The sequence below is a fragment of the Leopardus geoffroyi genome, chromosome D3 (assembly GCF_018350155.1).
Source record: "Leopardus geoffroyi isolate Oge1 chromosome D3, O.geoffroyi_Oge1_pat1.0, whole genome shotgun sequence".
NCBI lineage: Eukaryota > Metazoa > Chordata > Mammalia > Carnivora > Felidae > Leopardus > Leopardus geoffroyi.
In genome coordinates this window covers 67,434,070-67,577,090 of record NC_059339.1, presented here as the reverse complement: position 1 = coordinate 67,577,090, position 143,021 = coordinate 67,434,070, and the positions used below count along the sequence as shown (strand labels likewise).

At 49.8% G+C, this 143,021-nt stretch overlaps 3 long non-coding RNA genes across 6 annotated transcripts; 1 reads left to right on the top strand and 2 right to left on the bottom strand.

Annotated features, from left to right (window-relative positions):
• Positions 1-23,790: 23,790 nt before the first annotated feature.
• Positions 23,791-29,454, bottom strand: LOC123587747. Of its 3 annotated transcripts, none has more exons than XR_006707496.1 (3): positions 29,096-29,454; positions 26,562-28,407; positions 23,791-24,557 (listed from the first exon to the last, which is right to left on the bottom strand). It is a non-coding gene; the product is annotated as an uncharacterized LOC123587747 (long non-coding RNA). The 3 variants fall into 3 exon arrangements; XR_006707497.1 differs by having other exon boundaries at positions 23,791-26,705; positions 28,286-28,407; XR_006707495.1 differs by having other exon boundaries at positions 23,791-28,407.
• Positions 29,455-36,079: 6,625 nt separating this feature from the next.
• Positions 36,080-80,662, top strand: LOC123587763. 2 transcript variants are annotated; one of them, XR_006707504.1, is made up of 4 exons: positions 36,080-37,971; positions 77,119-77,629; positions 79,015-79,200; positions 79,322-80,662. It is a non-coding gene; the product is annotated as an uncharacterized LOC123587763 (long non-coding RNA). The 2 variants fall into 2 exon arrangements; XR_006707505.1 differs by lacking the exon at positions 77,119-77,629.
• LOC123587764 lies at positions 38,086-42,237 on the bottom strand. The gene is made up of 3 exons (XR_006707506.1): positions 41,399-42,237; positions 40,937-41,008; positions 38,086-38,789 (listed from the first exon to the last, which is right to left on the bottom strand). It is a non-coding gene; the product is annotated as an uncharacterized LOC123587764 (long non-coding RNA).
• Positions 80,663-143,021: the final 62,359 nt, after the last annotated feature.

The window sequence follows — 143,021 nt, the reverse complement described above, 5'->3', positions numbered from 1 at the left end:
CTAAGTTCTGCCTCCTTTCTTCCTCCCTCCCTCTCCACTGCACCCTTGTCTCTGTGCCCTTATATGCAGGTGTAGTGGGGCGATGGTTTCTCTTGGCACAAGAGGCATTGGTTATTGATTTAAAAAATAAAATCTAGGTCTGGGGCTCATAGACCATTAGTTCGCAGTTCCCCAAACCACAAAGTCCCTCCCTACTTTGATAAACCCCTTCCTTTAAACTGGCTAATCTTTGGTGACTTTCTTTTTAGGTTTCATTGGTGGCGCAGCTCAACCAGATTTCACCAGGATGGATATAGGCCTGGGTCTGATCACAGGGGTTGGAGGTAGACGGGCTCATTTATCACCTAGACAGTGAGCGAAGTGGCCAAGGTCGGGGGCAGGGATCCCTAGGCTGAGTTACAAGAAATTCTAGAGGATCCGTGGATGGGTTGCGATTCTGATGCTGTATGACAATATCGAATATACGGGCTGGGGCATTTTTCTGGGGGAGGGGGGTCAATAATTTGCATCCGATTCTTTTTTTTTTTTTTTTTTTTTTTTTTCCAACGTTTATTTATTTTTGGGACAGAGAGAGAGACAGAGCATGAACGGGGGAGGGGCAGAGAGAGAGGGAGACACAGAATCGGAAACAGGCTCCAGGCTCTGAGCCATCAGCCCAGAGCCCGACGCGGGGCTCGAACTCACGGACCGCGAGATCGTGACCTGGCTGAAGTCGGACGCTTAACCGACTGCGCCACCCAGGCGCCCCTGCATCCAATTCTTAAATTGGTCTGTGGCCTCTGAATGGTTGAGGAGGCTCGCCTGGATTTTCTCTGTGGTGGTCTCTCTGCTTCAGGCTTCTGTACTTTTAAAATAATTTGTTGTCGGGGCGCCTGGGTGGCTCGGTTGGTGAAGCGTCAGACTTCGGCTCAGGTCACGATCTCGTGGTCTGTGGTTTCAAGCCCCGTCTCGGGGCTCTGTGTTGACAGCTCAGTGCCTGGAGCCTGCTTCAAACTCTGTGTCTCCGTCTCTGCCCGTCCCCTGCTCACTCTCTGTCTCTCTGCCTCTCTCTCTTAAAAACAAATAAACATTTAAAAATTAAAAAAAAAAAATAATGTGTTGTCTCTGGAGCCCCTGGAGCCGAGTTACAAGCAGTGGCTGACTCCTTGGAGCCACCTGGTGGTGCTGGGGTGCGTAGCATCCTTTGGGCAACAGGAAAAGCCCTGGCCAACTTCCTGTCCCACAAGTTGTAGGAAAGGGTATGATGCCCTCCTCTCCACCCACTCTGCACTCAGCTTCTTTTGAGGTCCCCTGGGAGGCCACATGGGAGTCCAGAGTCAGGAACTGGGTGAGCCTGGGTCTGGTCTGGGCAGAGGGTGTGCTGAGAGTGGCCTTGGGTGGGGAGGGAGGTGTCTCGGCCCGAGTGGAGATAGAGGGGCTGGAAACCCCTGGCGAGACTTGAGAACAAAGACTGAGCTTTGCATCTCTGAGAGGGCTTCCTTGAGCCAGTCCTTCACCCTGTTTGTCTCCCGAGAGGCAGGCATGTCTATGCCCAATTCACAGAGAAGGAAGCTGAGGCCAGAGGTATGATGTGACTTGCCCAAGACCACACAGCTAGACAGTTGTGGAACCGGTCTCCCCACTATAGATGCACATCCCTCCCCCCCTTTCCCAGCCTCCTTGCCTCCTCTCCTGGTGCCCCCAGATTGGGCTGCCTGGGCTCCAGAGTTTGGACTGGCCTTGCATGCTTCTGGTGGAGGGAGTTCCGGGTGGAAAGACGGGAGTCTAGTTCCTTCAGTTGTGCTTGTCGTGCAGCAGGCCAACAGACCAGACCCCCTGCCAAGGGCCCAGGGCAGGACAGGACAGGCACCTGCAGCCACCAGCTCAGCGGGACTGCTCCCGTGCTGTAGGACAACCCAAAGGAAGGCCCCAGTGTGAGACAAGCATAGAGCCAAACAGTGGGGCTCACCACCGCGGTGGGTACTGGAGACTGACTATTGGAGACAGGAAAGGTTTGGTCCTCGTGTGTCAGATCGAACTATTGTTCTGGAATCTGAGTGAGGTTGATGCTGGGAGGTGGCATCACAGACCCTCTGCCTTCTCAGCCATTTTGGCCAGGCTCCCTGTCTCCACCCTGAGTTTGGAAACCTTCCCTGTCTTCTCCCCCCATGCACAGAGCTCACGCCCTTCCCGTATTTAACATTCTCTGTTGCATTTGCCTGTTTGCTTGTCTACAGCGCTCTCAGGCTCTGAGCATCTGGGAGTGGGACTGCGTTTGTCATATTTCATTGTGGTATCCCTGGCAGTCAGCCCACGGTCTGGCACATGGCAGGTATTACCAAAAAATGTCTGAAATGAGAAAGTGACAGAGGCACATAGCGTCATGGGGATTCTTTTTTTTTTTTTTTTTTTTTTTTTTTTTTTTTTTAACCTGGACAGGAATTCTGAGATGCCCAGAGTGGAGCAGACATCTATCAGGCTCACTGGGAAGACAAAAAGGAACAAGGACCCATCCCTTGGTCTAGCCTCAAATCCCCAGCATGAGAGTACCTCCTGGCTGCCGTGGTCATGAGCAGTTCTGGGTCTTTGTTGGGCTACGTTGATAGAGACTTGACCTTGTAGGATGCTACAAGCTGGTGTTGGTGAAGTTCGTGGCAATCCCAGGGAGAGGCCTGTCTTCTCGTGGTGCCATTGCTGTGCTCTTTCTCTGGGTCAAGAGCACGTAAGCTATCAGGATTTCAAAAATTTTAAAATAATTATTGAATTTTAAACACATTGGAAAGGATATTATACATATGAACTTGTAAAAGGTATAAAGAATACAAAGAAAATGAATATGCATCTATTGTGCATTAAGCTTAAGAAATTGTTTTCATGTATTGTATCATTTAATTCAAAATATACATCTCAAAAAATATATAATTCAAAAATAAGTTTCCATTGCCATAACTTTGAAACCTCCTGGTACCCTTTCCAAATCCCTTCCCCATCTCCAGAGAAAATTTTATTGTTTTCTTTTTTCTTTATAATTTATCACAAAGGGATGTATTGCAAATAATGTATTTAGTTTTGAGTGCTTTTGAAATTTATTTCAGTGGAGTCATATTGCGTGCATTCTTTTATGACTGGCTTTTTAAAAAAATCAACATTCTAGGGGCACCTGGGTGGCTAGTCGGTTGAGCCTCCGACTTCGGCTCAGGTCATGATCTCACAGTCTGTGGGTTCGAGCCCCGCGTCGGGCTCTGTGCTGACAGCTCAGAGCCTGGAGCCTGCTTCAGATCCTGTGTCTCCCTCTGTCTCTGCCCCTCCCCCACTCTCACTTTGTCTCACTCCGTCTCTCAAAAATAAATAAATGTAAAAAAAAAATTTTTTTTTTTAAATCAACATTCTAGTAGTCTGTTCTGGTTGGCGAATATCGCTGTGGTTTACTCATTTTCATTGCTGGATGATACCCCACTCGACCAAATCACAATGCATGTAGCCAGTCTCCTTTCCTTTGAATACTATTTTGATGGTTTATTTACCTTTTCCATCCTTTTACTTTCTGCATCTTTGTGTTTTTTTTTTTAATTTTTTTTTTCAACGTTTATTTATTTTTGGGACAGAGAGAGACACAGCATGAACGGGGGAGGGGCAGAGAGAGAGGGAGACACAGAATCGGAAACAGGCTCCAGGCTCTGAGCCATCAGCCCAGAGCCCGACGCGGGGCTCGAACTCATGGACCGAGAGATCGTGACCTGGCCGAAGTCGGACGCTTAACCGACCGCGCCACCCAGGCGCCCCATGCATCTTTGTGTTTTAAAAATGTCTCTTGCGGATGGCTTGTACCTGGATGATTTAAAACTTCAGTGATACAAACTTTATCTTTTAACTGGCAAGTTAATGAATCCATTTATGCTTATCACTACTGATGAGTGTGGATTTATTTATATTATGCTGCATTTCCTCCTTGCTCAGTTTCCAATTATCTTTCCCCCTTTTTTGTTTGCTGCGTTTGTACCGAGGACTCTGGTCCCCCCTTCATTAGTCTGGAGTTATACATCTTAGTTCTGTCCTCTTGGTGGTTACCCTACAAACTTTAATAAGCGTACTGAATCTAATCTAATCAAAAGCTGATCAGTATCTTTCCTCTCCGGTTCAAGGCCCCTGGATTTAAATGCAATCACCTGCCTGACTTACTGTAGTAGCCACACCAGGTGATCCATATTCCTGTACAGCCTCCTGTCCCAGAGTGTGGCTGCGTCCTGTGACTTGCTTCTCATCAATAGAATACGGCAGAGACGATGGGAAATCACTGCCGTGATTACGTTTCTTTATAGAGGATTCTGTGCGACTGGAAGAATAAGACTTTTCTGCTAGTCCTGAAGAAGCAAAAACTCTCATGTATGAGCTGTCAGTGGAGAGGGCCATGGGGCAGGGGGCTGTGAGGAGCCTCTAAATGCCGAGAGACAGCAGGAACACAGGGCCCTCAGTCCTGAGCTGTGAGAAGATGAATTCTGTTGACAGCCCAGGGGAGCGTAGAGGGGGTGATTCCCCCGTCAAGCATCTGATGAAGACTGCAGCCCTGCTGTTTCCTGGCTCACCCTGTAGGGGGCGACATCCTGGAGATTCTGCCTGCTGAGGATGGGCTCCTAACAGATAGCCTCGACCTTTGCCTTCACTGGTTGGGGTAGGGATTGGGGCCGGGAAGCCGACCACCTCTTCTCTCTGTGATGTGAGCCAGATTGCGATTTGGGGGTTGGTGACTATATCTCCTTGTCTCAGAGGCTCCAAATCCTGGCACCCGGTGGGTGTGTGATTCATGTTAATCGCAGAAAGATGTTAGCCTAAGGATTATCTGCTGGAGTCTCTACCTTCAAGTACTTTGTCTTATTCTCAAAGACAAGGTCTAAAGAGGTTTACTGGCTTGCTTACCGGCCCCACATTTTCCACAGGGTCCTACTCAGTTTTTCACCTCTCCTGTTAAGCTCTCTGTCACAATTCCAATTCAACGCTGGGTGGACATTCCCCCGAATTCGTACACGTTTTAGCCTGAATTAATCGTTTCATCGTCTCAATAAGAATAGCATCCACTGAAAAAAACTCACGTACCGCCTGCCAAGCTCTGTGCTAAGTGTTTTAATCCTTCAACTCGGTTCATCTTTACATCTTTTTGAGAGAGGTGCTTGTCATATTACCATGTTACAAAAGAGGAAACTGGGGCACAGAGAGGTTAAACAACATGGCCAGGGTAACACAGCTAGTAAGTGTTGTAGCCGGGATTCATGATGGTCTGACTCATGCTCAAGCTCAAAGTAGGGGCCTTCTGGTGCGAGGAGCATGCCTTGGATTTTTATCTGTTTGTTTGCCTTTTCTTCCCCTTGATCTTCTGCCTATTCTTGATCTGCCTATGACGGCCTGGCGTCATGCCTGTGTCTTGATGTTTGATAAATTTGTCGACTCACTGACATTTCACTGGTGGCACTGTCATGCTGCAGCCTACCACTAGGTGGTGCTACATTCCAGAGAGTGGACGGCAGGCTTCCCCCGCCCCACCCCCACCCCCGCCCCAGCTCCGGGCACTGGGGAACGAGCCTGGTCTCTCCATCCAGTGGTGGGAAGGCTGGGGTGCCTGGAGGAGGGGGACGCCACACCTCCCAAGCAGAGAAGGGAGGCGAGAGAAGCCGGCACTCCACCCGGTGCCTGGCGCTGCTTGCTCGAAGGCAGGCTGGCAGAAAAAAATGGGTGGACAAGACGGCAGAGGGACCAGAAAGTGGGTCTGTGGGTCACCGTGGTGGGATGGAAATGAGTCGGGGCCAGAGCCTACCAGAAAAGCAGCCTAGAGGATCTTGCTAGAGAGGGCCTGGCCGTCCCCCTCTTCTCAGGACCGTAGGATGCAAATGGTCAAATCAACCTTTGAATTCCAGCCCCATCCGGATGTGTGGCTTCCGCATCTCCCCGTCGGGCCTCCAGCCGCGGTTGCGTTTCAGATCCCAGGAGAGAAATGTGCAGTGACTGATCCCAGACCCCGACCTTCTGGCCCCTGCGACCCTTCCAGCATCCTCTTCCACGCACCCCCGCCCACACTCTGGCACTTTTTGGTGAAGAAACAGGTCAGGGAGGGAGAAACAGGATTGGGAGGGCGGGGCTCGGATGCGGGCGGGCCCCTGCAGGCTGCGGTCGGTCGGTCGTGGGCTTCCTGCAGGAGGAAGGTTCCAGTGGGTAGGGGGCCTCCAATTTTGTGGACTTGAGTGCCAGCCAGGTCTAGGTGCGTGGTTCAGCGCAGCAGGAAGAACACAGCATGTCAGGGGACCTGAGCGTGACCACCCCTCTCCTCTTCTGCGGGGGAACATAACAGTTACTGTCCACAGTGCAAAGATGGTCTTGTGAGTGGAAGGCAGTATTATTAATAATTACCCTGGGACAATAGGTGGAAACTGGGACAGCTATCTTGACAAACCAGGAAACTGTGGCCACCCAGCGTATCCGTAAAATGAGTTACCTTCGAAGAACCATCTAAAGCTGACGTCCTCCATGAGATGCAGAGAAGCTTCTCGTGGAGCTCACTCATTGATCCCTGGAGCCAATCAATCTGTCTGTTGGTCCCTGGATTATACAGATCCAATAAATACGTATACAGCGGCTGGGGTCCCAGGCCCTGGAGTGTTCTGCAGTCACACCCCTGTCCTCAGGGGAGAGGCGAGGTCCTCCACTTGCCCAGGGTCTTCGTCTTGGGGTCATTGAGCCCATCCCTCCCTCCCTGATCCCATCCTAGCTCTCCTCCCAGGAGCCCTCGGCCAGTCCACTCGTCTGTCTCCGGGCTTCTGGTGCATGGAATACACCTCCCCCGGGAGGGTTTCCAGGAAGTGCGGGGAGAGTCCCCTGCCTTGCCCGCCCTTCCGCATCCCACCCTAGCTTCCCCATCCTAACAACCCCATGACAAATTATCCCACGGCCAAGTTAAATTGGCCGCTCCATCAAATACTCTGGATTATAGGGAAGGAAGGCACATAGCTCATTAACTCAAACCGGCCCCTCCCCCAGGCTTCATCTTCCCTCCCTCCCCCTCCATTTACTTCTGGAGGAGACTTGGCCAGAGGACTGCGGCCTCGAAGGGCTTCCTGGATGAGAGGGGAACTTGAGGGCTGGGGACAGTTGTTTGGACCCTCAGAGTCAGGACAGGGCATGGAATTGGCCATCCTCAGGTGGCATGGGACCCCCCAGCAGAGGGCGCCATGGCAGAGCGTGGCCCCTTCCCTTCCAGACTTTTCACCCAGTCCTGCCTGGGTCTCCTGGGGGGTGGAGAAGAAGCTTGGGGTGGGTGCTTCCTCCTGAGGCCATTCTATGCGGAAGGAGGAACAGCTCTCTCCCTGGAGACCCTTTTTGGAGCCGGGGAGGGGACAGCTCCACCAAGAACCAGGGTCTCACCCGGTGGTCCCTGAAGCCTTGATCAGCTGCAGGTGCTGTGGTGTGGAGGGAAGTCGGGGAGGGTCTCCCGGGATGCTGGGGTGACCTTGCCTTGGCCTGGCAGTGGGGATTCTGGTTTCAGCTAAACTGCATGGTTGGCCTTTCCAAGGGGAGGAGGCTGTGGGAAGGAGGTGCAGGCAGCCCTGTTCAAAGACTCAAGAAAAGAACCAGGTTGGTTGAGAAAATAAAGCGCTTCTCCATTCAAGGGCCCACCTGTGCACAATGGCCCGAAGGCCTGGAGGAATCACCCTTTCAGAGGGTAATGAAGAATTCATCAGGCTTTTGTATCTGCCTGCCCCTGACCTCCTGGAACCCAGACAATGGTGCGCTGGGGGCCTTTGTCTCCCTCCCTAGAGAGGCAATGTCAAATGTTGGCCACACGTGGGTGGGGAGCCCGCCCCTCTTGGAAAAGGGGCAGTCCCGTAACTTGACAAGGGGCACCAAATTCAGGGCTAATTAGCTGGAAATTAAATTTTCCATTTGGCTGGGCCAGAGACAAGTGGGGGTGGGGCCTGGAGTGAGGAGAGACCCCTGGGAAGAGAGACGGTGTCCACTGTGCCTTGGTAAACCTCACGTCATGAAGAAAGCAGGGAGTGCCCCGCAGGTACCCATCATCAGAAAACCAGTCAGCCAGCCAAGCAAACCGACCACCCAACACCAACACGATGGTGACTGTACTTTGAAAGTCTTTCTAGTGAAGACGCGCGCCATCCACCTGCCTTCACATGGAGACAAAGGGTGCTGACAGAGACTCGGTGCCCATCCGGCAGCAATGCATAAAATTCCACCATTAGAAATCCATTTCTTTGTGACTTCACACCGGGCAATGAGTTTCACGTATATCAAACGTTTACTGAACCCACGTTATGTGACAAGTATTATTTCAGGTGTGGGGATGCCTGAGTGAACAAAAGGCACAATGTCTGCTTTCATGGGCTTTCGGTCTAGCTAAAAATCATGAAATATATATACCACGTCAAGTGAGGAAGTTCTGTGAAGGGAAACCAAGATGGGTCGAGGGATAAGGCACGATCGGATGTTCTTTGAAATATGGCAGTCAGGACAGGCTTCTATGAGGAGGGAGATCTGAACAGCGATTAAAAAGCTGGGAAGATGGGGAGGCTGGGTGGCTCAGTCTGTTAAGTGTCCAACTCTTGATTTCGGCTCAGGTCATGATCTCACGGTTCGTGGGATCGAGCCCTGCATTGGGCTCTGCGCTGAGCATTGAGCCTGCTTGGGATTCTCTCTCTCCCTCTCTCTCCCCCTCCCCCACATGCATACGCTCTCTCTCTCTCTCTCTCTGTCTCTCTCTCAAAATAAATAAATAAACATGAAAAAAAGAGAAAAGCTGGGAGGGAGTTAGCCACGTGGCTATCTGGGGGTAGGGCACCCAGGAGGATGGAAAAGCCTAGGTGGGACCGTGCCTGGGGTCTGCAAATATCAAATGGGCCGGTGTGGCTGGAGCGAAACGAGCGGGGAGGAGAAGTGGGGAGGACGAGCTCGGGGTCTGAGCGCGCGGGACTTTGGGAGCCGCTGGAAGGACTAGGCTTTAACTCTGAGTGAGACTGAAGTCTTGGGTGGGCGGTGACTTGATTTGAGCCATGTTTATCACCAGGTCCCTGGCTGCTATGCAGAGGATGGGCTAGAGGCGGGGGCACCCATGGAAGCAGGGAGTAGAAGCTTCTGCGGTGGTCAAGATGTGAGATGATGCCCACAGATCGCCTCGGAAATGGTACTGCCTCTGTGTCCGCGTGCGCGCATATATGTGTTTCCAGCAATTCGCTCCATGCCTCTGTGCCTCAGTTTCCTCATCTGTAACCTTAATGTAACATCAACAGACCAATCAGTTCTAGGCCGAATGTGGGGAAGGCGAGAGTTGACCCCCTGAGCTCTCCAGGCTCCTAGGAGAGACGAGGAAACAGATGAGGGGGACAAATCATAATGGGGACCCGAGTGCCAGGAGCCCGTGGGAGGAGGGGCAGACCGCCTCTGCCTGGCGGGAGCCGGTGGGGGGCGGGGAGAGAAAGCTGCCCCTGGGAGGGACGGTAGAGTGAGGCAGACGAGGAAGCCCGCCAGGCAGGTAGGAGGAGATCCTGTGTTGGGCAAGGAACAGCAGGGGCCAAGGCTCAGGGGGTGGGAAAGCGAGTAAAGGAAAAGAAATCATTTTAAAATCCTAGACTTTTAAAGCCGGAAGAGACCTTGGAGATGGTTACATGCAGAGGTTTCCAGGCAGGTCTTCGTTCAAGCACGGTACGTCTGATTCTATTACACAAATCAGATAGTATTAATAGCTAAACCCTTATTGAGTGTGTCCTGTACTCCAGACGCTTTACACGCGCGGATTCAATTAGTTCTCCCAATAACCCCATGAGTTAGCCTACTACTGTTAGTATCCTCATTGTATTGATGAGGAAAATGAGGCACAGAGAGGTTAAGAGACTTGTCCATGGGCACACAGGGAGTCCGTGGGAGAGCCAGGATTTGAACCCAGGCAGTCTGGTTCCCAGACTGCGCACGCGGCTGCTAGGCCGCACCGGCCTCTGTATTATGTGAAGGTGGGGGCTGCTCACTGGAAGGGCAGGGGCCGGCAGCCGTGGTTCCATCCCTGTGCGGACAGGCCCCTGAGGCACATGGGTAGAACCTGTCCCAAAGCGGCTCTCTGTGAATACCACCCATTAAGAGCCACCCTTCACCTGATGGAGAAGCCATAACCCTCCCCCCTCCCCCCCTCGCTGCTGGCCCTTGTGTATTCCAAGGTTGTTCTGTGATGACAGGCAAGTCGGGGAGGCCTTCCTGGAGGGAGAATTCGCATTTCATGTCGTGGCCGTCTGTTTCTTTACCTATTGGGTTGCTTTCTGAGCTGAAAGCTTCCGCCTCCCAGAGAGGAGGTGAGCAGGAGGACGCCGTCTCTCACTCCTTGGTCTTCCGGTTTCCCTTAGGACTAGAGTAGTTTCAGGTGCCGGGCTTGGGAGGAGACGGCAGGAGGGGCCAGACCGTCCGGGCGCTGGATGCGGTTGGCGATGGGGACAGGTGGCGTTGGGGATGTGGGTGACAGGTCCGGGGTTTCTGGGCCCCAGGCAGAAAGGGCAGTGCTGGCACACGGTGCCCGAGGGAGGAGTGATGCCCCCGTCACGCTCCCCCTGTCTTGGCTTGGGGGCGAAGAGGAGGGTGGTGGGCACTGGTGTCAGGAAGGGGGTAGGGTGATGGGGGGCCTGGGGGCAGGGGAGCGGCATTTTGGTTTCCTTGGGCGCACATCCCTCCCTGTTCCCTTTGCTGAGGGGTGAGCCCTACCAGAATCCATCCAAGCTCTCATCCTCGCTCTAAACCTCTGGCATGAGATTCCAGGGGCCAGGCTGGGACCACGCCTCCTTCAGAAGTCCTCCCTGACCACCCAGCTGGCGGTGTCCTCTGTCCCGCTCACATCGGAGGACGCCCCCCTGCTCCTTGCTGGCATCTTTGGCTTCAGCCCTGCTTTCGGGCCAGGGGGCATGCCCTTCCCCCGCACGTCGGCCCCCAGCATGTTCTGGGCACTCATCCACCACGCACTTACTGAGTGGCAACCGCAGACTTCCGGCGCCGTGGACGTGGAGCCGAGCGCGCTCTCAAGCCGCCGTGAGCGGGGAGGATACGCGCGAAGGAGAAAGACGATGCCTGGGGTTTAGCCTGGGGTGGGCTGGCAAAGAGGCGCACAGGCTGAGGGTCCCAACTCACCGTGAAACCTATCGGCTGACCCCAGGAGCGCCGGCGGCAGGGGCGGGCCTGATCTTGTGAGACATCCTGTCCCTGCTCCGCATGCGTGAGGATGACGCCGCATCCTTGTTAATTTCAGGCCAGGTCAAAAGCAGTCGTGCCCCCGCAGGGGACTCCAATGCTGGTGGAGCTGTCCCGGCCCTCTTCCCGGAACATTCCATCTCCCTTGTAATATTGAGCTCCCACCTCTGAGGAAGGCCCCCTTTCTTTGGGATTGTCTGTTTCAACCCCATTGGCAAAGCAATCCCCCAAATCCACCCCATCCTGAACCTCGAGGACTCTTTAGAGGTCTACCCACTCCATTGTGATTTTGACCCCGTTCTCTCTTCCTTGAGTCCAGCCACTGTGTCAGCCGTCCTCTGGGAGAAAGGCTGAGGGCGGAGGAGAAAGTCCGAGTAGGAGTTCTGCGGTTCTCCCGACTTCCGGCCCGTCCGCAGGTCAGTACGACAGCGCGGCCACCAGGGGGCGCCCGAGCGTCGGGGTTGGCGCGGCGGCCCTCGGAGGCCAGGCGGGCGCGGCGCGCGGCGGCCGCCAGGGGGCAGCAGAGCGCGGGGCCTCGGGCCCAGGGCGCGGGGCTGGGCGGCGGCAGCTGCGTTCCCAGCTCCGAGCGCCGTTCTCTGTTAGGAGGGTAATTTAGAGCAATTACACCGATTATTATTGCTTTTCTAATTAGTGCTTTTCCTACAGAATTAGCCGAGTGTTTATTAGGAGCTGCTTGTTGCCAGCAGCTTAACTGCTTCGCTGCCGCGCGCGGGGCGCCGCGAGCGGGGAGGGGCCGCGCGGTCGTCGCCGCCGCGTGGGGCCGGTTGGTTATGTGGTTTCGCATAAAAGCACGGATTAAATATTCATTCTGCTTTGTTACATATAGCATTAAATTTTTATCAGCTGTATGTTTTCCTTGAAGTTTTCCCTGCGTGTTAACATTCAGCCGGGCGGCGGAAAAACTCCCGGGCCTCGGCGGCAGATGGGGACCCGGTGGGCGGCGTTGGGGCCAGAAGGACCAGGGAGGAGAGGGATGGTCACCTCCCTGACGTCTGTAATAAGCCCTACACCTTTCCTAATCCCTGTGTCCCCAGATCCTTCTAAGACTCCCGAGAGGTATAGAGGAGAGGAATTCCTGACCCCATCTGATGGATGAGAAAACCGAGACCCCATGGTGAGGGGCCGTGGTTGTCTTCTCCATCCAGCCCATTGTCATTTGGGGGAGCTTCCAAGCCTTTGGCCCCTCTGACACCCTGGGACATCGCTTAGGTGTCACACCCAGGGCTCCCCTCCTGATTTTTCCAAGCCAGATCCCAGCTGGACCCAGGACCCTGCCAGTGGGTGAACAAATCCTTACGTTGTGGTCCTGGATGCACCACTGCCTGTCTAGTTAGTTGCTCCTTCGGGAGCCCTTCACCCAGAGTCGCAGGGAGGGGGTGGTGAGAGGCAGAGGAGAGAGATTTGGGGTTTATTCAATGCACTGCTTTCATGTTGGGTCGTGGCTAGTTGCTTCTTGGATTGGGGAGAGGGTATCCTCAACTCGTGCGCTGTGGGGACCCCACGTGAGCAAAAACACGCACATGCACCCAGAGCAGAGCCAGAAGCTTCTGGAAAACCATCCTCCTAACGCATCCAGGTGTTTGTTTACAGCTCATTAACTGCGTGATGGAAAGGCTGGGGTGGGGGCGAGGCAGGGAGATATTGACAGAAAATCAATCAGAAATGAAGATTAACGTTCCTGTGGGTCAATAGGGGAATGGGATTTGAGTTTGAAAAACAGGGACTGATGAGCTGAGGTTTCGTTGCCCCCGTTTGTCGCTGCGCAGAACCGGGCCCACCAGGATTCAGCCTGGCTGTGGGGAGGTGTGGCACACTCCCAGGGCTTCCGGGCTGGGGCTCGGGCTGGGGACCGCGGGCAGCCCCCCGTGTCTCCCCCTCCTGGCCTTGGGTCCTGGTCGGCAGGCGAAGGATGGAGGAGAGAGAGGGTTGGTTCACCTCGCCGCTACTGTGTGACTGATCACACTGGGCTCAGGACATGTGCCATGCAGGGGGCTTTCCCCTGAACACAGCTGGGTAGACCCCTCCCCACCAACCCCTCTCATCCCCCCCTACCCTTTAAGGCGTGCTTTCCTGTGGCGAGGCTGTGTTCCCAGCCTGGGGACAGCCTCTGCAGGTGCACCACACAGCCGGCCGCCCCCACATCTGGCTGCCTCCCTCCGGTACTGCATTTCCGGCCACCTGTCCTGGGGTCCTCTTCTGCTCACCACCCTGCAGGACTCCTTGGGGCTGAGAAGCAGAACGGAGCACGGCTACCTGTCTAAGACAGAGAGAAGGAGACACAAAGAGGGAACTCCCACATTTATATGCTGCACGTCCCGTCTCAAGGGGCTTTGCCCAGCAGATGTCAACTTGGTGCTGAGGGGCTTGTGTGTGGAGTCTGGGGTTGGTGGGGCTGACAACCTCTGGGACAGAACAATGTGTCACTACAGCTCTCCGGCCTGGGAGGGACGCCTGTCCCTCGCCTTGAAGGTCTGTTCTGTCATGACAGTGGCGACCTGGGCCCACCCAAGCCTTTTGGGGATGCTCTCCTGCACTTCCCACTGACATTGGTGACTTGTCACCACGGACTCGCAGGGCTGGAAGAGGTTTTAGATGCCCTACACCACGGTGTCCCTGCCTCGGCACAGCTGATGCTTGGGCTGGACCATTCTGGGCGTCCTGTGCATGGCAGGACGTTTAGCAGCATCCTGGCCCCTACACACTAGATGCCAGAAGCACCTTCTTCTCTCCCCTGTTGTGACAATCAATAATGTCTCCAGACATTGTCAAATGTCCCCTGGGGAACAAAGTCATTCCCGGCTGAGAACCACTGCTCTACACTAATCTCCTTTAACAAATGCACCAACTGATATCTAGAGATGGGCTGTGATCTGTGCAACATAATTCAGGGCAAAATAATGGAGTGGCCAAGTGCTCCGGTTCTGGAATGAGCCATACCTACCTGCAGATTTCATCTCTACTACTGACTAGCTCTACTGTGATCAGGGCCGAGTAAACTCTACCTGCCTTAGCTTGTCCATCTATTAAATGGGGATATTGATATTACTGTCTTTGTGGTAACATTAAATAAATGATATTAAATAGGGTGATGCATATTAAATAGGTGCTCTGCACGTTGCCTGGTGCCTCGCCCAGGTGCAATCAACCGCGGTCAATGTCCGAATCGGAGATCCCTTCTGGACTCTTCTGATTGAAAATAGGAAGACCCGAGGAAGGTTCCAGATAATGGCGTTCTGGGGACACACGGCAACGTTTCTTCCGGCCGGAAGGTATCTCCGAAAAGATAGGGAGGCTCTTTGATCCATAGCATCAGAAGCGACTAGAGAGCAGGGAAATTAAAAGTTTGTTAGCTGAAATAACAAAATCTCAAAATTGATGCACTGAATTGCAGAATGAGCAAAGATAAAGGAAGAATTGTTGAAAAATCAAGGCAAGAATTTCTCTAGGAAGGCAGTGCAAAAGCTAAGGAGACAGGAAACAGGAATGAAAAGTTCGCGAACACCGAGGATGCAGGAATAAAGAGTACCAAAACGAGACAACAGAAATAATGGAGGAGAGGCAACGCTTAAGGAATCAATCGAAGGGAATTTTCCAGAACCGAAGAAAGATAAAACTCCTTAGACATAAAGGGCCCATTCACGTGGCCAGCAAAATTTTAAAACCCACCAGCGTAGACATATCACCGTGAGATTTTGGAACACGGAAGGTACAGGGAGGATCCCGAAAGCCTTCAGAAAGAAATAACAATTCCGGGCACGGATGTTAGTTTCCTGTGACAAAGTATCACCAACTCGGTGGCTTCAAACAACAGAAATATAATGATCACCCTTCTGGAGGCCGGAAGTCTGAAATCAGAAAGTTGGTACGGTTGGTTCCTTTTGGAGGCTCTGAGGGCGCGTCCGTTCCACGTCTGTCCCCTGGCCCTGGGGGCTCCCGCCACTGCCGGACTTTCACTGGCTCACAGCCATGTCACTGCCATCTCTGCCTTCGCCCTCCCATGGCCTTCTTTCCTGGGCCTCTTTGTGTCCTCTCGTGTTACGAGGACACTACTGATCAGATTTAGGGCCCCCGCCCTGTAGGATCTCACCTGGAGATCCTTAACTTAATTATATCTGCCCAAAGAAGGTCACCCTCGAAACAGTGGCTGGGAGTCAGGACGCGGACGTGTCTTTTCGGGGGGACACGCTATTCGACCCACTACACATGGGCATGAGAGCTGGATTGACGCCGTGCTCCTCATCAGCAAAATTGGATACAAAAAATATATATATATAATGGAGCATATTTTCAAAGCTCTGAGGGGAAATGGCTTCAAACATAAATTATCATTCAAGTGTGAGGGTAAAATGAAGCCGTATTGGACGAGTGCAGACTCAGAACATTTACCAGCCTTCCAATTCCCCTTTGGAAGAATTAATGTATTGGGGCTAGAGCACGAGATGCCTTCTTTCCCCATCACCTCCCCTGCCAACAAAGAAAAAAGTAGCCCCAAATTGCCTGGCGTTAATATATTTCTTTAAGTATATTTTGATTTATATTGCTTGGCAAACTGGGACATTTGTACAGAAAAGAGGTATTACTGGGGGAGCAATGCAAAAGAGCAGTGTGCCCCCGGGTCTGTCTCTGCACCCTAAATTCACACTCCCCGAAGCTACTGCCGTGAATCCTTTCGGCTGCCTCTTGTGCCCTTTACTTCCGTATTTCTCCGTTTACTTCCGTATTTCTCTGTTTCCGGTATATGTCACTATTTATTCGTTTCTCAGTTTTAAGAGTTATCTACTGACTCTCAACTGTGGAAAGTGAGATCTTAGTTCACTCGTGGGCTTAACGTGTCCGTTTCCTCCCTGGCAAACACACGTATCTGTCCCTCCCCCGCCAAGGAAACTCCAGCATAAGTTTTGGTGAAAATCGCTACTGGGTCACCATATAAATACTACTCACAGCTAAGCTGTGCGGTGGGTTACGATTATAATTCTTTCTTTCTCCCCCCCTGGATTAATACGTGGTTTCTCTTTTTATTTGCTTATTTTGTATACCTGTGAGCACATAATTGCTAATCCACTCCCCACTTCTCCTACAGACCTGAAGATCTCTTCTCGTTACGTTCAAACGTGTCAACTATTCCCTCAGCTATTTTCCTGGGGGTTTTCTTCACCTCTTTGCTTGCTTGGGTTCCTGTTAGCTGCCAGCGTGGCTGTAGATATTCTGATTCCGAATCATTGGAATGTGACCTTTTTAAAAAAATGTTTGTTTATTTTTGAGAGAGAGAGTGCAAGCAGGGGAGGGTCAGAGAGAGGGGGCGCAGAGGACCTGAAGTGGGCACCACGCTGAAAGCAGGAGCCTGATGTGACGCTCGAACTCACCAACTGTGAGATTGTGACCTGAATTGTGATTGAGATTGAAGTCGGATGCTCAACTGACTGAGCCACCCAGGTGCCCCTGGAATGTGACCTTTTATTTTTAATGTGATTTTTGTTCTATTCTTCCGGAGCTTTTAGGACCTTCTATTGATTCCTGCTATTCTTAAATTTCACTGTAATGTGCCCTAATGTAGGCACGGCTCCATCCAGTTAAAAAAACAAAAACCCTCATTTCTTAGCCTCCTTTACAGCTAGACATAGCATATAAATATAGGTAGGATCATTGTGTTCTGGGAAGTCTCCTTCAAAGGATGGGAAGCTCTTCTTTTTCTGCCTTCTTCCTTCCTGCTATTTTGGATATGTAATGGCTGGAGTCCCAGCAGCCATATTGACGCATGAGGTGGCTTTGGGAACAGAAACCGTGTTCTATGAAACAATAAGGCAGATGTCCAAGTACCTGATACCACGTAGTGACCACACTAGGCCTGCACCGATTCCCTCTGGGCTTTCTTTTACTTGAGAAAAAAAAAATACATTTTGAGGTTTTTAAGCTACTATTCCGTGGGCTTTTTTGTTAAACAAAGCCAAACCTATTCCTAACATTAACATGAACAAAATATTACATTTTCCTTCGCAAAGTAACTCTTAAAACACTTTCAAATAACTCTCAATGCCTGTAGGATAAAAACATGTTAATTCCTGCCCCCCCCCAATCTATTTGAATAAAGTTGAGACGGATTCTATGCAACTGACTGTCTCACATGCAACCGAGTACCAAATAATGCATCTACAAGGAAGACGCAGTAAAGTGAAGAGAAATTAATACAGCCTGTTGTTTATTGTAAAAATATAGGAAAAGCAAAAAGCAGAACAAAAGTCTTAGGCACTATCAGGAATCAGGATAGGAAGTAGCCGGGCAGAGGTGGGGAGGGAGGGATAGGCAGGTGGTTTGTTTTCAGTTTGAGCTTCGGGTGACTCTAGCTATTGGTTATTTGTAGATGTCGTTATGGCAGGTACAAGGGATTACTCACAACATTTTAAGCATAAACCCTAGAAGAGTAGAAATCTAGGGTATGGTCTCTATATACTAGAAAACTGGATTCAAATGAAAACAGCTCAAACAAATTAGCAAAAGGCAGAAAAGTGGGTAAAAACTGAACCGGAAAGCTTGATAAATAGGATAGACAGATACACATGCACGGCATCGTTAGAACAACTACACGTATCAGTAATCGCGATCCTTGTGAATGAGTTTCATTCTTCTCAATCTGGGCTTTTTAAATCCAGTTTCATGAAGTTTCCAGCAAGATACACATATAAAGCTAATAGAAAAGTTGAAAATCAAAGGAAAGATGTAAAGATATGTATATCAGGGAAGGTGAATGAAACAAGACACAGGAAGAACAATATTCATAACAAATAAAATAGAGGGGAATAGTTTATGTTGAAAGGAACTTCCTGTCCAGATGATATATAACAATCATAAACCATTATGCACATAATAAAAAACTTGAAAAATATATAAAGCAAAAATTGATAGCAATTCCTTGGAGAAACAGATAAAGACAGCATCAGATCAGAGGCTCTAACTTAGCTCTTTGCAGACCAACAGGATGACTAGGTAAGGATATAAAGGCTACAAATAACATGGTTAACAAGGGTCATGACATCAAAATGTGTGATATATGCTGAACCAATAGAGAACACCAACCCCTTTCAAACATATCTGGAACATTCACGCAATTGCCCATGTGTTAGGTCACAAATAAAATATCAATATCTTTCTAAAGATCACTATCTTTCCTAAATGTCACATTCAGTAACCATAATGCAATAAAATGAGAAATCATCAGCAAAATGATCGCAGAAAGAAAATCTGTGCTCCTCTCATTTAAATAACTTAGTCCTCTAAATAATTATCAAATTAAAGGGTCAATCACAAAGGAAATTGCATTATTAGAACAAATACAAGAACGCAGTATATGAAAATATACGGAGTATGGGCATTCGGAAGGTAATTTACAGCCTTAGATCCATTAATGACAAGACACCAAGTCTGAAAGTAAGTGGACCTCAACCCAAGAAATTAGATACACAATACAAGACCAAAGCCAATAAACAGAAGGAATTAATAAAGATGAAAACTCAAACGAATTTAAGAGAAAACAAAGAGTTAATTCATAAGACCAAAAGCTTTTTGTCTTTTTTAAAGGCCACTATAATAGACAATCCTTTGCCAAGATGGATGAAAAACAACAAAGATTGATATGAATAAGCAACAGCAAGAACGAAAAATGGACCTCGTCACAACAAAAGGAAAATGGAAGAATAAAAATGATGACTTTGGAAAACACATTCACATTAACATTTCCACTCCCATCTTCAGCTTTCCGTGTCTGCAAGGACACAATACATATATTTAGAAAGCGACGACTTCGTTAGTAATATTTAATGGTCCACTTTAATGTTCCCACCTTGTGCGTATTTAGATTTATAAAGGGTATCATTGGGTTTTGTACTTATTTCAAAGTTCTCATTCCTTTTTTTCAAAGCGCTGCCCCTCCCCCAAGTTCGCATCCTTCCTGGAAATGTCACCTGTCACCTCGCACCTCTTAGGTTGGGCCTCTTCTGGTCCCAGCCACTTCTTAAGGGCCTCGAACCTAGGGGTCTGTTGGGTGGTGTATTCAGGCCGGACTCTCGCCTGTAAGGGACGGAGCACTGACTCAGGAACAAAAGGCCTCTGTCAGGCCACTTCTGGGTTGGACCGGGAACGATATTCGCCTGGGTGCCGGGAGAAGCGATCCCCTGTCTCCCTGCACCTGTTTCTGTCTGCGGGTCCTCCCCAGTCTTCTCCCTCTGTCTCCCTTGCTTAATTCCAGCCATGATTGTCCCTACTGAGCCCTGCGAGAGGGTGGGTGAGCTCTGAACCTCTCAGAATGTGAGTACCATGTCAGGAGGCAATGAGGGTGCCCAAAGTCCTGCCGTGTCTTCTGAGACTGAGAATCCTTGGGGTAGGAGGAAGCCAGTGGCCCCTCAGCATCGAACTGGCTTTTGGACAGAGTCTCCAGGACCCTGGATATGGCGGCTGCGTCCTCCATTTTTGGAAATGTGGAAACTGTGCAGGCTGCCACAGGGCCTCTGGGGACACCTCCCTGTGCCTAGGACCCCAGGACAGGCGGCTGTCACCTAAGGCCTCACTTCTCTGAAATAAATCCAGCCCTTACACTTCACTTAGCCAAATGCTGTGTCCCTAACTGGTCACTGTTATCAGTATCCTGTCTCATAGGGTTTGAGGTTGTCTACACTGTGGGTCAGTGTTTGACAAGCACTGTGCTAGATGCAGAGACAAAAAAGATTAGTCCTTGACCTTGAACCTTCCAGTCTGTTATGGACTGAATGTTTGTGGCCCACCCCACCCCTCCTCGCCCCCCCCCCCGCCCCCCACCAAATTTGTACGTTGAAATCCTACCTAACCGGCAATGTGATGCTATCAGGAGGCGGGGCCTTTGGTAGGTGATCAGGTCATAAGGACAGAGCCCTCAGGAATGAGACCAGTGATCTTCCAAGGAGAGACACGAGACCTTGCCCTCCGTCTCTCTGCTCTGGCCATGTGAGAACACAATGTGAAGATAGCCATCTCTCGCTCTCCCTCTCTCTCTCTCTCTCTCTCTCTTCCTCTCGAGGAAGCGGGCCTTCACCAGATTCCAGGTCTGTTGGCACTTTGATCTTGGACTTCCCAGCCCCTAGAACTATGAGAAATAAATGTCTGTGGTCTAAGCCGCCCACCCCATCTATAGGGTTTTGTCATAACCTTCCAGACTTCCTAGGACACCCACGTCAATGATAACGCTGAGGGTTCTAAAAGAAAGGAAGCCAGACGAAGGATACCCCCTCGCTGGGGTGGGGAGGGCCAGAACAGGCAACACATCCACCTCGTTCACAAAGCTGAATATGTTTGTCTACGTTTGTTGATTTGTGCCCCACATCATTCCAGAAAAGTCTCGAAGGTGAAGAAGCCCTTGGCTTTACGCCCACAGTCCTACAGCCAAGCATGAGAGCCTGGCGCGTCGAGTCCCTCAACAGATAAACGGTCGAATGGTGCCCGAACGCTCCTGTCCTGTTCTCTTTCTTCTGCATTGCAAGCCTGTCCTCCTGTCCCCTCCCCTCCCGGGTTCCGTGGATTTAAGCTTCCTCCCCGCCAAGCGGATGGCTCTCCTGGTGCATGTTAACACCTCCAAGCGGAGCCACCGGCCTCGCATCTAAAGCAGGTGGATGTTTCGTGTAAATGTTATTCCAGAACACATTTTTGGGATCTTCAGAAATCCTTGCACACCTCTCAGCTTCGAGAGCTTAGATTGAAGGTGCGAGAGAAGCAATGTGTGGATGGCATTTAGAGTAAATTATTAACGCTGAGAACCTCTTTATTAGACAGTCGTACACAAAGGAATTTTATTTCAGATTCTCTGACACATGACAAATGGCTGCTTCAGGTGAGAGGTAAACGGCGTCCTCTGGCAAGCAGCACCGAGGGCTGTATCGGCTGGGGGAAGCAAATCCAATTTGCTTTTCAACGCCATTTACAGCCTGTTTCTTTCATCCTAACAACCCGCGGTATCGAAGCCGAGAAGGTAGCAGTTTTGACGTTAGGAAACTTTCCCCAGACTCTGTCTAGCCAAGGGGGTCTCGTCTTCCGCAGCCCAGGCTGGGGCCACGTCAGGTGGGCGGGCATAGAACAGCCCCGTTTCTCATGCATCGTCTTTCTCTCTGATGTGCCAGGGGTTTGCGGAATAAACGACTTTGCCAGCCAGTGAGCGGAACATAAAATCCGCCGAATTACATCCTACTTAGGAGTTTCCAAAAGGCGGCTTTGGAACAAATTCCCAGGGATCAGTAGGATAGGCGGTAGTGTAGCTAATATGTGTATACACACATAGTGGACAAAGCCTGTCTCCTAACTGTTTAAACAGGCAGGGGTGGAAGGAGGACTGGAATTCATAGTCAACAGCCCATTGTTCTGCTGGCGCTCTTCCCTTCAACCCCGCCACCCTCGCTGGACAATCAGTAGTGGATGCTAGTGGCCAGTTCCCCGGTCAGGTGAGGGGTGGCGTGGTTGAGGGGAGCCATATTGCATGGTGGGCTTTGTGGGCAGACTGGATAGGGAGTCGGAGATGGTGGCGCCGAGGCAAGGCTGGGAGCAACACCAGAGGGGCAAGGACCCGGAAAATGGCAGTCGCGACGCAGGCAGGGGCTCTGCAGCCCAGGAGGGCGGAGGGGGTCGGTGAACACACAGCAGTGGGAGGTCACGGGGTTCCTCCTGGTGGTGTGGTTTTGGTGGGCAGTCAAGGGTGTGACGGTGATGGGTGCGGGTGGAGGTGAGTGTCAGAGAGGGAGATGAATAGAACAGAGACTTGGGGACAATGTGAGGCACGTGTCAAAAAGCCAGGAGGCACGCAGATTCCTCAAGTCAGGGAACGGCTCTAGGACTAGGCAGGCAGTCCCGACAACTGCTGGGACATAGCGCGGACAGGACAACCAGACAAGGGGATCCTGTCCAGCTCAGCCCCCAAAGCACAGCCTGGATTCCGTCACTGGCCAAGAGTCACTCTGAGGATAATTGGCCTGGGCTCTGCGAGTGGGAGCAGGTTTAACAGTAAAGAGTCAACGGCGTGTGAGTGGTGACTGTGGGGTTGGTCGTCACGGGGGAGGGAACAGAAATGGACAGAGATCCAGTGCCCCAGCATCAGGGAGAATGGAGGTGATGCGCTGGGAGCGTGTGTCTTGCCACCCTAACGCAATCGTGGAATTAGGAGGGCTTGTCACTGTGGTTGCCATAAAATACCCCTTCCCAGTTTCTCCAAGGCTGTCGAGTAAATACTCTGGGATTGGCGGATTGGCCATGACCCTGCGGTGGGCCTCGGGAGAGAAGTTAGCAGGCAGCAGAGGTGGCATGGTGTTTGTAGCACGGGCTCAGCAGTGGCCCTTGGCCCTACTTCCTGAGCTGCCTTCTGTGTCTCTCTTGGTTTCTCTGGCTAAAGAGTCGACCTGGATTAGGGTCTGCCTCTCTACCTCTGGCTAACCAACTGCCCCTCACTTCCCAAAGCTGCTCTCACCCAGGACGGGGACTTTGGTTCTCTGTCCTCCGTCTCCAAGGCAAGAGGCTGGCTCCTGGTTCCCAGCAGCCCAGCCTGTGCTGGAGACCCTTTCCCTACTTGCTTGGGGTGGGAGATCAGTTGGCTGGAGACAAGGGAAGTGGAGACAGAGGTGAAGCATCCCACAGGAGGAAGGCCAGGAGGGAGGGCATTTGCGGTTGTCTTTTGCCTCTCCCGTCAAATGGAAATGAGGACACCCGAATCCTAGTCCCAGCTCTGCTAACTCTTCCATTCCATCCTACCCATTCTGTTCCGCCCATTCTATTGCATCCCATCCGTTGGATTCCATCCCATTTGATGGATACCTACTATGTGCCGGGCAGCGTCCTAGGTGCTGGAGAGACAAAACTGACACGGTGCCTGCTCTCCGGGAGGTCATATTTCTGTGGAGGAGACAGACAGTAAATGACATCCTGCTGTTAGACAAGGGGAGCGGACAGACACGGGTCTAGGGATGAATCCTGGATCACTCGCTAACCTTGGGGAAATCCTACAGCTTCGCGGGGCCTGATGTCCTTGTCTGTCGACTTGGAGGTTCAACCAGAACAATCCTTAATATCCCTTCCCAGCTCTGACGTTTCTATCTTTTCAAATTTCCTTTTCTTTCATCTGCCTATTTACTTACTTCTTTCTGCCTCCACTCGCGTCCAAAATAATTTGAGGCTATTGTCCGTCCCCAACAGTCTTTCCCTCCAGGGGACGCAGCGTCTCCTAGTTTTCAGTGGGACTCGCATTTGGCCAAAGCAGAAACGAGAGCTACCCGTCCTCAGCGCCCTCTCGTCCGGGGCCACTCTCGCCCCTTCATCATTGTCCGTGGTGCGTTTCTGCTCAGCAGGGAACTACTGAACATCTGTGCTTGTCCACACCATTGCTGTTTCCTGCTGGCTCCTCAGGTTCTAACTCAGCTCTGACCTTCCTCGGCCTTTGACCTGGTCCATCCAGATGGACTTGGCCCTTAGGCATGGACCCGTCCTCGGTTCACCTTTGTGGCCCGTGCACACGCAGATATCTACTCTTATAATGACAACGAACCCGCTCATTGGAGATAATAATAAGAATATTGGGGATGATAGTAATATTGGAGTGTATAATAACAGCAATATTGGAGAATACAATACAGTATAACATGATTTTACAATGCAAAGTCCTCTACACAGATTCAGTGGGGGACAGCGATTCACCGGAAGCCTAGGGTGTGCTGACACGTGATAAGCACGGGGTGGGCAGAGGTGGGATCCGGGGAGCTGGCCGGGCACAGAAGCGGCGCTGGGAGACGTGTGGTGGGAGCTGGGATCAAGGGTTATGAGGAACTGGGTAAGACTTCAGGGGCTACAGCTGTAGGCCCAGCACAGCCCGTGTCACCTCTGTGTCGGATGCCTCAGCCACGAAGCACTCCTGGTGGCCTTGTTTCCTCCCGGTTCCATCCAGTAAATAGTTACCGCTGTCTATGTGGCATCCATCTGACGAAGGCACTGGAGCTCTCGTGGCTGCCGCCTCTCCCAGAGCCTCAGCACGGGGTCCGGAGATCTCTGGAATCTCGACGCGTGGCCACCCAGTGTGGACGTGTATTGGAGAAACGTACTGAGCACCCAGAGCTCGGCAGGGAGCGGGTGAGAGCCTCGTCTCGTCCCTTAAGGCTCCCATGCCATTCTGGTGGCTGTGGTGGCTGCAGGTTGGGCTTCCTCTGTCCCTCTGCAGCCTCCTGTCCCGGGGTGGCTCGGACCCGGTCACGTAAGCTCTGGTTTCAGGTGATTCGAGGTGGGGCGCTGGCCCTCCACAAAGGATAAAAGACACCGGGGACAAACCGATCACTCCTGCAGGCCTGACCTGCCTAGAGGGTGGGTTGAAAGAGATTCAGTGTGGCTGTTTCTATCTCCGGCACTTCCTCCTTCCGGAAGCCACCTCTGCTTACAGACCAATCCCTAATTTCAAGCCTACCCAGCATTCCCTTTGACTTCTTTTAATTAAGAGATATTTGCGTGATGGCTTCAAGTGGCCCCTTTATCTGGATGACTAGTTCTCAGAGGGGTGATACCACACTCTCTTTTTCCTTCCTGATTCTTACCAGTTACCCCAACACTATTCATAATCACACCAGAATATTATAATTACCCAAACACTATTATTATAATAGAAGACCTCTCCAAGGTGGGGGGGGGGGGAGTCAAAGTCCCACCCGCCACCCAGTTATTACAAAGCACTTTGATTTTTCTTGATCGCCGTTTAATTTTTGTCCTTAGTCATGCTTACCTCGTAGAGTTATTGTAGTGGAATCATGTTTTATGTCCTTATGTTTTTCTCCTTAAACTTCAAAGTACTTTCAAATGTTCTGGCAGGAGCATTTTTCCACGTTTCTACCTGCTGATCGCCCCTGGACCTCCCTCCATAGTTCCCTCTGCCAACAGCACCCGGCAGGCACCCTTGGCCAGAGGACGCCCAGACAGTTCTGGGGCTGAGGCAGGCAGCTTCTAGAAATCATTTAGCAAGTTCTTGGAAGAAGCAGGCACAAGGGCTGCCCAGGGCCTCCCCTCTCTGTCCCTCCCTTTCTTTCTCCCTTCCCCATCTCCCCCCACCCCCAAGCTGCTGTTTGGTTAAACATGTTTCTGCTTCGGTTGTTTTCTTCCCACATGCTAAGGCTTGGGGAATAACTACATTGCAAACTATCGAGCAGAGGCTGAAATCCACGCATTACATCCTGCTTAGGAGTTTCCAAAGGCGGCTTTGAGATGGATTCCCAGGGATAAGTAAGATCAAAAATACACCGGGTAATGTTTGTGTACACACAGAGTGAGCAAAGCCTACCAGACTTGTTAACAGAGGAAGGTGGGAGGGGTGGGAGGGGAATGTGTTTTATGGGCTGGGGCTCCCATAACCCACCCAGCCCAGCCCAGGGTGGGCGGTGGGGGCGGGGAAAGCTGCTCTGGGACCGAGCCGCTGGCCCTGCGCTGCCTTGGGGACACATCATCTCCTGACCTGGTTTGGGCATTGGGTGGTATCGTTTCTTAGAAGCCCTTGGCCATGTTATTGAAACATGGGCTGTCCAGGGTGCTGACGGGTACGGGGCCTTGTCCCTAAGGGGACCTCTGTGGTGCGGGGCCTGAGATTAAAGTCTGACTAAGGTGCTGCTTTGGCAGCTGGTGAAATTGGGAGGACCCCAAAGCATCTAAACTAATGTTCCCTTCCTCACCCTGCTTCCACAGATAAGGGTCCCCAACCACACCACTGTCCTTATCCACGGGCCAATTCTGGTCATGCTCATCCCTGAATGATTCAAACAAGCGGGTCACACCTTCCCTTAGGAACCAGGGGGCATCTCGCCCTCTTTCCACTACAAAGCCTGCCTTCCACAGCCCCTGTTGTTCCCTCTGTTCCCGAGGGCATCCCCCCAGGTGGCTCTGCACAGCGTGAGACATCCTCGCTCTCGGGATTTGAGCATCTGTGACCAAGGGACCGCTTGCTCTCCATTTCACCTGTCTGGTGTTGGGTGTCGTGTGTCCCATTGTCCCTATCATCCTAGGGCGGGAATCCCTCTCTCGCCCGCACGGGGAGCAAGAGGTGATGAAAACAATCCCAGAAACACCGAGTGTGGGCGGGGTTCAGAGTCTGCCTGTGCAAGGTGTGACCTCAGGTAGGCACTAAGACCTTTGGGCCTCGTATCCTCACCTGCCCACTGGGACTGATTTCTGACCTTCCTTGTGGCATTGCCAATGCACAGGGTGATGGCCCCACCGCTGTTCTGACAGGGGCTGGGGCGGGGGGGGGGGGGACAGGAGGCATGAAGAGCTCTGCGAAATGACGGGCACTTGTATGCATCAAGTATTATCGCTATCATTACCGTTGCACGATTGGATTCCCGTCTCTTGAAGCACATTCGCTTTATTTTCATTGTTTATCTTTTTCCATTGGAAGCAGCCAGAGACATTTTGTGTGTAAGTTTCTCCGTCAAGCCTCCCAGCTTCTCCATCGAGGAGTCGATGATCTGTAAACAAACGCCTCCATGCACGGGGGAGGGTCCCCCCCCATTTAAAGGCACCTTAGGGGGAACCCTTTTACAATGAGAATTATTACCCTGTAACGTCTCTATTTGTGAATTTGGAGTTTTGCTTAGCAAGTTTACTTTAAAACGAAGACCATGTGTCCTGTGAAACAGACCAGGAGCAGGTGGATGGGACCCTTCCCCCTTCTGGGAGATGGCCCCCTGGCCACAGACACAGCCAGGCGGGGCTTGCCTCTGTTAGGAAGTTTGCTTTTAAGAACTCAGTGGCTAATGAAAGGTGATGCTGGGGAGGAGGTGTGATGGGTTAGAAAGAGCCCCAGAAGCAGTCATGAAGGACCCCGCTTCCAGGAAGTCTTCTCTGATTAATCTTACCTTCGGCCTGATGGCTCCGTCGCCTTTTCGTTTTAATCCCTACCCTGCTCTCCCTCATTTCTTTCCTCTGCCTGCAGTTCAGGCCCCCTTACTCGCTTGCCTGCCCCTCTCGGCTGCTGCTTCTTTCTACAGCACCACCTTCCCTTGGGGGCCCTCCTTTCTCCCTCTCCTCCCGTCATGCCTGCTTCTCCCACGCCCTCTGCTTCTTCCTCCCCCCACCCCCGTTCCACCCTGAACCCCTCGATCTGTGTCACAGAATCGGAAAGGCAGGCTCCGTGGCCTCCCCTGCCGCAGCCTCCCTCGAGCGCCACCACGCGGAATCGCCTGCGGTCCTGTCCCATTTTGCCCTTCTGTGGTCAGGATTTGCACAAATGAACCCGGGGTCCCAGCCTGGGGGCCCGGGGCACTGAGATCTGGAGTGTCAGCCTCCAGCCCGGCCCAGCTGCCCCCCTGGAAACAAGCTGCTGTCTTGCCCAAATGACAAAAATAAAAGAAATAACGGGGCAGGGGCCTGCGCGGGCAGGCCCGGCGGTACCGAGTGAGACTTCCCACCAGCCTGCTCACCAGCTCCTGCAAGCTGGGCTAATTAGAGGGGCCCTGCAGTCCCCGTGGTAATTTGCTTAAATGGAAGAAGTTGATTTCCTCTCCTCTTTCTGTTCTCAGGAATTCCAGTTTTAGGCTCTGGCAGTCTCTAACCACCACTCCCCCTGGCCCTCTGGGGACGTGTTTGCTATGGAAATATGCAATTAATATTGCAGCGATCATAATTGCTAATTATTAAAACAATGCCACCCCCTTTTCCTGGCCTAGTTTCATGTTTAAAACCATTTAAATAACAGGGAGGAAGAAAAAAAAAAAAGGGAGGAAAGTTAAACACCAGTGCTGAACTTGTGCAGAAGCCAAATGAGAGGGTCCCTGGGCAAGCCGGGCACTTGTCCTGGCATCTGGAAGGACAGGGCTCCCCCAAGCCCAGCATTTAGACTCCCCTGGAGCCATGTGCTAGATAAAGTGAGGTACACATTGCACTTTGGTCATGGGAATCCCACTTTTGCAGTGACACAGGGCTATTTTCTCTTTGTTCTGACCATGGCATGACTCAGTGCCCTGTCTCCTGCCCGAAATTTCCCCCAGCTCACTTCCTTAGAGCCAGGGCAAGTCTTGTCTGGGAAGAAACAATCCAGTGGACTCACTGTGTGCTTACTCCAATCGTAGAGCGGAGAAGTGTGTTTCCAACGCATAACTACAGAACCATCGTTCCTATTGGTTCGTTCCACAGGACTTTATCGGTAACAACCGCTGCTTGGTCGCCGCCCTAAGGCATGACGGGATGACGTCAGTCCAGAGCAGAAGGCTTTCAGTGCTCTTCTCCCGCCCTCCACCCCACCTCTCGGGGCCAGCCCTAATCCTTAAGTGTGGCATCCCAGGGCTCTGTGATCCTTCCTTTTGTCCAGCCACCTCTAACGCGACTCCCCACCCCAGCCAGGCTGGCCGTTCCCCAAATGGAATACTTCTGCATTTCCACGTCACGTCCGTCTCAGCTTTACTCAGCAAAATTCGATGTCATCCTTAAAGATGTGCCTTAAATCTCTCGCCTTAAATCTCTCTCTTTTCCAAAGCACCTTCTTTACAGAGACTCTCCTGTCCTCTGATCTCCCTGGCAAATATTTTGTCCCTCATGGGCCCCCGCTGCACACTTTTTTTTTTTTTTTTTTTTTTAACCTGGGCCATTTCCAGATGTATCTTCCAGTTCTGACTCAATCCTAAGCTTCTTGAGGATGTGGATTTGTACTCCCTGACCTTAGTGAGGTCTGCTTCTCCAGAGCCTAACCTTATGCTTTGCATACAGGAGGGGTTCGATAACGACGAAGGCGGAAAATGGTAAAATTCAGGAGGGTTGCAAAGAAAGAAATGGTCATGGTCACTGTGTTACTTTCCTGGGGCCGCTGTAACAAAGCACCATTAACTGAGTAACTCGAAACAATAGAAATTTGTTTCCTCACCGTTCTGGAGGCTGGATGTCCAAAATCAAGGTCGGGCCGTGCTCCCTCGGAAACCTCCATCCTCCCTTCTTCTTCCCGCTTCTGGTGACTGCTGGCAGTCCCTGGTGCTCCTAGTCACATAGATGGCCACTCCGATCTGTCTTCTATCACATGGCCTTCTGCCCGTGTGCATCTCTGTGTCCAAATTTTTCCTCTTCTTGTAAGGACACAAATGACCTCATCTTAGTTTGATTACATCTGCAAGGACTCTATTTCCAAGCAAAGTCACATTCTCAGGTTCCAGTGCACACGATTTTTGGGAGACACTCTGTCACCAACAGGATAATGGAGATGGATATGAGGTCTTCATGCTTTTAAAGCCCGAGTATCTTGGAAAATGTGGGGTTGGAGACAAAGAACGGAAAGATTACATGTGCTTTTTGTCATGTGGCCGGTGGAACAGTCATCCAGAAGCAGGAGGTCCGGCAGGATGGGACTGAATGGGGATAATAAATCGACCGTTATCAATTGGTTATCAATTAACTAGAGGGATGAGCAGAATCTAAGCTTTGGACTTCATTCAGTAAAACTTTTTTTCTTTTTTAACATTTATTTATTTTTGAGAGAGACAGAGACAGGATGCGAATGGGTTGGGGCAGAGAGAGAGGGAGGCACAGAATCCGAAGCAGGCTCCAGGCTCCGAGCTGTCAGCACAGAGCCCGACATGGGGCTCGAACTCACGGACCGCGAGATCATGACCTGAGCCTAGGTCGGATGCTCAACCGACTGAGCCACCCAGGCGCCCCGAAGCATTTTTTTTCAATAAAACACACTTAGGTCCTCTATCTTGAAATATTTACTACAATGGTAGTAGGGAAATAAAAAATATGTTAAGTCACGAGGTCGAAGAAAATAGGAGAGTGGACAATGGTGCTCAGAGGGGTTTAAGGGAATCATTTACATGTTGGGTGCGGGTGAAAAAAATGATGTCCCATGTGTAGGGAGAAGCCCTAAGCTCACATTTGACTTTGGTGCTTAGCACCTGTGACGCCATTTTCTCATCTGAGAAATGGGACTGTTTGACAATAGCCCTGGAGCGTGTTGTATACACGAGAGCGCTTTGTCCCATGCGAACTGTCAACTGCAGACACGTGCACAGTGCAGCACCAGGCCCTGGGGTCAGGGTGGGGCTGGACAAGGTCAGAGAATCTGAGCCTGGGGTTCATGCTTCCAAAGCCACAGCCTGCCCCCGCCTGCAGTTTGTCAGGTTGTGTCTGGCCCAGCCCATCATCTCACCAGTTCTGAGCCTTCGCTTTTACGTAGGTGTGTATTTATTTATTTCTTTAGTGTGTGCACCTGTGCACACAAGTCGGGGAAGGGCAGAGAGAATCCTGCCCTTGGGATCTTGACCTGGGCCAAAATCAAGACTCGGAGGCTCAACCGCCTGAGCCACCCAGGTGCCCCTGAACCTTTGCTTTTTAATGAAGCTTTCTTGGATTCATTCACTTGTGCAACAGACAGGTCTGTTCTGTGCCAGGCACGGTGCTAGTTGCTGAGGAGAACATTCGCGGCGAAACCCGCACAGTTTGCCCTCACGGGACTGACAGTCCAGAGGAAGGCATATTTAATCAGATAGTCCAACACCGGAAGAAAGATCCCGGTGGTTGCAACGGTTACAAGAGAGAAGCCGTGCCTGCGATCTGTTCTGGAGCTCAGACGAGGCTCCCCCAGGGACACGGCACAGGACTGCATGTGAGCAGAGGGCGGGAGAGCCGGGGGGACACCGGGATGCACTGAGCCAGGGATCCCTGGTGCACGGGGAGGCTGGAGGTGGGCAGGACCAGGCCCACCAAGGATTTTGGTCTTTATCCTAAGAGCCCTGGTGATCTACAGAAGGTTTTCAGGTGACGATGGGCTGACGAGAGGGCTCACGTTGCCCCTGCCCACTCGCGTGGCTAAAGTGAGGGTGACCGGGCTCACTGCCCTCTTTGGCTTCTCCCCTCCCGGACACAGAGCCAGTGGGGCTGCTGTCCTTGGTCTGGGTCCAGTTCTACACTTACCCTTATCCCCTCTCTCTAAAATGCTTTAACGGCAGTTGTTATTTTTGGAGGCTTTCGCAGACCAGCCCTTCATTTACCCTTGAGAGAAACACGACCCTGTCCGACTGGGAAGGTCATTGCCTCTTCTACTCTTATTGCTTCTGGAGGTCCCAACACGGAGCAGCGAGGCCAGGAGGGCACCGGGGAGACCCGAGGGGCTAACACAGTTCATTCAGGTTCCCCAGGCTTTGGATCCTGGGGGTGAAATGCCCCTCTGCCACATGGTGCTATGTGGTTGGGACAGGTGACTCATCACGCAGTAGACTCAAAGGTGGCTTCAGAGGCTCCTGCTACTGAACGCAGGTGATACACAACAAGGTGGACCCTCACACACGGCCATGGTTTCATAAAGCTTAAAGGACTTCACTGTTGCCAACATGCGGAGATTTAACCAAGGGCTTTGTCATCGCTGGTCCCGGCACAGGGGGTGAAGGCTGAAGTCCCTGGTCAGCTACAGAGAGCCACAAGCCTGTGTCCCAGTGTCCTGGAGGTCCACTTCTGAGGAGTCCGGTCCCACAGAGTCTTGGGTGTTAGCCAAGGGTCAGGTCTGAGGCGAACGCGTCTCCGTGCCACGTTTTGGGAAGAGCCGTCCATTTGTGGCAGGAACCTGGGTGTGGTTGTGACTAGGGGTGTGGTTTCAGGAGGCCGGACTGCTGTGGCCCCGTGGCACCCGTCATGCACCATTCTGGGCTTCCTCGTGGGGACAAGCCCCTCGTGCTGCTCCGAGGAAATCCTGCCACGCTCGGCCCCCTCTGGAGCCGAGGGCCACTGGGAGCCCCAGCAAGTGACCCAGCATCAGCAGGATGACGGATCCCAGGCTGCTCCAGGCCGGGGACAGTATCAAGGTTGCTGGTATTTTGCCAGTGTGGCTGTGGGTGGTCTCAGTGTCCAGGCTGGGAGAGGCTGGGGGAGGCAGGGACCCACGGGACTGCCACAAGAGCCCTGTTTGGGACAGAGTTGGCGGAGTTTTCCACTCTGCTGAGATATTAGCGGCAGCTCCTAACTTGGGAGATGTTGGGGTGCTGATTTGCTCTCGCGGTGAGCAGGAACGCAAGCCGGGGAACAGGGCCGCCCTGTCCTGTCCACATCCGATCCGTCCCTGGCCTGCACGCAGTCGGGACCTTGATACTCCTGGATGAGGCTGTGGGGTAGAGAGTGACCCTTGCCTTCTCCACCTTTGCTGAAACCGAATTCACCAATCTGAGGCAGGGGGGTTGCTTCCTACAGAGCTGCCCTTTGACAAGTAAAAGTGTGCTGTGAGTGTCCTAGAACCAAGGGTCCATTTTCTTCTGCACATAAAAGGAAATGAAATGTGCAGAGCTCTAATAAAACATGAAAGGCTTAGGTGTAAGCCAGGAAGCAGGGCTTTGAATGGGATCCGGCGGTCTCAGCTGGTTGGAGGTGTATCTATTATATGTCAAGCAATTAGAAATAGGTTTCTATTAACTGTCTGACTTTGTTCGCGGCATCCAGCGAAATGGACCCCTTCCCGGTGGCAGTCACCAACCTGTGCACACCCCGGAATCGGTGACAGGTGTTGGGAGGTTGTAGGTCCCACATATGCATGTGGAATATGCACTCGGTTTTTCCAGGGGTGCGGGGGCCTTCGTTGTTATGCCGATGTCAGACGGTTTCATTCATTCCCTCATCCATTCATTCATCAGCCGTGCGTGCTTACAGAGCATGAGCTCGTGGGTGCAGATGAAAACAAGCAATGAAAGTAATACGAGGAAGTAGATGGCAATTGTTCCCCGGGTGGCCCTCACAGATGTCATGGGCGTTGGGAACAGGGAGATCGTTTCCGGGGGGCCCCATGGAGGACGGGGCACCTGACCTGGACCTTGGGAGATGGGCAGAGATGGAGTGAGGCATGCGGGCTCAGAAAATGGCATGAGTCACGGGGTGAATGCAGCCGAAGGGGACCGTGGAACAGAGATCTGGCCGAAGGGAGGGGAGCGGGGGGAGGGAGGACGAGTCCGGTGAGGGGGCTGCGGAGGAAGAGCAAATCCCAGGATCCGAATCCCTGCTCTCTTTTGCTTATTTTGCTGCCTCACTCTACCTGAGCCGGCCCCACTTCAAGTGCAAGGCCAAGCAATACGTCCCGGCTGGGGCTCCACTGAAACGAGCCTTGAGGTCACACATGGCAGCGCAGTGTCCCCAAGTGAGGCCTCAGAAGCAGGTTGCAGGACTCCTGAAACCTGTGCCTTTGATCCTGTTTGGGAGGCAGCCCTCTGCCTGAGGTGGTCAGCAGCTTGGGCATCCTGGGCTGTGCTTCTGCAGAGCCAGAGTAGGGAGCTTGGGAGCCTGATGTCAGCTTAAGACGGTTTCTGCAGGGACTGAGCGCAAAGTTGCCCAATGCAGCTGCACGGGTTGTCTACTGTACAACTCCAGGGATGCCTTTCATAGAGAACAGTGCTCCCAGAGCCGTTCAGGGCGTCATCCCAGTATCCTGGCACGGCAGCTCTGGCCTTGGAGAGAAAGGCTTAGATAGCCTTGGAGGGAAATCTGGTTTAGGTCACACAGCTCTGAGGTCTGGCCTCCCAGCTGCGTAGACATAACCCTCCCTCCTTGGGTTCCCCTTGCTGGCATTTGGTACCTGGTCGGGCCTGGCCAGCCTGTTTCCAGATTTTTCTGGAAGAAGACTTGTGGCTTTGACCTGGGGTTACCTTCTGGGCCCCTTGTTCCACCTGTAGAGGGGCAGCCAGGTGAGAGACCAGCCCAGCGGGGGTAAGAGCAGTGATGGGGTTTGGGGAGGACAGCAGATGGCCCAGCAAACTAGACAGTTAATCCAACCAAATTACGGCAACAGATGTTTGAGGATGTTTGCATTCAAATTCAAACTGTTAGGTCTCTTGGAGGAGCCAACCAGAGTGGGGAAGTTCAGCCTCCCTCTTAATTAACACAAGACAAAACTAAACAATCATTTTTAAAAATCAAGCCCTGGTACCACGATGTCAGGGATCATCCAGCAGCCCGGGTGGAGACTGGCTGCCTGTCTGGTCCGGGGTCAGGGCCCAGCTCTCCGCAGAGGGGCTCCCTGCGGGAGTGAGGCATCTGGGGAGGGTGGTCAGCCGCCCGGCAGGTGGGGGGAGGGATGGGGTCCGGGCGGTAATGATGTGCGGCGGGAATGCCCACCAGCGATGGCCAGGCCTGCGTGCGGCGTGGGGGAGGCACAGCATCGCGGAGAGGGAGCATTATTGATGCCCTCGCCTCGGGGAGGGAGAACCGATAATGGATGGCGGACGGGGGATGAGCTTTGTCATCAAACAAGGGGGCTGAAAGATGGTCCGCTGGAATGTTATCAGTCATGCCTTGATCAAAATGTAAGACTCTCAAGGTCTCCAGTCCTCTCTCTCCGTCGCTTCCTCCCGCCGCCTCCCGTGCCCCTCACCCTCCCGGCTCTCCCTCCTCCCTCGCAGATCCCACTCTCCTCCTCCTCTCCCTTTGCGGCCTCCCCTGCCTCTTCTCCTCCCCTCCCTGGGGTTATTCCATGGCTTCCTTTTTCCTTCGCCTTTTCCTCTCTCCCCTTCCTCCTGCCTCCCCCCCTCCCCCTTCTTCCTGCTTAGCGTTTCCTCTAAGTCAGGGTTCCTCTCCTATCACTTCCTGGCCCCACTTCGTGACACGGGTAAGAGTTTTTATTTCAAACCAAACTCCTAAGTGACGCCTTCTTCCTGTCGCTACTTTCCCTGCTCTTTCCACCTCCCCCCTGCCCACAGATGTCACTGAAAGGATCTTGGAGGTGACGTGTGAGCTTAAGGAACCCAAACTAGCCTGTGTTCTTAGCAAATTCTCAGCCTCTCTGGAACCCAGGGATCACCCCATCCTGGATCCTGCACTGCCCATGCTGCCCGTGTGCCGGCTCCCAGCTGCGTGGGTCTCTGTCCGTCCTCTACTGCCCCAGACTGAATATTCTCCCAAATAACAAAGGTGCCGGGAGCCCCTGTCATTACCTTCCCTCTGGACTGGGGCTCGTCTGAGCAAAACTGGGACACCGTCACGTTGGTCTAGAGCCCTGCCCCTCCGCTGGTCTCGCCTTCTACACACACGGTCCCCTACACCCAGTGCCCTCCCTTGGCTAGCAAGCCTCCGGTGACCTCGGGCTCTGCATCTGCGTGCGTGCTGGCAGCTCGGTGTTAGAATGAGGCCACACGGCGGAATTTCAGGTGTCATTGAGCAGGTGCGAAAAGTATTATTTGGGACAGGAGAGCTTCTTGATGCCCTTGACATCGCAAAATGAAGTCGCAAGATCACTCAGTCTGTATGTACAGACGATCTTTTTTTTTGTTTGCGAATGAGATACCGCGGTAACGTCTCTCCAATCTGAAGGCGAAGATCCAATCCCCACCTAATTCTCAAGAGGTCTGCACAGGGCTCGGACGGTGTTCCAGAGACTATGCCGGGTGCCGGGTGTCCTTCAGCATTTGCTTGTAGACTCCCCAAACAGCACCGTGCTCCGCGGGTCTCACTCCCCCACTGCTGCCTACGTTTACCGAATGCCTCCTACGCAGGCGACTGTGCGAAGTGACTTGTACGCGGGAGCTCGTAATGCTCACGTGTCTGGGATACAAGTCACATTAATCTTATTTCACTGATAAGAAAAGGTTAAGCAACCGGCCGAAAGCCATCCATTTTATTAAATGGCAGAACTGGGATTTCATCCTAGATCAGATTGACTCAAAAGGCCATACCCCTAACACCTCATCCTGGTTCAGAGAGGCCCTGCCCTCATGCACAGCAGTGGCTGCTGGAGACAGCAGTGCGAGGCCGTGGGGCTGGCGGGTCGCTTCAACGCTGCCTGGCTGGGCGTGTGCTGGAGCGAGTTCTATGGCATCCCCTCCCAAGTCTGCGTGCAGTCCATGGGCGACTTGACGTGGGCCACAGTAGGGCTATTCACACCATAGAAATTGGCCAATACTACAAATCAGGGCTTTTCCTCCCAGGGAGCTGGTCGTTGCCCCTTTAACTGGCCCACCGCTGATTCGGATCCACCCATGGGTAAGGCGAGGGCAGCTTCGTGCACACGTGTCCTAGGCTTTGCAAAGTAGGGATGAGGGAAGATGGAATGGCCCATCATTTCAGGAACACTCTGGCAGAGGTCAGCGAGGGCTTGGTGGGGCGGGTAGAGTCAAGGAGATGGCAGAGGAGGGCCAGCGGGAACTGACTTCCAGAAAGAACAGGTGCATTAGCATTCCCCGAAGAGCCACAAGGCCAGCTAATGCCTGAACCTAATGCCTGATGGAGCAGCCGCCCAGGCCTCCTGGCTTACGTAGGTGGGAAGAGAAGGAGCCAGGGGCATTGGTGATTACAAAATCGATGAGGGCGGGGGTGGGGGTGGGTGGGTCGGTTTTAGCTGGGGCAGAGAAGGGGGTAGCCAAGGGAGGGGCCTGCCTGGCCCTTTGCCCACTGCCTCTCCACCTCTCTACAGCCATCCTTCCAGACCTTTCTGGCTCTGAGCAGGCAGGTGCTCAGATCGTGCAGGCACCTGCTGTCTTGCCCTGCACGATTGAAGTCATGCCCGGAATCCCTCCCTCAAAATGCCCACCCACACGGACTGTTTGAAGGAAGCCAGGGTGCTGTCTCACCAGGTGCCGAGCAGGGAGGGTCACTGAGGGCTGGAGCCAGATTCACCTGCTGCCTCCTTCTCCTGAAATGTATCCCCCCCTGCCCCACCCCCTGCCACCCCATACCTGGTCCAGCTGTGTGTCCTTCCTCTGACTTCCCATAGTCCTCACCCCCGTCCTTCCCTGAAAAACTGCCTGATACCCACCCCTTCCTCCCACCTGTGACGAGCGGTCCTCAGTGTCCCCGCATCCTGCCGTTGCACCCCTTTATTGGCTAAATAAGTAGAGGGCGAGGGAAGGTGCCCATAGGACGTGAGACCTCAGTGAGGAGTGGAGGTGACGTGGCTCAATGGGGCCCCGAGGAGAGGTGACTGGTGGCAGGCTGGGAGAGGGGTCCAGCCCCCAAGCCAGGGCCACAGGCTGGTTTCCAGGGGAATCTCCTGGAAAGGGGAATCTCCTATAGGCCACAAAGCGGTGAGGACAGCTGGAGGAGAACGTCCTCTCCAGAGAGCTGCTGCTGCTGGGGCCCCGGGACGGAGACCCTGCGGGAGGCGGTGCCTGAGCCTTGATGGTGGTAGGGCGGGTGGGTCGGGCTGGGGTGGCTTGTCCCCCAGGAGAATTCTTCACTCCACGGCAGAGCAAGGAAGTGACCTCAGGGTGGAAAGGACACCCCGTGGGCAGAGAGAGATAACTCTGGCTTAGGGTCCAAAGCTATAACTTTACCCCGGGGGCCCCGGAAATTGCAGCCCTCCTCAGCCCCCTGCCAGCCACACGTGGACCACCAGACATCCCTGTGGCAGAAAGAATGATGGCCCCCAAAGACGCCCAGGAACCTGTGAACATATTACTTTACACGACACTCAAGGGCTGATGTGATTAAGTTAAGGCTCTTCAGACGCGATCTTTACTCCGGAGCATCTCCGTGGGCCTAATGCCATCGCAAGGGTCCTTCTCAGAGGAAAGCAGAAGGGCCAGAGTCAGAGAGCAGGAAGCCAGCGGAAGCAGGGAGCAGAGGAGCCAAAAAGCGCATCACAGCCTCTGCACCCGGAAGATTCTCCCCGGGCACTTCCGGAGAGAACCAGCCCCGCCCAGCACTTTCATTTCAGCCCCTCCAGACTCGTTGTGGACCTCTGACCTCCAGAATTGTACGGGAATAAGTTCGTGTTGCTCTAAACCCCTACGTTTGCGGAAATTTGTCACAGCAGCAACGGGACAGTAGAGGCACCGCGAAGATCAGGTGAGATGCGGGGCCGTTTGGGCACAGACGGTGCTGCCTGCCGGCGGGCCAGGCTCTCTCTGCCTCCTCCCTCCTCTCGTGCCACGCCCCTGTCACCTCCACACATCCGGGCCCTCTGCAGCATCTCTGTCCCTCTCCCCACTGCAGGGGCTTCCCCTTGCCTGGACTCACTCTCCCCATTACTCCTTCTCCGTCCTTCAGTCCTTGGCCTGTCACTTCCATCTAAGTGACATTCCCATTATTCTCTGTCAGGGCACCCTGTTTATTCACTCACACGTACACACGTGTGCACACACATGCACACATGCACACCCACGCGTATTTGATCTGCTCATGGGTCGTTGTCCATTTCCTGTCATTAGCATGCAAACCCCTTGAGAACAGGGCATCCTCCTCTTCCTACGTCTGCTGCGTCTTTCTGTATGGCACGGACTCCCACCTGAGCTTCCCACATGGATTACCTCTTTCCCATCACTAGAATGTAACCTCCATCCAGTGGAGGCTTGGGACGGGCTCAGCATGGTGCCCCTGGATAGGGCCTGGCTCAGAGACGGTGACCAGTGTTTGTTGCTGAATGGATGCAAGGATGGAAGGATCGATGAATGGATGGGTGGGTGGATGGGTGGGTAGGTGGGTGGACGGATGGACGCTCTTAGAAAATGTCCCAAGGGCGTTCGGTGACATCGCGTAGAGATGTGAGGGCTTGAGTTCTCGCTCAGCTGAAGTGGTGCCTCTCCTGTCGCAACAGATTCTGAGTCTTGAGTCTTTTCTGGGTGCCAGCGTCTCTAAACGAGCCAGCCGTGGAGGCATCATTACCCCTGTTGAAAAAGGAGAAGCCTGAGTTGCAGTGAATGGTTAGCTCAAGGTCACGGTCAGTGGGCAGTGGGTGGAGTGAGTTTCAGACCGAAAGGCAGCAACTGCACTAGGCCACAGGTCTCTGGTGGCCAGAAACCTGGGCCCATGGGAAGGGGATTTTAAACATCCCAGGGCAGGATGAGGGGTGCTTTGGAGCAGGAGAAGGTGAGGTTTTCTCGAGGATTCTTGTAATCATAGCGGGAGGGCTCTGTCTGTGGGCAGGGGGCTCCCAAAGCTTGGGCCCCATAGCCAGCGAGCTCAGGGGGCTTCCTTCATAGATCTGCTCCCTCCTCCTGTAATTGGTCGATCGCCATCCTAATTTGGAAGTCCTCCTGGACCGAGGGCTGTTGAATCCACTCGGTGGCCCCTTTCTAGCACCTTGGTCACATGGCCATGGGGTTTTATGGTTTGACGAGCCATAAAACACCCTTGGAGCCTCGCACCTTTTATTGACTTCAAATTGCCTCTGGCCATCAGAGGTAGGGGGATCATAAAATGCCGGCCTTATTAGTTTTCCCTGCAGTGGGAGCTGCTCTCAAGGACAGCTTCTGAAGGTGGGGTTGGAGATAGCTGGGTCTGTCTGTCTTCGTCCGACCAGCTCGGTTGCTTAGTGAGGACAGGAGGCCAGCCCCTGGAGTAATTTACTGAAAGTGTTCATCTATAAGACCCCTCCCTTGACAGCTGTAAAATGTTGCCCCCACCCCAACACACTATGTATTTAGTTGTGTGTATGTGTGTTTAAATTTTAGTGCTTATTTATTTTTGAGAGAGAGAGAGAGAGAGAGAGAGACAGAGAGGGAGAGGGGGAGGGTAGGGGCAGAGAGAGAGGGAGACCCAGAATCCGAAGCGGGCTCCGGACTCTGAGCGGTCAGCACAGAACCCGACGCGAGTCTCGAACTCACGAACTGTGAGATCATGACCTGAGCCGAAGTCGGTCACTCAACCCACTGAGCCACCCAGGCGCCCGTGTGTGTGTGTGTGTGTGTGAATGGACTTTCTCCATCCACTGGAATGAGGTTCCAGGAGGGCAGGCACTGTCTGTTTTGAGCACTAGAGCGAGCCCTGGCTGAGAATAGATTTGTGGAATAAATCTATTTATTGAGTGAGGAGAGGATCACTAAGATTGAGCGAGGAGAGGATCTGCCCCCTGCCTCTCCCGCCATCTCAGTGCTCCTGGCTCTCTGCCCACAAGGCCAAGCTCCAGTCAGTGGGCCCCCAATAGCCCATGGTGTTTCCTATCTTCCTGGCCTTGCTCCTGTGCCCCCTGCCTGGCAAACCTTACCACTCCCCCCACACCCGCCCCTTGTGCCTGGGGATTGCAGCCCATCCTTTAAGACTCAGCTCCCTTACCACCCCCTTCAGAAAGCCTCCCCAAGGGGCGCCTGGGTGGCGCAGTCGGTTAAGCGTCCGACTTCAGCCAGGTCACGATCTCGCGGTCCGGGAGTTCGAGCCCCGCGTCGGGCTCTGGGCTGATGGCTCAGAGCCTGGAGCCTGTTTCCGATTCTGTGTCTCCCTCTCTCTCTGCCCCTCCCCCGTTCATGCTCTGTCTCTCTCTGTCCCAAAAATAAATAAACGTTGAAAAAAAAAATTAAAAAAAAAAAAAAAGAAAGCCTCCCCAAGACCCCCATCTTAGTGGACTCCTTCTCTGTGTTTCCCCTGCCCCTGTAGTCCCCCCATGGATGGTGCCATGCATCCATCACCACACCAGACTGTGTGTTCTTATTTACCTTTATAACAAAGGAGGTGCTCAAAGTTTAGTGGATGAAAGACAGATGTGGTAAGAGCCTAGAGATGGGGTGTCCTACCAAGAAGCTTATGATCTAAGGGGGGCCAGGGCACCCCCAGAAACCGTGAAAGCAAAACGTAGATGGGCAGCAGACACACTCGTGCTCACAAACATGTAGTGAGGACAGGGGCTGAGCAGGATATGGAAGGCGCCCAGGAAGGATGGAATGAGCAGGTGAACGGATGGACGGAAGGATGGATGAGCAGGGGTGGGGGGCAGCTCAGCAGGGGCTGTTTCCAGCAGGAGGAAGTTTTGCTCAGGACTCATGGGAAGAATGAGGCCAGACTGCCACAAGGGGAGAGACAGGCAATCCCGCTAACTCACCACGTTCCCCTAGAGCAGTAATGTCGACTTCAAGTTTGCTTCTTGACTGCGTTCTGTCCTTGCTCAGTTTCCCTGAGTTGCAGAGCGGGAGACCCTCAGACCTGGTCCCTGCCCAGCGAGGTTGTCCTAGGGTGAAGCTGGGAGCATGGCTGGTGCTCTGACGTGGACAAGATGTGCGGGGCAGGTGTCTCGGAGGTCATTCTTTCAGCACAGTGATGACCCAGCAGGCACCCTCGTTGGGGCCAAACTGATAAGGCTCAGTAGTGCTCAGAGGTTTCCATAGGCCTTTCTTCAGCGAGGCTGCAGGCCAGGGAATCTGTGCAGATCACCGCCCCACTGCTCTCCATCCCCTCCCCCTCTCCTCCACGGCCCAGCTAGGTCCCCTGAGACTCCAGCCAGGGTGGGAGTGAGCAGGACACAGAGGGGTGTCTTGGCCATGGCCTAGACCTTGCTGGTCCCTACCGCTTAGTGCTCCATGCAGAAGTGACGTTGCTCTAGAAGGAACTGAAGAGCATCTTTGACAATAGAACACTCCATCTGCAAAGGTATTCAGAACTCTCTCTTTCCTAAGGCTGCTTCTTGGACTCCTAAGGTACAAAATGAGAAACTGATCACATGCTCTGCTCCTCGGAGTCCTGGCTTAGGAGCTGCAGGAAATCTTTGTCTGCCGTTCAAATGGCAGAGCCTTGCAACTAACCACCCAGCCTGCAAAGGCTTATTCATCCTTCCAGAGCTTGATCTTCAGGGATCGGGGAAGAGGTCACGGGTGGGTGTACCCCCTGGACCCGTGTACAATATCGTCCATCTGTGGGTTTCTGTGCACGTGCACAGTAGTCCATAGTTTTGCCCAATACTCAGAGGGTTTCGGCGGCCAAGACAACACCGGAGAGATTCAGAACCAGCCTCTCAAGCCTGACAGAGCACCTAGCATGTGGCAGGGACGGTGACTGGCCAGGAACTCACATGTCAATGGGGGGGCGATGCACAGTAATGGTACAGAACCACGTGCTAGGCCATGGGCGACAGTAGAGGCCCAGTGGCCCATGGAGGAGGGGAGGGCTTGGGCAGAGATGGGAACTTGATGGACGGACAGGAAGTCAGCGGTTTGGAGGCAATTACTCTACCGGGTGAGGTCGTGAGACAAGGTGAGGAGGAGAAAATGTGGAAACCATGAGGCTGCAAAGAACAAGGTGGCTAGATAGAGCAAGGGGGAGGTAGAATCCATTTCAACTGCCGGTCTGTGACCGGGCTGCACGAGGCTTTGTTTCAGCTTTCCCCCAACATCCCTTCCCCGAGCAGTTACAAAGAGCTCCCCCCACCCCCCGCCACCCTCCCACCTCCCCCCCACCCCCTGCCACCCTCCCACCTCCCCCCCACCCCACTGCTGTCTAAACCAGTCCACGGGTGGCAGAGAGCACGCCCAGGCCATTCATTGTCTTCACTTGTTTAACTGGCTCGCAAGTTCCCCCATGACCTTCTTCCCTTCCCACAGCCCGCTTCTTGCTGTCCCAGAGCATTAAAAGGATTTCAGAATGCCGAACGATTATTGATACACTAATGAGTCTGTCCAATGGCCATTAGCCTACAGACTACTTGGGTATTTTTAAACTGCTAAAATCAAATCTTGCAACATCCATTATGCCCGGGGTGGTACATTGCTGCTGAGGCCCCAACATGTATAAATGCAATTGAGCCCTGCATTATCAAACATTTAAGCCCTTAAAAATTGCCCAACCTCTAAAATCTCCTCTTAGGACCCTGCTCTGGCACGGCCTGGGCAGACACTAATCTCCCCATTAAGACCTCTCCACCCATTCCCTGCTCGGGCCGGGGTCTGCTTTAGACCCGAGCATCGGCTTTGAGCACATTAAAGGATCAGGCTGATACAAAGATGATCTTCTTCTCTCTTCGTGGGGAGGCGGGCTTAGTGGGCAAGCCGACCAATCACTTTTGCAGACCGAGCACTATTGAAGACAATTCTGAGTGTGTCTGTGTCACGTGGGGTGGGCTTGGGTGGGGGAGCACTGGAGGGCTGGTGTGGTTCTGAGACCCAGGCGGTGGTCCCTGTGGTCCGCAGAGAGACCAGGGTGGGTCTTCACGAATGGCAGGCACAGTTGGCAGGGTCTGACCTCAGGGCCACCAATGCCCCCGTCCCTTTGTCAACGTGCCCGTCCAGCGTGTAGGGGGAGCCACTCCAGAGCTCCCGTCCTGGCCCGCGGGACAGGAGTGCCAGCATTAGGACGTAGGGGAGAGCTGGCTTCTACAGATGGAAGCGTGTGTCCATTCTCTTCTCAGCTTGGCCTCTGCTGGCAGGTGCGGTCTCACCTCCCTGTCCCGGCGGGCAGTTTACAGAGGCAGGTCCAGCCCAGTGTGGGGGAGGCCCACTGCCGTCCCTGGGAGGAGAGGGTCCGTGTCTAATTCGGGAGTCAAGTAAGCAGGGCCTGGTGGCTCAAGTCGTATTTCCAAGCTGGCTTTACTAAGAACTCGGTCGTTCTGGATTCCCTCTGGCAGGCTCTTGTGTCTTAATTTCTCAGTCGATGCCGAAACCCAGCGGAAGACAAAGGGCGTTTCTTATCGATGCCCTGATCCTGCTATGCCCTCCCGCTGGGGTCTAACACCCTCCAGCTCCCCACTGAATGGCCCCTTGCGTCTCCCCTCAGTGAGCACTTCCTGGTGCCACAGTTTTCTCATACCTCAAAAACCCATCGTCCTTTGCCCTGAACCCTAAACTCAGAGCCAAGCTGATAAAGTGGTTCCAAGTTGCACCCTGTATGGGACAATGGGTGGGAGAAGAGAGAGGCATGGGGCTCTGGCCCTAATTGCAGGCTGCTCGCAGCCTAGCTGGGACATAGATTCCTGCAGCCCAAACTGTAACTTGTTTGCCCCTACGTTTGCGAACCACCCCCCGGCTGGCTAACCACCCTCACCCACTGCCCTGCAGGTGATGCTCGAAGCAGCTGGGCCCCGGGGCGGTGAGAGATGGCAACAAAGCTGACTGTGTTCGGGGTGAGTGCCCGTAGGTAGCTCTGGTTCCAGCCCGCTGTGGCCCTGTGAGCAAGAGATTTAATATTGAATTACATGAGCCTCATTTTTCTGTCCTTCTAGGATTCCAGGACTCACTAGGGTTCCAGCGAGGGGGACCCACAAAGAGCACGTGGCATATGACAGATGCTCAATAAGCATCAACTTCCTTCCCTTCTTCCCTTTGCGGTGCTGGCCGAGTGATCTTGAAAAGCCACACAGCCTCTCCGAGCCCCCATTTCCATTTTCCTTTCTTCTCCCCACCAGTCTCCATCCGGGTGAATTTCTGGCATAAAACTCTTGATGACTCTCCCTTCACCTGTAGACTTTCCCATTCCTTTTGGTCACGGAGGGGAAAGGGTGATGCAGCCGTTTCTGTCCTCTCCTCCCTGCTCCCACTTCCCTCTGTGACACGGGGCCCCTGGCCCAAGGGATAGGAGCCACAGAGGAGGAGGGAACGTGAGCAGGACCTCGAAGTCCAACCAGTGTGCCGGCCAATCCTGCATGCAAGCCTGTGTTTGCCTGATCTGGAGAATGGACAGTTTGCCAAGACAATAATCTGCCTGTCGGAAAGGGGGGGCGGGTATAGGTAGGCTGATTGTCCCTCTTCTTGGGGTTCTCTCCTCCCACGGTTGTTACGCTCACTGCTGCTCTGGGCAGAAGGGAGGCCTGGGGGCTGTGAGGGTGGCTTCACCCAATGTACTTATCCCGGCGCAGCCTGTTTGGTACACGCCAAGCCCCTTCGGTCCGCTCCTGTCCAGGCCGGGAAGGGCCGGGGGGCCAGAGAAGGCGAAATCTATGCCTGGTGGTCAATGGCCCCCCGCGTGACTTTGGGGGTGGAGCCTCCAGGGGTGGGGGCGTGCTCTGTGTCCCAGCTTCCTGCCAAGTTCCCCCTTATCGTTTTTTCATGGCTCAGGCCCCTAGCTGGAGTTAAGCCGGGGCTTACACTACCCACCACCTAGCAGTGTGACATCTGTGAATGGATTTCTAATTACACATATAAATCAGCATGATTGGAAATTCTTGAAATTTTATTGGGAAGGAAATTTATAGTGATTAAAACCAATTAATTTGGGCCTCCTATTAATCCAGGCGGCGGGGTTGGGGCTGTCATGCTGCTGTGCCTTCTGAAAGCCATTGGGTGGGGCTGGGCTCGATCTGGGGGCCACTGGGGGCGCGTGCTCATTTTTCAGGTTACAAATGCTCATCCCGTGTTTTAAATTACACCCGTGCCCCTGGCCACGTATCTTGTTTTGTGTCTAAAAATAGAGTTCTAGGCTTTCACTAAAGATTCAGAAACACTAAAAGGAATCTTTTTAATCAAAATAAAGAACCCTTTTTAATTACTCAGCCTCCCTCACAGTTGGAGGTAATAATTGTCGTGTGCTCTTAAGTAGGGCTGTTATTAGATTTCCCTGGGGCTCCTCTATTTTCTAGAAGTTAGCAATACTGGCTACGCAACGCCGGAGAAGGAGTCAACTCTTGTCTCTTTAAAGTCTTTCACGTTAAGACCCCCCTTTAATGTCAAGACCAGGTTGAGGTCCTCCCCTGGTCACATGGGAAGAGGTGGGAGAGGGGCAAGCTATGGTGGATTCCAGACCTGCCTTGGGAAGAGCCTCCTGGTAATTCTACACTGCAGGCAAGATCACGTTCAAATCCCTCCATGGCCAACCGCTTCTTCCCCATCTAATGTCTTCTTCCCAAGATCCCAGCCAAGACCTTCTCCTGCTTCATCCAGGCCAGGAGTTTTCTTGGCTTCCATTCCTATCAACTCGTCCTGAGCCCCGGGCCGGTGAGAGTGGATTAGCATCCCCGGATATTAGCCCGGTGGATTAGCATCCCCGCGGCCGCCATAAGGAAGGACCACAAACAGGCAGCTTAAGGTAGTAGACATTGATGTCTCCCAGTTCTAGAGGCGAGAAGTCAGGAATCAAGGTGTCAGTGAGGCCACACTCCCTCTGAGACCTGTAGGGGAGAATCCTTTCTTGTCTCTTCCGGCTTCTGGTATTTGCTAGCCGTTCCTGGCTTAGAAATGTAGTGCTCCAATGTCTGCGTCCATTGTCACATGGCCAGCTTCTCAGATGTCTCTGTCTTGTCCCCTTCTTACAAGGACATCGGTCATGTTGGAGTGGTCATGACCTCATCTTAACTTTATTACATATGTCAAAACTCTATTTCCAAATAAGGTCACATTCACAGGGGTCAGGGGTTATGGCTTCAACACATATTTTGAGAACTAGGAGTCAATCCATAGGAAGGCCCTTTATCGACAGATCTCTGAAGCTATACGATTATTTTTGGTTCTAGTGCGAACAATCCTTAAAGCTTTAAACACTTGTTTTCTATTCTTCTGATGTTCAAGTCTACTGACCCTGCACCAGGTAAGATCTGGACATTAGGCTCCTGGCCTTCCCTCCAGGTCTCTCCCTTTGGCACTTTGACTTTTATATCACATGGCCAATTGTCACCACACCCCCATTTCTTCTCTTCCTAAACTGCATTTCCCAGCCTGCCTGCAGCTGGTTGAGGCCGTGTGGTTGAGTCTGGCCGACGGAGGGCAGTGAGAAGTGTGCGTGCCGCTTCCGGGCCTGGCCTCTAAAACCTCCTGTGTCGTCCTTCGCACGTTCTCTTCTCTGGTCTGCAGGAGGGACGTGGACAATTTGGGGCAGCCCATATAACAAGACGGTCTTCCCTCCCCTCGTCTCCCCTCTCAGTGCCTTTTGAAATCCCCCTTTCCTCAATCCCAGCCCCCTTTATCCTGGTGCCCTATAACTGGGGTGTGTTTCTCCACCCTGAATTATTGGGGGTTTATTGTCTCACTCCTGGGTGGGGGAGGTGGGGGAGGAAAGTGTAATGCCTCACAGAAATGAGTTGACAAAAGGAAAAATTTGAGGCATCAGTGACGGGCACAATGCAGATGTCCAAAGCAGGCCATCTTCTCTGTCGGTGGGCAGGAGCAAGTCCCCTTGAAGATTTGAACTCATTCTTGATTTGAAGATTTGAAGATTTGAACTCATTCTTGATTTGAAGATTTGAAGATTTGAACTCATTCTTGATTTTTCCCTAAGTAGATGATACCTCCCCTACCTCTGCATCCTGCACCAAGTAGTAGAACGTCTTTCGTCACGCTCCCCTGGGACTCGGTCTTATGGGCACTTGACTTGGAAGGATCCAGGAAGGTGTGGGCTATGCATTTATTATCCATGTGTCTGCCATAGCGTGTGTGTGAGAAGAGAGAAAGACCTAACGTTTGCTGAAGGCCTGACACACGTCAGGCTTTGTGCTAGGTGCTTGATGTGTATTATTTAAACCTCCTAAAAATCTTAGAGGGTGGATATTGCCCCATTTTCCAGATGAGCAAACTGAGGTAGAGAAGTTAATCATCTTACCCCAAGGCAGAAAGTGCCAGGACTTAGGCTCATTCGACTAGCTTCAAAGATGGCGCCCTTTCCAAGATCCCTTACACACCGTAGGTTCTCGGAATATTTTTATTGGACTAAATCCAACCAAACACGTCACAGGCCCTTGTGAATGAGGTTTGAAAGCTGGATTAGGCCCCAAGATAACTGGCACAGGTTCGTCCCTCAATTCTGGTTCCCTGGCATCCAAGTCCCTTTAAATCAGGCGGGTAATTGCTCTGGGCTTGTTGTAAGGCAGTGCATTTAACAAAACAAACACAGGTTCCGTTTCACACGCAAGTAAACATTTTCCCTGAGCGATTAGCACCCAGACAGCTAATAATTACCCCACGTGACACTTTTAAAAGCTGACTATGCATATTTATGGAAAATGATTATTATCACAATATTAGGAGCTCATTAATCCACAAGAGCACATGTGAGAACATTCCAAAGTCAATGTAACATTTGTGCGCAGTAAATACCCATCTGCTTTGAAAGCTGGTGTGGTGAGTGCTTGAGCATTCCACAGGTAGGGAAGCCTTCTGAATGGGAAAATACACCCTCGTTTTGGGATATGGCTTTGAACAGCCTCTGTTCCTTCCAGATAGCACCCCACCCCACCCCCACGCACACGCACGTTTCCCAGAAGGATTTAAGAAAAACCAACATGCCTTACTTTCTCCCAAATATCTGCTTCACCCAAGGCTGAAGTCCCCACCCTCAGAAGATTTCCCCAAGTTCATGGTTAAAGCACTGAAGGCGTCATTTGAATGCAGGCAGATACTGGGAAGGGCTGGCATGCATTGATTTTGTGGGAGTAGGGTCTTAACACATCAAGTCGCAGAATGAGAGCCTCAAGGGATCCAATTAGAACAGGATTGTTCAAGCCAAAGGCCCAGCTGGGCAGGCAGACCTTGCAGGGCTCCCATATCAGGGCATCTTCAGCACACAGGGAGGAGAGAGAATGGACAAATTCTGGCCCGGAAGTCAGAAGTCCCGGGCTCTACAAGCAGCTTGTTCTGAAACCTTGAACAAGCTGTTGAATTACTGTAGATCTAGTCTTATCTGGGGAAATAAAGCACTGGATTGGAATGACCTTTTCCACTTGGGGCGCCTGGGTGGCTCGGTCAGTTGCGCATCTGACTTCGGCTCAGGTCATGATCTCACGGTTCGTGAGTTTGAGCCCCGCGTGGGGCTCTGTGCTGACAGCTCGGAGCCTGGAGCTTGCTTCAGATTCTGTGTCTCCGTCTCTCTCTGCCCCTACCCAGCTTGTGCTCTGTCTCTCTGTCTCTCAAAAATGAATAAATGTTAAAAAAAAAAATTATAAAATTTTTTTCTGCTTTGATCTTGTCTCCGTAGGAGTAAAGGGAGAAAAAAAGAGGTACGTGAGGGGTGTGGCTTCAAAAGCCTCCAATAGTTGTCAGTTGTGCACGGGAGAGAGCGTGCATCCTTGCATGCATCCTTGTAAATGCACAGCCTCCGTGTACATCACGATACCACCAACTCCCCTCACCAGTCTGTCTTGTTTCTCTGGTCCTCAGAACCCAGCTTCTGCACAGAGCAATCCCACTGCCCACTCACCCTCCACCTCACCAGAACTGCCCTTCCCAAGGGTAAGAGGACCCCTTTGTGGACGAATCCAATGGGCCCCTTTGCAGTGTTGCTCAGCCTCCTGGCAGCATCCGGTCTTGCTGACCTTGCCCCCTTCCTGCAACCCTCTCCGCTCTTGGCTTCCATGACTTCATTTTCCCTTGGTTTCCTAATGCTCGGGCCTCTTCCCCTTTTTTGGCCCTTCTTCCTTGGCACGCTCCTTAGGCGTTGGTCCTCACGGTGGTTCTGAGTCAGCCCTTCACTCTGTCCCCCAACATTCCCTGCCTGGTGGGGGGGGGGGGGGAATCCCATGCCCTTCTTTGGCTTTAGCGGCCTTCTGTAATCTATATCCTGGTGCCTCCGGATCTGTATCTTCAGCTCATGTCATTCTCCTGAGCTCCAGACCCTTTTATAGAACCAAATTCTGGATCTTAGCATAAGCAGTCTCCTTGAGCCTCTCAAACTCCTACTGTCCTTCCTGCTTGTGGATTCCCCACCATTCCCCACGCGGCCACAACGGTGTGCCCTGGTGATGGGTCGTCTTTAGTTACAAATCTAATAACAAAGTCGCTCCTTGCCAAAAATCTTTCGTGATGGATCTCTGGTTTTGTTTCTGTTTTTTGCTACCCAGCATCCGGGCGTCGTTCTACTGGCAACACATCTCTGATTTTCCTTTAGGGAGCTCCACCCCCAAGCCCTCCCCACCAGCAGCTCTCTCAGCCCACATCTTAGGGGTGGGTGGACGCAGCAAACCGTCTCATCCACAGATCGGCCCGTTTCACCCCCCCGGCCTCGGTGGTTGTCGGGGATGGGAGACTCCAGCCAGGCCAGACCCAGGGCGTTAGCGTAAATCACCTGAAGAATCCTTTGAGAAAGGATTTGCTGGAGGACGTGAGGTGAGCGTAGCTGTGGCCTCACATGTGGAGCCTAGGGTGGAAACCAGCTCCCGGAAAAGACCAAAGCCGAGCTGAGAGATGGCAGAGCCAGGTCCCCGTGGCTTGTCTGAGCCAGATTCCTGGATCACCTCTAGATAATCAGATCACCTCTAGATAAAGCTACCCAACCCCCACAGTTTCAACTGCAGGTGCCACTAACTCTCTCTGCTGAAGCCAGTGCGATTGGGGTTCCTCCCATTTGATAGTGACACACATTCAGTGATCCTCTCTCGCCTTTGGGACAAAGTCTAGATTCTGGAACAAGGCTTTCAAACCCTCTGCCATCCGGCTTCATTTTCCTTCCAGCTTCATCGCTCATTGCCTTGCACTTGATGGCAGGACTCCTTCCAGCTCCCTGAACACCCTTCAACACTTTCTTGTAATGGCTTTCAATTGTCCACCTCCCCCGGGAGATTGCGATGCCACAGGGATAGGGCTGTGTTTATTTTATTCATTGTTGTAGCTCTAGCTCCTAACGAGGATGCTTAGAATGCAGTGGGTGCTAATAAATATCTGTCACGACTACCAGTGAGGGTGGGGTGCAAGATACACTTGGTAGCTTCTTTCGTTCTTGAACTAAATCTCATTTTATTCATTTGTTGGCTCAATATTTATCCAACATCTCATACATGTCAGAAGTCAACAAAAATCAGAAATAGACTCGGATTTCAAACGGTTTGTAGTCTGGTGGGGAAAAAAAAAGATACAGAAACAATTAGATGATACAATATAATTTGTGCTATAATTGCATTGTCTACACTCTACAGCGGGAGCATGAGAGAAAGCTCTCCTAAAACTTCCTGGGGATGTCAAGGCTGTGAGGAAGACGTCACAGGGGAGATGATGCTGAGATTGTCATGCCAATAACGATCCAGGGAAGCACCGGGGTCAATCTGGAGGCAGAAGGAGAACTGTGGACAAGAGCCTTTATTGTGCTTTCTGCAGGAAAGAATGAGCAAGGGAGAGTAGGCAGTTTTAAGACCGGTGATTCTAAATAATTTTAGCAGGTCCTGGGGCTTACAGGCTGTTCCTAGTTGCTTGGTATACTTAGTGGCCCGGAGGGATTGGGGTGTAGACTCTGGATTGCTTTGTTTATATGTGAGAAGCATGCTCAAAGGTGCATTGTTTATCTCTGGGCATTGGCCAGCCCCTAGAGGGGCAGCCTCTCCAGACTCAGCAAATCCCCAGAGGTCAACATATCAGCAATGCAGAAACGCAAAGACATGGCTAACACAGGTCTGCTGAACCCCGATGGATGGGTTGGCGTTGGAAGGGAAGAGAAGCTCCTCTTCTGTAGAGGCGGGTCTTAGGCAAGGCTGGAAATGGTGCAGGTACGTGTGCACGCACGCTCAGGGGTCAGTTACGCCGGTGAACTTGAGGAATTTCATGCTTTTTTTCTCTTTTAATTTTGCTTGGAACCATGTGACCATGAATCCCAAGGAAAAAAATTGGGTCCTGATGGTACAAATGAACTAAGGAGGTTTTCTGGGGAACGTTGGGTCTCCAGGAAGCCTACATGTGGGTGACCAAGGGACTAGGGATCAGGACTGCCTAGACTTCTGTTCTCACTCTTTGAAATTCCTCAGGTGACCTTGACCACGTCACGTCCCCTCTCTGGAGTTCTCATGCAAGGGGTCTCATGGTCCCAGAGGGAGGTGGTCCTGAGCGAGGTAGGCTGGAGCTGCGTGAGAACTTGGATGTGGACAAAGGCGCTGTTTCAGACCCTCGTCATCGAGGGCAGGTGCCTACAGGAGTCTACGTGCCCAGAGACCCCATGTAGAAAAAGCCTTCCTTAACTCAAGTGACAGATTGGAAAGGTTAGGGTTCATTTTATAGAAGAGCTTTTTATTTTTATTTTTTTTTTTCAACGTTTATTTATTTTTGGGACAGAGAGAGACAGAGCATGAACGGGGGAGGGGCAGAGAGAGAGAGGGAGACACAGAATCGGAAACAGGCTCCAGGCTCTGAGCCATCAGCCCAGAGCCCGACGCGGGGCTCGAACTCACGGACCGCGAGATCGTGACGCTTAACCGACTGCGCCACGCAGGCGCCCCTATAGAAGAGCTTTTTAAATGGCTGTTTAGAGATCATCAGCAACTTGACTAAGGTCTCAGAGGCAGAAAACCTTAAAACTGAAGTTAGGAGCCACTGACCATGGGAAATCAACTAAGACAAAAATAGACATCTCTGGAATTTTGCAGGTTGAGGGGTCAAAGAAGCCTCCATTTATTGGCTCTGATGTGTGCACGATGCTGCAAGAACACATATTCAGTAGCAGCTTTTTAATAAGTTAAGAAGCAAGTGCCTTTGGAACACCTGCTGTGTGCCAGACATTGTGTGTGGAGATTTACATTTGAATAAGATATCACCTCAGAACTCCAGAGCAGAGATGCTCCAACTCGAATGGATTCAAGATTTACCTCTTTCTGTAAAGGGCCAGACAGTACATGTTTCAGGCTTTGAGGGGCATCCAGTCTCTGAAGCCGCCATTCAGTTCCGCTGTGAGAGCGTGAAGGCCGCCACGGAGGACTCTGGACGTGAATGAGTGGGGCTCTACTCCAGTGAAACTTTATTTACAGGAGTGGGCGGCTGGAGAAATTTGGCCCCCAGACCCGTTTGCCACCGGGTCTGGAATCTGAGTCCCTAGTTTTTAGCTCTGTTTTTTTTTTTTTTTTTAATTATTTTTATTTATTTATTTATTTATTTATTTATTTATTTATTTATTTATATTTATTTTTTATATTTATATGTATATATATTTTTTTTATATTTATATTTATCTATTTTTACGAGAGAGAGAGATGGAGTGCAAGTGGGCAAGGGGCAGAGAGAGAGGGAGACAGGAGCTGAAGCAGGCTCCAGGCTTCGAGCTGTCAGCACAGAGCCCAATGTGGGGCTCGAACCCACAAACTAAGAGATCATGACCTGAGCCGAAGTCGGACGCTCAACCGACTGGGCCGCCCAGGCGCCCCAGCTCTGGGTTCTTTGCTGGTGTCTCCATTCCCAAGTCTCTGAAGGAAGGACTTGCTCTTCTCTGGAGCAGGGATTTAGGGGAGGCCATCAGCCTATGAGGGTGCAGGGGAGGCCTGTGAATGTGCAGAGCGCTGGCGTGATTCCATCTTTCCTGGCCAATGCTTTGCGCACCTAAGTCACAAACAAAACACCGTGGATTCGAACTTCACTGTGACTGGCCAGATTTTGCTGAACAACACACGGCTAGTAACAGTGACAGCTTCTGCCTGCTGACTTCTTGCTGTGCTCCCAGACGCCGCGCTAATAATTCCCTGCTCTATCTCAGTGCACCCTCTCAGCAACCTTACTGATAAGGCACGGTTATTATTGCCAGTTCAGAAAACAACAGAGATCAAGTAACCTGCCAAAGGCCACTCAGTAACTTGTAGAGCTAGGACTCCATTCCAGTAGGGTTGACATCAGAATCTTGTTTCTAATATAGCATAACCAGTGTGGGATGGGACTCGATGGCTTATAACAAACTTCGGGCCACATGTGATCTATAGGAGGGCCAAATGTGCTCACTTTCCAGTTGCTTTGGAAACTCATGACAATGGAGGTGAAGGAGAACTGGCGTCTGGAGGTTTCATGCCTAGGCTTCCCCCTGGAAAGCCGTGGCTTGCTGGGATGGCCAGGGCTCGTTGAAGTCATCAGACTCAGAGAGGCGGAGAAGGAAATAAGAATCTGAAGCTGCCTCTGGCCATTTAGCAAGGGCTTTTCCAAGCATTTCTGGAGCCTGTGACTTTATACCGCTGCCTTCAACCTGGAGAAGCTATAGCCTTGATCTGAGAGAAGAAATGGATTCAGCCCCTGGGTTTTATTCTGCTGGCCACGCTATCCCGGGGGAGAGGGGGGCGGGGGAAGCTCAGATCTGCCTTTCTGTCACTGCTTTGATCAGCCTGATCAAGTTCAGGAGTGTTCCCTGTCTACTCCCAGTGGTTTTCAAAACTGTCTCCAGTTTCTTGTAAGTCCGAAGCAACCTTTGTTTTGGAAATGGCCATCGTTTCTCTGGAAACTTCTCAAAGGTTTTCTATTTGCTTCGTCTGTGAAGTTTTCGGAAAATATCCCATCTTCTCTTTCCAGACTTACTTTGCTTAGCCGAAGACACCAGAGGTGCAGCAAAAGTCTCTGTGCTCATCAATCTGCTTCCAAAGTGCACCGACACTTTGGTTGAATGTCTGTACCAACCACCTGGAGTAACACGAAGCCTGATGGAAGCAGGTGTTAGAAACAAGCCTCTGGGGGCACCTGGGTGGCTCAGTAGGTCAAGCATCCAACCCTGGATTTCGGCTCAGGTCATGATCTCACGTCTCGTGAGATGGGTCCCTGCATTGGGCTCTGCACTGGCAGCACAGAGCTTTCTTGGGATCCTCTCTTTCCCTCTCTCTCTGCCCCTCCCCTGCTTGTGCACACACACACTCTCTCTCTCTCTCTCTCAAAATAGAGCAACATAAAAAAAAGAAAGAAACAAGCTTCTGGAAAGCAGGCCTTGAGCTTCGTGGGGGCCAAGATTGGGCGTCTCACGGATGTTTCTTCTGTTCTGTTTTCTGACGGCCTGACACCGTGTTCCTCAGATGACAGGTCTCGGGCGGCACGACGGTGAATCTTGTTTGCTCCCCAGGCTATATCCATCTCGTTTTTGTAGAAAAGTGATTTCTCCTGCCTGCCTTCCTCCCCACATTTCAGTGTCCACCTTGGAGTCGATCTCGTGCTCCAGGAAGAGACACCAGGTTTCCCGGTGACTCCTTGCCTCCTCTGGCACTGCTGTCCCTGTTTGAAATGGGGGTGGGGTGATCCCCCAGAGCTAGAAATGATGGGATAATTATGTCCCAGGCCACTGGCCAAATCTTGCAAATGGACATGCCTTTTCCCTCAGTGAGTTTATAGCCATCTGCGTGGATTCTGGTCCAGAAGTGGTTAAGAAGGCAGCCCCTGAGATCAGACGTCCTTGAGTTCACGTCAAGGCCATTTGCTCGCTGTGCGACCTGGGGTAAGTCCCTCAGACCTGTCATATATTGAGGCGGAGAGGTTGGGGACACAGCTGGATGCATGAGACTGGCCGGAGCCCAGGGGAGAGCTTAGGGTGGGAGAAACAAATGAGGGGTCCGTAAATGGGTGGCGGGTGAACCAGGGGGCTGTGTAGTTTGGTATCAGGAAAACATATGAGCGGAGAAAAGAACGAGGCCCTGCCGGGTCTGAGTCCTGGGTCCCTCCAGCACTTAGCAGTGTGGTCGAGGGGAGAAGGGAGTGCGAAAGCTGGTGAGCAGGAGTGGCCAGCCAGGCGGTGGAGATCCTGGACAGAGGGATGGCGCGGAAGCCCCCGGGCCATGCTTCTGGGAGGGAGGGTAAACCCAAGAGACAGAAAAACGGCCCCTGTACGTTGCAACCCTGAAGCTTTGGGTGACGCCGACAAGAGTGGCTTTGGTGACGTGCAGCCCTCGCTTAGTGGAGTGGATGGACTGTGGACACAGCGTGAGGCGAGGAGGTGGCGTTAGTGGGGACAAGCGAACTTGTTCCCAAGATTGGCGGAAAAGGGCATTGACAGCTGGGGCCGTAGCTGGAGGCTAAACGAGAAACGTGAGCATCCGGCGTGTCCGACACGAAGTGCTAAGACAGAGTGGCTACTCTTACCACCCAGGTTTCAGGCTAGTCCTTCACGACGCACCTGCACGGCGGGGCAAAGGGGGGTGACTTTCAGGGAACTCCGAAGACCAAAAGGTTCTAGACATGAAGGAGTGAATCTCTAGAGGTCAAGCTGTAGGTGAACGGGAAGGTCTTTCTTTGAAGGGCTGGACCTGTTCAACTTCCTGTGGGTGGGACTGCCGCTGGGAGGTCTGGACGGCTTCTGGTGGGACAGCCGCTGGGAGGTCTGGACGGCTTCCGGAAGCTTCTTCTCTGGCTGTCCACGTCACGTGCCGGGTGTGCACTTCTACCAACACTCCCGCTCACAAGTCTCACCCACAAATCGGATTTGCTGCTGCATTCTGCCTGGTGCAGAAAACCCGTGTGTGCGTGCATGTGTGTGCGTCTGTGCATGTGTGATCTTTTTTAAAGAACAGAGTAAATCTTACACAAATCCGATAATCGTCTCAAACACTCTGGGTCTTGCCATTTCCCTTCCCCGACCTAGTCTCCCTTCCATGCCAAGGACAAACATAATGGCTCGTGAGGGCTTAACGGCTTAGGGATGGAAAACTTAAAACTGGTCAGATTCTGCCCAAATCCTATCAGATTTTCTTGCTTCCCATAAACCTTTAATCAGCATCAACTGTGTGCATGCGTGTGTGTGTGCGTGTGTGTGTGTGTGTCTATACTCGGCTTCTGTCCTCTCAACCAACTTTAAAAACCTAACAGCAGTGTGAAAGATACACACACACAATTGGAGTTGTGTCAGAAACGGGCTCCACTCTTGGCAACCACTGGTGTATCTGGTTATCCCTTATTTCTAATTTTTTTTAAGTGTATTGATTTTTGAGAGAGAGTGAGAGAGACAACACAAATGGGGGAGGGGCAGAAAGAGAGGGGGGGCAGAGAATCCCAAGCAGGCTCTGCACTGTCAGTACAGAGTCCGATGCTGGGCTCGAACTCATGAAACCGTGAGATCAGAACCTGTGCCGGGATTAAGAGTCAGACACTTAACTGACTAAGCCATCCAGGCGCCCCAGCCCTAATTTCTAATAGTGTATCATTTGGGGGGAAATAAATCAAATCACAAGGTGCAAAATAATGAGGTGCTTATCACTAAAACTAAAACGAACCCAGTGAGTTCCCTCATCGGGCTCATCAGGAACTGATACTTATTCAAGCTAATCTCTACCTCCAGCCTGGAAGTGACCTGGGGCTCTGGGCTGCGTATTAGCCAGAGTTGTCCAGAGAAATAGAAGCTAAACACACACACACACACACACACCCTCGCGTGCGCACACACATGAGTGGGGATTTTATTTTGAGGAATTGTCTCATGCAATTGTGAGGGCTGACAAGTCTGGAATGTGCAAAGGAGGCCAGCAGGAGTTTATCAGTATTGCAGTTTTGAGTCTGAAGACAGTCTAGAGGCAGAATTTCTTCCTTTTCAGGGAAGTCTTTTCTCTTAAGCCCTTCAACTGGTTGGATAAGGCCCACCCACATTATGACTGATAATCTGCTTTCCTCAAAGTCTACTGATTTAAAACGTAGTCACATTTCAAAAGCACTTTCACAGTAACATCTAGACTTGTGTGTTGACCAGACAGCTGGGCGTCATAGCCTAGCCAAGTTGACACATCAAATTAACCATCACAGGCTCCATACTTCTCGGACAGGCGAGATATCATGCTAGTCCATTTTTTTTTTTTTTGTCATTACTAAAGCCAAGAAGTGGATACAGACACTTTAGAAACATTTCAACATCAAAAGCTAAAATTAAAATAAGTTTTAGGTTAATAATATGAATAAATTACAATTAACGACGCTCCTCTCCCCTGACTGTGTCCTCCACCATTCTAGAAACAGCCCAGCCATCTGACATACACAGACTTGCTAAAGTTTGCCATTGAAAATAACAAATACAGATCAAAGACCTAACCTGGACACTTGTTTTCTGCAAGGGGGAATCAGAAAGTAGAAGTAGAGGGGCGCCTGGGTGGCGCAGTCGGTTAAGCGTCCGACTTCAGCCAGGTCACGATCTTGCGGTCTGTGAGTTCGAGCCCCGCGTCGGGCTCTGGGCTGATGGCTCAGAGCCTGGAGCCTGTTTCCGATTCTGTGTCTCCCTCTCTCTCTGCCCCTCCCCCGTTCATGCTCTGTCTCTCTCTGTCCCAAAAATAAATAAACGTTGAAAAAAAAGAAAGTAGAAGTAGATAATCAACCGGAATGAGAGTTTTTAGTGCCGTTGTGCCCAAACTTTGGACCAGGCGTTCCCGGGTGGACTAACGCTGTTGTTGGCTCATCCAATCACAACTTCTTTCTCTCTAGCCACCGACCAGCCAGGGGTGGCCAGGGACATGGGACGTAATTATGGCTAAAGAGATTTTTTTGTTCTCTTGAGTTTCCAGAAAAGTCGTTGCTTTCTCTCTACAAACAGGCAGATTGGACACTTCTGGATCTAATGAAGATGAGGTCATAATACTCCACCCTACCTCTCCCACAAAGTATGATGAAAACCTGAGGCAGAATATACAAACCAACTATCTGAGGACTTCAAAAAGAAAATAATAATAGTGAGTTGGGGTAATCAAAACTCAAAGAATGATCCATACCATGGTGAATCCTCCTCCCATAGGATCTTGGCTCGGATTCTGAGACAGCCATAATCTGGAATGGCACAGACAAAAGAAAAAAAAAACCTATGGGAAAAACTCTCCCTCTGGCTAATGGACTGGGAAGGGGGCTCCTACAGGATAGAAAGTAGGGCGGTAGTGGTATTTCCATTTATTTCTCTTCTTGTCATTAATTTTTGGCCCTGCCCCAAGGCAAGCCTAAGTCACAAAGCCATACTCCTGCCATAGTAGCATCAGAAATAACAACAGAGATGGCCTCACAGACACCTAAAATTCGGAGAAAATCTGTCTCTTGGACCATAGGAACTGGGAAAAGGGACTTCCACAGTCTGGAGAATGTATGTGAGAAGTAATGCCCATTTCCCCTCTCTTTTCTCTTGTCATTTCACCCTAAGATGTAACTAATCATAAGTATGTGATAGCTGAAACCCTGGCTTCCTAGCCAGTGTGCTGGGGAAAAGAGCCCTTTCTTGGGGGCAATCATAGAGAGCGGGAAACTTCAGAAAGAGGTCTTTTAAATCTGTCTGTGAAGCCTTGGGATTGTCTCTGGGCTGTGCACATATGAAACTGACCCAGTGCAACAAAGCAAAGCTTTTGAGAACTGAACTACAAGGTAGACCACCACCCCATTGACCCCTAATTATGCATGTGGTAGGTGGACTGGATAAGCACAGCAAAGCCTTAGGAAGAAGATAAACATTGGAACCACAGCCCCAAGAAGGCAGGTCAGGACTTGCATTCTGAGCTTAACCAGATTCATTGCTTATGAAAACAAATTATCAACAAGAACAACAATCTCCAATCCATATCAACAGGACCCCAAATCTCGTCAGATTCAAGATATCCAGGACACAATTACTTGTTATACAGAGAAGAAGGAAAATCTTAGCAGCTCTCAAGAAATTATAATCAACAGGCACCAACCCTAACATGACACAGATGTGGAATTATCAGACAAAGACATAAAGCAACTATTATAACCATGCTCCATGAAGTCAGTCCAAACACTGTTGAAATGAACGAAAAGATAAAAAGGTGTCAGCAAAGAAATAGAGCCTCTAAAAAAAGAAACAAATGGAAATTTTAGAACTGAAAAGTACAGGAATGGAAATGGAAATTTAAATGGAAATTAAAAAAAATTCATCGGAGGAACTTAGTAGAAGAATGGAGATTATAGATAGTAAACACGAACAAGATAAACTTAAGAAAACTAGAGACCAATGTCCCATAAACAAAGACATAAACATCTCTAAAAAAATATTAGCTAATTGAATTGAGTGATATAGTAAGAGAATACCATATCACAAATAAGTAGGGTGTATTCTGGGATTGCAAGAATAGTTTATCATTAGAAAATCAAATCAACCCATAATACTAACTGGCTAAAGAAGAAAAACCGCATGATCATATCAACAGATGCAAAGAAAGCATTTGACAAAATTCAACATTCCTTCATGGAAAAAAAACACAACTCAGCAAACTAGTAATAGAAGGAAACTTCTTTAACTCCAAAAGGAGGATTTACAAAAAGCTTATAGGTAACATCATTTTCAATGATGAAAGATTGGTATTCCATTAACATCAAGAAGAAGGCAGTGATGTGCACTCTCATCAATCTTCTTCAATATTGTACTAGAAGTTCTAGCCAATGCAACCAGGTGAAAAAAGAGAAAGAGAGAGAGAGAGAGAGAGAAGAGAAAATGCATATAAAATGAAAAAGAAGAGAGAAAACTGGTGCTATTTTCAGATGACATGCTGTCTACATAGAAAATCTCAAGGAACGTACAAAAGTTTCCAGAACTAAGTAGTGGCATTAGCAGGGGCGCAGAGTGCAAGATCAATATGCCAACAAAACAAAACAAAACAAAACAAAAACCCAAGCGTATTTTTATATATAGCAGTCAACAATTAGAAACCAAAAACAATTTTTTAAGTACAATTCACAATAGCTGCAAAAGAGAGTGCAAACCTAACAACTATATGCAAGATATTATAAAAATAGGCTGAAAATGACAAAACTAAGATAAAAGAAATCAAAGAACTAAATGGAGAGATATCTAAATTTATGGATTTGAAGATTCCATATCATTTGTGATATCAACTGTCCCCTAATTCATATGTAGATCTAACACAATGCCAATAAAAAAATATGAACAAGGTTTTTATTTTTTTTTTTTGTAGAGATTCTTCAGCTGATTATAAAATTTACATGGAAAGACAAAGCAACCACAATAGCCAAAACAACTTGAAAAGGAGCAGGGTGAAGGACTCACAGTATCTGAATTTGAGAATTACTTTAGAGTAATAGTAATCATGACATGGCATTGGTGTCACAATAGACACCACAGACCAATGGAACAGAGCAGGAAGCAAATGTGGCCAATTGATTTTTGACAGAGGTACACAGATAATTCGATTGAAAATAGTCTTTTCAACAAATGATGGTAGAAAAATTGGACATCCATAAGCAAAAATTGAACCAGGGGCACCTGGGTGATCCAGTCGGTTAAGTGTCCGACTCTGGGTTTCAGCTCAGGTCACGATCTCAAGGTTCATGGGTTCGAGACCCACGGCAGGCTCTGTGCTGACAGTGCTTAGGATTCTCTCTCACCCTCTATTTCTCATTCTCTCTCTCTCTCTCTCTCTCTCTCTCTCTCTCTCTCTCAAAATAAATAAATAAACATTAAAAAAAATTGAACCTTGACCAATACCTCAAGACTTATATAAAAGTTAACTCAAAATAGATCGTAGACTTAAATATAAAATGTAAACCATAAAACTTTTCGAGGAAAACATGGGAGGAAATCTTTGTGACTTTGGGTTACCAAAAGCACAAACCATAAAAGAATAAACTGGATTACAGCACCACCAAAGTTTTGCTCTGTGAAAGACACTGTTAAGAAGCTGAAAATTCAAGTTACAGATTGAAAGAAAGTATTTGCAAATAAGGTATCGAGCAGAATATATGAAGCACATGCAAAATCCAACAATTAAAAGACAGCCCAAGTAAAAGGAAGAAACGTCTTGAACAGACCCTTTACCAAAGAAGATATATTGATGGCAAGTAAGCACATGAAAACCTGCCAACCATCATTTGTCATTAAGGGAATACAAATTAGAACCACAATGAGACAACCCTACAAATCTACCAGAATGTCTAAAGGATAAAAACAAAAAAAAACTGACCATGCCCAGTAGTGGTGAGGATACAGGACATTTGGAATTCTCATGCATTGCTGGGGGGAATGCAAAATGGCACAACCCCGCGGGAAAACAACTCGACAGTTCCTCATTAAGTTCAACATACTCTAATCGTCTGACCCAGCAATCCTACTCCTAGGTATCTATCCTAGAGAAATGAGAACTTTTGTTCACACAACAATCTGTGTGTGAGTGCTTACGGCAGAGTTATTCATAATTGCCCCAAACTGGAAACAACCCTATGTCCTGAACAGGTGCATGAATAAAACCGTGGCACGTCCATACAGTGGAACGTATGATGGCATAAACAGGAATGAACTGGATCTCAGAGGCATGAGAGGACGTGAAAAGAGTCAGACTCAAAGTGTTTGATTCCGTTTGTACGATACTCCAGAAAAGGCACACGGTAGGAAAGGAGACAAATCAGAAGTTGCCAGCGTTTAGGGCTGGGAGGAAGGTCTGACTCCCTAGGGGCACCCCAAGGGAATTGAGGGGCGATCCGTGAATTGTTCCATCTCTTGATGGTGGTGGCCAATTCAAAGCACTTCTGAAAACTCACAGCACTGCACAACAACAACGATAAAAGTGCCTTGTACTCTTTGTAAATTAAAAAAAATATAGGCAAAAAGGGACTGATTTGGCTATTACTATTCTTTGCCCCTGTCCCTTTGCTCTTCCCACTTGTCGTGGCTGGAAGGTGGATGTAATGGTTGGAGGGGCAGCAGCCGTTTGGTGACTGAGAGGAGAAGTGAGGGTAGAAGCCAACAGGCCAAGGCTGGTGGAGGGAAGATGTGGACAGAACTGGGGTCCCTTGCTGCCTTGCTGGACTCTGGAGCATATTCCTCCCGACCTGCAGCTCACCAAAGGTGGAAGGCACCCGCACTGCCTGCAGGCAATTAAGGGCTGCATGGTCTGCAGAGAATTTAAAACGGTAATAAAGCCAACTGGAAGTCAGACTGCTTTTGTGCCAACAGTTCCAAAAAATGCCAGTGATGAAATCCTCCTCCTCCCCCACGGAAGTCCTTCATTAGTCCAAACGCTGAGCGGTTGTGCCGGTTACCGTGGGGTCTGAATGTATGTCAGTCACAGCCGGTCACCGACAGGACCCACGTGGACTGACCTACAGGCATTTGCTTTGAGTAAGCCGGCGAGGGTTTCCCTAGATTCAGATCCATTTGGGTGTGGTTTGTAAAGGGTCACCCCTGCCATTCTGCTTCACTCTTTTACATTTTAAAGTATTTTTTTAAGCTTATATATTTATTTTGAGGGAGAGAGAGGGTGCAAGCAGGGGAGAGGCAGAGAGAGAGGGAGAGAGAGAATCCCAAGCAGGCTTCTCGCTGTCGGTTGCAGAGCCCGACGTGGGGCTCCAACTCACGCACTGTGAGATCACGACCTGAGCCAAAATCGAGAATCAGACACTCAACCGGCTGAGCCCCCCGGATGCTCCCCCGTCCTTTTAAAATTAAACACAACTTCGGAAGCTCTGTGTGGTCATATAGAATGACAGACTTGGAGTAACTCAAGTTCAGATTCTCTCCTTTTACAGACTTTGTGCCATCATTGTTTGCTACGAGTCTACCACATACAGGGATGTTCATACACGTGTGGTCACAGATTGCACTCGGGCGAAGCAAGATGATTCGACTGTTACGAAGTTTCTGAGCGTTCTCCGAATTCACCTCCAGGCCGAGCACAACGTTCATTTAAAAATACGTAATAAAATATGCTGCTTTGAAACGTATGCTGAAAATGATTTTGTCGGAAAGAGAAGTCTTAAAAAGTGATTCATTTCGTTGTCACATATGCTAGGAAGGCAACGGCTCTTGACTTCTTGTGAGATAAATACACGGATATTTAAGCCACATTAAACAGGTATCCTGTTACTTGCAGGTGAACCCAAGCCCGCGTTTCTTGCACTCATGGGTGGTCCTACAAATCTTGGGGAGAACTGGTTACATGACTCCACACCATCAAAACTTTGATTTCCTTTGGAAATCATCTCACAGCAGTTCTAAGCTCTCCTTGGTTGCGACATGGGTGCCCACACTTATCACCTGTTCAGCCTTTGCAGGGGGGAAACGTTAATCAGAGGGAGGGTTTCTTGGGGAAGTTGATCTCTCTGATGATTGAAGTGGAAAACAGAATTCCAACATGGAAGAATTCAGTTTGCTTTTCAGGCATACTGATTTTTTATCTTGCAATGCAGGGTCAGAGTGCCCTATTGGAGCGCTCCTAAAGCATGATGGCCACATGGGGCTGCATGGCTCCGTGTCATGCTGGCTGTTTGTCTCCCAGGAGAGATGGAGAGGGCCTGGCCACATCCCCTTCCTCCTCCCTGGGCCGCTGTCTCCGTGAAAGCCAGGCTGACCTCTTGTTCGTTTATTCCCTCTCTGGGTTTAGTTTCATCCATCGGGCTTCTTCTCTGTGTTGGGCACCATGGGAGTCCCAAGGGCACAATAGGAGCCAAACACACCCAGCCCTTGACCTTTCAGAGCCCACATTCTAATGGGAAGAGAGAAGAGACACAAACAGTCCCAAGAATCCGTGTGTAATTATTAGCCGTGCTAAGGGTTGTGAAGGGAAAGTCAAATTGAGCTAGGAGAGAAGACAGGAGTCACAGGCTTAGTCTAGGCAATGCTTACCGAGGATATTGTGGTCCTGATGGGGCCAGGCCACTCTTATTATCCTCTGCTCTAGAAGTTACCGCCGCACCCCCATTTTGCTTAGGGGAGCTTGAGTGGATTCTGCCCCTTGCAATCAACCCTGGAGAGAAGATTAAGCAATAAAAACCATTCTGAATTCAAAGGAATCCACATCAAACGGGGTCATTCTAGGCGCCCGGAAAGAGGACAGTAGATGTTTTTGAGGGGGAGGGGGCCTTTCACTGCTTTTCAAATAATATTGCCAACGGAAAGGCCGTTTCTCAGTAAGGGGATGCTGGCGAAAGTAAGCAGGGGGACACGGTGGCCCTCTGGTCAGTGGAAGGGCCCCCCGTAGTTGTGGAGAAGTTCTTGCAGTTTTCCGACCCAGGAGGGAAGGATGACATTAATTCCAGGCCTGCAGAAAAGCAGAAAGTAGTGCTCCCAGGAGCCCAGGCACAGCCCTCTGGCTTTGCTGGGAGTTTCCCTGTGTTAAAATGCATTGGCTGTGAGTCAACATTTCCCTCGCGGTGGGGGGCTCTGCGCCTGAGTTCCTCGGCCTCATTTCCTTCCCAGGACCCGGATGACTGGCAGGCAGCTGTGAATGACAAGCCCCCCAAATAGGGGAGGGGGGTTGGCAGGGAGGAAAACAGCCCTGACTTGGCAACAAAGGTCTTAGCGCTTGGGCCACGTGACTAGCATCTAGGCGCATCGCATCCAGGAAGTGTACCTCCGGGCGGGCACAGGACGAAGGCTTGGAGGTGTTAGGGACCGTGGAGCCAGTGGGAAAGGCAGTACAGGGAAGGGCTCACACGAGGGTGGGGGCATGAGGAAGAGAGAGACTGGCAAGGGTATCCTGGCTGGCCTCGATGTGTAGATGGCCAGCGCCCTGTCTTTCAGGAGACAGGTGGATGGCCAGGCTGCCCCCTGGCAACCCCCACTGGACATGAGCAAACACTTAATTTTAATAAAGTCTAGACAATCTAAAAAGTTGCAAAGAGAGTACAGAGAGAATTCCCTCATACCCTTCCCTCAATTTTCCCGCATGTTGACATTTTACGTAACAATGGTACATTTATCCAAAGGGAGACATGAATGCGTGTAGCATCCTATTAGGTACGCTACAGGCTTTATTTGGATTTCCCTAGTCTTTCCACAAATGAACTTTCTTGGTTCTAGGATCGAACCAGGATTCCGTGACACGCGTGGTCATCCTGTCCGCTTTGGGTTCCCGTAGGGATCCGTGACAGTTCCTGTCTCCCCGCCGCCTTTTTTTCCCTCCATGACCTTGATACTTAGGAATAGTTCTGGTCGCGTATTTTGAAGGCTGTCCCTCAGTTTGGGTTTGTCTGATGTTCCGGCACGAATAGATCGGAGTTGTGAATTTGGGGGAGAGTACCAGAGAAACGAAGTGCCCTTTCCATCGTATCATCACAGGTACGTGCTATGGATGTGAGTTATCACTGGTGATGTCAACCTTGATCGCTTGGTGAAGGTGACGTCTGCCAGGTCTCTTCACTGTAAAATCAGCATTTCCCCCCCCCCCTTTAGTTTGTTAGAGGTGATTGTGAGTCTTTCTTATGCTTTGAGTTTGTTTGGGGTACGATTTCCAAATGTAGGTCCCAATAAAAAAAAAAAATGCCTCCCGTCCTAAGGAACCTGATTCTCTGAGACTGCAATGTAATTACTGTACAAGGTGCTTTGGGAGGTCCGGGTGGGTCTAAGCAGGTGCCAGCAGGTTAGATGAAGACGGGCTTCCAGCTGAGGTTTCCGGAAAGCCCGAGTGGTCTGGGGCAGCAGGAGGTGGGGGAGAAGGAATGGGGGGCCACGGGAGCAGGCTGAGCCGGAAGTTGCAAGAATGGAAGGTTTAAATGGGACCTATGGCAAATTAGGGGGCATCTGTGAGGATGGTGGGCTCCCATACTTTCCCGCACCTGACTGGTTCCATGAGGCACTCGTCCAGATTAGGGAAGCCATCTGTGGCCATTCTGCTTGGCCTGTGTGGCTTGTAGACCCCTGACTGACCTCAGGGTCAGCACTACGGTACTAGATGGCCAGGAGCCCCATTTAAGCAATTGTTAAACTACAAGGGGTCTGCTTTGGGCGATGTGCGTATCTGACCGAGTTTTGCCTGGTGTCTAAGAATGTCAGTACTTGTCATCGATCAGAAGGAAATCTCATACCCACTGCAAGCAAGGGGCCCGGGGAGAGCAGACTGTCCCAACGTCTGACGGGTAGGGGTTCGTAGGAGAGTCTTCTGGGGGCTCATCCCCTGTATTGCCCCACTCTGTTCATCAGAGGCCAGCCATCGAGCTATTGTTCCAAGGGGAAGGCTCTGGGTCACTTTCGCTGCCTTCTTCAAGTCACAATGACTTTTAGCAGGCAACATCTGACAGTACGGGAGCCCCTTGCAGCCCTGGGTGAAATTATGATAACAAGAGAAAAAAGCTATTACTGCCACCATGCTTTCATTATGCAAATGATATTAAGATAGGCTGTGTGGATCGCCCCTGGCTATGCTATAATCTCCATGCAGTGATTATAATGTGTCAAACTTAGTCATTTTGATTATGACATGTTAATTACATGCCATCCTTATGTAGACATGAATATTATTCCCCGTCAGACAAAACACAAATTGGGGCCATTGTTAGTTGGTTAGTTGTGTGTATGTGTTTTAACTTTTTTTTTTATTATTAAATGGATTAAAAGATTTAAAAGATATGTAATATTGCAAACTAATTAAATACCGGCCCGCGCCTCTGTGCTCCGCTGGGTGGGGAGGGGGGCCGCGGCTCACTTGGACTGCTTGGGTTGCATTTTTGTGCTCTGGGCGCCGTTGGCAAAACGGGGGGGTTTCCTGGGAAACAAGAAGCCTGAGTTGTTGGGAAAGGGGGTGGGAGAGAGCGGGTAGAGGTTGGTAGGGAGGGATGTCAGGGAGCATTTGAAAACTCCAGGCCCCATGCGGATTGGGAGAGAGCGGAGAATAGCAATTAGAAGCCTGATAGGGATGGCTGAGCCAGAAGGGCCCTTACAGACCTGCAAGGCCACTTCTTTCACAGATGAGGAGATTCAGGACTGAGACAGGTCAAGGAACTCGTGCAAGGTCACCAGGCCAGGCTGAGAAAGAGATGGGACACAGTCCTGTCCTGTGCCTCGTGACTTGGGACCGCCATTTCCCTGTGGCGGCAGAAGGGCTGGTCTGGCCTTAACGGGAACCATCACATCTCCTCCAAGTGACCACATGCAGTCATGGGTCAGAATCAAGTTCAAGCTTCCCATCTGGGCACCCACGGTCCCCCATGGTTGGGCTTCATTCTACCTGTTTTTCAGGCTAGTCTTGTCTACCATAATTCCTTTACTTCTATGCACATGGTTTCCACCTCGTTGTCCTCCAAACATACCTTGAATCTTCATTCCTTTGGGCTTACACAAAATCTGAAATAATAAGGGCTGGTATCTATTTAGTATATTTTTATTGGTATCTACTTAGTATGTTCCAGGCACCATTCCAAAAATAATGGTTATTTTCATGAATTCACAAGTATCAAGTATGTTTTATTAGTGTTCCCATAAAACAGATAAGGAAACTGAGGTATAGACACAACTCAACCCAGGGCAACCTGCCTCTAGAGCCCACTCGTTAGACTTCTAGAATACGCTGCCTCTCTGAATTAATGTCATGTTTCCTTTCTTCTTTAAATTGCATTTGTCTTTCAAAGCCCACGTCATGTCGCTTCTTCCCCAGGAAGCTTTCTTTGCTGTAGGAGATGGTATTATTATTCAAGAATAAGTTCTGCATGTCCCCGTTCCATTGACAGTGGGCTTGGCCATGTTGCTTGTTTTGGTCATAAGATGGAATGACACTCAATGTGGGACTCACTCAATGAAATGTGAATAGAAATGACAAGGAACACACACCCAAGCAGAAGCATTACCAGCCAGTTCTCTCTTTTCTGGCCACCGCGACAAACAGAAATGTCTTAGGGAGGGACTGTTGCCTCAGCCTGGGTTCTAAAATGAAGAGAACAATGCAGCTGATCTACACAGAGCAAGTTAGAATAAACCAGATGCAAACCATTGCTATTGTGAGCCACAGATAGTTCCGGACATTTGTTACCCCAGTGTAACTTAGCCTATTCGGACTGATACACCTGCTTATGCATCCCCAAGGAATCTGTCCCCACCCCCGGCCTCCTCACCCTGCACTTACTTTCTGTACCTCCTGGCATGTCCGGACTGAATGGTTAGCTAACCTGTCACACTTCTCTTTCCTTAACAGGACCGTCAATGCCTTGAGGGCAAGCCATGTGTCCTACACTCATCTGCTTCCCCTACACCCTTAACGCACACCTAGAACAGTCTAGGCGCATAATATTTTCTTAGCACGTGAATACCTATTGAGTTTTTGATCAATAAAATGATTTTACTGAGATCCCCTGTGGCCAGGCCAGGGGCTCTGGTGACATCATTTCCATCTCTCCTCACCCTTCTTAACATCCCGTCTGCTCTCAAAGCCACCATTTGTGTGCTGGGGACCTGGGAGAAGTCTTGCATCAGAGTGGGTCCTCTCAGGGCTGGGAGAAGGGATATTAAAGGTTGAAGAGTCAGCCTTGGTGAGAGGGAGACTGTGGGAAAAATAATAATAAAAATAAAATAATAAAGGTCAAAGAGTCCAACAAGCAAGCCCATTCTCAAGTTCTTTCACTGTGTCTCCATGATGCACCATTCAGGCCTACATCCAGCCTTAACATCTTGGGTCCCAGTTGCTTCATCCTTACATGTCAGTGGGCTGGACCAGATGGTCTGTCCAGGATCCTCCCAGCTCTATGGCTATAAGTCCGGGCTCGCTGTTGATAGTGGTGGAGGAATTAGTGAAGGGAGAGGACCATGGATCTGATATCTCTGCCATCTCCTTTGAGGTCTCTGGGCTGAGGAGAGGAGATCCCATGAGGATTGACTAAACAAGAGTGGCAATCAGATAGGGTAGGTTAGCATCAAGGTCAACAGCCAGAATCGGGTAGGTCAGTATTAAGGTCAAGAATCAGGGCAAGAGGCTCATCCGAGATCAGAACATCCAGCATCAGAGGAGGTCTTGCTCGGACGGTGGTCTCAGATGTCCATCCTGGGTCCACCCATTGGCCCCTTTCCCTCCCAGGCTAATGCCTTCGTACTCATCCAGGCTTTCTTGATGGAGGTGGGGTTGGGGGACGACAGAGACTTTATCAGCCATCAGCATCGGAGTCTGAGGCTACAACTTTCACCAGTGGGCGTTGGAGGTGAGCTCATCTCCATAAGAGCCCCTCGGAAGTCACCAGGGGTTGTACAAATGGAAGGGATTATCACCGAAATATAATTTCAACAAAGATGGCACAATGCTCTGTTCCGCTGTGATGAAATGTGTCATTAAATATAGAAATAGATCAAACACCTTCCCACTGAGATCCTCTGGTACCAAGTATCTAGGTGAAAAGCTGAGTATCTGTGAGAGCTCACAAAATATGAAGGAGGTGGGAGGAAAAAAAAAAATCCCTCACTAGGGAGATATACTTAACTAGACTTATAAATAGCCTGATCACAGCTCGTTTGATTAATTTGGGGAAAAGGAGTAAAAGTGTTTTGCCAATTCATCAGATTTCATGCTTTCAAAGCAGTTGCTAATGTAAATATTAGCATCCAAAATGAACAAATTGTCTTTGGTAATTAAATGCCCTAATTTACAGGTTCTATTACCAGAGAGCAGAGATAATTTTCCCCTTAAATTAACTCTTCTCCCTTTCTCCCTTCTCCTCTCTTAACTTGATATTCTACATCAGTGGATGTGTTTGTAGACAGAGTGGGAGGAACGCTGGGTAAGCTCTCTCATGCTCTGAGCGCAGAGGCTGAGTTGGTTCCTAGAGACAGAGCTCAGATAGAGTAAAGTGGGTTAATCTCTAGAGAGTTTAACTTCCGTTGGATGTCGCAGGGTGAACACAGTCCTGAAAAATGGCTGTTTGGAGGCCCCTGGCCTTGGCCTATGGTTACGGGGTCAGGAGTTCTCCCACTGACTGTGAGATATGCCTTCTTGTGTTGCCTCTTCCTAGACAGGGACATTTCCCTTGGAAACCTTCAGCGAGGAGAGGGGAACATTGACCTGGCCCCCAAGGCTGGCACCAACTGCTAAGTCATCATGTTTGGTCTTTGCAATACCTTCCCTTTCAGAATTTCTCCCATCTCACAAAACTCCCCTAAGGAGCCCAAGACTGTGCCCCACTGCTCCGTGGCGGCTCTACGTGTCCTATTTTGTCTTCCCAAGCTGGGACTAGGGGGAGGTGAGTCAGGCACGTAGGGTGCAGAATTTAAGAAAAGTGCAGGGTCAGCATTTGTGGGACCCGCAGAGTGAGCTTCTCCCTAAATCTGTACCTTGGACACCTCACTAATCTTGCCCTAGTCCTGGCCCTGCCACGGCTCGAAGGGAGGTTGGCAGAGGCATCAGTGGCCCCCCCTCCCACTCCTCACTGGTTATTCCACTAACATAGACCTGGGCTTATGGACCTTACAGGTGGAAGGAACCACAGAGCAACCTTGGTCCAACCCCTGAGCTTTGGGGATGAGGCATCGAGGGCCCAGTGATGTCCAGGGTCTTGCTTAATTTCGTACACCTGGATAGGGGTGGCGGATAGAGTCCGTGCTGTGGGCTTCCTCCATCAGGAGGCCCACCAGCTTCCTTTGTGAAGCTGAACCTCTGTCCTGTGAGCCAGACATAGAGGAAGCATCTCTACATGTTGGATGCGGCCGACTCTTGTTCAGCAAGGCTCACTTCCCTCTGAGAAGCCTTCGCTCTCATCACTGCCGTCACCTCCTTGCCTGCCCATTAGGCACCCCCCTTGAAGAGGCCATCTTCAACCCCTGCCTTCTGAGATGTCCTGAGCGCATGCCCAGATTTCCGTGGTTTTACACCCAGAAGGGAGAGAAATCTAGAAATCGCCTTAGGAGCTCGCTTGCTGCATTAGAAATGGTGAATCAGCATTTGGCATTTTTTCCAACCTCTTGGTTATGTGCCTTTCTGAATCTTAGAGTCTTGGAAAGTTAAAACCTACAGTTCTGAGACTCCCTCGCAGCTAGGGTTCTGTTTGAGAATTCAGTTCATTCCACTTGATATACCTCCATGACATTTGGAAGCCAGGGCAGTTTCCCTGAGGGTGTCGCGAGCGCTGCAAGAAAGCATGGTGTGGACACCTGGGGTTTCTGCAGGAGCCTTTTGGGTATGAGCACTAGCTCTGCAGGTGTTGACAGACAGCTGTGGTGTGAGAGCAGCCATGGCCTCGTCACCCCTGGATCACACTAAGGACGCTGCGCTCTTAAATTCAATAGATCCACCGTAGGCTCCCAATTCCCACCTTCCACGAGCTGGTCAGTTTGGCATTGATTGCGCATGCTCAGGGCGTTAATTCTGGAGAGCCAGGCTCTAGCTTCTTCTTTCAGCTCTTCCACTAATTTTGCGAACAGCGATTTCTCAGGGTAAATCATTTTCGGCTTAATATAAGCGGAATGACTTCCTTTCCTGCGTGAACTCTGGCTGATCCTTTGGCTGACTTGGCTAAAGCCTGCTTTCTGGCATCAGGCCACCATCTCCCAAATGTTTGTCATTTTCAGAGGACTGCTTCCCCCCACTGTAGGGTGTTTACTCTTCAATCTTAACAGCTTGCACATGTCAGGACCCACACATTTGACCCAACATAACAGCAGGAGATGGCAGTGGGTGGGGGTGGGATCTGCGTTACAATTGCTCCTTTAGTATATGGTTTCTGTCCCTGGTTGCCCCAATCAATTAGAATTGCTCAGAGATGTACACACAAAGTTGAAGTCCCAGCGGGCACCGTATGCCAGGACACGAAAGATCCTCTAGAACCCAGGGGCCTTTCTGTCCAGAGAACTAATGTCCTAAAGCACCAGGCCCAAAGCTACTAGATGGGTGGTGCTCCTATGAGCCTTAATGGATTGGTTCCCATAAATGGAGCCATTGAAGAGTAAAGACACCAGCTTTGCAAGCTCCCTGGAAAGCCCATGTCCTGGGCAGAGTTTCCAGATGGAGGAGGGCAGTTGAGGTCTGAGGGCATTATCACCCGGGGAAATGACAGGGCAGAAATGACCCACAGTGACCATCCAATTATGCCTAATCACATATCCATATATTGGGGTTCTGATTCAGACTTTGATATATTTTCATACTGAATTACTTACACATTGCTGCGTAAGACCATAGCCCCCCAAAACTTGAGCGGCTTAACATAACAAGCATTTATTACAGCACACAGCTTCTGAGGGTCAGGAATCTAAAAGCAATTTAGCTGGATGGTTGTAGCTCAGGGTCTCTCATAAGGTTGCTGTCAGGATGTCTGACCTCCTGGTCCATTGGAGAGCATCTTGGAGATGGGCCACTACACGTACTTTATTATTATTATTATTTTGCCAAGGTGATGTTGTCATGCATGCTTTATTCACAGCAAATTTTAGTGGGCAACACTCTTTACCCAGAATTCAAGTTTTCCGACCCTTAATCTAACAGTGTGGGCTGACCAACAGATCCAAATGTAGAATTTGGAGTTTGCTGTCTAAAAAAATTAGAAGTATTTCCATGTCTTAAATATTGCAATATGGATATTTTAATTGCTTTGGTGTTAGGAGGAAGAATTTTTTTCGTAAATCTGAAATAATATTTTAAGTACATTCTTGAGCCCAGGGAGTGAACTGCTTACTTCTTGCTTGATCATGGTGGATGTTGACTGGGACCCTCTCTTGCCTTGTGCACTTGGGTGTACCTGCTCCTCAGATCAGCTCTGTCCTCTCATTTAGTTTTTCCAGGAGACAGAGCACAAGCCACCAGCCCATTAAGATAACTTTGGAACCACTTAAGATGGGCTATTTCAAAAGGTACCAAATTCCCTGATCTTATAACTGAACCATTTAACTAGATCATCCTGTAAAGAGAAAGTGCGTTAAAAATACCAGTTAATTACTTTTTTTTAATTCCCAAGGCACAAATAAGTCCTAGTTAACTGTCTTTGCACATTTATATATTTAGACATCAGGATGTGACTATATAGCAGTCAAAGAGCCAGCAGGCACTTAGGTAGAGGACAACCGATTCTAAGTAATGGCCTGGCTGCCACTTGCTGTTGGTAGGTTATATTGAAAGACCCTGGGAAGAAAACCCTAGAAACCAAGGCCTTGTTAGCAATTCTTTTCTGGAGAACACACATCCACCTTCATTAGAAGTGTCAACATTAAGAAATATTAACACCTTGATGTGCCGGGTGAATAGAATCCAACTCAGGACCACTGCTACACCAGGCGACATAATTTGACCTGCAGAGCTTCGAATCAGTATAAACCAGGGGGTGATGGTATTCTCTTGAAGTGTCGAGATTATTGAATGCACTTTGGGTTTACTGAAAGATTTGTTTATGCCTTCCTGGGTCCTCAACAAACGCCAGCCTTCTCCCAGAGTTATAGGTTTTCTAAATTGGAAGAGACTTCAGTGAACTTACTTGTTCAAAAATGATCTGGACCCCCTAGGTGTGCTCCTTGTTCAGAGTACCTCCGTGGGCACACGTGGGTACAGCTTCATTGCCCTCTGCCTGTTAGAGCAGACTACAAGCTGCACGAAGTGATGAGACCAGGGTGGACACAGTCTGGGACGCCATGGCCAATGGCAGCCGTAACACACAACGTAAGGGGAAGCATCCCAACCAACTGAACCAGCCTTTGTTTTCTTCATTTTACAGAAAATGGAGAGTGCCAGTATGGGAGAAGTAGGAAATTATTAGAGGACTATGTAGCCCACGTGGAGTGAAAACTATCTCCGTTTTTTTTTTTTTTTTTTTTTTTTTTTGCAGCTAAGGGCTGGAGGGTTGATGAGGTTTGGGAATGTTTCCTAGTCATCTGTGAAGTTAGAGGCAGAGCCAGACTTGAGCCTTCCTCCCCTGCCCTGGGTCGTGCTGTTTCCTACTGCCCCACAGTCTGAAACTGTCCGTGGTTATTCTCTACACAGGGCAGGAAAGGGGGGCTTCATTTCCTGAGTGAGGGACCTATGCCTTAGGCATTAATGACTTGTCTAGGGACACCCATGTGATGGTTATCTAATCTTTTAAAGAATCGTGTTCTAGTTTCAAAGGTGAAGTCGAGAGCTGGTTCTTTCCTTCCAGCTAAGTGAGACCTTACACAGAGAGCGTTGGCACACTAGATGGGAGGAAAAGCAAGTTTTGGTGCTTTTCCCTAAAACCCTACTGCTCTTGCAGAGGAGAGCGAGGGAATGTCAGGATGGGGTTCAGATCTGGCTGGAGCCAGATGGACCCTCATAATCTACATATCCTTACAAATTAATTAAGTGGTAATCTAATGTCTGTATGCTTGAATTTTCTCATCTGGAAAACAGGGCCGGTAACAGAACTCATTCCATAAAGGTGTCGAGAGGGTGAAATGAGTTAATACATACAAACGGCTTTAATACAGCGCTTGGCACAGAGTTAAGTGTTAGGTTGTCCAACTTGATATATTTACGTGACATTTGGAGGCCAGGGCAAGGCGTCACTTGGCCAAGAGGAGAGTTAAGAATTATAGCTTTTAGTTTTCTATGCGGGATACGGTCAGCTTTTTACTTCTCACTATCAGGCAGAAAAGGAGGTGCGGATTAATTGTGAGCCAAGTGCCCAGGGTTTAAACATCTCAGTACAAGGGACAGAAAGTGAAGAAATAAGCAGAATCAGCAGCCCTCTAGTTGCCACTTGAATTCAAATTCAATTCAAGACAATTGGCTTGAATTTGGCCAATGAATTGAGCCTTTGATGACATTGGACTTTGGTCCAGACCTGATTTGTTCATTTTAGCCACTCTGACTGGCATGAGGTGGTATCTCAGTGTGGTTTTGATTTGTGTTTCCCTGACTGTTTCTATTTCTCCACCAGTTTTTACTTCTCTGTACATCAACGTGACTATCTGTCAAATCTATACTTAGTTCAGTTTAGCAAACATTTGCTGCGAGATGTTGTGTGTTTGGACACGTTGCCGTAAGACTTGGTGACGTGGACGAAGGACAGGAGCTGGAAAGACAGCCTTCTTAGCCTCCTCCTCATCCGCTTCCCCTCCATCTATACTCCATACTTTGTTCTTCTTTAGCGAAACTCTTCAGAAGTCTTCTCTTTACTTCTGCCTCCAATTTCTCCTTCCTTTCTCACTTGAACTTGCCCCATTTATTTAATTTATTTATTTTTGTTGACATTTATTTTTGGGGAGAGCGCAAGTGGGGGAGGGACAGAGAGAGGCGGACAGAGGATCTGAAGCAGGCTCTGAGCTGACAAGCTGACAAGAATGAGCCGGACGTGGGGCTCGAACTCACGAACCGCGAGATCATGACCTGAGTCCAAGTCAGATGCTCAGCCCCCTGAGCCACCCAGGTGTCCTGAACTTGCCCTATTTAAGCTTTCACCTCCTCCTCTCCACTGAGATGGTTCTTGTCATCCTATTCCAGATCTAATAGCCCATACTCAGTCCCAGTTTATTTTTATTTTTTTTTCAACGTTTATTTATTTTTGGGGCAGAGAGAGACAGAGCATGAACGGGGGAGGGGCAGAGAGAGAGGGAGACACAGAATCGGAAACAGGTGCCAGGCTCTGAGCCATCAGCCCAGAGCCCGACGCGGGGCTCGAACTCACAGACCGAGAGATTGTGACCTGGCTGAAGTCGGACGCTTAACCGACTGCGCCACCCAGGCGCCCCTCCACTTGGATGTTTAATAAGCATTTCAAACATCCCATTGTCCCACTGATCTCCTAATCCCCAAGCCTGCCATTTTTGGTAACTGACACCTCCCTCCCAGTGGCTCGGGTCAAAAACCTTTCGATTTTTTTCCTCATTCTTCTCTTTCTTTCGTACGCCACATTCATCAGTGATTGTGTTTACCTTTGCCTGAAAATTACTTCGAGAACACGAGTTCTTCTTCCCACCTCCACTGCCACCCCCAAGCCATTGCCATCCCTTGCTTAGAATATTGCAGTCGCCTCCTTTTCATCGGTCTCTACTTCCGTCCTTGTGCCTCTTTCATTAGCCCTTGACGTACAAGCCTATTAAAGTCAGATCATGTCACTCCGCGACTCCACCCTCTCCCCCATTACGACTTCCATGCCAGAGTCCAAGCCCAGGTCCTTATGGTGGTCAGCTGAATAATACTCCATGGTATGGACACGGCACAGTTTGTTCGTTCACTTGTCTACTGATGGGTGCTTGGATTGTTTCCACCTTTTGGAACGAATGATGCCGCCATAAACATCGGCATGCCGGTGTCTGTTCAAGTCCCCGTTTTCGATCCGTGCGGGTATATACCTGGGCGTGGAATTGTTGGCTCATACGGTAATTCCATGCTTGACTTTTTGAGGAACTTCCAAACTCTTTTCCACGGCAGCTGCACCCTTGTGCACCCCCACCAACGGTGCACAAGCTTCCCGATTTCTTCACGTCCTTGCCAACACGTGTTATCTTTTGCTTTTTGGAGAGTAACTGCCTCTTGTTTTCCCTTGAGGGAGTCAACCATCCTCCGGCCTTGGTGCCTTGCTCTTCCTGTTCCTTTTCCTTGGAATATTCTCCCACCAATATGCGTGGCTTGCTCCCCCATCTCCTTTAAGTCTTTGCTCAAAGGCCTTCATTATTAAAATTTCGCCTCCGTTACCAGAGTGCCCTAGCCACTTTCCCCTGCTGTAATGTTTTTTTCCAGGCCCGGAAAGTTACAGCTTGCTAACTTACAGGATAATTTACTATTCCTATGCTATCTGCCCTCCCCCACGTTTGTCATTGCTCTACCCCAGTGCCGAGAACAGTGCCTGATTCTTAAAGGAACTACTGCAAGAAATAACTGTGAAATTAATGAGTGATGTCAGAGCTGCGTCACCGTAAAGGGCGAGCTGGACTAAGCTAGGCGGAGAGGGAGGGGGAAGGGAGAGGTTTTCCGTGTTGAGGGAACACATGGGTTGCTATGGATCGGGCCTGCTTAATGTCATGGATGAGGGTCTTCTCGAGGCAGAGACCCCATAGCTGCGGAACACATCACTGGATTTTCTTTGCTCACTGTCCGTTAACACCTGTTTCCCCTGCAAGCACCGCAATTTGCTTACAGGCTGACGAGCGACCACTAGAGTCTGCTGAGTTACGGCGATGTGGATGTCAACAGCCCAGCATCCCCCAGCAGTCGCGTGAGAGGAGAAAGTCTACCATCTGTGCCTGGATACAGGCGTATACGATTGTCATCTCGACCCTACTGTTGCTACAGTTATTTCAGTACTAAGTGCGGGAACTTCGAGCTCAAGGCTCTTACATGGTGCCGCTGCCTCCTGCTGCTACAGAGGGCTGGAAAGTCCCCTCCCCGTCTCGGTCAGCAATGGGATTTGCCCCGGACCACGGTGGTGCCTGCTCCGTGCCGTCCCCGTGCTCCCTCAGGGAACCTAGAGCATCAGAGGAGATGCATGAAATCATGAGAATTTGCATCACGGTTGGAGTAAATTGAGGGGAGCTGGCGACAAGTGCTGGGAAGTGTCCTCCTCTCTCTGACACCCTTCGCTTCCAGCTCCGCCAGGCGGCAGCTGGCTCGGGGACTCGGTCAGACTGCAAGGTAAGTAGGAAAAGAGGAAGAAAGGGAGGCGAAACAGATCTTTCTGGTCTGTTTTCTAAGTCCAAACCCTCCTGGAGGGGCTTTCTGGGCTCTAAAGGTGCTATGTGGGCTTCTGTAGATGGAGAAGGAACATTTCCTATGGTGTCCCAAAGGCAGCCCTCTTCTTGGCCCCCAACTTGCCCCGGGCATCAGAGAACATGGATGGGAGCATAGAAGCAAATCTGAGTGAGTTATTCTGCAGCAACTCACAGCCACCCCTACTTCTGGCCTGACCCATTTTCTCCAACTACAATGTGGCTCTAACAATCCCTGCTCGGCTCTCCATCTTGCCTAGAGGCTACTAGAGTTCATTAGATTAAAAAAAAAAATCTATAAACTACTTTGAGCACCTTGGAGGTAAGTGCTCTATAAGTACAATGTAATAATAATAATGCTACAATAATTACCTTGATTAATTTATGCATAAGACAAAAAAAGATTCTTAATTAAGAGACATTCCAACAGCGTGAACACAGGCCCCATATATTGGAAAGTAATACCACCAGCAGGGATTCTAACTCTGGGCCAGAATGACAAGGATAATGAGCCACTCACCCTCACTCTGAGCGTCCTCTGCGTGTTTTGGGTTCTTGGTGACAACTATAGGCTCTGTGGCCAGCAGACTGGAAAGGCAGAAGATGAAAGAAAGGAGTTTGGGTGTTAAAATTACGTAAGACACAAGCTAACTTAACCTCATCGCACTGCAAGTAATTAAAAACCAAAGGTAAGCTAGTCAGTGGCATCAGTAAAATTCATGTTTTTCTTTAAATGTAGTCAAGATTTATGGATCGCCTGTTGACTGGCCCTCCCTTCCCTAGATGGCAGCTGACATCTGTCCTATGACTCTCTCTCCTCTTCTAGTGTAACTTTCTGCAGTCTTCAAGGCCCTGTTGGGTGACAGAAGAATTGATTCTAGCTAAAGTGTTAATGGCTAACAACAGCAGTGTTTCCCCTGGGTACTTACTCGGCATTTGAACTGAAGTTTTCAATGTTTTTATTTGTAGAAACGACTAGACATTATGACCCTCGACTTAGGCTGCTGGAGATAAAAGCGTTAGAGCATGGAGTTCATGGCATCCTTCAAATTATAGGGCCAAGCCATTTGGCACATGAGGCCATTCTACAGGTGGTGTTAGAGGCTGAGAGATAGGATGGGCCTACAGCTTTCTATCAGCAGACCACATTAGCCCGTGGTTCATGCTTGCCCCTCGTGTTTTCACAGCAAGTCTGTGAAATGGATCTTGATTTCAGAACCAGATCTTGATTTCAGAATCAAATCCCCCCAAATATCTGCTCCAGGTCCTGTCTTTGATCTACTGACATCGTTACCTTGTGCTCACTCTCAGCTGGGAACCGTACCACTGCCTATGAATTATCCCGGCCAGCGTGGAAGCTTATCATGAGACAAGCCCGCCCAGGTATGGCTGGTTTTCTGCAGTGCGGTGTGGTGGAAAGAGCCATCTACAAGTTGCATCTTTGTAACCTGAGTTTTATCTGCACGACTCAGAGAAGACAGCTAAAGGAACCCTTTGGTAATAACCCTCGTGTTCTCATGCCTGTCCAGTCTGGAATAGTTACAAAAAATATATTGTGCTTTAACCCATACCCGCAGTTTTAGGCATAGTCATTCATACGTGCTGTCGAAATTCTCAGGTACGCAGCGAGGATGGAAAAGCACACGAATTAACACCCGGGTGTGCAAGAGCCAGGCCCAGAGTCTGCTGGTGTGGAACATACGCCGGGCGGAGAAGGCACCATGGCCTGGGAACCAAGACATCTGGACTCGTGTCCCACCTCTGACACTGACTGAGCCCTCTCTGGGCCTCTGCCAAATAAAAGGGCAGCATGATCAATTTCTAGGTCTTAGTTCCCATTCTGACGTTATAGGACTCCATGCATATCGTGTACCCCAAATGGCCCTCATCCACACGAGATGTATGACCCTGCCTGAGGCAGTTTGCACGGAATAGAAATCAAAACCGTAAGCCACAGAGCGCAAGTTCCAATGGTAGGATTTCCAGTGTTATCATTATGGGAAGAATGGGGACAATGTTGAGGACTGAGGGCGAGGTCTGCCAGGTCACAGGTGGTGCTCGATCTACACAAGGTCAAGGTGTTCAATCTGGGCCCATGGGTACCAGCAAGCCCCCGGCACCCGGCTTGGGCTCCAGGTATAAACTTAGGGGGTCTGTGGGCTCACTGTGGGCTGACTATTTAGTTTTAATGCCCAAAACCAATTTTAAATAAAATAAAGGAACCCCCTAAATATTCTATATGGGGCTTTCTTTTTTTTAGAGGGACATTTCAAGACTAGTTTCACACAGGTTTAGCCGAAAGGGAAATTAAACTCTACATTTAAATGGGAGATTACGCACAAAGGAGTCCATTACTTTCAATATTTCTCAGCAGGAGGGCTCAGAGTTATTTAAATAAGTTTAGATATTAAACCTAAAGTAGCCATTAAAGCAATGTGGGTTTGTTTGTCTGTTTTTTTTTTTTCCCCCAGAAATCTTTTTTTCCAGCTGACTGAAAAAATCCATTGCTTAACCAATGGAGGATATTTTAATGCATTAAAAAAAAAAATCCAGGGACTTTTTAATATAGCACTTCCTTTGAATTTTTAAGTACCATCTTACGGTAAGTGTCATCCTTTGGACAGATTAACCAAAGCGCATTCCCTTCCCCGCCCCCACCCTGGGCAGAACAGCGCTAATATAAACACCGACATTAAACCATATTGGCTATGGAAGAGGCTTTGATTGTCATTGAGATTATTTTAAAAGTTATTTAGGCCCCCCTGTTCCATCTCTGCAAACCACTGAGAAAACGTTGCGCCGGGTTTCTCTTTGCGACATTTCTTTGGGGATTCATAAATATTGATTGTACCGTAAAAAAATTGATGGAATCTTGAAACAGACTGCAGTTGAGGCAGCTGGGGAATTTACTCAATTTTTCTCAATCGCTGCAGTCTATAAAAAGAGGAGATTTTGCAAATTGTTTCTCACCTTGTCTTTTTAGTATTTAATAGCTCTCAATTCTATAGCCTTCTGAACCATGCGCTGGGCATGTTTTCTATCAAAACAGAATCAGGCCTATTCAATGGGAATTAAAAGGTGGGAGCCGGTTATGAGTGGGTTAAACTCTGCCCTGTCCTCCACCTTCTCTCTTTCTCCCCTCCTGGCACCTTCTCTCAGTTTTCTGTGTCCTGCTGCTTTGGTCATAGCCCTGCACCTATCCCACAGATGCCCACATTGTGCCCTGGATTATCCCTTCTCCTCCTGTCCCAGGGCCATGATGGAAATGAAGTCAAAGAAGCGAATGTCAGAGGCTCGCTGCGGTCCTGCCTTTCACCACTCTTGGTAGCTATTAAACCACACTCCTAGCAAGATAACCCTGCTCTCTCTTTATACAGCAGAACTCTTCACCATCCTGGCATCCTGCCCTCCATCTGGCTCCAAACTACCTCTTTAATCTTATTCTCACCACTGTCCTTCTGGAACCCTAGTGTCTTTGGTCCCCTCGTTGTCTGTCCCTCAAAACAACTACTACAGGCTTATACTTTTCCATCATTCCTGGAATGTTCTCCTTACCTTCCTTCTGTGGCGGGCAGAATAATGTCATCCCGACCCTCTGCCCCCGTGTCTACGTTCTAATTCCCAGAACCTGTGAGTCTGTTCAGTTATGTGGTAAAGGGAAACTAGGGTTGCTAATCAGCTGACCTTAAGATAGAGGGATTATCCTGCATTATCCCTTGGGGCCCCGTGTAATCACACGGATCTTTAAAAAAAGTGGCAGGGGGAATTGGAAGGAGGCATCCGAGAGATGGCAGCGTGAGAAAGAGCCCCAACATGGCTGGCTTTGGAGGATGGGGCCATGAGCCAAGGAAGGCAGGTGGCCTTTATAAGCTAGAAAGGACGCCATAAAAGGCAAGGAAACAGAGTCTCCCATGGAACCTCTAGAAAGAACTGGTCCTGGAAGCACCTTGATTTTACCCAGGGAGACCTGTGCTGAAATTCTGACCTGCAGAACTGAAAGATAAGATATTTGTGCTGTTTGAAGCCACTAAGTTTGTGGTAATCACCCTTAACCACACCTGCCAAGTCCATTTAGCCACATAGGGTAACATTCACAGGTTCCAGGGATTAGGGTGATTCTAATCTTTGGGGGTGATTATCCAGCCTGCCACGCTGGATAACAAGAGGTGGCTCTGCCAGCCCCTGGACGAGAACCTAAGGATAGGGAGGGGATAAGCCCAGTCAATTGACATTGAAATTATTGTTGGGTTCAATGTTGGGATTTCTCATGGGAGGCATAGGACATGGCATTGATCTCATTGATCTTGAATTAATCATCCATGGAAGCAAGTAGAAACCCCTTTTGTCTTAGCCATTGAATTATTTTTTCTCTTGTTACACTTTGCCATCTGAGGTCCAGTGACTTGTCCAAGATTATACACGGCCGGTGAATTTATAAATCACACGTGGCACCTGAATGGGCCTGAGATGAACCCTCCTTGGAGGGATCTGTAGGCTCGGATGCTCTAAATGAGGGGAGCCAGTCCTTGATGACAATCCCCTCTCTACTCCACAAGACACAAAGCATGAAAACATCAACGCATCATGTATCAAATGTATATTATGTGAGGAGCCCTGGGCTGGAGCCCCTGCCCTCAAGGAGCTTCCAGGCTGATAAGTAGTTGGGAGCTGTCCACGGAGAGTTTCAATACCAACCATACGATATTAAGTAGTCTGAAAGTGTTGAGGAGAGAGGGCATCCATGCGGGATGTGGATGGTCTCATGGTGGTGGTAGGGCTGGTAAGGGAAATGACGGGTAGCTAGAAAGGGGTGGAGTGGCTTGGAAGGATACCCCAGGCAGGAAGAGCAGAATAATAAGCAAAGAAGCAGAGTAGAAAATCTCATGCCTATGAGGGAAGCCATGAGAAGTGCAGTCCAGGGATAAGAAGGTAGGGTTTCAGGTTTCTGGATTTTCCTTAATCATGGCCGCCAAGACCTAGCTCAGGTGTGGTGGCCTGTTTACTTGTTTTTATTTATTTATTTATTTATTTGAAGTTTATTTATTTATTTTGAGAGCGGGGGAAAGCAGGGAAGGGGCAGAGAAAGAGGGAGAAAGAGAGAGTCGACACAGGACTCGAACTCAAGAACTGTGAGATCGTGACCTCAACGAAAATGAACGGTTGGACACTTAACCTACGGAGCCCCTCAGGCACGTGGGGGCTCATTTCTGAAACCAGCTCTTCTCCTAGGCCCCTGACACTCAGTCTCCAACTCGACTGAAATAGCTCTGTTACCTCTAAGGCATTCCTGGACTAATGCCACCCCCGTGAGCTCCGGGGAAAGCTGGCCAGGACAGAGGACAGATTCCAGACCCACCCTTGTCTGGGCCGCGGCATCTGGCAGGATCCAGGAGGGCATCGTGACAGGGATGAAGGAGACAAGGCCTCACCCCATCTGTCCTGCAGAGCTGGTGCAACAGGGAGTTTGGGTTATGAGTTTACCTGAGAGAGAAACATGCCATGAGATGGAGTCCCCCAGATTTCCCCCCAAAGCTCCACTGGTTTCTGTGGTCCCCGCCAGTGGCCTTTCATTGATGCAAACCCCCGTTCCCAGACTCCCCTCGCTGCAAAATCAGCTCACCTCCAAATTTCCTTCCTATCCAGAAGCTCAGCCCCTCCGGAGTCCGCTTCTCCACAGACCTCCACCGCCTTCAGAGGAGAGTGATTTCCCTGCTTCTCTGGCCCGTCTACTTGTTCTTGGTGGGGATGCTGGCCTGCCTCAAGCTACTGTATCCCGCCAGGAAGCAGAAACCTCTCCATCTTCGCTTCTGAAGGATGTATGCATTGTAGGAATTTTCTGTTGGCAGCTGTTCTCTTCAGGCCCTTGGATACATTATTCCCTGTCTTCTGGCCTCCGAGATTTCTGTCGAGAAGTTGGCTCTAAGTCAGCTATGAGTCTTACTCCTGCTCTTCGAAGATAATGTTTCTCTTTTTTTCTCTCGCTGCTTTAAAGTTTTCCTCTGCTCTCGTACTCTAGTTGCAGTGAAGTTAATTTTGTCACCGTGTCCCAAATGGCCTCCGTGCCCTTCTCTGTATTCCCCATCCTTTCGTCTTTCCATGCTGTGTCCTGACCCGCCACCGGGCCGTCATGCCTCGCCTGGTTCACTTTCTCGTGGCCCCTCAGGTGGATGCCAGCTAGTTAATCCCCTGCGCCGCTCTTTCTGCCTCACGGCTTGCTCGCCTCTCTCCTGTTCCTCCACCCACTGGGCCTCGCGGGCATTGTCACACCAAATCTGACCATGTCGCTCCTGAGCTTAACATATCAAGTGATTTCCCATTTCTTATGGGCAGGTGACCCCCCCCCACCACCCGCCCCGGCTTCTTAACAGGAGACTTGGGCCTTTGCACATCTCCAGGCTGATTTCATGTTATTTTCTGCCCTTAACCTTGTGCTCTAAGAACCTGATCAGTTTCAAATTCTCCCATGCCCCTGAACACACACACACACACACACACACACACCCCTCCAAATTGCTCCTCCACCTAATGCCTCTGTTAATGCTGCTCCTTCTCTCCGGAAAGCTCTTCTGTCCCCTTTTGTCTAATGAAGCCACATTGAATCTTTGGGCCGTAGTCCTTATCCTCATCTCTGCCTCTTCCCCAGACCCCCCCACCTGCTGCTCCCATAATACACTTTGCATATTGCTATCCCTGCACTGACCACAAACAACCAAGTTCATCTTCCTCTCTAGATTGCAAGTTTCTTGAGCAACTGTATCTTGTTAATCTTTAGATCCCCGGCGCCCAACACCTTGCCTGAGACGTAGAAGGTAACCCAGTGAATGTTTGAATGATTGACAAATTATTACATAAAATTTGTATGAAAATTCCCTAAGTTTTCACATCCTGGCATGAATCAATAATGTTAGCCCTATTCTAGGTGTGGAAGACTATAGACCAAGGTCCTCATCGCCGACAGCACAGAAAATGAAGGTGAAGGTCCAAAGATCTCTGAAGCAGTAAATCTCTCTGACCCGACCTACACTGACTGACTTCACTCTTCTCCCTCTTAACTCTTGCAATCGGTCCTTAACACATGATCCAGGCTTTGATAATCTGCTGCCTTCTACTCTCTAATGAGAATGCAGGTGGAAAAACCAATGGACTGAGTGTTTGCCATTACCTTTCCTATCCGTTCAGTTCAACACTGTGGGCGTATGAATTGATGGTGTAGAAATTAGTCACTAGAAAAGTCTGTTTGACTAAATATCACTGCCCAGATGGTGGTCTCCATGGGGCGGAGCCTGAGACGTTGCCACAACACCTCCCTGGGGAGGGACTCGGGTTGGGGATTGACAGGATGCAGCCAATGGGAAAAGGTGGTGTCCACAGCGATAGGCCAGCCTGCACCAGGACAGCCCAGCAGGAGGTGTGGAGGCTCGGATCTGGCTTGCACAGGAATTAAACAAGAGACGTGGTGGCCGCCATGTTGGCAAATGGCAGCCCCTAAATGCTTAGCCGGAGTGGGGCTGACGGGACCAAAGCAGGGCCCGAGGGCTAGACAAGCTGGGGTTTGGCCAGTTATCAGGACTGAGACTCAGGAGAACAAGCAGGGGTCCCAGTTACCGAAACTGGGGCCCAAAGTGGGACACAGCCTCAGGAAGAAGGTGTCATCCAGCATCAGAAGTCTTACAGGGACTGGCAGCCAAGCTAACCTGGCCCAGCGGCGTCTGGACTCCTTAGTCAATGCATTTATCACTGAGGACAGCCCGGCTTGAGGTTGAGCGGGTGTGGCAGGAGAGGAAGGGGTTTTGCCAAGTGGCCCAGCTGGGAGATATGGCTGCGCTGGGCAGACACTGACCACAGCGGGCCAAAAGGGCAGCAGTAGCGAAAGCTGATGAGGACCCAGGAAAGAAAGAGATGGGGCAAGGCCAGAAGCCCACAGTACGAGGTCAAGATGGGATGTGGTGGGGCTGGGGAGAGGCTGGGAGGCTGGTGGTCAAGGTGGCACCGAGGGCCTTCAGCCAGATGCGTGGGTGGTGAGTCAGATTCTGGGCAGTCCCACTAGGTACTAAAGCCCACCGTAGGCTACACGTCCAAGGTGCCAGGAGGTAAACAGGGCATCAAGGGTCAAGGTGATGGTGATGTTCTGATATGAAGGGGACTGGGTAGGACGAGGTTAAGACCTGAGTCTGTGGTCAGGGTCCCAGGAAGTCCTGGAGGCAAAGGGGAAGAAAGCAAAGTCTATGTTTAGGATTCAGGTGAGAAGGAGGTCATGAAGCTTATAAGATGCTCAAATCCAGGGGAGCCAAAGAACCCAAAAGGGCAGAGACCTGGCCCAGAGGGGCTTTCTAAGGTCTTCCTTCCAGCAATCTGGAGCAAATGGCATCTGGATAGGCTGTGTTTGTCAGGTTCTCCAGAGAAACAGAACCAATGGTAAGACATGCATTATAAAAAATTAGCCCATGCAGTTGTGGAGGCAAGAAGTCCCACACGATCAGTCATCGGCAAGCGGGAGACCCAGGAAAGCCAGAGCTGCTAGAGGCCTGAGAGCCAGAGAGCTAGCGGTGTAGATTCCAGGCTCAGTCCCAAAGCCTGAGAAGCAGTACTGCTGAGAGCAGGAGATTCTTGTCTCAGCTCAGACAGAGCCAGAGGGAACCCTTTCTTCCTCCACTTTTTGTTCTATTCGGGCCTTCGGCGAGTCGGACGAGGCCCACCCACATCGGGGAGGGCCGTCTGCTTTACTCATTCTGCGGATTCACATGCTGATCTCTTCTGGGAACACTTTCACAGACACACCCGGAATAATGCTTAGGCAGACACGTGAGTGACCATGGCCCAGTCAAGTTGACACGTAAAATTAACCATCAACCAACCACCTGGGCGAGCGGCACGGATCCTGCCTCCCCGCCTGCGGCTCGGGGATGCCCAGTGCAGTCTCCTCGCAGATCTATGGCTGACGTTGACTCCACTCTGGCCGGTCAGGCAGCCCCACGCCACTCCACAGCCCAGGGCTCGGGACATCAAATGCTTTCAGGTAGGATCTTCTGGTGATGAAACCTAAGCGTGGTTTCTTGCTTTTATCTTCATTGGAGCCATCTCGTACAGCTGACCAATTTGCTGATTCCTGGCCTCCGCTTGGAAAGCTTCCAGCTCATTTTCATGCTACGCTGCGCAGTTCTGCCTCCTTAATGTAGTTTTAAACTTGTATTCAATAAACAATGGGTGTAAAATCAAATTAATTATCGGACACTCCATGCTGTTTAATTTTAAGGCTCCCGTTTTGCCAGTATTTCTTCTGAGGACAACTAGGCGTGGAGTGCCAGGCATGTGGGATGGCCCTTCTTGAGCGCCCCTGGGGAGGAGGAAGAGGAGGGAAAGGAGGAGAATGCAAAACCTCCTGGGAGAAGTGTTGGTGGAAAGGGCCACACCCTTTACTACCAGGATATGCCTTTGGCCCAGTTAGTTGGCTTCTCCCGACTGTCTGGGTAGCAATGCCTGTGAGGGGTGATGCGCTTGCTCGGGCGGTGAGTGGGGCCATGCCCACCTTCCCCATGGCCCTGGGTCCCCACAGTCTGGCTGGGCTTGCCTTGCGCGAGGAGCTCCAGCGCGACCACGTGGCCTCCTCACCTCCTCGTTACCCTGGGCACGTGTCAAACACCAGCCTAGTGCCCTCTGACTTCTGGGGGCCCCGCCCACTCCCCAAGTGCTTCCTGGAAGCCCCTCTCCCTAGACTTGAGGTCAAGGGGAGGCACACCTTCCTCTCCCACGAGACGCAGGCCTCCCAGCACACCCACAGTTCACACTCTCCCCAAACACCCTTTCGCCGCTTCGACTTCAGCCTCCTTATACCCCTGATGTGTGCGAGGCTACGTACTTCACAGGTGGCCCATACCTCACTTTTAAAGATGGGGGCATCGCTCCTATTCGATTGGTTTGGCTTTCGGACTCACGAAAAGGAACCTGCGCTGGGGTGTGAAGGTATGAGATGTAAAGGATGAGCCTAAAACACCTGCTTGTGCCAGAAGGTAAAGAAAGGCTCTCGGAACAGAGGAGACATCGGGAGACCCAGGGGCCGGCTTGAAGGCTCCCAGGGGCCACATCTGGGACAACGTGAGCACCACAATGATTAGTGAGGGTAGAATCATAACCCACGGAAGAAAAACAGAATTCTTGGGTCCGTGCTTATACTAAGAAAGGAAATGGTTATAAAAATCGGAAGTGTGTCTGTAGCATTTTAACCCCCTGCACCATTCCCCACCCACCCACCCCCAACCCAGGAGCTTTCACTGACAGGAACTCTCTCGATTCCATTCTTCCCACTGTCAGCTGAAGAAACTGAAACCTGGGAAGACGTGGTCACTTCCCCAAGACTGCTTAGTGGCCGGTCGGTGACAAATCCAGGACTAGACCCCCAGGTCTTTTGACCTTGGTCCTCTCCCAGGCAGGGGGTGCAACTCATGACCACGAATGACCTTCAGCCCCCACTGCTCCAGGCATGCCTCTGTCCTGGGCCTGGCCAGCGCTTTAGCCTCCTGGGGACAATGTCCTTGGAGCAAACCTCATAGGACCCCACCGCTCTCCCATCTCCTGGCCCCCACGCCAAAAACTTATTAAGCAGCCGCCTGTCACCTCCACCTTAATAAATAAGAATCTCTTTTCAGCTCCTTTGTCTTCCTCACCTCGGGGCCCACCTCCTGTAACCACACTGTCAATTACACCTCATGTCTAGCAAGGCCAGAGCTAATGAAAAGCAATAGAGAATTCACTGCCTTTTAATGAGGGAAACATGGCTTTTTACAGGGAACAATTTATTGGGCCAATTCCCCCCGTCCATCACCCAGGGGAGTTGCTGCCTTTTTGTACCCTGTGTTTGTTACTGTGTCAGGCACTGTGTAAAATTGCCAGCCAAGCACCGAGGTGAAGGCTCTGACTCAATTTACGGGGTGACATCTCCAATCTCCCTCCTTGGATCGGTAAGCGATCCTGGCAATGATATGCATAGAAATTAATTACTCCACCGCTTCTGTTCCCTGGCAGCCAGGACTGGGGCAGCCAGGACTCCTCCCTGGCAGCCGGAACAGCTGGGCCGACAGGCCACTGACCTACATCATCTCTACTTGCTTGTCCTGGCGGGAGTCCGTAGGGGAGACAGAGGACCACACTGCCAGAAAGACAAGAGAAACACAGGGAGGAGGGCGTCTTGGTCTGCTTAAGCCCCGTTGAAGGTCAAAAGCAAGTACCAGGTCCATCACCATTTCCACGATGGAGAGGGAGGCAGGAGATACAGGAAGAACTCCCCAGGCTGAGATTCAGGAGGTGCCTCATGCTGCCACTGATTTCCTCTGTGGACTTTGGGCTTGACACTTCATCCCTAAAGTAAAATGCTTCAATCAGAGCAATTGCTCTGATGCTCTGCCAGAGCCTCCCTCCCCGTCCTCCTCCCCACCTGTCTCTGGATAACGTGGTAGGCTGCTCCCGATCATTGTGTTTTAGACTCGACTGAGCTGCGCGACCTTGGGCAAGTCCCTTTCCTTCCCCGCACTTTGTAGAGTCATATGTTCATGATCTACCTACTCCCAAAGATGGCTTTGGGAGTCAGATGAAAGAAAGTTGCTTTAAGACATAAGATCGCATCATTTCAGTTCCAGACCTCGCTTTAGCTTGGAGGAATTAGGAAAAATGACCATTGGGAGGCACACCAAGGGTTCCTGAGTTAAAGTATCTCCCGTGTTTCTTGTGATATCTTAAACTCTGCCATCAAGGATTCATCTCTTGGTGACTTCAGCTTTAACTTTCTAACGATAAGTTAGTTTTTATTAGGGGCTCACTCACACCGTCCCAAGTACCATATTTGGATCGCCGTAACCCTAACGGAGATCATCACAACACATTTGCAAAGTGAAGATTGTAGCCATTTTATGAAATTGAGGCTCTGCAGTTTAAAAGAACTGACCCAGGCCGCTCTGTAAATGATGAGGACAGAAGACTTTTTAAAATAGACTTGACTGAGGTGTAATATGCAAACAGTAAAAGGCACACATTTTAAGGACATGTGTCATGAGTTTTGACAAATGTATACATCCATGTAAGTACTGCCACAGTCAAGACATGGAACATTTCCATGACTCCAAAAGGTTTCCTTGTCCCCCTACCCAATCGATTCCCACTCCGTTCCCAAACACTGATCTGTTTTCTTCAGCATTGATTAGATTTTTTTTTTCTTTATGTTTCGCAGAAGTCATTATATACTCTTTTGTAGTTGGCTTTTGTTCAACCAGCATAATGTTTTCAAAGTTTTCTCCATGTTTGTGCACAAATCAGTTGGTTCTTTTTATTGTTGAGTATTTGTTTATCCGCTTGTCTCTAGATGGACACTCGCATTTTTTCCTGTTTTTTGCAATTATGGAAATAGTTATTCTGAATAATTTTTAACGAGCTTTTGTATGAACCAATGTAGCTTTTTCGTAGATTTCTTAGGATTTTTTAAGTACCTATTTCTGCAAATAAAGACACTTTTACTTTTTCCTTTCTAATCTATAAGATTTTTATTTTTTTACTTGAATGATTGCACTGGCGAAGACCTCCAATACAATATTAAATAGGAGTAATGAGAATGGATGTATTCTTGATGTTTTCAATAGTAGGAGAAAAATATTCAGTATTTGACTGTTAAGTATGCTGTTAACTATTAATTCTTCATAAATACCCTTTATCAGTTTAAGGAATTTCCCTTTCATATCTTGTTTGTTGAGAGTTTTTATTTTTTTAACCGTGAGTGTTGAGTTTTGTCAAATGCATTTTCTGCATCTGTTTTACTAAGCATATAGTATTTCTTCTTTATTCTGTTACTATGATGAATTACATTGACTGACTTTTGAATGTTAAACCAATCTTACATTTCTGGTATAAGTCCCACTTGGCCATGGTATATCACCCTTTTCTTATATGTTGTTGTATGCAATTTACTAATAATTTATTAAGGATCTTTATGACGGTATTCATGAGCATATCATTTCTTTTCTTGTGATGTCTTTGGTTTTGGTGTCAGGGCGATGCTCTCAATCTTCATAAAATGACTTGGGAAGTGTTCATTCTTCTTTATTTTCTGTAACAGTTTGTGGAAGATTGGCATTATTTCTTTTTGGTATTTATTTGTAAAACTTCCTGGAAAGCTTTTTATTATTATCACTATTATTATTATTATTACTAATTAAATCTCTTCAATAGATCTATAGGACTCTTTAGATTTTCTATTTCTTCTTCAGTCTTTGTCATTTGTGTCTTCTTAACAGTTTGCCTATCTCATCCAAGTTGTTGAATTTATTTGCATAAAATTACTCCTACTATATCCTTACGATCCTATTGATGTCTCTACCCTTGGAGCCAGGATTTTAAAACAATTCTGTCTGACCCCAAAGTTTGTGCTTTGACTTCCACGCAATCCTATTCCTGCAATGAAATGCGGTCTCTCTGGGAGAAGCCATATATGAAGGCCGCAGGAGGAGAGACCTTAACAGCACCTGAAAGCCAGGGAAGGCCAGGTTTGCTAGAAGGAAATCCATATGTGTGTTCAATAATGAACCAGGGACAAAGTGGCCAGGGAATTAACTGAGGGGCCTCAGGAAAGGTAGAAGGAAGGAAGCAGTAACAGTGTTATTTCTTTAAGCACAAACTTAGACTGCACGAGCCCGCCAGGGTCTTTTATGCTGCCAAGGGTGGGTGTTTTGAGGTGGGGGGGGGGGAGGACAGAAAAAGAAGAGGTGACATTGCTTTACTGAACGTATGCGCAGCATTCTGAGTTGGGTTTGCCTGTGGCAGCAGGTCCCAGATGATGATTAAATCTCTTTCATAGTTTTCTCCACTTATTCCTCTGCAACACTGTTGGCTTTACAGCACATGGTGACAGCATGTAGCTCTAGCTTGGCACAAATACAGAATGTACTCGCCCAGAAGCCATCCTCCCCTTTTCCTCTCAAGCTGCCAAAGCTTGTCTTCTACCCTAGAGGCTAAGGCTGCCAGATAGTTGCTTTCCCAGCGTTCTCTGCGAGGAGGAGTGGCCCTGTGACCAGTTGGAGTACAAAGACAAGTCTGTTGGTGGACTTCTAGGGGGCAGATTTTCCTCTTCTTCTGGTGAGCACTCACACAGTCCCACCCTGGTTTCTCGCCCTTTAACCTGGTTATATGGAGATAGGATGCCTGGGGCTTGGAGCAGTTCTTTTGGGACTATGAGGCAACCATCCTGGGTCTGGAAAGCTGGTATGAAATTGGGTGGCAGAGAAGAAAGAAAGAGGCTGGATCCTTGATGATAAGACCGAACTTCTGAACTGGCCACGGAACCACCTATCCCCACGTTTATTAATAGAAGACAGTGAAAGTTTTCTGTTTGTCTGTTTTTTTTTTTTTTTTTTGCGGGGGGGTTCTTTAGAGGTGGGTAAATGTCTCTTTTTTAAGTGTCATGTTTAAAAAGATGGATATCCTGGGGCGCCTGGGTGGCGCAGTCGGTTAAGCGTCTGACTTCGGCTCAGGTCATGATCTCGCTGTCTGTGAGTTCGAGCCCTGCGTCGGGCTCTGTGCTGACCGCTCAGAGCCTGGAGCCTGTTTCCGATTCTGTGTCTCCCTCTCTCTCTGCCCCTCCCGCGTTCATGCTCTGTCTCTCTCTGTCCCAAAAATAAATAAACGTTGAAAAAAAAAATTTAAAAAGATGGATATCCTATTATTAGAGCCTTAGCATCTTAACTGATGGACTTATTAGGTCCACCTCCATTTATCTATTAGGCCCAACCTCACTTGGCACCAAGATGTTTATAATCAGAACCGTAGCACTTCTAATTCCACAGAAGTCCCACAAAACAAGATGGCCCAGAAAATGTTTATTTTACTCTAATTTCGAAAGTATGGCTAAAACGAAAACATGCGTCAAAGCGTTTCCTGTAGAGGACTTTAGACACTTACAAGAAGAGATCCGTGGGAGTGGTCCAGCGACCTCAGGATGGGAGACCTTCTCCAGAAGCGTGGATTTTGCAAGTAAGAATTCTGTGAGATCGTGGGACATTCATAACACCCTCCTGATGTTATTTATATCATCCCCTGACACTCTCTCTGGAGCCATTGACAGTATGACCATTAAGCCACAAGGAGACTTGGCTCTCGCAGCAGAGCCAGGAGGAAGAATAAGGACTTCTTCTTACAAAGGCAGCCTTCTTAAGAGAAGACCAGCTCCGGGGACAGAGGAGCAGCAGGGCAAAGGGGGAAGCTGTTACTACACAGAGGAGGAAAACTAAACAGCCAGGAAACCTATGAAAAGAAGGTCCGTCCCTCGGGCAATCCGAGTAATCCAAGAAACGCAGGGAAATACAAGTTAAAAGCACGCGACACTGTTTCAGAATATTACCCAAGATATTATTGCCAAACGAAAGAGGCCTGACCGCCCCAACGTTTGGTGAGGATACGAAGCAAGCCTGACTCACACCCACTACTGGTGAGAGGCTCCATTGCTAAACCAGGCTGGAGAACAACCTGGCAATATCTAAGCAAGTTGGAGATGTGCAAACACTGACACGCGGCCACCCCGCCCCTAGGTCTACACTCTGCGGAACGTTTGGCAGAGTGTGCATGAGGCAGAGTTACAGGAAGATCCCTAGCAACACGCTTTGCGATAGTGAGCAGTCAAAACTACCCTAACCATTCATCAGAAGGGGAGCAAATTAATAAAGCTGTTGTGTTTTCACGAAACGGAATACTACACAGCCCTGAACGCGGACAAGCCAGTGTTTCACTACTGTTGAATGACGGAAGGGAGGTGTGGGAGACGAGGCGTAGCACATGACCATTTGCACAAGCGTAAAAACCTGCAACACCAGTCCGTGTACCTTTTGTGCACACATCCACATGAGTTGATACTGTAACTATTTACGTGGAAATTACAAAGCCAAGTTCAGGATAGCTCCTGCTTCTCTGCGGGAAAGAGGTAGACAGGATTGGGAAGCGATACATGGGGGAGTACAAATAGACTGGTCATGTTTTGCTTCTCAAGCAGGGTGGTGGTATAGGGGCCTTCAAAAATCTCAGTAATATTTTGGATGCCTGGAAAATTTCATTAACACTTTTTTTTTTTTTTTTTAAAGAGAGACAAGCGGAGACGCAAAGGAACTTCATAAGGGGAGAAATCCTGAGGGCTCGACGGCAGGAAGGTCAATGGCACGGGCAGGAGCCTCGCGATCAGAGACCTGTGTCTGAATCCCAGCGCTTCTGTTCACCTGCTGTGGTGTGGTTTGAGGGGCAAGTTAATTAACCTCTCCTGAACCTAATTTTCCCAGGTGCAAAATAGGAATAATGATATTTACTCTTACCTGAATGTGGTCAGTTCAGTAATTAAATAAAATATTTTAAGAACCCAGCACAGCGCCTGGCACAATTTTAGAAATGTTACCCATTCCGGTTTATCTAGGACAATCTTCCGTTAACACCTGCTGTTTTATTAGGCCAATCTTTCCGTCTTGAAAGTGTCCTGATTTGCAGGATCAGGGATAGTGCTACCCTGTACGTTTTAAATACTCAGTGTACTCCGTTTCTGTTAGTCCTCTTTTGGATTTTCAAGTCCTTAGAGTCAGCAAGCAATCCCTCCTCCCTTCTTACCCTATCCCAGAATTGTTAGAGCAAAATAGGGCAGAAAGTATCGATGGCAAGAAGCAAAAAAATCGCTGAAGAAATACGGTGAAAACTGTAGTCTCTTGAGTATTTACCATGTTCCAGGCCTCGGGGTTCCCGCTTGTCCATGGTTCTCCATGGTCTCTGGATTCACTTTCTAAGACGTTCCTCTCTGTCTGTCATCTTCCACGGCCACTGCCGAAATGTGTGGATGTACATGCCTTCCCTGGGGCTGCCAGCTCTCACAGCCCTCTTTCTGCTTGGCCGTTTGAAGGCCTGCAGCTATTATAGGGTCCCTACAGCTGATGGCCTTTTCTGTAATACAGTTCCCTCAGAAAGTTCTGGTCTATGCCTGTCCGGTCAACTCCACATACCAGGAATCACAACAAAACTTCTATTCTGGACGTATTTCTTAGACTTGTTTTCACGTCTCTTTCTCCCAAGGTAACGAAAGCTACCCGCCCCCCCCGCCCCCCACCCAGGACATCTGAAGCAACAGGTCTGAGTGGACGGGAGAAGCCTCTCTCCTGCTCTTTCTGGCTCAGGAGCAGCCTACCTTCCCAACCGTGTGAACTCTCAAATTTCTGGGCTCTCTCTATTCCCTTCCATCCCTGCTTTTCAATGCCAGAACTCACAGCTTTCTTTTATAGCTTAGATACACGAAGCCCATCATTCTGGATCTTTTTCCACGTCTTCCCTTGGGGTTACAGGTTCTGTAAGCATCTCAGTCTGGCTTCCAAGTTACCGAAGGTGACAATTCCGTCATGTGTTTGGCGACTGCTTCACGTGGAGCTCCCTCTTTCCTACTTCCGGTGTTTCTTTCCCTGCTGCTCATCATGTGACCCTTAGGCCAATGCCATGCATTTTAGCGTTTGCAGGCAGCAGTGGCTATTTCAAACTATTAAGCACAGTAGAAGTGTATTCCTGCTCAAGTAACGGTTACCGGCCACGGGTGACTCAAGGATCCAGGCTCTTTTCTGGTCTACTGTGCGCGGTCTTCTTGAAAGCAGCCATAATTTAAGGCTCATCTCAAATCAAAGAAGTCAGCCCCGTTAAGCAGGGGGCTTCACCCACTTGGATGAATTATGGGAAATGGCAATCGGAACCAAATCAGAAAAGCAAATAGATTTTAAAGAGCAAATAGATTTTTTAAATTATAATTTATTGTCAAATTGGTTTCCATACAACACCCAGTGCTCATCCAAAAAGGCGCCCTCTTCAATACCCATCACCCAGATTTTAAAAACATTACCCAGGACTAAGGATGCCTTTGAGTGGAGGCGCCCGGGGATCTGATTTCATGCATTCATAAAGTTCTTTGTAGCACATTCCACACTTTTATACAGATGGGTGTCCCTGAGGTGGGTGGGTGTAGAGTGTATTCACAAACAGGCTCAGACAATGCCAGTTCTGTCTGCGGATTTTCTTTTCTTTTTTTTTTTTTCAACGTTTATTTATTTTTGGGACAGAGAGAGAGACAGAGCATGAACGGGAGAGGGGCAGAGAGAGAGGGAGACACAGAATCGGAAACAGGCTCCAGGCTCCGAGCCATCAGCCCAGAGCCCGACGCGGGGCTCGAACCCACGGACCGTGAGATCGTGACCTGGCCGAAGTCGGACGCTTAACCGACTGCGCCACCCAGGTGCCCCTGTCTGTGGATTTTCTTAGCTCAAGAGACCAGGATCCTACCACCATTTCTTCTACTCCATGTCCCTGTGCCCTTGGGAAAGCTACGGTTCCTCTCTGACCCCAGAGTCCTCATCTGCGGTCCAAGAAGACCAAGTGAAAGGGTATCTAGGGAGCTTGCTGACTCTAGCAGTCCATGATTCTATGCTCTAGCGACCCATTTGGCAAATTCTGAAAACCATAGTTTCTTCTTCATCTGAGTCAATAATTTCCGTCTTGAGAAAGACCCAGAATCCCATAAATCTAGTCTTGTAAAGACGACCCTCTGAGCAGTAGATGTTCAAGTCAAGGAAGTGCATTGGAAGCAGCAGGTCTTTGGTCGAAGGCTTGCTTTGGGGGCCAGGCGATGGCTGGCCATCTGGGTCAGATCCCGTCCCCAGGATGGGCCTGCCTCAGACAACTCTTGTCTTGCTCAGCAAATGGCATTTCATAGAGTGGAGCAAAAATGGAAGAAGGTAGGTCCGAAGAACGTGAAAGGAGCGACACAAGAAAGCTGAACACAAGGGGAGGGAGGACTGAGGGGCTGCTTGTCTCCCGGGAGCCCCCACTTGGTGGCACGACATTCGCACTATTTTTTATTCGTTCTCCTCACCGAAGGTCTGAAAATGGAGTCCTAAAGCCTCCTGTCCACCAGAGCATCGCCCGCACATGATTCAATTAACCTTTACGGTGGCTTGGGAAGCGTGTGGAGTAGGAGAAACCTGCCTTAATTGGCAGCCTGACACAGACAATACAGTTTGATCAGATGAAGAGGGCATTGGGGACATCATTAGCATCCTCTACTGAAAACTACGTGGTGTGTAAAAGTTGTTTAATTTCTGCTGGAGAAGGAAGGGAAGGGAAACCTGCTTCACATCTCCTCATTTTTGGGCTTATTAAATATTTCATTTCCTCACTGTAAGCACCAAATGCGCCCCATATTTTGGTGTCTGTGCAGCTTCCCACCTAGCTTTTACTGCTCTGTAATCCGCCAAATGATCATTTCCCTGTTATTAAAACTTTGCATTTAGCAAGAAGTGTTTTGGAAAAACAAACATAAACGGAGACGGATGGAGTGATTCTTTCTGGAGACTTTCGAATGGGAGAGGTGGGGCGAGACAGAGGCCAAATGAGACGGTGTGGTGGTCTTGCTGTCCGTTTCACCTTCCCACCCGTAGAAGGTGAGGGAATCCGGGGCAATCACACTAGGCCAAGGTCTGGGTCCTCTCTCGTTATCCGGATGCGTTTGTAAGTCGTGGCTCCTCCCGGAAGCCTTCTCCGACTGTGAAGAGGAAAGAGGGGAAGAGAGAGCCGACTTCTATGGGATGCGTGCATGTGCTGGGCATGGTCCGGGTTACCTCAATTCTCACCCCTAGTCCTGGGAACGAGGTCTTATTATGCTGCTCTTATGGATGAGGTGTGTGAGATTGAGAGAAGCTTTGAGACTTGTTCAGGGAGCTAGTCAGCAGGTGGCAGAGCCTGAATTTCATCTCAGCTCTCTTTACCCCGTTAGAAAGAAGAGGGATGGCCCTCCTCAAATGGAACCTGACCCCCCCCCAAAAATGCCCCTCTCTGCTAAGTGAGTCACCTTCCCATCCCCCTACAAGAGACTAAAATGCTTTACCAAAGTAATTTATGTACTAATAACGTGTACTTGAAAGAGCTTTGAGATGGGTAACGTGCTAAAAACGAACAATTAATTTTCACTCATGCAAAGGCATTTAAAATTCAATAAAGCCAGACCGACGTAGGTATGACTGTCACTGCTGTATTATAAACTCTTTTGGAATCAACAAATTGTCATCAAGTACAGAGGAAATGCTCGCCCTGAACCAAATACTCTGCCGAGGATGGTGGGGGTGGGAAAGAGAGGTAGAAGATGGGCTCTGTGGTTTACAGGAGGGGAGACCAGGAGTGAATGAGTGAGAGTGGATAGGACGGGTACCCTATTCACGCCCATTCGCACGCACAGGCCCAGGCTCACGCACATATACACACAGCGTCCCCGCTTACCTTGGGCACAAGGCTTAAATGCAATATAATGGATACCATGTCTGCCCAACTTACCAACTTGGGGGTAAGATAGGCCCCGAATAAGTATTACACGTGTGAAGAGGAGGACTTGGGAATGCCCTTGGAGTCTTGGCCTCTGTGTGTGTCCCTGGGGGACTTTAGGCGCCCCCCCCCCCTTAACCCTCTAACGCTGGGATGGACCCTTCTGATGCGTCGTGACTGCGAACATCACGGGACGCCACTGTCCCAGAACAGAGGGAAAATGACGCAGATACGCTCCCGCTCCTTCCTCCCAGCGGCTGCAATCCTGCAGCACACCTTCCAGCCCGACAGCTGTCCCAGCTCTCCCCTGACCGCACTGTCCTCACTGCACTCGGGGTCACCTCTCTCCCCCAGCATGCTCCTGGCCCAGGCTTTGGTGCTCTGACGCTTGTGCTAACACCTAATCCTTGACCATTTCAGCTGCAGCCTCCGGAGCTGGCGCTTTGGTGGCAAATTCCACGAATGAGAGGAACGGCAGGAATCTAAAGACACAGAAGGAGAAAAGACAGCTTCAGTGTGGGTGCTTGGGGATTTGGGGGTGGGATGGGGCTTCCCCCCCCATCCCAGAGTTCTCTTCCACATGAGGCCCCTCTCCGTGTGAAACTCCATGGCAGGAAGGGAAAGTTTAGAGGGTGATTCGATGGCTAACCGAGAAAAGCTCTCTCCCTGCGCTTGGAAGAGTGCCTCTCCTAACTCCTTAATTTCCAGGCTCCATTCAGGCTTATTCTCTAGACCAGACGAGGAGTGTAGGAACAATTTGATGAAACAGTCATTCGGCAGAAATAATGATGATGGTGATGGTGATGACAATAATAACAGAAGAGGCCCATTTATAGGGCTTCTCATTTTCGAGTTTTCTCTGCGTTCTGTCTCCGATGAACATCAGCTAATTGATCCTCTGGCATCTCTGAGAGGTAGGTAAAAATTAGAATTCCTTCTCAAGAAATACTCAGTTTGTTAATAACCAAGGAGGCAGGTGATACACTTCTCCCACCCAGAGTCACTGTTAGTGGATCCCCTTCCACGGTAACAGCGGGGGCCTGGTTTCTGTAGCCCTCTGGGCTGAGTCTGGCACATAGGAGGCACTTAATAAATTTGCTGGTGGGTCCGCTATACTGACTGACTAATGAGTGAATGAATGAAAGTCTTGAGAGGCTTGTCAGATGCAGCCCATGGGGGCCTTTGGGGACTGAGCACCTGTGTTCTGGATGTTTCTGACAGGTATGGTTTATTGTAGAGATGCCATATGACATCTACACTAGTTGATCGCAGAGACTAAAAGTCCACCATTGTCATTAATCCTCATCTGCACCTTAGTGGGAAGGAAGGGCTCCGGGAAGGGGGAAGACGGGAACAACGTAACCGGCTGAGTGAGCTGGGCCTTGTGTTTCGGCTGAATCCTCTGCCCGCCTAAGGCTGAACAATTCTCCGCTACAACTCTGGGAAAGCCAAAATGGCCTCTCTGTCTCCCGTGGCTCCTCTTATAATCTAGGCCCACCTCCTTGATGAAGCTGGAATTTTCACTCTGTCCCTGCAGCTCTTCTAATCAACGAGCAAGCAAGCTTGGAACTGCTTCTGCCTGGCCCAACTGCATGCACTTTGGTGCTGGCCGACTAGGGTGATCAAACGTTAGCCTTTATTAGCTTTGAGGCCTTGACTATGTCAGTTGGTCTTTCTGGCCTTAGTTTCTCCATCTGTGAAATGGGAATAATAATGCCTACCTCGTAGGAATGTTGTTTGAACCAACAACATATGTGCACTGGGGTCCCTGTGTCTTTGACCACCCCTTAAAAAGAAAAATCATGAGCCCAGGATCTAGAGGGGAATAAAAGGTGAAATGTTAAGTCCTCAGAAGCCTTGAAAATATCCCGGGTCTGCTCTAACCAGAAGTGCACCTTATTCCAGACTGTGTCACGTTTACTCTGTCCGTGTTGAACCTCATCTGTATAATGTCTCTGTGCCTTAAGACCTTTCTTTCTTTCTTTCTTTCTTTCTTTCTTTCTTTTCTTTTTTCAGTTTATTTATTTATTTTGAGAGAGAGAGAGAGCACATGAGCAAGGAAGGGGCAGAAAGACAGAGAATCCCAAGCAGGCTCTGCACTATCAGCGACCAGCCTGACTCAGGGCTTGAAGCCGTGATCCATGAGATCATGACCTGAGCCGAAATCAAGAGTCGGTGGTTGAACTGACTGAGCCATCCAGGCGCCCCTGCCCTTCTTTCTAATAATATGATTAACTAGTCATGAACTATGGAATTAATGGCTATAAACGAATTAAAATATAGCTCTTTCAAATATCCGTTTACATTTAAACACTGACTTCCTCTGCAGTCAACTTTTTGTTTAATTTTTGTTTTTTTTAATTTTATACGTTTCCATAACGTTAGATGTTATTCTGTTTGCATGTTACTTTAAATTTCATTTATTTTTACTTTACATAAGGTAAAATTTTCTCTTTTTGGTGTATGGTTCTATGGGGTTTTACAAATGCCTAGAGTTAAGTGAGCACCATCAAGATACAGAACAGACCTGGGGCGCCTGGGTGGCTCAGTTGGTTAACCGTCCGACTTCAGCTCAGGTCATGATCTCACGGTGCGTGAGCTCGAGCCCCGCGTCCGGCTCTGTGCTGACAGCTCAGAGCCTGGAGCCTGCTTCAGATCCTGTATCTTCCTCTCTCTCTGACCCTCCCCCATTCATGCTCTCTCTCTGTCTCAAAAATAAATACACATTAAAAAAAATAAAAATAAATAAAAAGATACAGAACAGGCCCATCACGCCCCCAGAAATTCCCTTTGGCGTCACCTCCTCTCCCCACCCCCCCACCCCCACCACCTGGGCACTACTGATCTTCTCTGTCTCTATAGGTTTGTTTATCTCCAGAACATCATGTAAGTGGAATTATAGAATATGTAGCCTTTTGAGGCTGTCTTTCCTCCTTGGCATAATTCATTTGCAATTCATCCATGTTGATTCCTATATCAATAATTTATTCTTTTATTGCTGAGTAGTATTCCATTATAAAGATGTTTCACAGTTTGTTTATCCGTTCCCTAAAGGGCATTTGGTTTGTTTCCAGGTTTGGGTATTATGAACAAAGCCGCTACCAACATTTACATACGGGTTCTCCACGATCCAAATCGCTCATTTCTCTTCTATGAATAACTAAGCGTGGGACTGTTGGGTCATATGGTAAGTGTACGGTCCACTTTACAGAAAACTGCCAAAGGGTGCATCAAAGTGGGAGTATCATTTGCATTCTCGCCAGCAACGTTTGAAAGTTCCAGGTGGCCCACATCTTCACATGCTTCCTTGATGTTAGCCATCCCAATAAGGTATGCAGTGGTACAGCCTTGTGCAGGTGCCCTTTAGCAAGCTAAGGATGTTTCTTTCTATTTCTAGTTTGCTGAGAAGTTTTATCATGGAGTAGATGTTGACTTTTGTCAAATGATTTTCCTGTACCTATTGAGATGATCGTATGTTTTTTTTTTCTTTCGTCTGTTAACATAACGAATTACATTAATTGATTTTCAAATGTGGACTCAGCCCCTCCTGCCAGGGTTAAACCCCACTTATTCATGATGGATTATCCTTTTTATAATATATATTGATGGATTTGAGTCACCAAACTTCGGCGCAGAATTTTGACATCTATGTTTGTAAGAGATGTTAGTCTGTATTTTTCTTATCTTGCAATTTCTTTGCCTGGTATTGTTTTGGTATGAGGGCAATGCTGGCCTCCTAGAAGGAAAGCAACAATATGAAAATGAATGCGCATGGCTGTATGCCAGTAACATTTTTCTTATAAAAAGTGGTGGCGGGTCAGATGGGGCCCACGGGCTATCGTTTGCCACCACTAGCTTCAGAATATTGACTTGAACTCCTTCTTTTCTAGCATTTAATGCTATAAATTTTCCTCTCAGCACTGTTTAGCTGCATTCCACACATTTAAAAATGTCTTCTTTTCTCATTTTTCTTGACATTTCCTCTTTGAACTCCCATGGCTTATGTCAAAGTGTGTTGCTTCATTTTTAAATATTCGGGGATTTCCCAGATACCTTCCTAAGACTGATTTCTAATTTTAATTCCATTATACCAGAGAACATTGTGCGATTCCAATTCTTTTGGATTTGTTCAAGCTAATTACATTCTTCAGTCTATCTTGGTGAATATTCCACGTGCACTCGAAAAGAATGTGCTTTCTGTTGTGTTCTGATGGAGTGTTCTATTAATCCAAGGTCAAGGTGGTTCTTAGAGCTCTTTGGTTCTTCTACATCCTCAGTGTTTTTTCTACCTACTTGTTCTAGGTAACTGCGGGAGGGATATTAAAGTCTCCAAGTGTGATTACAGATTTTTCTGCTTCTCTTTCAGTTCTGTCAGCTTTCACTTTGTGCAGAAATTAGGAAACTCTGCTGGTAGGTGCCTACATATTTAGGATTGTGGGGCCTTCTTGACACGGCCCTTTTATGATTCTGTAATTCCTCCTTAGCCCTCGTAATTTTCTTTACGCTGATGTCTTCTTTTTGTGATACTGATATAGCCATTCCCTCTTTCTTTGGATTAGGACTTCGATTGTATAGATTACGCCATACTTTTATATTTACCTTTAAACAATTTTTATTTCAATTCCATTTAGTTCACATACAGTTTCATATCCATTTCAGGTGTGCAATATGGTGTTTCACCACTGCCACACAACAGCTCGTGCTCATCATGACAAGTGCAATCCTAAATCCCCATCACCTGCTTCACCCAGCCCCCCCCCTCAACCCACCTCCCTGCTGGTAACCATCAGTGTGTTCTCTATAATTATAGAGAATTATTCTTGGCTTTTCTCTATCTCTTTTTCTCCCCCCTTTGCTTATTTGTTTTGTTTCTTAAATTCTCCATAGGAGTGAAATCATACGGTATTTGTCTTTCTCCGACTGGCTTATTTCACTTAGCGTTATACTCTCTAATTCCATCTATGTGGTTGCAAATGGCAAGATTTCATTCTTTTTATGGCTGAATAATATTCCTGTGTATGTGTGTGTGTGTGTGCATACGCACGCTTGTGCGTGTGTATCACATCTTTATCCATTCTTGAGTCCATGGACACTTGGGCTGCTTCCAAATCTTGGCTCTTGTAAATAATGCTGCTATCAACATAGGGATGAGTCTATCCCTTTGAATTAGTGTTCTTGTATTCATTGGGTAAATACCCAGAAGCACAGTTGCTGGATCGTAGGGTGGTTCTATTTTGAACTTTTTTGAGGAACCTCCATACTGTTTTGCACGGTGGCTGCACCAGTTTGCATTCCCACCAACAGTTGCAGGAGGATGCCTTTTTCTCCACATCCATGCCAACACCTGTTGTTTCTTGTGTTGCTGATTTTAGACATTCTGATGAGTGTGAGATGATATCTCATTGTAGTTCTGATCTGCGTTTCCTTGATGGTAAGTGATGTTGAGCATCTTTTCACGTGTCTATTGTCCATCTGACTGTCTTCTTTGGAGAAACGTCTTTTCATGTGTTCTGCCCGTTTTTAAATTGGATTATTTGGTTTTTGGGTGTTGAGTTTGATAAGTTCTTTATAGATTCTGGATACTAGCCTTCTATTGGATATGTCATGTGCAAATATCTTCTCCCATTCCAAAGGCTGCATTTTAGCTTTGTTGATGGTTTCCTTCACTGGGCAGGACTTTTTTCACCATGAAGAAGTTTCTTGTATTTTTTTAAACTTTTTTAAATATTCATTTTTGAGACAGAGACAGAGCATAAACGGAGGAGGGGCAGAGAGAGAGGGAGACACCTAATCTGAAGCAGGCTCCAGGCTCTGAGCTGTCAGCACAGAGCCCAACGCGGGGTTCGAACCCACGGACTGTGAGATCATGACCCTAGCAGAAGTTGGACGCTCAACCAACTGAGCCACCCAGGCACCCCAGAAGTTTCTTTTTAGAGTAAGAAGTTCTAGTTCTTAAAGGGGAACTAGGAATCTTTATTCTTAACCAGCTCCCCCAATGACTGAGGTGTATCCTCTAGAATTGCCTTCTCTTTATGGAAGTTTGCTCATGAGCAGCGGTAGAAGGTAAGGCAGAAGCCCGAAGAGCACAAGTGAGGCTGAAAGAAATGGTTTTGCAGGGCAAGGGAGACTTATAGGACCGGAAGATGGGGCCATCAAAGGGGAGGGAGGTCCTTGAGAGGAAGGTTATTGGTGGTGTCGATTTGCAGAACAGCAAGGGCCCATGCAGAAGGTTTAAGGGGGGTGGGGAGGGACTTGTCTGAGAATGGGGGGCAGGTGGGGAGGGTGGGAAATGACCTTGAGAAAACCTGAGGTGAAGGCACGAGACTGCTCTCTGCTGGCTTCTGTTTTCTGTTACCTTCGGTAAAGGGGATTTTCTAGTGGGGATGGGGCGCAGGGGCGGAATTGGTGAGCAAGGCAATACAAAATGGCCCTGGGTGGGCATCTAATAAGACCAATGAGAGAGAAATGCTGACTAGCCCTGAGGGAAGAGCTGAGGCCAGCAGGAAAGGTCTGTGGTAGGGGTGAAGCTGCTGCTTGGGCCTGGACTCACAAGGACAAGTGGAGGTCGAGGGGAAGGAGAGGCTGGGAGGGGCTGAGAGGGGCAAAGGGAAAGAAGAATAGGGGTGCGGGGTGGGGGGTGGATGAGGGACATGGGACCTGGTGCAGAGCCTACCAACATCCCGGGGGGTGACTTTGAGCAAGTGACACAACCCTTTGGACTGAGTCTCCTCGTGCTTCAAATGAGAGCACAGCTTTCCAGGTCTCCACGAAGATCAGATGGGAAAGTGGGTTAAGAGTCTAAAAATAAGCAGATCTGCGGATCTGTTTGGTCTACAGATGCAAAGCCGATGACTGCCGTTTTTGTTATCGATACTACAAGGAATCCATGTTACTTCCTGATGGTTTCGGCCATGTTGGATGGGGCCATTAACCATTCAAGGCGGGGAGAGAGCATTCAGCTGTCGTGTCATGAGAACTGTTATTACTGGTGACAAGAAGAATTAACTAAACCCCGTACCTGAGCTGGGCATATATCGTGATAGAATTTAGGGGTGTTTATCAAGAAATCGAGCAGGCCTTTCTTGTAGAGCCAGTCGGGGAACAAATGGCTGCAGAAGCATCAGAGACTAAGGAATACCTCTCAACTGGTGATGTGGTTTTCAATAATTGACATAATGTTTCTGATTATTGTTTTATAATACCTTGCACGCTCCCCCCATTACCATTCCATTTTATGACGATGTTAATATACAGATGTTACTTTAATCTGCTTTTTAATCTATCTCAGCTATCCCACATGTACATTTTCAAGTGATTCGTTTATTTAGTAGCACCTCATCTATTTTAAAAGTTGTTTTTTTTTGTTTGTTTTTTTGTTTTTTTATCACTGTGGAAGCGCTAATGACATTTATACATGGCTTGTCTTTCCTTTCTCGCTTTCAGCCCAGAGGAGAGAAGTATTCACAGTTCTTCTCCTCAGGGCCAAGGTCACATGCAACGGGGGCCGGACCTCTCTCCTTCTGTAGCACCGGGCAGCTCGGGCTCACATGTCCAACATGAGGTCATCCTCTTTTTCCCAAACTGGCTTCCCCCAACCCCCCCCCCCCCCCCAGTTCTCCTCATGTTTCTCCATGCTTCTCCTGCCCCCGTCCAATATCCTGCTGGATACTGGGTTCTATGCATCCTTCCTGCTGAGCCTCTTAGCAGTCTCACCCCTCCCCAAGCCCATTTCTCCTGCCCCAGCCTCGGCCCAGGGCTCGTTCCCCACCCCCCCTGCACCACTGGAGCTGCTTCTCACTCCAGCATCCCCTGCCTCCAGCCTTGCCCACTCTGGTCCCCCCACAGGCCAGAGAGCATTTCAGCTGGGACGCTAGGCTCCTCCCCTGCTCGGAAACCTTCACAGCCCCTTTTTCTTACAGGAAAATACCAAATTTCTTGATCACCCGTTTCAGCAGGCCTCCTAAACACGCAGGCCTCAGCGTCTTTCTTCTCCAGCTTCATGCTTTGTTAGGACTGGCTCGCTGTGGTCACAAGCGCCAAAGTTGATGGCTTAAGACAATAAAAGTTAACTGGGTTGTTCAGGTGACAGGGGGTCAGCAGGGAGTAATGCCGGGGAGGGGCCATTTCTCTGTCCTGCACAGTCCTTCTCGGACTCTGCTCCCTCCATGTGGTGGCTCCTTACCCCTCGAGGTTATCAGCGTCCTCTCTTCCACGGCCGGAAGAGGAAACAGAGCCGGAATCGTGTGGGGGAGGGGTCCTAAGGGGCAAGTCCTGAAAGTGGCCGTTTAAGGCCTTCTGCCACCTTCCACTGGCCAGGGCCACCAGTTGCGTGGCCATCCCTGATGCTGGAGTCTGGCAAACGTGGCCCAGGCCCAGGATGACCAGGATAGGATGGACATTGGCGGGCGCCAGGGCCCCGCCCCACTGCCCACCGCTTCCTCTAGCCCACCTCTGCTGACAGTTGCATCTGGAGCTTTTCTGTCACTAAGAGGTGAATGTGGTTGGTTGACGGAGGGGAGGAGTAGGCCCCCTGGAGGTGGCAGAGTGAGATGCGGTGAAACGAAACCAGGAGAGCAGGATGGGGCCCACCCGGCTTCTGGTGAGACCTGACAGGCTGTAGGTGCTGGATGCTGGGGCCGACTTTCCTCCCGTGTTCATTCCTAGCTCGCCCTAAGCAGTCCTCTGGTGTGGAAGCAACGCCCCAGAGGAGGGACGGCCTCCCTCGAGAAGCAAAGCAGGGCCCCCGGGAATGGCAAGTACGTCCGTCAGGGCAGCAACGTTCTGAGTGCACTGGGCAAGGTGCTTGGTTAAACATTGGTGGGCTGGTGGACGTCAGGAACCCAGAGCTTATAATTACTAAATGGCCAGGTCCAAACCAGAAAACTGGCCTACAAGCCTGGCCCAGGTTGTGACAGTTCTGAGGGGAAAATGCCACTTGGGAAAATGCCATTTGCTTTACCCCTAATTTGGCTTCAAAAGCCTTCGACGCTGCTGCCCTCTCTCTAATCACCTGAGCGCTGACTTCAGCTTCGTCTCTGCCTTTTAATCCTGCTGCTCAAGACCCGACAGCCTCATGCCCTCCGCTGCTTTCCTCCCTGGGAGCTCCTCTGCCTCAGCCCTTCTGGCCTTCGTGTCCCTGTTGGCCTAACAAAACGAGGAGGAAAAATCCCGGGAGCATGCGTGCAGGAGCATTTCCTCTACTCGGAAGCACGTTGTTTTGGCAACTGGGGCTCAAGCCACACCCCCTAACTCTTTCTTCTAAATCCGTCTTCCTGGCTAAGCAATGCCTAAGCCACAGGGCTGCCTGCCCCCCAACCCACACGCACATGTGGCCTGAATTGGTGCAGGGGCCCTCCCCTATAACCGCACCGGGGAGCTCTTTGGAAGGCTGGAGTGGTAGGCCAGAGGGGAAGTGACGTCACTGATAAACATGGTGTGTCCCTCGGAGTTTGTATTAGCATTTGCCTTTTTGCCACTTTCCCCAAAGCCATCCGTTTTCCACTCTTCCGGGTCCCGGTGTGCTCTCCTTCAAAGATCAAGAACATTGCCCTGTTTCCAGCTGGATTTGAATGATGGGAGACATCAGTGAGAAATCAAGGGTAGGGGGGGATAGAGAGGGTGGGGTATCTCCTCCCCTGCTCCTTATGTTCCCTGGGGTATGTATTTGGCCGTGGCTTCAGGCCTCTACACCTACGGCCCTATGGGAAGTGCCCCATCCACAGCAGCCCCCACCTCCCTGGGCTCCAGTTAAACCATTTCGACCCCTTTGCCCCTGCAGACCCAAAGGTGGTCATGGTTCCTTGATATGGCCAGTCTCTTGTTGCCTCACCAGTCCTTGATGATTGCTTTAACTCTGGCCATATGTTAATCGGCTCATCATTCAACTGTGCTCAAAATCCCAGCTGAATACCTCCATTCACTGCCAAGATCCTGACCGGGACGGTGGCAAGATAGAAGTGGGGGTGGGGCGCTAACATAACGTAAGTGAGTGTTTCAAATACTGTCTTGGTTCCCTGAGAATGAGCTCTGAAAAAGAGTTTTTTGGGAGAATGCTCTCAGAAAGTACTCCTGTAAGGAAGGAAGGCGGGATCCAGCCGAAGGGAAGGTCTCGCCTCTAACGGGGTAGCCATGAAGCAAGGTCTCCGCCGATCCCACAAAGATGGCCCTTCAGAGCTGTCTCAAGTCGAGGCAAGGAGGCTGGACTTTTGTATTTCCTACCCGCCATCCATCAGCCACAGGCCAGCCCCCGGGACGGGGCAGAACGTCGGGCATGGCAATTCCCTGTAGCCTAGGTCAGTGCCCCGTGGGCAGCACGGCCGTGGGCCCCCAGCAGCCCACATTCCTGACAGTCAGGTTGTGAATGTGTCTGTCCTGTGACGAGGATCTGGAGGAAGCATCAAGTGTCCACCGTAAACACCACTTCACATGAAAACAAATGTGGATAGACGATGAGGCAGAGTCCAACATTTGCAGAAAACTTTGAGATGCAGCGTGAGATTTGATAGACATTTTCCACCTATGCTCACCGCTCTGGGGAAGCCTGCAGACTGCAGAACAGGCGCCCCCCCCCCTTCCTTGCAGCTGGAGGGGGGCACTTGGTGAAACGCTGCCCTAAGAAAACTCCACAGGGGCCCCTGGGTGGCTCAGTCGGTTCAGCGTCCAGCTTCAGCGCAGGTCAGGATCTCTCAGTTCGTGGGTTTGAGCCCCACGTCAGACTCTGTGCCGACAGCTCGGAGCCCGGAGCCTTCTTCGGATTCTGTGTCTCCCTCTCTCTCTGCCCCTCCCCCATTCATGCTCTGTCTCTCTCTGTCTCAAAAATAAACATTAAAAAAAATTAAAAAAAAAAACCACATATCTACATAGACAAATAGAGTGACTTTCCATACATGTGACCACATTTGGAAATAGCGTGAAAAGCCTAACTCATTTGTGTGAGAACACAAATACCTGGGTCCAGCTAAGTCCGGTCCATATTTAACAAGGGCAAAGTTCAAGTTGGTGGCTTCTAGCTCCAAATGGGACACATAGAAGTCCCATCGAAACACCCTATTTCTAGAACTGTTTTCTTTTTGCTGTGCATATGTCCAGCTCTTCCCCTTCCATCATGTCCCCCACCCAGCCACCCACCAAACAAACAGAAGCTCTGCCCTGTCCATTTGTGTTGGGTAGGGCTGAACACAGGCCCCATAGAAACACAAGCCAGAGGGCCATTTGGTGCTGCCTTGATCCCACTCTTGCTGATATCTTCCAAATGTATTTGCTATTTGCTACGGTGTCCCTGCATCCCCCTGCTGTTCCCAATTGTCCATTGCCTATTAGGAACGGTTCCAGCCAAGGTATTTTTTCCTATTTATTTGCTCCTTTTTCCCTGGGAACTTTACTATGCATGAGTAACCAGCCTGTGATGCTGCTTTTGTTTGACGTTTTGCATTCGTTAAAAACCAGTCATCTGCATGTTTTATAAACCCGTAGGGGTCTCTCTCCCCTCGATCAATGCTGGAAGTACTCATTAACATCTGGGGAAGTTATGGCCCCAGATAGGGGGTGGGGGAGGGATACGCGACCTACAGAGTGTGGTTTTAGGGAATTTGCCTTAAAGAAAACAACAACAACACCAAAGCACTTTATATTCATCGCCAGGGTTGCTCCCTAATAGAAATGAGCCTGCCTGCCTTTGGTACCTCGGTGAATTCCCTTTCCTCAGCCTGGGATGCATTTGCCTTCTGCTCTAAGGCAGCTTCTCCTCTGGGAAACCCTTTCTGGGCACTTCGGCTGACTCTGCCTCTCGTCTCTGAAAACCACCAGTCAATGTAACCAGCATTTATTGGGCACCTCCTATATGCCAGATACAAGGCTAGGCATTCCTGGGATCTCATATGAATAAGAAGAAGAGTCCTCTGCCCTCGGGTGCTGATGAGGAATGCAGACACACAAATTACTAGAACCGAGTGCACTGAGAATTTGGATGACATCGTGGAAGGAAGGAGCAGGCGCGGGCCTCTGCCTTGGTGACGGGGAACGGTTGGGAGCAGAACTGGTCGTGGATGCCCTGAAAGAACTTGCGGTCATTCTGAAGGAGTTTGAATTCTGCCCCGCTGGCCACCATGTCTCAGAAGTGCTTAACTTGGACCGACCACCACAATCACGTGAGTCGGTTGTTAAAACGTAGATTCCCGAAACACACCCCAGACCCGCCGATCAGAGTATGCATTGTCTTCAAGGTAATGGGTCATTTTAATCACCCTGAGGTTGGAAAAATGTTGCCGTGGAGGGTGGGAGCCATGCAAGGGTATAATGCGACCTTTCACGGGTATGTGTATGGTTATTATGTAACCATGTGCACACGTAAGTCTTCTAGCTTCCCGGCTACCAAACCTCATCCTCCGCCCGCCCCAGAAGCAATCACTGTTTCTAGTCTCTTAGGTGTCTTTCCAAGCATGTGTGGGGCTGAGTCGCTTGCCTACTTGGTCTAGGATTCACCCCATGCTTTCCTCTGCTTTCCCCAGGCTGCTGTGGCCATTGTGTCTTGTGAAGTTTGGTCAATAGGAGGCACTGGAAGGCGACAGCAGGGCAGAAGGCGGGGATCATCAAGATCTCTGACTTCCCTCTTCCTCCCCACCTTTAAGCAGCATGCCCGGTGCTCCTGGCTCTGTGGTCCCGGCTTCTGCTGGTCAAGCCATTGTCCCGGCTCTGGATGGACGGCCCTGGCTCCTGAGCTCTGATGACTTCGTTCTTCCTCTGTTCCTCAGGCTCTGATGTTCTTGATCTCCACACCACTTCCTTGTCCCCTGTCTGCGATTCAGCTCATTTGATACATTCCAAATGACTTTTCTAGGTTACGTTTCCTCTATACAATTACCTGACTTGGGAAGCTTTCTCGACTAGATTTTCCCTGTGCTTTTTTCACCTTTTTTCCAATTAAAAGTCTATCTGCTGAAGGGCACTGAGTTGTTTTCAACCAACCTTCTTTCTAAAAACAACCAGAAAGGTGAAACAAAATATTTTTTTTAACGTGTATTTATTTTTTTAGGGAGAGAGACAGAGTATGAGCAGGGGAGGGGCAGAGAGAGAGGGAGACACAGAATCTGAAGCAGGCTCCAGGCTCCGAGCTGTCAGCACAGAGCCTGACATGAGACTTGAACTCACGAACCATGAGATCATGGCCTGAACTGAAGTCAGATACTTAATCGACTGAGCCACCCAGGCGCCCCCAAACAAAATATTTTTTTGAAAAAACAACAAAAACAAAGACAGAGGGGAGCCTGGGTGGCTCAGTAGGTTAAGCATCTGACTCTTGATTTTTGCTCAGGTCATGATCTCACAGTCATGAGATCAAGCCCTGTGATGGGCGTGGAATCTGCTTAAGATTCTCTCCCTCTGCCCCTCTCCTGCTCACATGTGTGTGTACACTCTCTCACTCTCGAAAGAAAGAAAGAAAAAGAGAGAAAGAAAGAAAGAAAGGGAGGAAGAAAGAAAGAAAACCTCTTGGAAGGTATTGGAATGTTTTCAAGGTCTTGAGGAATTTCAAGGCCAAAAGTTAGAAGAAGGATAAGGGCAAGACCAGAGCGATAAAGCCAACAAGTAAAGGCAGTTTCTTCCTCAGGAGTAGTGATGCTTTCAAAACTAGTGACTAAGGGTCTGGAAGCTGAGCAGAGCTTTCTATAGACTCAAAGGGGACTATGAAATCAACATGGACGCTCAGAGCCCATCCAGGAGGTGGGGTCTGCTACGTACCCAGGCTTTGGGTTGGGACCCCAATGCCCTCCACCTTTGGAGAAAGGTGAATCACAAATAGATCAGTTTTCGCAGAGATTGAAGGCCAACTTTGAGTCATCCAACTTCCCAATTGGAGTCAGGTTAATTGGCGATTGCTAGAGCTTCTCGCCCAACTGCCCTGCAAAAATGAACCCTCTCTGGAAGAAGATAAGATCATCTAGAAGACCAAATTATGTCCATAATTTTCCACATACAAGTCTGACGCTCATTAACATAACCAGGTGTGTAAGATAAGAAGACATGACTGAGAGACTGAGATTGACACTAGAAGTGGGCCCAAGGGGTACAGTTATCAGACTGGAGTTTAAAATCACTATGAGGAGTGCCCAGCTGGCTCAGTCGGAAGAGCACATGACTCTTGGTCTCAGGGTCGTGAGTTTGAGTTCCACATTAGAGATTACTAAAAAAATAAATAAGTGAATTTTAAAAAATTACTGTGAATACTATGCTGAAAGAATTTAGAGAAAACATTGATAATTTTAGTAGAAAACCAAAGAACCAAATGGAAATTCCAAATCTGAAAAAAAATTCACCGAAATGAAGAACTCAATGAATTACACACACTGAGGGAAAAAATGATTGAATTGGAAGATAGATTAGATGTAAATATCCACATTGAAGCACAGAAAGAAAAAAGACATTTCAGAGGAAGAAATACATATATATCTTCATAGTGGACAAATTGTTTAACTCAAATGTGCTTCAGTTCCTTCATCTATAAGATGGGAATGATAATAATGATAATAATAATAATACCAATGTTATAGAGTTGTAAGGATCACATGAGTTAAATATATATAAATACCTATATATACAAAACTACATATAAATATGTAAATCTTCTTTTTTTAAAGATTTTAAAAGATTTATTTTTGGGAGACACATAGAGAGAGAGAGAGAGAGAGAGAGAGAGAGAGAGAAGGGGAGGGCCAGAGAGAGAGGGAGATAGAATCCCAAGCAGGCTCTAAGCTGTCAGCACAGAGCCACCCAGGCACCCCTATATGTAAATCTAAAATAGCGCCTGACAGGGACGCCTGGGTGGCTCAGTCGGCTGAGCGTCCGACTTCAGCTCAGGTCATGATCTCACAGCTCGTGAGTTCGAGCCCCACGTTGGGTTCTGTGCTGACAGCTCAGAGCCTGGAGCCTGCTTCCGATTCTGTGTCTCCCTCTCTCTCTGCCCCTAGCCCACTCGCATTCTGTCTCTGTCTCTCTCAAAAATAAATAAACATTAAAAACATTTTTTTTTAAATACTGCCCGACATAAAGTAGATGCTATGTATTTCTTTTATTGCTATCACTGTATCTTAGAGATAGTTCCATCTGAAGTATGTAGCACTGTTTTCTTCATTTCCTTCCCCTTCATTCTTTCTAATCTTTGTGTAGCATTCTCCATTATATACATACCATGATTTATTGAGGCAGTCTCCTGTTGAAGACGTTTTGGATATTGGTAGTGAATATCCTAATATATAAATTTGTGTCTGTGTACATACATAACTGTAGCTGAGCTCAAAATTCATTTTATAGATGGAAATTTTCAAAGAATATATGCTTTTTATTTTTCTAAATGTTTATTTTTGAGACAGAGAGAGAGAGAGAGAGAGCAGGGGAGGCTGGGCAGAGAGAGAAGAAGACAGAGAATCCCAAGCAGGCTCTGCACTGTCAGCACAGAGCCCAACATGGGGCTCAAACCCACGAACCGTGAGATCGTGACCTGAGCAGAAACCAAGAGTCAGATGCTTAACCGACTGAGCCATGCAGGTGCCCAGAATTTTATTTTAAAAATCGGTAGATACTTACAGCTTTCCAAATGGTAGCCATGCCCACCCATAGCATTTGAGAGTGGCTGTTTGCTCTAACTTATTGGTGTAGCATATTATCGAACTTTCTGATGGGCCCCTCCTGATGGTGTCCAGTTTTAAGGAAATTGGCATTTTTTCTTATGGTGAATTGAGCTCCTTTTCATATATTTAAAAGCCATCTATATTTCATTTCCTGTTCATGTTCCCTTGCCAACTGTTGCATTGGGTTGTTAGGTTTTTCCCTTCTTGATTTGATTTGTAGGCACAATTTATATAGTTAGGCTATCTGTGCTTCATCATTTATATGGAAACAATTTTTTTTTCTTAATTTGCTGTTTGTCTTTTAACTTCGTTTACGGCAATTTTTTTTTTTTTTTTTTTTTTTTACCAAGCAGAAAATTTTAAGTTTACGTATTCACATCTATCATTCTTTTCTTTTCTGATCTGCCTGTTGTGTGTCACGTTTAGAAAGGACTTCCCCGCTCTCACATTTAGAATTTTCTCCCTGTATTTTCTTGAATCATCTCAGACTGAGGAGTGTTACGATCAGATTAAAGTTGGAAAACTCATTCTTGGGCTGTCACGTATCGAATAGATGGGAGTAGAACAAGACTAGAGGAAAGGGGGGCCCGGTTCAGAGGCTTTTTTTTTTTTTTAATTTTTTTTTTTCAACGTTTTTATTTATTTTTGGGACAGAGAGAGACAGAGCATGAACGGGGGAGGGGCAGAGAGAGAGGGAGACACAGAATCGGAAACAGGCTCCAGGCTCTGAGCCATCAGCCCAGAGCCCGACGCGGGGCTCGAACTCACAGACCGCGAGATCGTGACCTGGCTGAAGTCGGACGCTTAACCGACTGTGCCACCCAGGCGCCCCCGGAGGCTTTTAATAATAATTGGAATGAGGAATAACAAAGGCTCGAGTTTAAAGCAGGAGGGGAAGCAGACTCAGGAAGTGTATAGAAGACAAAATCCAAAGGGCTTGATGAGGATCCCTGGATGTGAGGGGTGAGAGGCAAGGAGACACCTCTCTACACCCAGGTTGGGGGCCTGACTATTGAGGCTTTGAGCACTTACATTGTTGTATTTCTCCTGACGTAGGTGTCCCGGCTTCCCAGTGATATTCGGCACCTGGCAAGGGCAGGAACTCCTCAGGGATCCCTTTGGTTCCCTATGGAGCCTAGGGGCCAGCAAAACGTTTGTTGATGAGCACGCAATGGTATCATCAGAGGGGACACCTGCCTGTGTCCTGTGATGAGCCTGTGATGCCTGTGATGAGCCGCTGAGTGACGGTATGTTTACCGCTGTTCTCGCATCGGCAGGAATGACTGTTTAAATCAGTCTTTACAATGCCCTTGTGAAGTAAGCGGGAGTTTTCCCATCCCCTAAGCTCATGACCCACCTTGGCCGGGGTGGGGGGGGGGGGTTTCTTCCCCCGGGTGCCCCACTGGCACCTAAACCTGCTGGGCTACATCTTGCAATCTTCCATTATAGCTGGCCTCCTGGCAAGTATTCCTCCAAAATAGCTTCAAGCCCATCCCCTCCTCTCCACCTGCGTGCCACCGCCTTGGTTCAGGCCTTGTCTCCTCCTGTGGGGCTTGTGCCAAGAGTCCCCTGCCATCCCGCTGCTGGGATGATTGTTGAGAAGACAAGGCGCAGACAAGGCCTGCTTAAAAGTCACACTGGGCGAAAGACCACAGCAATACTGAGCTTGGTATGTGAGGACCTTTATAAATCAGGTTCTCCCCATCAACCGCTCCACGTCGACCTCAGAACACTTCTCTGTCCCCAGACAGAACAGGTCCTTGCACATCTCCGTGCCTTTGGCCTTGCCGTGGCAGGCAGAATAATGGCTGTCCCATGATGTCCGTGCTCCTGTCCCCAGAGCCCGTGGCTATGTCACCTTCTGTGGCAAAGAGCGGCCGAGGCTGTTAGTTGACCATCCAATAGAAAGATGACTTTGGCTCATCCCAGTGAGCCCAATGCTGTCTCAAGTGTCCTCCCAACTGGGAGAGGAACCAGAATAGGGTCAGAGCCATGCAATTTGAGAAGGACTTCGCCTTGAAGGTGGAGAAAGGGGCCATGAATCAAGGGGTTGGGGCAGCTTCTAGAAGGTACCGGGTGGAGCCTCCAGAAAGGAACACAGCCCTGTGGGCACTTTGGTTTGGGCCCAGTGAGATCCTTGTCAGACCGCTGACCTCCAGAGCTATGAGACAATAAGTTTGCTGTTGTTGTAAGCTGCTAATGAGTAAGTGATTTGTTACGACAATAATAGGAACCAAACACACTCACCATACTCTGCCTGGAAGGCTCTTTCCCTAATTGCTTTGCCCAGTTTAATGCACCTCTTCTGGAAGATTTCATCAACTCCCACAGGCAGAGGGAGTGGCCGCAGTCTCCAGAAGTTCCCTTCTGGTATCATTTTTTTGCAGATCTCTTAGCGACACCAGGCTGTGTTATAATTTATCTGATTCCGTATCTACCTCTCCCACGAACCAGAAACTTGTTTATTAGCGTTGGGATTGTCTCTCATTTATTTTTGCTTCCCCAGGAGACAAATGGACCCGGCACTTCATGTGAAAAGAAGGAATGACTGATGAGAATAGAGGGCAAGTGAGACAGTAACACGCTGAAGGAGCCACGCCAGGCCTTGCCACCCCAGGCTGACCCGGGGACATGGCGTCCTCCGTAGAGCAAACAGCTTTGCTTCCAGATTTTGCATTTCTCCCCCAAAGCCTTGCTGGTCCCAGACCCGTTTTTCTTTGGGCAACTGGAGAAACGGCTCAGCTCTAAAATGTTAGTCTCTACCTATCCGTTGCTTAGACGTTTAGACCAAACCGTGAGCCCGGGGATGACGGAGCCTTTGACAAATCTGAGCACCCATGTATTCTCAGCACATTCTAGTCTCTGAAGGGAACAATGGGAGAAAGTCCTGGTCTTTAGTGACTTGATTCTCCAGCTGGAGAGGCAAATGATAACCGGATGAAAAGGGTGCGGCCCGGCAGAGGGTAAATGACATTAGAGGTCAATAAGACAGAAGGAGGGATCAAACGGAAGTCCCAGCCACGTGTGATCAGAGTCTAGGGAAAGGTTTCCGATGGGTAGGGCAGACTGGAGCTGGGCCCAGCTGAGTGTGGCTGGGGGCTCCGTGGGGATGCTGCCATTGCTAGAGATCTTGAACGCCGTGGATTTCAGTAAGGGTGGGGTCCGGAGAGAAAATGTCTAATTCTGCAGCCCCACGCATTCATTCATTCAACAAACATTTTAGGAGCCACTCCTAAGCCTTCTAGGAATGGGGCAGGAGAATAAAGAACAGGAACACCGATCTGAAGGCCACTGGGTAGCCATTCTGGAAGAGCACACATTTTCATCCAATTCGGTTGCGATCCGAATCAAATGCTAGCCTAGGTGTTCGATAAATAAACATCTATGGGTGGTTGAGAGATCACTCGCAGCCAGGAAGGATCAAGGGAGGCTTCTTGGCATCAGAAGTTTTCTTCCTTGGCCTTGAAGGATAGTCAAGCTAGTGCTAGGTGGGGATGGGGAAGGCAGGTTGGGTTGAGAGCTAGGCTTTTTTAAGGTGCATATATTTTAATGGGGATTTATTTTCTGCATTGTTAAAGCTTAATGGCTCCCTCAAATCATAGTGACATGAAGGCAAGGCAGAGCAGTTCACCAAGCAGCGGATTTTGCCCTGAGCAAAGGCACTTCTCCATGCGTGGAACAGTCCCCCACTGTTTCCTGTAAGAGCCTGTGCCAGCTTTGGAAATCAAACAGGAGCCCTTAAAGAAAACATTCCCTCACCAGCAAAGGAATAAGTAAGGGCTGGGTTACCCCAGGACAACACCTGCCAGACCGTCAGGCTAACGGCAGCTACAGGAAACCATCCTGGCCCCACTCAAGGTGAACACCCAAGGAGAGATGAGTCTTAATTACCTTTGCATTGTAGGTCCTCTGCCTCCTCGCCCAGCGCCCAGATAGCCAGGTGTGTTCCCCACTGGCTTTCTTACCTGAGGGATGGGATGAACAGACGGCTGAGTGGACAGACGGACGGAGAGATGAACTCCTGCCGTTCCGTGTGCTGCCACTGCCCAGTCCGTCTCCTGCGGGAGGAGGTGTGGCTGAGATAGTCTTCATCAAGTGGTATGTGGACATTGACGTGGGTCATGTGTCCGTGAGTCCCCTGGGGGAATACCTGGAAGGTTGTGGAAGAGTAGAGTTCTAGAGGTCTGGAGCGTGAGGGTAGTAAAATTCGGCTCCCGTAGCTGGTGAAGGGGGAAGGTCAAGGTGAAGGGAGATGTCCCAGGTGGTCTGAGACTCCTCTTCCAGACTTTCTGGCTGGGAGGGTTGCTCCTTCCCTCCTTCTTTTGGTCAAAGGTCAGTTGATTTGAAACTCTTCCCAGTGAGGACAGCAGCCAGCCAATAGGGTAACGAGGACTTCTAAAACCCAACTACACAAACCAGTTGACTTGAGAGCTTAAGTAGCGTCACCGTCAAATAATCCAGGCAGGAGTGTGAGGACACAGAAATCCAAGCTCCCAAGCCAGGAGCGCCTCCCTGGCGCCTGCCCTCCCAGCCCCCAAGGCTACAGGAAGGAGGAGGCCCCATCGCTTGGCAGGGGTCTCAGTAGGAACGTTCTCATTTCCGAGGCTGCTCTGACCTGGCCCAGGGAGGCTTGGGGGTGGGTGCAGAGAAAGGAGGCAGCTTTTATATTCTGAAGAATCTTCCAGCACTTCCCCAGTCCAGGCCTTGAGGTCCTGGCCCTGTTCCAATTTGAGGAATTACATTTTCCCTATGCAAATTACTCCCCTGAATTTGCAGAGATGCACTGGTGGAGGCCCGGCCTCCCTGGTAGACTTGGCAGTCTCCCTCCAAAACCAGGCCCCTTGGCCTTCTTCCTGGCTCCTCTGGGGGAGGCCTGGTTCCCGACCAGCAGCAGCAGCCACCCTCCCCATCGTGGCCCTAATCCTCTTGGACACTTAGGGAGACGTTTTAAATCTGCCTGAAGGGGGCGCCTGGGTGGCGCAGTCGGTTAAGCGTCCGACTTCAGCCAGGTCACGATCTCGCGGTCCGGGAGTTCGAGCCCCGCGTCGGGCTGTGGGCTGATGGCTCGGAGCCTGGAGCCTGTTTCCGATTCTGTGTCTCCCTCTCTCTCTGCCCCTCCCCCGTTCATGCTCTGTCTCTCTCTGTCCCAAAAATAAATAAACGTTGAAAAAAAAATAATAAATAAAAAAAAAATAAATCTGCCTGAAGGCTTGTGAAGGCATCAGGGATAGAGGTGGCCCAGAGGAAAGACCAGAGGTGACCAAAAGGAGTCCTGGATTCGGGTCATGCCCTGTCTGCCACCTGGAGTAGATCGCTTCCTGTCACTCAATCCCTGTCTTCCTGAAAAGCGAGACAGATGGAGATCGATGGTTTCCAAATCCTTTTAGGAGCGCTTTCAAAAGTCTTACAATACATGCATCTCTCTCTCTCTCTCTCTCTCTCTGTCTCTTGTTTTTTTTAGGACAAAGATTAAACCAGGAGGTTTCTTAGCTAGTGGTGCCCATGGTCTCCCGGAGAACTTAATAGTGGCCTTTGAAGTGTCTGCATTCTTCCATTTATCAGCTGTGTGACCTCGGAAAGACTAATGAACCTCTCTGTCCCTCAGTGTTCCCATCTGGGAAATGAGTGTGTATAGATTTACCTCCAAGGGGTCCTGCAAGAAGGACATGAATTCATACCCCTTCAGCACTTAGAACAGTGATAATAGCTAACACCAGCTCTGTGCCAGGCACTGTTCCACGTGCTGTGCTTATAATAACTCCCGTGAGCCTCACAGCGACCCTACAAGATAGGTGCCATTGCTATCCCCATTTAGCCCATGAGGGAATGGAAGAACAGAGAGGTTAGGCCACTTTCCAATGGTCACACAGCCAACATGGGACTGGAATCCAGGCAATCTGGTGCCAGAGCTGGGGATCTTAATTAAGACGCTGTCCTGTCTGCCTTATCCTGCAGTCATCACTCAGTATCATGCCAAGTCCTTTTTAGCATTAACGTCTTGGAATTCTGTACCATTTACGTGAGATTAAAAGTGTACATTTCTCGGCATGGTGTTTGTCACAAGGCAAGTGAGTCAAAAGAATTTAAATGTCTGCTCCCTTTTCTTTCCATTTGTCCGCGTACATTCACCCCCGACAGGAAATGATAGGCTGCCTTTTCCAAAAAGTATGCACTAGTAACTTAAGAAACAATATCCTCAAGGGGGATATACCTGGGAGACATTCTTTCCCTGCACCTACCCCTCTTTCTGTTTCAACTCCTGCCCCAACCATCCTGAGAATTTAAAAGATCACCTTATGTCTTTTTTTTTTTTTTTCAGCGTTTATTTATTTTTGGGACAGAGAGAGACAGAGCATGAACGGGGGAGGGGCAGAGAGAGAGGGAGACACAGAATCGGAAACAGGCTCCAGGCTCTGAGCCATCAGCCCAGAGCCTGACGCGGGCTCGAACTCACGGACCGCGAGATCGTGACCTGGCTGAAGTCGGACGCTTAACCGACTGCGCCACCCAGGCGCCCCGAAAGATCACCTTATGTCTTAATAGCTGATTCTCCAGTCTGGGTGCCCCAAGCACTGTGCTCCCCTTGAGGACAGACTATGTTCCCGCATCTATGAATCTCTTCAGTCGAGCACCGGGCCTGGCACTTAGTAGGTTCTCAATAAATGCTTGCTGGGTGAGGAGAGGAATTTAATTTATTAAGCAGGCAGTTGGCTTCAGGTCTAAGTCAGTGGTGAGAGGGCGCCACAGAGAACCTCAAGAATCAGCCAAAGGTTCTGGCTGGACGTGATAAGCCCGGGGAGGCGAGCAGGGCCAAGAGGAAGGACGGGTGGACAGAGCGGTGCCTCACTGAGGAAGCCCTGCTGGGCTTGGGCAGAACGGGGCACCAGAACCAGGCTGCTGTGGACCCCATGGACGATGCGGGCTGGCCGTGGTGATGGAGGTGGGGATGGCGGAGATAAAACGTGAGCCCCAGGACCCTTGGGGGAAATCAGCGGTGAGCTGGGCAACAGCGTCGGCGGAACGGATGCAGGAGTGGGGGAAACTGAGGTCGGAAAGTGTGGTGGTTCCTCTGACCCCGTGGCACAGTGGGTGGCCACAGCTTGGGGATGAGAGCGAGGGTGGAAACGGGGGAGGCAAGGGGCCTTGCCCCCATCTCCCCGTGATGCTCTATAAAGCGGAGAGAGTGACCCCCAGCCTGCAAGAGCCGGCAGAGGAGCAGAGGAGGGACCAGCTGACGGTGCCCCCAGGGTGAGGTCCCAGGGAGCCAGGTGACCGATTTCAGTTTAAGTCGAGTGTTTCTGTTTTCAGAACTGTCTGTCGAGGGCCCTCAGTCACTCGTTATGCCGGACCAGCAGACGGTTTCCAAAAGCGGGTTGCTCTGCTGGCTTAACCCACTTCAGAGCCAGTGTTTACCTGACGTTTGCTCGGTCAGCAAGCATCTGTTGCACACTCACCAGGGTCCCTGTTCTGTGCCAGAGGCAAAGGGGATGCCACATCATCAAGACCCCAAAGCCACAGGGTTGACTCTGGGGCAGACACGGGCCTCTATCCAGTATGAGTGAGGAGCTGACAGCTGGCGAGCTCTTTGCACTTACAGGAGCCTGAACGTGGGGCCTGGACTAAGCAGGGGACGGCTCCGCTAGAACAAGGAGTGGTCGGTGTCTTCCCCTCTTCACTTTCTGTTTTCTTCATGTCTCCATCTTCCATTGGTTCTGTCCTCCTCCTAAGAGCCCCACGTGTCCCTGACCTTGGTCTTACCACGTTCAGGCTGATTACGCTTGGCTCCCCTAGTCCGAGCTCACAGCCTCAGCTTCCTGACCCGCTCACTACTGCCTGGCTCTACCCCAGCTTGTTAGCTCCCCAGGAGCCCCAGCAGGGCCCCAGCAGGGGCTGGGGGGGGGGCGCGGCACCTGCACAGGGCTATGGCTCACAGCGCCTGCTCAGACCAGGGGTCTCCACCACATGTGTGCCCCTCGCTGTCCTGCCCATCTCTTCCCTCGGCCTCACAAACAGACTCCCTTCCTCCCATCGGCAGCGGAAGAAAATAACCGGGGAGGTGACATGTGCTCTCTGTGCAGAAGCCCTTGTTGGTGTCAGCCGTGGCTGTTTGAATGTGGTCCACATGTGGCTCGTGTGTGTGTGTGTGCGTGTGTGTGTGTGTGCGTGGGTGCCTGTGCTTTCTGCGTGAGCCAAACACTCTGAATCTGTTTATTTCCCTTTTACGATCACTTTCTCTCCCTCTGTAAAGCGCCAGGACGGGCCCGGCGTGCCAGGAATTGCTTGCAAGTGGTCCTCCAAGCCCGGAGCCGGCCTCTGCTGTCCCCATGCAGTGCGCGTAATGGGTCCTCCCAGGGACAATTTGCATAAAGGATAAATAAGAGAAACCCAATGTGAAGTTTATTCATTTTTAAATCCTGCAGCGTTTGTGATTGAAGGCCCAAGCTCAGATGTTTGCCGGATGCGTCCCATTAAGACTCGGGGCTTTGTCTAATGTCTGCTCTGTTTCTGCAGGGGGGTGTAATGCGCACTCCTTCCCTGCACTGGAGTGCCATTTCCAGAACCTCCTGCTCGACGAGGGACAGAGGAACGGCGGGCTGTGTTCCCTTCTACCAGGCCCCCTCGCTTTAATTTGCTGTAACAGAGCCAGCACATTAAATACAAAACATATTGATGTTCTTGAGAACCCTGGAGGGTCTTTACCCCTTCCTCGTCAGAGGAGCCTGGCATGCCGGGAGGGAGAGAAGATGGTGTTCGGCATGCACGCGGGGTGGCGCCTCCGGCGGGTCACAACTGATCGTCTGCCAAGAGCTGTGACCTCCCAGAGGACAGCGGGTGGGCAGAGGGACAGAGGTGCCATCGTGCCTGCCTCGCAGCAAGAGGGAGCATGCGGACAGGGCGGGCACCCTCGGGTTCAGGGCCACGGGCACACAGCAGCGGTTTGTGAACTAATGTCGAGGAGCGGGTGGCAGGAAGGGAAGAAGGAAGAAAGAGAGGGAAGGAAGGAGGGAGGGAGGTGGATGGCAGGCAGAGCGCCACCCAGCAATGGTGCTTGATTGGGCATGTTCTCTTCCGGGTCAGTGTTAATTAGCAAGTTCCCAAGATGGCGCAAGAGTCAGAGGAAGCTGGACGGGACCTAACTTTTGGCATTTGTCTATTCAAAACGCCCCGGGCTCTGGGAATTTGGCAGGATAGATTTGGCTGTCATGTTGTGCATATCTGTTACAACAAGTGTGCAAGAATAAATGCATCTCCTCCAGCAAATTCACTATTTCCCCGACCGTGTCTCCAGGGCTGGAGGAAACAGACCAAGAGAAGAAACAAAACAGGCAGCCCACTATGGCAGGACAAGGCAGGACCAAGAGCCAGCCCGACCGGACATGAACTTTACATTCTTTTCTCAAAGCTGAGAAAATCTAATTGATGTTCTTGAGAACCCTGGCGGGTTCTAAATCTAAATCTTCTAAATCTCACAACTCTAGAAGTTATTATCGTCGGGACACTGAGACTCAGAGAGTTTTAATAAATTTCAGAAGGTCACAGAGATCAAAACTGACTGGACTCATTCAAATCCAGTCCTGAGGCTGAGGGTGATTTTGGTGTTGTGGTGGTGACAACTGTATTGATAATGGTGATGATTGCGTTGTTGGTGGTATTGGTGGTGATGATTGTGTTGGTGGTGATGGTTGTGTTATTGGTGGTGATGATTGTGTTGGTTGTGGTGTTGGTAGTGGTGTTAGTGGTGTTGTGTTGGTGGTGTTGATTGTGTTGGCAGTGATGGTTGTGTTGGTGGTGATGGTTGTGTTATTGGTGGTGATGATTGTGTTGATTGTGGTGTTGGTGGTGATGGTTGTGTTGGTGGTGTTGACCGTGTTGGTGGTGATGATTGTGTTGGTTGTGGTGTTGGTGGTGATGGTTGTATTGGTGGTGTTGACCGTGTTGGTGGTGATGATTGTGTTGGTGGTGATGGTTGTGTTATTGGTGGTGATGATTTTGTTGGTGATGGTGATGATTGTACTGTTGGCGATGTTTGTGGTGATGATTGTGTTAGTGATGGTGATGATTGTGTTGGTGATCTTGATTGTGTTGGTGGTGATGATTGTGTTGGTTGTGGTGTTGGTAGTAGTGTTGGTGGTGTTGACCGTGTTGGTGGTGATGATTGTGTTGGTGGTGATGGTTGTGTTATTGGTGGTGATGATTGTGTTGGTGGTGTTGATTGTGTTGGTGGTGATGATTGTGTTGGTGGTGATGGTTGTGTTATTGGTGGTGATGATTGTGTTGGTGATGGTGATTGTGTTGGTGGTGATGATTGTGTTGGTTGTGGTGTTGGTAGTGGTGTTGGTGGTGTTGACCGTGTTGGTGGTGATGATTGTGTTGGTGGTGATGGTTGTGTTATTGGTGGTGATGATTGTGTTGGTGGTGTTGATTGTGTTGGTGGTGATGATTGCATTGTTGGTGGTATTGGTGGGGATGATTGTGTTGGTGGTGATGGTTGTGTTATTGGTGGTGATGATTTTGTTGATGATGGTGATGATTATACTGTTGGTGATGTTCGTGGTGATGATTGTGTTGGTGATCTTGATTGTGTTGGTGGTGATGATTGTGTTGGTTGTGGTGTTGGTAGTGGTGTTGGTGGTGATGACTGTGTTGTTGATGTCGATTGTGTTGGTGGCGGTGTTGGTGGTGATGATCATGGTGTTGGTATTGAAAGTGATGGTTGTGGTGTTCGTGGTGGCAGATGATGGATGATAAGCAGTCGTGATGGTGTGGATGGTGTCGGTGCCCATAGTAGTTGTAACTAATGTCTGAATCTTCCTTATAAGAAGACCCCTGGTGACAACTGTAATAAGGACTTTAAAGTAGTTCCTTGAAAGGTGTCCAGACTGTTAGCATTAGACTTCTGCATTGACTTCTAGGGGTGAGCAGGGAACTCACCATGAGCTGGAAATGAGTCGGGATATCTGAGCTTGTCCTGGCATCCAGGTGAACTAGACAGACATTGGGATGTGATTCCATGTGGTGTCACTCGGGGTTCCTGTCCTTTGTGAACAAAGTCTGCCCAGATAGGTAGCCTCTTTCACTGAGATATTTGAGAAGTGATGGACGAGACCTCTGTCTCCTGAGTCTGGCTCCACCCGTCTACCCGTGGCCCAAATAATCTCTACCTGCTGACGCTTCCTGAAAACCCCACTGTCAGCTACTCATTTTAGGTGGTTAAGCATTTCATTTTCCCTCTTTGAAATGCACATTTCCTATTCTTGAAAATTCTTTACGGGGATTGAGGATACTGAGAGGCTCCTAACAAAGGATCTGTCCCTGATCAAAATCTGTATCAATTCTGATTGGGAAAACGGTCTCAAGTCTTCTAGTTTAAGCAATCGCAATCCAGATCTCCAGGGAAAGGGCTGCAGAGTAAGTCCCATCCAGCTTTACATGGATGACTTCCTCACATCTGGTAAGATCACAGGGATGGGACACATGGGGGACCTGGGGGCAGAGAGCAGTGATGAGGTGAGGTCAGGCCTCAGGGAGGGAGTGTGTGGGTCCTGACATACGTGTCACCTGCCCAGGTGAGCCGATTGGGAGACAGCCGGCTGATGTAACACACACTGCATCTGTGATGAAGTTTCTTGGCTCATTGATTAATGCTGCCTGGGCCGCAAATGTCACTGACACCAGAGGAGCGGGCCACGCCCCTCACTGCTTTCATTTAATTAATTTGATCTTTGTGAGAGTCCTGAAAACAAGGTATTGCCATTATTCCCATTTTTCAGACTTGGAAACTGAGACTAAGGGTTTGCCCAAGGTGATGCAGCTAGTAAGCAGTGAAGCCAGAATTGGAAACGAAGTCATTGTATTCATTTATGCATCCGCTAATTATTGATCACCTACTCTGTTGCAAGCTCTAGAAACTGGTTAGCAAGACAAGATGTTCCTTGAGCTCACATTCTAGCCTTAGGGACTCTTTGCCTACCCTTCTTGTCATGCCACGATATCTCATCACGGCAAAAAATATCAGGCGAAACTCTGACAGCAAGAGATAGGATTATTAAACTCAGACTCCAAAATACCAAATATTAGTATCTGGGGCCATTCGGTACAGGGATAAACAGCCTCAGTACCTAAATATCATTTTTTTCTGAGCCAGACTATTAATGCACAATCATATTGGTGGTAACGGTGGGAAGAAAAGGTTCCATTATACTTGGCAAGTGTTATTTGTACGATGTGGAAATATGTAATAAACTTCGAAAAGATATTCATCAATGATTATTGGAAAACATATCAGAGCTGAAATATCGGTTGTCTAACAAACCCATTTATGGGGCTGCGCTCGTTTTGGAGACACTGAAGAAATGAGGCACTCCCGATTGAGTGAGACCTGTCCCCACACACCATCGGGGCCTCTTTACTCTGGAAAATGATGCTGACTAGCGTATACAGTTGTCCTGGCGCTATCCTTCTGTGAAGCAACCTACCCATCGGGGGCTCAGGTCACACAGGGTGGGCTCGTAAGCTCCCTTCGTCACCTCCTGGCCTCCACAGCTTATGTGGACACATGGACAGAAACGGAGAAAGGGCAAGGAAGCTGCCTGGTGAGGAGGTCAGAGCGAGATCATGTATCTTCCCTCAATAAAAATGTGTCTTTAACTCCCTATCAAGTACCTCATTAATCCTAGCATGGGATGAGAGCTTCATTAAAAATGCAATCCAGGGGCGCCTGGGTGGCGCAGTCGGTTAAGCGTCCGACTTCAGCCAGGTCACGATCTCGCTGTCTGTGAGTTTGAGCCCCGCGTCGGGCTCTGGGCTGATGGCTCAGAGCCTGGAGCCTGTTTCGGATTCTGTGTCTCCCTCTCTCTCTGCCCTTCCCCCATTCATGCTCTGTCTCTCTCTGTCCCAAAAATAAATAAACGTTGAAAAAAAAAAAAATTAAAAAAAAAATGCAATCCAATTAATTCTGTGTGTACGCTTTTTTTTTTTGAGTCAGAACAGGGCTGATTTGGGCTTTTGGGGGGCGAGATGATCCCGGGAATGGTCACTCACTGATAATCCCACTAATTGCTGGCCCTTTGCCCAGGATGAATTGCTGTGTACTCCACATCTAGTCCCATTGTGAGAGCTGGCAAATGGAGATTATAAGTTTGAATGAAGGGTGCCTGGGTGGCTCAGTCGGTCGGGCGCCCGACTTCCGCTCAGGTAATGATCTCGCAGTTCACGAGTTCGAGCCCCGCATCGGGCTCTGTGCTGACAGCTCAGAGCCTGACGCCTACTTCAGATTCTGTGTCTCTCCCTCTCTGCCCCCCTCCCCTGCTCATGCTCTGTCTCTCTGTGTCCCTCAATAATAAATAAACGTTAAAAAAAAAACAACCTTAAAAAAAAGGTTGTTTGAAAGATTAAGAAAACAAGAGAGGTTCATGGTTCAGGATGGACCCCTATGCCTTCCTAGGAAGATTTCAAGAGCTTCCTTTGCCTCTCATCACTGATTACTTAAGGCTTATGGAACCATCTTCCTCACTGACAACTTTAGGGATGGTGAGCGGGAGTTCCTGCAAGGTATGCAGACAGCTGACAACTTAGGATATTCAATGTCAAAGTCACAGGAAGCTTCCACTGACCCTGACCATGACAGGTTTTCTTTTCACACAGGGCTCGTGCTAACCACTTACTAACTCCATGCATGGAATTCTCTGGGTTCTGTCATGAAGTGTGGGCTGGTGTCCAGCCAATGGTGACTTAAGTTGACACTTCCCAAGGATTCTGCAACCTCAAAAGGGCTTCTGGAGAAAGGAAATACATGGGAGTAGAGGTGAGGGGTGGGACCCCCAAACTTTCGGACCCCCAAAGTTTTTTCTGAGAGCCCCATCATGACTCAGCACAGCACCTCCCAAATGCCTTGTGCCACAGTGAGATCCCCATCACAGCAGATATTCAAGAAGAGGCAGAATGGCCCACAAGGAATGTACAGGAAGATTTCCTAAGCCAGATTACCCATTGGCCACATGATCTTCAAGACTCCATGGCTCATGGTGTGGTAGGGTCCCCTCCCTAAGGAGAGAGAAAAAAGGGAGAGAAAACTTCAAGGTAACGTGGCTATGCACCTACGTGACAACATCCCTCATGACCTTGTAAACTGAGACTACTTAATAGACTGCATGTTTATCTGGGTTACCATACATGGGGACAAAGAAATAGAAAATATATATATAAAAAAAGAACTATGGCGTGCGATGTTCGGCGCTCAGTGCTTTGGGTCCGAACCCAACTGAGCGGTGCCGGCACGAATAAAAGTTGCTTCCTGGAAACTAAAAGCCTCGGTGTCACAACTCTCTGTGCAAGAATCCTGCTACAGTGGTATATCACGAGCATGAGTGTGGTCAAGTACCAGAGAGGTAAATGGAGATTGAGTCAATACCTAAAGTCTCTGGACACGAAGGCGTTATTTAACAGTCAACATCGAAGGTGTGTTTCAGCCTGCTTCTACTTCCCAGCAGGTAGTTGCACCCAAGAGTCAGGATTCCTGACTTCTGGTCTCAGCCCTAAGTAGCCACGTTACCTTAGACGAATTTCTTCATCACCTGATCCTTGGTTTGCTCCTCTTTAAAATGGAAGTAACAATGGAACCTCTAGTATTTGCTAGACTGCTGGGGTCATGGTTCCTTCGAAGTTAAGGACAAAGCCCACTTACCCTCCCCCGCTCTCCAGAGTCCCACGTGGGTCAAGGATTCACATAGACACTTGATGTGACCTGAAACGTGGTCAAAAATGGGAATGTGCTTAAGCAATAGGAAAAACGAGAAACATTTCTGTATGAGGATGTATCAGTTGTAACATTCCTTCTAGATCAAAAGATCTATGATGTTGTGATTAAAAGGCAGTGTGGGGCATTGCAAAGTCCTGCGTTTATTTGCCTCATTACCACGTCCCCGACTGTTACTGGGTAACTTGTTGAATCATTTTGCTTCCTTGGATAATATTATGTGAGCTGCCTGCTGCTTACCTCAGGGAATAAATTAAAGTATCAAATGAAATTGAGTATTGGAAAGTGCTTTGAAAAGTACACAGCACTACATTGGTTGCTCATCCGACTTCAGCTCAAGTCATGACCTCATCGTTCACGAGTTCAAGCCCCACATCGGGCTCCATGCTGACAGCTCAGAGCCTGGAGCCTGCTTCGGATTCTGTGTTTCCCTCTCTCTCTCTCCCACTCCCCTGCTTGTGCTCTGTCTCCCTCTCTCTCAAAAATGAATAAACTTAAAAAAATTTTTTTAAATAAGAAATAAAAAAAAATTTTGATTAATAGCACAAGTTATAATCCAATTGGAGACAAAAGCTTCATCAGTTCCCCCGATTATTTTTCTCAGCTGCCCTTTATACTCTCAGCAAGTTACCCGGTCTGTATCCTCTAGACCAGTGGTTCTCAAACTTGAGCTTGCATTAGAATCTGGAGGGCTTGGGGCGCCTGGGTGGCGCAGTCGGTTAAGCGTCCGACTTCAGCCAGGTCACGATCTCGCGGTCCGGGAGTTCGAGCCCCGCGTCGGGCTCTGTGCTGACAGCTCAGAGCCTAGAGCCTGTTTCCGATTCTGTGTCTCCCTCTCTCTCTGCCCCTCCCCCGTTCATGCTCTGTCTCTCTCTGTCCCAAAAATAAAAAATAAAACGATGAAAAAAAAAAAGAATCTGGAGGGCCTTGTTAAAACCGAAGGCTGGGATCTGTCCTCCTGATTCAGTAGGTCTAGGGTGGGTCCTGAGAATTTACATTTCTAAGTTCCCAGGTGCTGCTGCCATTACCACTCCCAGACGACCCTTCAAGAACTACGGCTTTGAGAACTATTGGTCTCATTCTTTGATGCGCTTAATATCCATGTGGACTTTTCGTAACCTGATGGCTTCCCAGATATATCACAGCATCCCTGTGAAGTGGACATAAGGTCAGGCAGTATTAGGGATATTTTACAAATGCACAGAACAGGGGGCGCCTGGGTGGCTCAGTCGGTTGGGCGACCGACTTCAGCTCAGGTCATGATCTCGCAGTCCGTGAGTTCGAGCCCCGCATCGGGCTCTGTGCTGACGGCTCAGAGCCTGGAGCCTGTTTCCGATTCTGTGTCTCCCTCTCGCTCTGACCCTCCCTCGTTCATGCTCTCTCTCTGTCTCAAAAATAAATAAACATTAAAAAAAACAAAAAAAAAACCAAATGCACAGAACAGGGCCCAGAGACCGGAAGCAATGATGTACTGAGAGGCTCACAGTGAATCGGTGGTCCGATGGGGATAAAATCATGGTTTTTCTGGATGTCCAGCTCAGTGTCCTTCCCCTGGGGCTGGACTGCCCCCTACTGGCAGGTCAGTCACAGTCGCTAGCCCCGCTGGAGGTCGGGCTGGTGACAAGTTGCAAGGCTGCCCACAGAGTTCCGTGTTTCCAGCATTTTCTGACAGCTGATGCTGTGAGGGATCTGTCTGTTTTGATGGAGGGTGTGTGGTCCAGGAATGAGTTCCCACTTCTGCAGCCACAGAGTTTATCAGATTCTGCAGGTGGAAACTGTTCCAAGCTGTCCCTCCTCTCTCACTAAGCACTGGGTTAGGTACTTGGTCTAAGGCACAGGCTCCCTGTGGGAAGACAACGTCCTCAGGCTATGGCTAGCTTTTTATCCACATAGCTTCCCTGGACCCAGTGACAAGCAGTCCCTTGATCAAATTCAGTTGGCTCCTTAGAGCCCTCCCTGCCACGAACCCTCCTCTGTTTAGTGTGCAGAACCCAGTTTTAGCAAAGAAATTCTCCATGCCTGCTTAGAATGTTCCACCCCTGATATGCAGACCCCTGACACCTAACCAAATTCCTCATTAGTAATTTTCCCTCTTCTTCTACCCCCTGCCCCCTGGCTATCAATCTCCACCGGGACTGTTGTATTCAGAGTTGAGCGTTTAGTCTCTTCCCTTGTGCAACAGTCTTGAATAAAATGGATCTTGCTATTTTTGGCAAGCGTGCAGTGAATTATTATTTTTTTCAACACCAGAAACATACTTGATGCTCTTCCTTCTGTGTCCAACCTGGGCAGGTTGTTGTCCTCAAGTGATTGTAGACCCAGCCTCTGAACTCTCATCCCTTGGAGTGATGTGTAACTCATCTACATTCTTCTAAAACTGCTCTTTGCCAACATCGCCACATCTGGAGGCCCTGGGAGCCCCAGGAAGAGTCCATCAGTGCTCCAGTCTGCAACCCATTTGTCCCTTCCCACATCCCCCTATGGAGACCCCACTCTTTCCCACCCACAGAGGTCCAGGGTCTTGGGGATCCCAGGTGAGGCCAGATCTGGTCCCAGACAGGGACCGGCAGTGCCTAGAGACGTGGAAGAGGTGAGCTGGCATGGCTTGGAGCCTTTCCAAGCTGCTCAACCAGGAAGGGGGGGAAGATGTCAGCTGTGAAAACCAGCTCGTGAGCTCTAAACACCAACTCCAAGCACTAAGTCCTGCAAAGCCACAGAGAAAGACTAGGTCTCTCGGATTTATATTTTTCTTCCTCCCTTCTCCCTTTCCAGATCCACAGCAGTGTTCTCCGGGCTGAGCAGGTTTGTCTGCTGTTATTATGTCGGCTGCTGCTCTTGGACGCCAGTGTGTGTGCGCGCGTGTGTATGAGAGCGTGTGCGTGTTTCCTCCAGAGTGACTGGTTTGTGCTGTCATCAGCCGTTGTTTTGGTAAATGGCGAGTTAAACAGATATATCCAAGCGTAAAATCTAAAAAATGTTCCCTCTGGGCGCCCGGGGGGTGTTGTTTGAAATCAACTACATATCAATTGAGCGGCGGCGAGCGGATCCGATGATAAATTCCAGTCCACAGACGCCTTATAAATTACATTTTTTTGTGCGCGATCTTGCCTCATCTCAGCTCCCCAGAGGCCCTTAGACTGAGAAGTATGATTGTGTTGGAGAAACGTTTGCTCAGCTTGAGCGAGGCCATTAGCTTTGCATGTGCCAGTCCGGCCCTGCGCTCCCCCGCCCCCAACCTCCCCCCGCCCCCCTTCCGCCCCCCTCCCGCCCCTTTAACAAAATACAATATGTGCCTGGTAATTTTTCTGTTCATTATCTCATTGTTTTCTGTAAGTACAAGGTTAGATTGAATTACTGCGGGCTCCGCCGCCTATTTGTAATTCTCCTTCCATGCCGAGCTGCTAATGAATGGGCAATTTAGTCAATTCTTTGTAACGGCTTCTTCTGTGCGTCAGCCACTTAATTACTCTGAGCCTTTCTCACTGCTGCTTTATTGCATGGAAAGGCAGGCTGCTTTGAGGGCTTGGCACGGGGATCTCCAGCTTCCAAAAAGGAAAAAAAAAAATTATCAGAGGCAACCAGGATGGTGAATCCGTTTGATGCCTTCTGCAGCGGCTGGAGTGACATTGTGTGGCCTCTGCCCACACAGCCCCCTGTCCATCCCCACTCAGGAGTTTCTCTTCCTCCTTCTTTGCTGACAGTTTGGTTTATTCCTGGCCGTGGCAGTCACCGGCCTGGGTAGCAGGAAAGTGCAGGCTTCTCTCCTAGAACGTCCTTGCGGGGGCAGTCCTGGTGTTTTAAAACACCGTTATTATTAGCCTGATCAGTGTGCTATTTCATTGTCAGTATCTCCAAACCATAACCCGGGGTCCCACTCTGGGACACGGGGAGCTTCCTCCTCATCTTTGTTTGGAGCAAACCCTCATCACGAGGGGAATGGGCGAGGTGTTCATTATGCCCCTGCGACAAAAGGAAGCTCGGGGTCCGGGCATTCCAAGCGACATGCCTAGGGCCAGCCAGCCCGCTGTGGCAGAGCCAGGGCTCACAGGAAGTTGGGTCACCATGTCGCCCTTCTCTCTTCCTCCCACTCCATCCTACTGCCCACAGGGCACTGGACAGTAGTGTCTTATAGCCAGGCTGGAGTGTCCCACCGTAGAGCTAAGTGTGAGTTGTCCTTAAAAGGGACAGGAACAACTGTGGAAAGGGTGAGGACTTTATGGCAGGGACTGAGAGGCTGAAAACCCCCAGGAACTGGGAAGTCTTTCAATAGAGAGTCAGTTTACAAAGTGGCATTTTTGGGTGCACCTGTCATGTTACCAGGGTATTCCTATGTGTCCCGGAGTCAAGATGAACATAGAATTTATCATCCAAACTGGGATACTTTTGGAAGTGAGAGGAGGCACGCTGAACAGTCATGCTGGGGTCTGTGGAGGACAGTGGGATGGTCGGGAGCACACCAGGTGTCAGGGTCACCCCACTCAGGCAACCGAGAATCGATGAACGCTGTGCCAGGGGCACACCTTCGGACCCAGCCGCTCCGATCGCCAGCTGGATCCACCCCTGGGTTTATTCTCTGTATGTGAGCAAGGAGTCTCTGCCTGTGTCTGAAAAATGATGGATTCAACAAATCCTGTGAACGAGCACTGGCCAGGTATAGACTGGGAAGACAGGAGACAGGAAGGCGCATTTTGACTGCTTTAGCAGAACGGAGGTCAACGGTTCTCTGAATGCTGCTCATCTCCTATAACAGTCCCCTTAACATGCTGGTCCCTCAACCCAGAAAGCTCATCTCCTCCTTTTGGCTCTGACTCCCTCCTACTTGTCCTTTGGACGGCAGCTCAAATGTCGCTTCCTCCAGGAAGCCTTCTCTGGTCTCTGAGATTACATTAGGACCCCTTGTTATTCTATTTCATAACATCCTATACTTCTCTTCGTTACTTATACCATAAGTATTATGCTACAAGTACAATTATGTGTGTAATTATGTGTTCAATACCTCTCCTTCCCCACCCCTACCCCTGGTCTGTCTGTATTCGGCCCTCGATAAATATGTGTCCAATAACAGTAACTCACATTTAAATGACACTGTCTATGTGCCGGGTGCCACTCTAAGTGGTTTACAAACGTTACTCATGAAACCTCACAAGTTTATATGATGGGTACTATTAATATCTCTACTTTACAAATGAGGAAACGGAGGCCTCAGGAAGGAAATTAAGTTGACATGGGGGAGGCAGGATTCGAATCCAGACAGTCTGGATGTCAGATCTGAAAAGAGCCTAAAGAGGGGCACCTGGGTGGCTCAGTCGGTTGAGCGTCCAACTTTGGTTCAGGTCATGATCTCGCAGTTTGTGAGTTCGAGCCCCGCGTCGGGCTCTGTGCTGACGGCTCAGAGCCTGGAGCCTGCTTCACATTCTATGTCTCCCTCTCTCTGCCTCTCCCATGCTCATGCACTCTCTCTCTCTCTTTCAAAAATAAATAAACATTAAAATTTTTTTTTTTTAATAAAATTTTTTTTTTCAATGTTTATTTATTTTTGGGACAGAGAGAGACAGAGCATGAACAGGGGAGGGGCAGAGAGAGAGGGAGACACAGAATCGGAAACAGGCTCCAGGCTCTGAGCCATCAGCCCAGAGCCCGACGCGGGGCTCGAACTCCCGGACCGCGAGATCGTGACCTGGCTGAAGTCGGACGCTTAACCGACTGCGCCACCCAGGCGCCCCTAAAAATTTTTTTTTTAAAGAACATAAAGCTTGGAGTCAGGAGATGTAGCCTCCAGGCCTGACTCTGCCTTGTACCAGTGGTGTGCCCTTGGCCAAGTCAGCAGGTCCCTAGACCAGCAAACGGAATGGTGTTACTACAAATGTGGCGTGATTGTTGGTTGAAAGTAGCCTTACCGCCTGCTTTCTGCACAATGGGCATTCCCATCCACCCTATACTTTACTCATGCTCCCCGGGTTTGCCACCCCAAGGCCAAGTGCTCAGCCTGGCTCGGTAACAGGTCTGTAAAGGTCTGTTAAACTGAACAGAACCAGCTATGCCTCTGGGTCTAGCTCTCATTGCTTCCGCGGCAGGAAACCTTCGTGGGTTGCTCCAAACCCTCTCTAGTCTCTCTTCTCTGAGCCCTGTGCAGCTCACACAACCTGCAACGCATCACAGAGTGCCCAATTCTCTCCTGGCCGCACCTGTTTTCTCTGTCAAACTGCAGGCTGTGAAATCAGTCTAGGGGGGGCTGCGACCAGGAGGGGCAGAGAAGTAGAAGCAAACAGAGTAGAAAATGCTGGGATGCATCACGCATATAGTGAAGTAGAGTTTCAGGAAACTCTGTGTGTGTGTGTGTGTGTGTGTGTGTGTGTGTGTGTGTGTTGCATCACAATGTAAGATGTGCATCTGAATCTGAGGCTCAGTCCAGAGAGGTATGTCAAGCCTTGAGGGCTGCATTTGGGACACTTGTCTGGAGGAGGAGACCTCTCTTCGTATGGAAGTTGCTCACCACGATAGGACTTGCTTTGCCAGATAATCTGGCTCGGCCAAGGCATGTCTCTGCAGTCTGCCTGCACACTTCTCCAGGGTATCAGGGTTCTCAGTGCCAAGGTCTACCAGGGGCAGCCTCTCGTTCCTCTTGCCCTGGTGTTTGCCCATGCCTTGGGTTTCCGGGCAAGTGCTACATCCTCTCCTGTGGGTGTTGTAAGTGTCTGCAGGGTTTCTGCTCTGCCTCTGGTAGGAGTTCTCCTTCAACAGTTTTCCAAGCATCTCCCTTGGTCTGCTGGATGTCCCGATGTGGGCGTAGCTCCCCACAGGGCAGGATGAGTGCTTCTTCTCTCCTCTTCTCTGCTGTCTGCATAGGGGAGCACTTAACGACCAGCTCAGGGCTTGAGATCACGTTAACCCTGAGCCTCAGGTTCCTCATCTGTTATTACATTCCTCATAGGATCCGAGAGAGAATTCTTTATTCTTTTTTAAAGATTTTATTTTTAAGTAATGCCTACACGCAACGTGGGGCTCGAACTCACAACCTCGAGATCAAGAGTTGCACGCTCTCCCAACCGAGCCAGCCAGGCGCCCCTAGGAGAGAATTCCGTAACAGAAAACATACGTGTAAGGCGCTGGCTCAGGGAAAACGTTCAGTAAACCCTCCCTCCCTGTCCCCACCCTTCCTACTGTCACTTCCAGCCACGGCTGGGATGGAGGAAGGGAGAGGGGGGAGCATTGAGGTAAGCACGGGGCTCAGGTTGCTGCCCCTGCCACCTCCATGGTCATGATCTGGTAACATGTGTGTCTCGTGCCCCCTAGGGACGGCTCTGTGCACGGTCTGTGTAGACACATGGGCTCCTCACTTTCAGTAATCAAAAGCTCAATTTCTTTTTTTTTTTAATTTTTTAAAGTTTATTTATTTTGAGAGACAGAGAGAGGTAGAGAGCCAGCAGGGAAGCGTCAGAGAGAGAGAGAAAGGCAGAGAGAGAATCCCAAGCATACTCCGGGCTGTCAGCACAGAGCCCAGTGTGGGGGGGTTGAAACTCACCAACCTCAAGGTCATGACCTGAGCTGAAATAAACAACCTGGGCTGAAACTCACAAACCTTGAGGTCATGACCTGAGCTGAAATAAACAGCCAGCCGTTTAACTAACTGAGCCTCCCAGGCACCCCCAAAAGTTCAATTTGTTTCACAGGAAGCAGCTCTCCCAGCTCTCACAGGAAGCTGCCTCCCAGGGAGGCAGGTATGTCCCATCGTTGAGGCGTTTGTCATCTAAGCCAGCTCCGTGGAAGAGGGATTGATGGACACACACCCCTGTCCTCACAAAGCTTTCATTCTACAGGAGAAAATGGCCGGGAGAAAACAGAGGGCACTGCTTTGGCCTGCCTTGGTTCCAAGCTCTAAACGCCTCATCTCATTTCAAGAAACCCTGTAAGGGGAACTGTCTAATCCCCATTTTACAGATGAGGAAACCGAAGCCCAGAGCTCCTGTCCCTCCCCCAGGGTCACCCAGGTAGTAGGCGGGACAAGTCAGATCCCGGCACGGGGCAGTCTGGCTCCAGCATGGAGCCCCTGGTCGCAGGAGACCTGACGTGGGGACCTGTGCCTCCTCCAATCACCCTGCAGACAGAACACAACACCCGGCCCAATCCTTTTGGGAAAACATACCAGACCAAGTATCATCAAGATAGTCTAGATAGTATCATTTTAACGCAGGGGAGAGAAAACCTACCTGCCAGCAAAGAGGTGTCCAGGCCTCATCGTCACCTGTCAGGCCTCATTGTCACCTGTCAGCCTGAGACAGCCCTTCCCCCAGGCCCCACCACCCCGTGTATCGCTCCACCTTAACAAAGAAAATGTGGGGCTGGCTGGCTGCCTGCCCCCCCCCCCCATCACTGAAGGCGGGGCTTCTGTTTTATCTACTGCCGAGTCCCTAGGCTTAACAAGGGACTCCCATATGCTGGGGCCTTGATAAATACCCATCGAGAGAAGAGGTGATAACAGCCAAGTCTGGAAGGTGGTGACATATGGCGTTGCCCGTAAAGTATTTTCATCTTTGTTGTAAGTTTTAAATTTTTCATAGTAAAATGTTGGGGAAGAAAAAAGAATAGATGAAGGAAATGTGTAAAGAGATTATAATAGCATGGAAAATGTTTATGCATGAGGGATAAAGGCAGAAACAAACTCAGGCTACAATGGCAAACATGGATGCTAGGACCGTAGAAGAAAATACCCAGAGTGTCGCAGGCCTTGGAGGCAGTGCCACTACGCATGATCGGAATATTCGCCCTTTCACCTATCGCCGCCTGCTTTGCGGGGGACCCTGTGTTCCTCGCATAATGCAGGAAATTTCTTTGTTCTGCCAGGCGTCCTCAGCCCTGATTTCTATAAGAAAAGCAACAGGGCTCCCTTTTTTTGCAAACCTAGTGCATAAAAAAGCAAATATAAACTTTGAGTTCATCCAAGGAGTCTTTCCGGGCAACAGCAACTCCCCTTTCAAAGGCCAACCCTCTTTTTTTTTTTTTTTTAAATGTTTATTTATTTTTGACAGACAGAGACAGAGAGACAAAGAGACACAGCATGAGCAGGGGAGGGGCAGAGAGAGAGAGAGAGAGAGAGAGAGAAACACAGAATCTGAAGCAGGCTCCAGGCTCCGAGCTGTCAGCACAGAGCCGGACGCGGGGCTTCAGCTCCCGAACCGCGAGGTCATGACCTGAGCCGAAGTCAAAACGTGTAACCGACTGAGCCACCCAGGCGCCCCTAAAGGCCAACCCTCTTAAGACACGACGGAGAAAAGCCATCTTCAGGGCTGATGCGAGGTGGTGTCAAGACTGCTTCCTTGGCCTACGAGGAGATGGTTCCCCCCCAAGGAGGCCAGCCATGCCCTCCCACCCCCCACCCCCCACCCCAGGTTGGAGCCTGGCACAGGGTCCTGGGGCCCTTGGTGGCCTCTCACTCCAAGAGCACAATGGTCTGAGCCTGACGGCAGGAACAGGTGGTGGATAGCCCAGCTCATCCCCCACAAAGCCAGGCCCTGACAGCCCCCCGGACAGGTGATGCCGAGAGACTCTGCCCAAGCTGGCCTGGCACGTGTCTCCCTCACTACCCCATTAAAGGCTCCCTCAGGCCCCCCTGATGTCTCTAGCCTGGCCACAGTGAGGGGAGGCTGCTATTTCCTGGGGACCCCCAGAGCAGCCATTGTCTGTGGCCACAGCACATGACCACCAGCCTCTTCCCACTGCCCATGTCCTGTACCAGGCCCCCTCCCTCGGGCATGTGGCTTTGGATAAGGCCAACGCCCTTGTCCTCTTGCAAGGAAGGGCTTTGCAGCTCTACCAGAGGCTACTGAGCTCCTGGCTCCCACCTGCCTCCCACTAGGCAGTGCTATTAAACAACTTCTGAGATCTCCATCGTGACAACGTGCCTCTTTCCCAAGGAACTGACGTGTGTTTTTAGGCACCTGTCATCGGTCAGAGACTAGGCTGTAGGCCCACGTAATTCTTGCCTGATATTTTGGGGTCTAATCATGATCTTTATTTTCCCAGTGAGGTAACTGAGGCTTAGAAAGCTTAAACAACTTTAAGAAGGTCAAAGCTCCCAAGTGACTAAGCCCAGATTGGAGCAAAACTTCCTAACCTGTGTTTGTCCAGCAAACGGAAGGAATTATGTGTGTTTGTTCCTCTGGGCACGCTCTGTGACACTACAAGTACAATTGGAGAGCTGCTGGATGCTGGCTCATCTCGCTGGGAATTAGGAAGAAAGATGTCCTCCCTGACAGCTGCCCAGTCCGCAGGCCTCCAACTGCATATGACGCTCTCTCTTAAGAATAAGGTGTTACCCTTGTGGGTTCCAGAAGATTGGAACTGACATTGCACCTGGGTCCTCCATTTCCTACCTCTTCCCTTCAACCACTTCCAGTAGGCAACCCCACTCAGCAGATCGAAAACCTGAGGCCTGGAAAACCTGTGACTTAGAATTGTATGCAGGCAAAGCAGGAAGGGAGCAGTGGTCCCTTAGCACGTGCTCGATTCTTTAGTGTTACATATGAGGACATGGAGGCCCAAGGAGTGTGGTGGTGATGATTGCATACGGTCCTCCAGCTCCGCGGTGCTGGGGTGGAGACAAGAATCCAGCTCCCAAATCGGAGTCAAGGGCTGCGGAATAATTGCGGAGCTCCAGCCGCCCTGGTACCGTCTCTAGGTTCCCATGGCAACCGCGTGGCACAAACCATCCAATGGTTTGGGTAGCATTGACTCTTCCTCTATATGGCTTTTTTTTTTTTCTTTAAGGGAAAATATTTATATATCCCCTTCACCCTCCCCAAATGGACTCATTCATGAAAGACACTGGGACACTTTCCAGAAAACAGGTATCCAGGCAGGAAATGGCGATCCTAGCTCATGAAGGCCCGGGGAGGCCTCTGGATTAGGGAGTATGTCTAAAACAGATTAATGACTTGGAGAGAAACGCTATGGAATCATGGTTTGGAGTCTTGGCTTATCTTTGCTCGCCCTACCTGTAGGTCTCTTTCTCATCTCTTAATCAAACAAACCATGATGCATATTTCTGGCAGCTTGTGCTTCTCACGAGGTTTTTACCATACCCGTTTCATCTGACTCTGAAGGGTTGATGGAACAGGTTTTGCCATGCGACAGCCGGGAAAACTGAGGCCAGACGGTTGTCACAGGACTCGTTGTGGGATTCCTCCAGCGATGGGATTCTCCTTCTCTGAACACAGGCCAAGGGTGTGTCGGCTATTTACCGGACACCCCGGAGACCTCAGCACGGGCTCAGCCCCTCGGAGCTGGAGGGGAGGCTGGAAAAAGGCAGACGGCCAATGATTAAACAAGGAACTGAAATTCTCAAATGTTATTAAAACTGCCATGGAGAAAACACACGTAGGCTAGCCAGGGGTGTATCTCCAAGGGGCTGGCATTTAAATCGAGAGCCCCTAGGGGCGCCTGGGTGGCTCAGTTGGTTAAGCGTCCGACTTCAGCTCAGGTCACGATCTCGCGGTCCGTGAGTTCGAGCCCCGCGTCGGGCTCTGGGCTGATGGCTCAGAGCCTGGAGCCTGCTTCCGATTCTGTGTCTCCCTCTCTCTCTGCCCCTCCCCTGTTCATGCTCTGTCTCTCTCTGTCTCAAAAATAAATAAAACCTTAATAAATAAATAAATAAATAAATAAATCGAGAGCCCCAGGTATGGGAAGAGTGGTAGGAGGACACTCCTCAGGGAAGGGCATGTGCTAGCACCCTGAGGAGGAAGGTAGTCAGCACCCGCAAGGGAGGGAAAGGAGGTCAGGAAGAATCCAGCGTGGAGTGGGGAGAGAAGGGGAGGGACTTGACGTGAGACCAGGGGGGTAGACAGGGGCCAGGTTATTTCAGGCCTTACAGTCACGGTAAGACATGGGCATACGGTCAAATGCACTTTTACTCCCATATGCCAAACGTGCGGGTGTTCACACACATGTCCATGCATGATGCATGTATACACATGCACACACATGCTTAACATATCCAGATGCCGCTTACACACATACACACATATATGAAAACACACATATACACAAGAGTGTGTCCGGACAGCTGCCTGACAGCACATTGTTGCATGCACTTAAACACCCCTGCACGCCTATGCACACACACACAAACGCACGCTCGTATGCACCCACACGCCCGCTGATGTACATACCCCAAAGCACATAGGCACACATTCTGTCATGCGCACACATGCTCTGTTTCACCAATGCACACGTTTATGCGTGCGTGCATACTCACACGTAGATACTCAAAGGTGCACACGTAGAGCCCACAACAAGCCGGGCTCAGACGGGCTCTCAGCTACGGATAAACTTCTCTGCTGGTTGGTTATAATCTTTCATTGGAACTGACACGTTGATAGCCCCAGTTTTTCTAGGAAGTGACCTTCATGCAGGCTATTGATTTCCAGTGGCTATCAGGCGCCTGCCACTGGAGTGACAGGCCCGGTCAGAGGTCAGCCCTTAAATAAAGCTTCTGGATTACTAAGCACCAACCACTCCAATGAAAATGGAAATTGGCAGCCCTGGCTCCCGTTTATGTGGCCTGCTCCCGTGGATGGGGCTCCAGCCCTGAGTGACCACCTCTTGTTCCCGCACTCGGACCCACCCCGGATCCTGGTTCTGTGGGCGCCCACAGGTTCCTGTTTGGCGGGGAGCTGGGCTGAAGGCTGCAGGTGCACAGTTGCTAGGGCCTGGAACTTCCTGGATCGTGTCCCAGCAAGGCCCCGGGACCATCCTCCTAAACCCAGCATCCTGGTAACAGATGACAAGGTCCAAGAGACCCACAGGTGCCTCTCCTTCTGGTTTTGGACAGGTGGCATCACCTCTCCGGACCTCAGTTCGCCCCCACCCCCACTTTCTTCTGCATCCACACACACTCGTCCTTCTCATCCCATTTCACAATGCTGAGGGCCAGATAAGTGAGTCCATGGAGGCCTGCTGAGTCATGTAAAACACAGCACAAGGAGATGGTGCCATTAGTCTCCATGTTTTTAAAGTATCACAATTTGCTAATCCCCAAACTCTGCTTAATTACATCGCGTGTTTACTTGATGACCCAGGAAGTCCCTCTGGTGGTTGTAGCATCTTGAGGTCTTGTGGCAAGCCCGTGGCAAGCGCGGGACAAGGAGGGGCAGAGAGAACTTTCTGGCGTTCAGAAACTTTGCCTTTTGCCTGTCCCGCCTGGAAAACAGATCAAGTTCACCCTGCTTCACCTGCTGTTCAGGGCTCAATTCTAAAGGCCAAATACTACCCCTGAAACCTCCCTTATCCTTCTGCTCCCCGTGAGGACCTGAGGACACTTGCCCCGTGCACCTTCTCTCCCCTCTCCCTATGTGAACACACCTCTGCCCATCCCCCACCCTGGCAGGTGCCCCCGATTCCCCAGCCCCAACAATCCCCAGGGTAACTCACTGGTCCTTTCTACGTGGCTTTGTTTGGCAAGCGCATTCAGTCTTACTTCTGAACCTAGTTGTGAATAATTTTTGCCTCCAACCTGAATTTTTCTGTAAAAGCTTTTCTGGAGCCTTCTGGCTTGGGGAAAGCTGCAAGGGCTGCCGCTTCCAGCATTTCTTGGCATCCCTCTGATGCAGATGTCTGTCCCTTTTTGGCCCTACCTGTACGTCATATGGCCGTTATGGCCCGTGTGGCTCTGCACTACAGGGGGTCATTAGATGAAGTCTGTGTGTCCCGTAGGGAGGGTCAGTAGAAATTAGAAATGCCTACAGATTAGTTATTTGACAAACGGGGTGATTGGTTCATCAAAATCAGAGAAGCAAGAGTCGTTGGTGCATCCTGAAACTCAGATTAGCTGTCTATGTCAAAGGCAAGAAGGTCGAGAGTCTGGGCAAGTCCGCGAACCGGGTTCTTCACCACAAGTTGTACCTGGAGCAGGACCGACAGGGGACTTCCTGCCCTCCAGAGAGCAAGCAGCATATGCAATTCAGGGAAGGGTCAAGAAGGGTTCAGGGTCGTAGACAGTTTTACTGGCTTTTATAGAACCTAACGCTTACTCCAAAACCTGTCCAACACTTGGGACGGGCACTCTGGGGACAGGTTTGTTTCACCTAACAAATGCAAAAGGTGTTCAGACATTTCGCCACTTACTTAGAGAGCTTAAGGTGACTCGTAATTAAAGACTCCACCTACCACTGTCGAAATGGTGATAGCAACTACCTCACCTGATTTCTATTTTGTTTTTAATGTGAATATTTCACTTTTCACGGTGACTGACGCCCCTAGCTTATCCACTGTGATTTAAGGGGCTCTGGGGTATCCTGCCCGGGGGTTCTCTGCCAACCTGGTGAAGTGACTGAATTGTGGCATTCAGAGCGGCAGGTGCTCTGGGTCCCCCTCCCTAGGGATTCTTGCACCCGTATCCCTAGGAGGGGGTGATACTGAGCCCTTCCCAGCACCCTGGGTCCTGGATCAGATGCTGTTGTGAGGTGGGGGGGTCTCTCCAGGGGCTGGGGGGGGGACCTGGGGAATGTGGGCTACAGGGATAAGGGGGTCTGCATGGACAGTGGAAACAGTGGGAGGACATTCTATAAACACCGCTCGCCCCAGGCCAAGTGTACAATTCT